General features: G+C 60.6%; 4 protein-coding genes across 8 annotated transcripts in view; 1 reads left to right on the plus strand and 3 right to left on the minus strand.

Annotated features, from left to right (window-relative positions):
- Positions 1-2224, minus strand: part of LOC140904153 (uncharacterized) — a 16290-nt gene extending 14066 nt beyond the window's left edge. The window contains exons 1-2 of the mRNA XM_073326464.2: positions 2188-2224; positions 1238-1961 (exon numbers count right to left, since the gene is read on the minus strand). Coding sequence (XP_073182565.2) covers positions 1238-1961; positions 2188-2224 — 761 coding nt within the window. The remainder of the gene's footprint in view (positions 1-1237; positions 1962-2187) is intronic.
- An 8772-nt stretch (positions 2225-10996) lies between these two features.
- Positions 10997-42441, minus strand: LOC140904193 (phosphoribosylformylglycinamidine synthase-like). Of its 3 annotated transcripts, none has more exons than XM_078850894.1 (29): positions 42365-42441; positions 41402-41543; positions 35998-36133; positions 35632-35737; positions 35075-35261; positions 34621-34726; positions 33628-33768; positions 33291-33415; positions 32764-32892; positions 31880-32011; positions 31275-31403; positions 30954-31027; positions 29790-29946; positions 29626-29687; positions 28888-29049; positions 21851-21970; positions 21536-21667; positions 20325-20555; positions 18701-18881; positions 18112-18195; positions 17721-17876; positions 16749-16868; positions 16264-16409; positions 15341-15551; positions 15035-15126; positions 14831-14945; positions 13922-14080; positions 13671-13823; positions 10997-11809 (listed from the first exon to the last, which is right to left on the minus strand). In XM_078850894.1, exons 2-29 carry the CDS (start codon positions 41532-41534, stop codon positions 11487-11489), a joined length of 4002 nt encoding a protein of 1333 aa, XP_078707020.1. In that variant the 5' UTR covers positions 41535-41543; positions 42365-42441; the 3' UTR covers positions 10997-11486. The 3 variants fall into 3 exon arrangements, with proteins under 3 accessions (XP_078707020.1, XP_078707021.1, XP_078707019.1); XM_078850895.1 differs by having other exon boundaries at positions 29790-29940; positions 42287-42405; XM_078850893.1 differs by having other exon boundaries at positions 42287-42405.
- Positions 42442-45326: 2885 nt separating this feature from the next.
- On the plus strand, positions 45327-99793 carry LOC140904154 (phosphoribosylformylglycinamidine synthase). The gene is given in 31 exon segments (XM_078850820.1): positions 45327-45407; positions 74791-75009; positions 76015-76104; positions 76106-76157; positions 78071-78206; positions 78467-78572; positions 78944-79130; positions 79478-79583; positions 80436-80576; positions 80789-80913; positions 81304-81432; positions 82181-82312; positions 82789-82917; positions 83297-83370; positions 84742-84898; positions 85029-85090; positions 85667-85828; positions 87325-87444; positions 87617-87748; positions 89124-89354; positions 90546-90726; positions 91232-91315; positions 91551-91706; positions 92346-92465; positions 92804-92949; positions 93905-94115; positions 94329-94420; positions 94510-94624; positions 96735-96893; positions 96992-97144; positions 99006-99793. Coding segments are annotated over 31 exon segments (4311 nt in total). The 3' UTR covers positions 99329-99793.
- Positions 99794-109601: 9808 nt separating this feature from the next.
- Positions 109602-138150, minus strand: part of LOC140904230 (uncharacterized) — a 36997-nt gene continuing 8448 nt past the window's right edge. Inside the window, exons 3-5 of one of the 3 annotated variants that reach the window (XM_078850931.1) lie at positions 130754-130867; positions 128936-130417; positions 109602-112181 (exon numbers count right to left, since the gene is read on the minus strand). In XM_078850931.1, coding sequence (XP_078707057.1) covers positions 111667-112181; positions 128936-130417; positions 130754-130867 — 2111 coding nt within the window. In that variant the 3' untranslated portion in view covers positions 109602-111666. Of the gene's footprint in view, positions 112182-126187; positions 130418-130753; positions 130868-138150 lie in introns of those variants that run through there. The other 2 variants (XM_078850930.1, XM_078850929.1) reach the window with 2 other exon arrangements.

The raw sequence follows: 138150 nt of genomic DNA on the forward strand, positions 1-138150 counted from the left end.
CTGCCGGGGAGGTTATTTCGGCCTTGCCAGCCCTGGGGTGAGAACGCCACCTGGAGACCTCCGGGCTGGAGAGGGAGAGGATAGAACCCAGGAGTCCTGGCTCCCGCCCCCCCCTGCTCTAACCCACTAGGCCCCACTCCCCTCCCAGAGCCGGGGAGAGAACCCAGGAGTCCTGGCTCCCAGCCCCCCCTGCTCTAACCCACCAGCCCCCACTCCCCTCCCAGAGCTGGGGAGAGAACCCAGGAGTCCTGGCTCCCAGCCCCCCCTGCTCTAACCCACTAGGCCCCACTTCCCTCCCAGAGCCGGGGAGAGAACCCAGGAGTCCTGGCTCCCAGCCCCCCCTGCTCTATCCCACTAGGCCCCACTCCCCTCCCAGAGCCGGGGAGAGAACCCAGGAGTCCTGGCTCCCAGCCCCACTTCGTGCAAAGGTACCTGCCCCCAGACGAAGCTCCTTCCCCATTCCCTGAACACTGAGATCCCCGACTCATTTCATGTCTCTCACTTCCTCGTTCCCGGCTCTGGTGACCCCCAGACGCTGACGCTGTGGGGCTGGCTCGGGCGAGCCCCATCCCGTTAGGAGCCGGCATGCCTGGGTGCTCCCCCGAGAGGAAACGCAGAGAAGGCCTGGGGACCCCCTAATGACAGGGCCAGCAGCTGCCCCCCTCCCCGCCCCCTGCAGCCCAGTGCCCCCTGCCGAGCCCCCATGCTCCCCACAGCCTAGCCCCCCCTACTGCCCCCCTCCCTGCCCCTCGCAGCCCAGCCCCCCCTTTTGCCCCCCACCCTGCTCCCCACAGCCCCAGCGCCCCCTGCAGAGCCCCTGCCCCGCTCCCTGCAACCCAGTGCCCCCTGCTGCCCCCCTCCCTGCCCCCCGCAGCCCAGCGCCCCCACCCCCGCTCCCCACAGCCCAGCGCCCCCTGCTGCCCCCCACCTCACCCCCTGCAGCCCGGCGCCCCCTAGCGATTCCCTGGCTGCCCGGGGGAGACCCCACCTCTGGAGGGGAGCCCCAGGACCCCTCAGCCCACAGGGACCCACGGGAGCAATGGGGCGGGCCTGGGGGGCAGCTAGGGACATCTGCTGAGCCGTGCTGGGGGGCCCGGGCTGGATGCTGGGTCCGGGGGGCTGGGCAGGAAAAGCCCCCCGCCCAGCAGCGCACTGCGGACGCGTCCCCGCCGCCCCCCCTCCCCGTCGTCCCCGGGCTCGGCTGCGGCTGCAGACCCGGCTCTGCGGCGCCACCCACCTTCGGTCGCCTTCACGGGCGCACGGTCCCCCCCGGGGCGCAGGATCCGGGGCGCACGGTCCCCCCTGGGGCGCAGGATCCGGGGCGCACGGTCCCTCCCTGGGGCGCAGGATCCGGGGCGCACGGTCCCCCCCGGGGCGCAGGATCCGGGGGCGCACGGTCCCTCCCTGGGGAGCAGGATCCGGGGCGCACGGTCCCTCCCTGGGCGCAGGATCCGGGGCGCACGGTCCCCCCTGGGGCGCAGGATCCGGGGCGCACGGTCCCTCCCTGGGGCGCAGGATCCGGGGCGCACGGTCCCCTCCCTGGGGAGCAGGATCCGGGGCGCACGGTCCCACCCTGGGGCGCAGGATCCGGGGCGCACGGTCCCACCCTGGGGAGCAGGATCCGGGGGCGCACGGTCCCTCCCTGGGGCGCAGGATCCGGGGCGCACGGTCCCCTCCCTGGGGATGTAGGATCCGGGGCGCACGGTTCCCCCCCCCGGGATGTAGGATCCGGGGGCGCTCCGGGCCTGGGCCCGGGCCGCTGGGTCCCGCCCGAGGATCCGGGCTCAGCCGCCCTTTGTCCCGCACACGCCGCCGGGCTGCTGCAGGCGGCCGCTGCCTGCGCTCGGGGCTGGCGCCGCCGCCTCCATGTGACCGGCCCGGGATGGGGGGCGGAGCCGGGATGTGGGGGGCCCGGGGGACCGGGGGCGGGAGTGAACATGACTGGAGTCCCGGCTCCCGGCCTGGGACGGAACCGGCAGCGCCCCCAGACTGGCAGCAAGACCCCCCACCGCATCCTGGCACCGCGCCCCCAATCTGGCACCGCGCCCCCCCAGCCTGGCACCGCGCCCCCTGCCTTGTACCGCGCCCCCCACCTAGCACTGCACCCCCATCCTGGCACCGTGCCCCCCCACCTGGCACCGTGCCCCCACCTAGCACTGCACCCCCATCCTGGCACCTTGCCCCCACCTGGCACCGCACCCCCAGCCTGGTACTGCGCCCCCATTCTGGCACTGCACCCCTAGCCTGGCACCGTGCCCCCATCCTGGCACCGTGCCCCCCACCTGGCACCGCCCCCGCAGCCTGGCATGGCACCCTCATGCTGGCACCGCGCCCCCATCCTGGCATCGCACCCCCATCCTGGCACCGTGCCCCCCAGCCTGGCACCGTGCCCCAGCCTGACACCGCGCCCCCCACCTATCACTGCACCCCCATCCTGGCACCGCACCCCCATCCTGGACCGTGCCCCCCACCTGGCACCGCGCCCCCAGCCTGTCATTTCTGGTGAGCCGCCAACCACACCCCAGGCCCTCTGCTCCCCGGCCGGCCTTTGCCCCCGTTATCTCCGGGTGTGGCTGGCCGGGAAGGCGGCTGAAGCGCTCACCCATGTGTCCTAGGCCCCACACTGCACCCAGACCAGCGATTCTCCTCCCTCCCAAGGGCTTCCCCAGCTCCCTCCCCAGCCTGGTGGGGAGCCCAGCAGGGGGCGCTCTCCCCTTAGGCGCCAGGGCGGCGCTAGGGGGCGCTGTTGCTAAAGGGGGCCCGGGGGCTGCAGGAGCCACGTGACTGTCCCCCCCCCCCGCGGGCCTGGGGCGCCTGTGGCCACACTGAGCATGCGCACGCGGGCCGAGCCTGCGCAGCGACCTCGGCTGACGCCACTGCCCTTCTCCCTGCCCGCCCTTGCGCCCGGGGCGGGGGGAGGGGTCCGGCAGCCGGAGGCGGGGTCAGGAGGGGGCAAACTCCGGGTGGGGGGGGGGCATTCCCTCTGTGCCACGTCCAGTCGCCAGGGGGCGCTGGGCTGCAGGGACCAGGGGGGGGCAGCAGGGGGCGCTGGGCTGCAGGGACCGGGGGGGGCAGCAGGGGGCGCTGGGCTGCAGGGACCGGGGGGGGCAGCAGGGGGGCGCTGGGCTGCAGGGACCGGGGGGGGGCAGCAGGGGGGCGCTGGGCTGCAGGGACTGGGGGGAGGGCAGCAGGGGGGCGCTGGGCTGCAGGGACTGGGGGGGGCAGCAGGGGGCGCTGGGCTGCAGGGACCGGGGGGGGCAGCAGGGGGGCGCTGGGCTGCAGGGACCAGGGGGGCAGCAGGGGGGCGCTGGGCTGCACAGAGCAGGGGGGGGCAGCAGGGGGCGCCGGGTAGCAGGGACTGGGGGGGGCAGCAGGGGGCGCTGGGCTGCAGGGACCGGGGGGGGGCAGCAGGGGGGCGCTGGGCTGCAGGGACTGGGGGGGCAGCAGGGGGCGCTGGGCTGCAGGGATGGGGGGGCAGCAGGGGGCACTGGGCTGCAGGGACCGAGGGGGGCAGCAGGGGGCGCTGGGCTGCAGGGATGGGAGGGGGAGCAGGGGGCGCTGGGCTGCAGGGACCGGGGGGGGCAGCAGGGGGGCGCTGGGCTGCAGGGACCGGGGGGGGCAGCAGGGGGCGCTGGGCTGCAGGGACCGGGGGGGGCAGCAGGGGGCGCTGGGCTGCAGGGACGGGGGGGGAGCAGCGGGCGCTGGGGCAGCAGGGGGGCGCTGGGCTGCAGGGACCGGGGGGGGCAGCAGGGGGCGCTGGGCTGCAGGGACCGGGGGGGGCAGCAGGGGGCGCTGGGCTGCAGGGACGGGGGGGGGGAGCAGGGGGCGCTGGGGCAGCAGGGGGGCGCTGGGCTGCAGGGACCGGGGGGGGCAGCAGGGGGCGCTGGGCTGCAGGGACCGGGGGGGGCAGCAGGGGGCGCTGGGCTGCAGGGACGGGGGGGGAGCAGGGGGCGCTGGGCTGCAGGGACTGGGGGGGGGGCAGCAGGGGGGCGCTGGGCTGCAGGGACGGGGGTGGCAGCAGGGGGGCGCTGGGCTGCAGGGACCGGGGGGGGGCAGCAGGGGGGCGCTGGGCTGCAGGGACCGGGGGGGGGGGCAGCAGGGGGCGCTGGGCTGCAGGGACCGGGGGGGGCAGCAGGGGGCGCTGGGCTGCAGGGACCGGGGGGGGCAGCAGGGGGCGCTGGGCTGCAGGGACGGGGGGGGCAGCAGGGGGGCGCTGGGCTGCAGGGACCGGGGGGGGCAGCAGGGGGCGCTGGGCTGCAGGGACCGGGTGGGGCAGCAGGGGGGCGCTGGGCTGCAGGGACGGGGGTGGCAGCAGGGGGCGCTGGGCTGCAGGGACTGGGGGGGGCAGCAGGGGGCGCTGGGCTGCAGGGACGGGGGGGGCAGCAGGGGGCGCTGGGCTGCAGGGACCGGGGGGGGGGGCAGCAGGGGGGCGCTGGGCTGCAGGGACTGGGGGGGGGCAGCAGGGGGCGCTGGGCTGCAGGGACGGGGGGGGCAGCAGGGGGCGCTGGGCTGCAGGGTCCGGGGGGGGGCAGCAGGGGGGCGCTGGGCTGCAGGGACCGGGGGGGGGGGCAGCAGGGGGCGCTGGGCTGCAGGGACCGGGGGGGGCAGCAGGGGGCGCTGGGCTGCAGGGACCGGGGGGGGGCAGCAGGGGGCGCTGGGCTGCAGGGACCGGGGGGGCAGCAGGGGGCGCTGGGCTGCAGGGACGGGGGGGGCAGCAGGGGGGCGCTGGGCTGCAGGGACCGGGGGGGGGGCAGCAGGGGGCGCTGGGCTGCAGGGACGGGGGTGGCAGCAGGGGGGCGCTGGGCTGCAGGGACCGGGGGGGGGCAGCAGGGGGGCGCTGGGCTGCAGGGACCGGGGGGGGGGCAGCAGGGGGCGCTGGGCTGCAGGGACCGGGGGGGGGCAGCAGGGGGCGCTGGGCTGCAGGGACCGGGGGGGGGGCAGCAGGGGGCGCTGGGCTGCAGGGACGGGGGGGGGCAGCAGGGGGGCGCTGGGCTGCAGGGACCGGGGGGGGCAGCAGGGGGGCGCTGGGCTGCAGGGACGGGGGTGGCAGCAGGGGGCGCTGGGCTGCAGGGACTGGGGGGGGCAGCAGGGGGCGCTGGGCTGCAGGGACGGGGGGGCAGCAGGGGGCGCTGGGCTGCAGGGACCGGGGGGGGGGGCAGCAGGGGGGCGCTGGGCTGCAGGGACTGGGGGGGGCAGCAGGGGGCGCTGGGCTGCAGGGACGGGGGGGCAGCAGGGGGCGCTGGGCTGCAGGGACCAGGGGGGGCAGCAGGGGGCGCTGGGCTGCAGGGACCGGGGTGGGGGCAGCAGGGGGGCGATGGGCTGCAGGGACTGGGGGGGGCAGCAGGGGGCGCTGGGCTGCAGGGATGGGGGGGCAGCAGGGGGCACTGGGCTGCAGGGACCGGGGGGGGCAGCAGGGGGCGCTGGGCTGCAGGGACCGGGGGGGGGCAGCAGGGGGGCGCTGGGCTGCAGGGACCGGGGGGGGCAGCAGGGGGGCGCTGGGCTGCAGGGACGGGGGGGCAGCAGGGGGGGCGCTGGGCTGCAGGGACCGGGGGGGCAGCAGGGGGGCGCTGGGCTGCAGGGACGGGGGGGGCAGCAGGGGGGCACTGGGCTGCAGGGACCGGGGGGGGCAGCAGGGTGGCGCTGGGCTGCACAGAGCAGGGGGGGGCAGCAGGGGGCGCCGGGTAGCAGGGACTGGGGGGGGCAGCAGGGTGCGCTGGGCTGCAGGGACTGGGGGAGGCAGGGACCGGGGTGGGGGCAGCAGGGGGATGCTGGGCCCCGGGGGGGGCGGGTCGAATGAGCCCTGTCCTAACAGCCGGAAGCCCTGGACAGACCCCGGTGCTGGTTGCCTCCAGTCCCTTTATTCGGCCCCCGGGGGCGGATCCGCCGCGCTGCCCACGGGGGCTGAGCTGTGGGTCACACGCAGGGCTTGGCCACCCCCAAGCTGGGGGGGAGGGATGTGCTTCAGGAGCAATAGCAGCCCCCACCCCAGAGGTGGCCGCATCTCCGCCGCGGGTGAGGGATTCCCCCGCCCCCTCCCCAGAGGTAGCCGTGGCTTGGGTCTGGGAGCAGGGGAAGCCCCACGGAGAGCGTGGGGCGGCGGGGCAGGCAGTGGGGAGGAGTTGAGACTGGGTGGGGCTCGGCTGCCACACGCCCACAGAGCATCTGGCCTGCGGCGTTAGGTGGACCAGCAAGGAAACAGGGCACACGTGGAATTGGCTTCCTGAGTCTGCAGAGAGCCTGAGGCCATTGCTCCCTGGGGCATGACCTGCCCTGGATGAGACCCCACGGTGCCCTCGGTGTGGTGGGTGCGAGGACCAGGCGCTGTGCAGCAGACCCCGCCGCGGGGGGGGGGGGGGCTGTGTGTGACAAAGTGGGAGTGTCCTCCATGTTTTGTCTGAAGACTGGGTGGGTGCCTCAGTTTCCCCCCGGTGTCACTCTAGCGTTCGCGACCCGTCTGGCCGCAGGGGCTGCCAGTTCCTGAGCTCACCAGCTCTGGTCTAGGCTGTGCCCCCCCCCCCCCCGTCTCCGGAACCGGCCATGCTGGCTGAGAGTCGCGGCCGACTGCGGGGTCGGGGTGCAGGGCCCCTTGGGGGGAGCAGCCAGTGACACCCCCGCTCAAGGAAGAGGACTGCAGAGCGGCCCAGGGCCAAAGCAGGGCTGGTCGGGGGAAGGAAAGCGCCGGTCTGGCGGGAGGGGAATGGGAGACAGGCAGGGGCAGTGGGGGGGCTGACAGTTCTCCCCACGCGCACGGGGCGGGCGAGCCCCAGGAAGGGAAGAGCTGGTGACCCCAAAGGCCAGCGTCGGCCCAAGGACCCGCCTGTCCCTCACACGTAGGTCCGCAGCCAGTCCCTCGCCTGGCACTCGGGGCCCGGCGGTTGCCCGCAGCCAGGGTCCCTCCTGCTGGCGGCTCCGTGGGCCCGGCGGCGCTGGCCCGGCTTGCCCGTCTCCTCGGCCTCCCGGCAGAGCTGCACGGCCCGCGCCAGGCTCAGCCCATCCTCCCGGAGCAGCCGGGCCCGCACAGCCTCGTCCCGGCAGCCCAGCACCGGCCGGGCCCGCCCCACGGACTCCCGCGGGGCCCCCGCAGCCGGCTGCGGAAGAGGAAGTGCCGGTAGGTCTTCCCGCGCCCCGGCAGGCAGCGCTCCTGGAGCCGGGCCGGCACCGCTGGCAGGAGCCCGCAGCCCCCGGCTCCCTTTATCCCCGCGCGCCGGTGACTCAGGGCAGGCCCCGGGCAGGCAGGTGGCGTGGGCCGTGCCCGCCGGGGGCGACTCACCCCTCCCGTGACGGGCGCCCCGCGAGCTGCTGCCCGGGCGCTTCCCACGCCGGCAGGGTGCACGTGGGAGAACCGCCCCGGGTACCCCTGCCCCCAATCCAGAGGGAGGGGAGGAGGAAGTGGGTGGAGCCATGGGGAAGGAAGGGAGACGGGGGGCCAGGGAACACGGGGGTGAGGTTGAGGGCATCGGCCAGGGCTGAGGCCCTTGGTAGCCGCTGGACTTGTTGTCTGGGCCCAGGCTGCCGGCGTTGAGTCTCCCCCTGCCCTGAGGAGCCCGTCCCTGAGCCCTGTGGGATGAGCAAGGCTGCGCCCTGGGAGGCTGGCTCCTTTCTGCCCCTGGGGCGCAGCCGTGGGCTCTGCGCTCCAGCTCACTCGTCCCTGGCAGGGAGGCCCCCCGAGGGGGTGCTGAGCCCAACCCCTCCCATCTTAGACAGGAGGGTTGTGGGGAGACCCCCCGGCCAGTGGGCCACGGAGAGGATGGGGAGACGGTTACACCATGTAGTCTGCACATGGGAGGAAATAAACCTTCCTGACCCCTGCAGCCCTGAAGCATGAGAGTGGAGGGGAGCCAGGCAGCGCTGGGCAGGCGTCTCACTGGCCCCTGGCTGGCCGGCCTGGCAAGGAGCAGAATAATAATTGCTCGGGGTGGAACCAGGCGCTTCTGAATTTTGGGGGACTCAAAATGGCCGGAAAAGGTTCGTTTCGGGTCCAATACAATGGGTTCAAGGGAGGCGACGCGAGCCGTTTGAAGGAAAGTGAAGGAGAGGAAGGGCTCACGTCACATACCCGAGAGGGCTGGGGCAAGTGTCCAGCTTGTAGCCACTCGGGCAGGACGCCCAGCTCAGACACCGGTTTGAATCCCCACTCTGGAGCCGACCCATGTCTGACCATTCCCAACTAAGTGCTCCAACCATGGGGGTCTGGGTTATTCTGGGGTGGGCGACCCTCCATCTTTCCTCTTGAGTCAGGACTCCTGGGTTCTCTCCCTGGCTCTGGGAGGGAAGTGGGGGGCTAGTGGTTAGAGCAGGGGGGGCTGGGAGCCAGGTCTCCTGGGTTCTAGCTTCAGCTCTACTGGGTGACATTGGGCAAGTCACTTCCCCTTTTGTGCCTCAGTTTGCCTGTCCATAAAATGGAGCCAATGACCCCCACTGATCGATTTTAAGGCCAGAGGACACATGGGGCTCCCCCCTTCTCTGTCCCCCTGTGCTCATGCAGCGCCTGGCCCCAAAGGGCACCAGGGCAGGGACTGGGATGCTGAGCCGCAACTGCAATAGAATGAAATAATCAGAAATCTAACCCCCCCCCCGTCATTATCTCTACCAAGACCCCCGATTTCCCGGCTCACCTCCCAGTTCTTACAGGTGGGCAGCTGGCAAAGCGGCAGCCCCCAGGCCAGGATTTTGACAACAGGGAAACTGAGGCAGTGGGAGGGGAATTGACCAGGGACAGCAGCAGTGCTGGGAAGGGAATCCAGGCGCCCGGGACGCCGCTCCTGGGCTCCGTCCGCTAGGCCGGGCGCCATCCCTGGCGCACAATTGGCGCGTAGGGTATGTGCGGGGCAGGCCCAGCCGTGGGGTTGCTGCTCGGGCCCAGGAACCTGCAAGTGACTCTGGGGTGAGGCAAACGCCCGTCCCCTCCCCTGTGCAAGCCCCTCCCCCTGACCCCTCCCCTGTGCAAGCCCCGCCTCCTGACCCCTCCCCTCCCCTGTGCAAGCCCCTCCCCATCTCGCTGCCAGGCAGAAACAGGAAACAGGTGCCCCCAGGCAAATGGGGGAAATGCATGGCTAGTGGCTGACGGCAAGCAGCAGGCTCAGGGCAAGTCTCACTCGGGCTGCGGGCACCAGCCCACGGCTGAAATCCTCCAGCTGTCTGGCAACGCGGCCCAGGACAAGAAACCACCGATTACCCCCCCAGCCACTCGCAATGGCAAAGAGCTCAACAGGCGGCCGGGCAAGGGGTCCTGCCCAACATCCAGGCCATGCTGCTGCCCCACGAAAGTGAAACCCACAAAGCCACAGCGAAGCGACAGGTGGGGGCCGATGGCTCCAACCCCAAAGGCTGAGCCCCGCTCTCCGAGGGAGGGCTGGAAGCCCGGCTCAGTGCGATGCTGGAAGTGGAGGACAGGTCAGCCTGTTACATGGCTTTGGGGGGTGCTGGGGGGAGCGTGGAAGGATCCCTTTGATGGGACCAACCAGTTAAGAGTGACACACACAAACTGGCCTCCACTTAAGGCCGAGCTGCTGCCAGCTAATGAACAAATACTTCCCTGAATATTGTTACCCAAACAGTCACATGAATCTCCCCCCGGCTAAGGAGAAAAACCCTGAGGGCAGGCGTCTGCAGAGGACAGTTTCGGTGAGAGCTGCAGCTCCGTGATTGCTACGGGGGAGAGCTGAGGCCGGCAGCTGGGGCTGGCAACGGGAGTGCAGATGGAAATAGGACCAGGAGATAAATCACACAGAACTGGAAAGAGCCCAGCAGAAGGCTTTCCTCCAACCAATCCCTGCCCAGAGCAGGGGATTCAAACTCCCCCGCCACTCCCCGCAGGCCCCAGCTCGGTTCCAGGCACTGCAGACTCACAGCGAGATCGAGACCCCGCTGGGCAGATCTCGGAGGATACGGACACCAGGGTGGTTATGTCCTCCAGTTCCCTGAGCCTGTGCTACCTAAACCCCCGGCCCAACCCTTCCGAACCTGCCCCACCTCCTCCCGCTTCCCTGCGGGGCTCCAGGGAGCAGGGGTGGGGTGAGAAATTCCAACCTCCCCCTTGGGCCCTGGCTGGGATCGTCTCCAGCTGGCCAGTCCCACCACCGAGCAGACCCAGCCTCAGCTCTGGGCTCTTCCACTCTCCCTGCCTCGGAGCCAAAGTCCAGTTCAAAAAACCAGTTTTTCCTTTCCACAAATTGAGGAGCAGCAGCATCTCTGTGTCTCTTGTCCAGCCGGGGTTTGCTCCCCTCGGGATGCGGCTGCGAGCTCATGGCAGGCTGGGGAGGGAGGGTGGCGGAGTTCGTTCCAGGGTGGGGAAAGAGAGTAAATACCCCGGTGCGCCAGGGAAGACCTGACGCCCCGCCACACACGATTCATCACTGAGGTGCTGGGGACACAAAAGGGCCTGGCTGGATTGTCACGGCGAGGAATGAACCACCACCCACAGCAGTGGGGCTTGGACGGTTTTACTGGCGACCCTGTTCACACAGCAACCTCGGAGTGCCCCCCAAACAAACATTAAACAGTTTTTAACATATTTAACAACAATGTAAATACTGGAGGCAAGCAGGTTTGGGGTGGAGGTTGAGAGCTCGCAGCCAACCACATAATGACCTCGCGACCCCCAGTTTGAGAAGCCCCGATCTACAGCAACGGCATTAGCTGTCCTCCACTGCCCCCTGCAACTCTGCCCCATCTGCCGTCCCCTCTGAGTCACTCTCTTCCTCACCCCCCAGTCTCCCCCAGGCCTTTCAGATATCTGTGGCCTCTTTGTGGGGGTTCCCACACCCCGTTCCCTGGATCTGGTGTGGGGGCACAGGTCCACCCTCTCCTCTGGGCTCCAGCCCCCCAGACCCATTAACCAGCAAGCAGGGGCTGCTCAGACAGCCGCTCCCCACTCACCAGGCCCACCACTAAACCCCACCAACTTCCTCTTGGGCCTGTCCTCGCCCCCAGCCGCCCAGCTCAATACCCCCAACGAACCCCTCCCCAGGTTCTCTCCAAAACTGCCTCTCCCACAACGCCCCCCCCAACTTTATTCCCCACTGAACCCCTCACACCCCGGCTTTTGTTCCTCCTCAAGTCTGTCCCAGTGGCCAGGAGGGGAACTGCTGACAGGTCTCCAGGCTGGGGGTGGCTGGCCCTGTAGGGATCAGGGCTAAGGACCTTCTGGGAACAGTGTGGACCCGCCTCCTCTCATGTGACCCCGCCCCCATTCAACCTCTCTCACACAAACCCCGCCCCCTCCACCATGACCTCACCCCACATGCCCGTGCACAGACGGTCACACTGCAGGAGGGGGCATTTTTAAGAGCGCACCGTCCAGCCCCCACCAGCAGGACCTCATATGCACGGTGCGTAGGAGGTCACGGCGGAGGGGGCGGGGCCATGTGCTCCTGAAATAGCCCCGCCTCCCCAGTCGACACGGAGAAAACCAGGGCGGGTTTTGTGCCGGTCCGGCCCGGGGACAAACCTTGGGATACGAGACCGGCTGGCGAGGGGCTCCGCAGTCAGGACTCCCCCTCGGGGTGCTCCAGGCACCACTCGCAGGCGTTCTGGAACATGCGCAGCCAGGGCGAGACCTCCATGGTGCGGCGCCAGTCGGGCGGCATCCAGGCCCACTGCCAGGGCAGGACGCAGCGCTCAGGGTGGGGCATCATGGCCAGATGGCGCCCGTCGGGCGAGCAGAGCCCGGCGATGCCCAGCGGGGAGCCGTTGGGGTTCAGGGGGTACTCCTGGGTGGGCTGGCCCTGGTCATCCACGTAGCGCAGCGGGGCCAAGCCCCCCGATGTCACTGCAGCCAGCACCTCGGGTGAGCGGAACCGCATCCGACCTGGGGCAGGAGAAAAGAAGGGGGGAGATGGGCAGAGAGCCCCAGCGGGACACCCCCCACAACAGGCCCACCGCCTCCATACCCCGATGTTGCCTCGGGAGTGTGAAACCGCATGCGAGCTGGGGAGGGCGTGGGAGGGAGACAGATAAAGCCCCCCCGCACATTCTCTCACTGTCATGATGGCCAGCAGGGCAGGGAGTGGGGAGCCCAGTTGCTTGCCCTGTACAGCAACGGGGGTTCTCCCGGTTGTGCGGACCCCGACGTGCTCCACTTGAGCTGGGCAGGCCCTTCACGTGCTGAGACGGGGGGATTTTCCTTAGCTGTGGCCAGCGCCTGCGCCCTTCTCCTCCTGCACCGGACCGAGGCCCTGAGCACAGAGCTCTCCAGTTCCTTCTGCTTGGCAAACACCCTCTGGGGGAAGGACCCGCGGGGGCGGGGAAGGAGAGCGGGGGGGACACACTCAGGAATCGCCCTCTCCAAGAGCTCCAGCTACTGTACGAGCCAGGGAACCAGACTCCAAAAGAGACACACCCCGGAGCCGACCTGCCATGACCGTCCAGGGACGGGTCGAGCAGGCAGGACGCAGCCTGAGATTCACTGCAAGCCTCTACGAGGAGCTCGCTTCCCCTCTCCTACGTCTCGTTCTCTGCAGAGGGGACACTAAGGCTCGTCAGACATCCAGAGAGTGGAGCTCTCTGGTGCCACGTGGCTTGGCTAGAAGGTAGGTGTGCCAAAGCTGGAATATTTGGCAATCTTTTGGAAGCCACTGTGTGCCTCAGTTTCCCCTGTTTGCTGCTTGGTGACCCAGTGGGGTGGGAAAGGGCTGTTTGCTCTTGGGGCCGGCTGAGGAACATAGGTGGGGGTGTCACCGAGCTGTAGGAGCCTCAGCCCCTGTATCAATGGAGCATCTCAGAAGATGACGGCAAATACAATGGCCCGGACAGCGACACCAAGCTACCAACAACCCAGAGGGAGATGCACCCCTCCACCTCTCCTCGGGGAGGCTACACAGCATTTCCCCAGCCGGAGAACAAAGGACGGGACAGGCTGGGGGTGGGGAAATAAGAGTCGGGGGCTGGAAGGCGTCGGGGCTCTCAGCTGGAGCCAGACAGAGAGACAGACGGAGCTTGAGCCCAGGGGTTCACCACAGCCTGGCTGGGCTCTGGGCTAACCAGGATGGACGATGCTTTAACTTCAGCGCTCGATGCTGCCTGGAGGCCTGCAACCCCGCTGGCTCCTCGCTGACCCCTCTGCAATCGACTCAGGCCTTCTTGAGCTGAGGGCACCAGAACTGGATGCCAGGATCCCAGCAATGGTCGCACCAGAGTCCAATCCAGAGGCACCTCTCTCGAGGTGCCCCCCGTTTGCTGAAGGGGACCCCAATGCTCGGAAAGGAGCTTCTCTACCACTGACGGTTAAGCAGGAACAATTTACCCTCCCCCTCCCCCACCCCCACCCCGTCGGCTGGAGGACCCGTCTCCGACCACGGGTGCTGCAAAGGAACCGGAGAGACGGTCGGGCCGGGCCGCACCGTGCTCCACGCTCTTGGGGAGCAGCTTGAGGGGGAGAAGGGGGCAGGTACGGCTCAGCGGAGCCTGCTGGGGAAAAGCCTTCCCGTCTCAGGCGCACGGACACCTCGAGAGCCACACACACAGGACCATGGCTCGACGGAGAGACGCACCCGACGGGGGGGGGGAGCCCAGGGCAAGGACCCCTCCCACCATATTAGGGAAGGACCCCCCAGCCACTCCTCTGGGGTAGGACGCAGAGGCTGGTTATACAGGGACCCCTCACCCAGCGCTGGGGTGGAGCGCGGAGCTGTGTATATGGGACGGAGCGAGCAGCCCCCCAGAGCTGTTACCTTCTCCGTGAGCCACCCAGATTCCCAGGGTGGAGCCAGCCATGCCCCGCAGCATCACCGCTGGGCTCTGCTCGACGGCCAGCGCCACGAAACGCGACTCGAACCGGCCCGAATCGTTGGGGGCCAGCAGCACCCCGGGACGGACGGCCCCACCTGCGGACAGACAGGCTGAGTGAGCCCTGCCCTAGACTCCCCCACCCAGACACCTCCCCAAACCCTCCAGCCCACCCACAGGCCCCAGCCCCACTCACCCGGGGGGTCGCTCGTGGGGCTCCCGCCCCCCACCCAGCCCAGCAGCGCCATCAGCTGGCAGCCGTTGCAGACACCCAGGCTGAACGTGTCCCTGCGCCGGTGAAAGGCCGCAAACTGGGCTCGCGCCCGGGGGTTGAAGGTCACCGAAGCTGCCCAGCCTGGGGACAAAAAGGCACACTGGGGGTCAATCACCTGGGGGGCATGGGGCGCGGGGCCTTTCCCTTCTAGGGGCCACTGGCTCCAACCTGGCCCCCGACGGGGACTGGCTGGCTCAGAGGGGTGGGGAACGGGGCTCGGAGCCTGTCCCTTCTAGGGGGTGCCAGCTTCCAGCTAGCCCCAGGGTGGGGACTCGCTGGCTCGGCGGGGGATGACGGGAGTGGACACGCTGGCTGGGCGGGGGGCGAGGGGGAGTGGACACGCTGGCTGGGCGGGGGGCGAGGGGGAGTGGACACGCTGGCTGGGTCGGGAGGCGAGGGGGAGTGGACACGCTGGCCGGGCCGGGAGGCGAGGGGGGCGCTGGCCGGGCCGGGAGGGGAGGGGGGCGCTGGCCGGGTCGGGAGGGGAGGGGGGCGCTGGCCGGGTCGGGAGGGGAGGGGGGCGCTGGCCGGGTCGGGAGGCGAGGGGGGCGCTGGCCGGGTCGGGAGGCGAGGGGGGCGCTGGCCGGGTCGGGAGGCGAGGGGGGCGCTGGCCGGGTCGGGAAGCGAGGGGGGCGCTGGCCGGGTCGGGAAGCGAGGGGGGCGCTGGCCGGGTCGGGAAGCGAGGGGGGCGCTGGCCGGGTCGGGAGGCGAGGGGGGCGCTGGCCGGGTCGGGAGGCGAGGGGGGCGCTGGCCGGGTCGGGAGGCGAGGGGGGCGCTGGCCGGGTCGGGAGGCGAGGGGGGCACTGGCTGGCTCCCGGGCAGGGGTCTCACCTTTGGCAGACCCGAGGACGTCCGCGTAGCTGAAGCCCCCCACAAAGACCAGGCCACGGAACGACTCCAGAGTCACCTGCCCTGTGTACAGGTCCTCCATGGTCACGTCCCAGGCCTGGGGAGAGAGGGGGGTGGGGCCGAGGGGTTAGAGTCGGCGGGGGGGGCAGGACGCCAGGGTTCGGAGTGGGGGTGGGGAGGTCTCACCTGGAACCCCGCCATGATGAAGGCTGCCACCATCTCGCGGTCCCCGTTGCTGCCCTCCTCGCGCAGGACGGCCACGCGCGGGCCCGGCTGGGCTGGGGGCAAAGGGGGGGGTGAGAGACCAGGGCCGGCTGGGCTCAGTGCACCCCCACTGGCAGAGACCCCCCTCCCGCCACGGGGACCTGGGGACACCCCCCACACACCCCTCCCTCCCTCCCAGAGAGCTCCTTTCTCCATAGCCATCTGGGGACACCCCCCCACACCCCTCCTCCCCCCAGTGAGCCCCCCCCCCGGGGCCCCGGCCCTCACCCATCTGGCACAGCAGTGGGGGCTCAATCTTGGGGTCGAAGGTCAGGGTGAAGCTGGGGCCCTGGCGCTGTGCCAGCCCCCTCTCCTCCTGCCCCACGCAGTGGGGTGACGCTTGCAGCCGCTCCAGCTGGACACTCGTGGCCTCCCAGAGGGCGCGCAGCTCACCCACGGGCCGCACCAGCTCCTCTCGCCCGTTCACCCGCAGCCGCACCTAGGGGGCACGCAGGGGGTGGGCCGGGGGGCTGCAGCACTGGGGCCCTCGCTCCCGACCCACAGCCCTGCTCGCCCAGCCCTGCCCCCCAGCTCTGCCGGGTGCCCCTCACTCCCAACCCGCAGCCCCAGCTAGCCCAGCCCTGGGCTCCCCCCAGCTCTGCCGGGTGCCCCTCACTCCCGACCCACAGCCCCTGCTAGCCCAGCCCTGGGCCCCCCCAGCTCTGCCGGGTGCCCCCCACTCCCGACCCACAGCCCTGCTAGCCCAGCCCTGGGCCCCCCCAGCTCTGCCGGGTGCCCCTCACTCCCGACCCGCAGCCCCTGCTAGCCCATCCCTGGGCTCCCCCCCAGCTCTGCCGGGTGCCCCTCACTCCTGACCCACAGCCCCTGCTAGCCGAGCCCTGGGCCCCCCCAGCTCTGCCGGGTGCCCCTCACTCCCGACCCGCAGCCCCAGCTAGCCCAGCCCTGGGCCCCCCCAGCTCTGCCGGGTGCCCCTCACTCCCGACCCGCAGCCCCTGCTAGCCCAGCCCTGGGCTTCCCTCCGGCTCTGCCGGGTGCCCCTCACTCCCGACCCGCAGCCCCTGCTAGCCCAGCCCTGGGCTCCCCCCAGCTCTGCAGTGCCCCCCAGTCCTGACCTGCAGCCCCCTGCTACCTGCCCTCTGCTCCCCCCAGCTCTCCGGTGCCCCTCACTCCCGACCCGCAGCCCCACTCACCATGGACTGGGGGCCCAGGGGTCCCGTGTGCCCGATGGGCAGGCATCGCACTCCAGCCTCCTCGTACCGTCTGCAGACGTCTCCTGCCACAGCGCTGGGCACCTCCAGCACCAGGCCCAGCTCCTCGGCAAACAGCACCTCCAGGGCTGGGGGGGAGGGGAGTCAGCTTGGGGGGGAAATGGGGGATCGGGGAGGGGCGGGGGGGCTCGTGTGAGGTGGTCGGTGAGGTTGGCCTTGTGGGGGAGGGGTCCAGGCTCTCCCCACTGGGCTACGGGAGGGCTCAGGACAGAGGGTTGGGGAGGGGTTATGGGACAGGATCCCCCGTTCCCCGCCGGGCTGTGGGGTTCAGGGCGGGGATTTGGGGAGGGGGTTTGTGGTGGGGTTTTCCATTCACCGCTGGGCTCTGGGGCTCGGGACAGGGGTTCGGGGCGAAGTCCCCCATCTACCCGCAGGTTGTGGGGTTCGGGGCAGGGCCCCCCACTCACCGCTGGCCCCCGGTGCCAGCAGCTCGGCCTGCAGCCCACAGTTCCCGGCGAAGGCCATCTCCAGCAGGCAGGTCACCAGCCCCCCGTCACTCACGTCATGCCCTGCGCTCACCACCGACTCTGGGGGGACAGCACCGGGTGGGACAGCTCCCCCCCAGCACCCCAGCTCCCCCCAGCCCCAGGGGAACCCAGGCCAGCTTCACTCCACCCCCCAGCCCCGCCCCTCAGACCCTGGGGGTGCCCACCTCAGCTCCCCCCCAGCCCCAGGGGCACCCAGGCCAGCTTCACTCCACCCCCCAGCCCCGCCCCTCAGACCCTGGGGGTGCCCACCTCAGCTCCCCCCCAGCCCCAGGGGCACCCAGGCCAGCTTCACTCCACCCCCCAGCCCCGCCCCTCAGACCCTGGGGGTGCCCACATCAGCTCCGCCCCAGCCCCAGGGGCACCCAGGCCAGCTTCACTCCACTCCTGGGGGTGCCCACATCAGCTCCCCCCCAGCCCCGAGGGGCACCCAGGCCAGCTTCACTCCACCCCCCAGCCCCGCCCCTCAGACCCTGGGGGTGCCCACATCAGCTCCGCCCCAGCCCCAGGGGCACCCAGGCCAGCTTCACTCCACTCCTGGGGGTGCCCACATCAGCTCCCCCCAGCCCCGAGGGGCACCCAGGCCAGCTTCACTCCACTCCTGGGGGTGCCCACATCCAGCTCCCCCCCAGCCCCAGGGGCACCCAGGCCAGCTTCACTCCACCCCCCAGCCCCGCCCCTCAGACCCTGGGGGTGCCCACATCAGCTCCGCCCCAGCCCCAGGGGCACCCAGGCCAGCTTCACTCCACTCCTGGGGGTGCCCACATCCAGCTCCTCCCCCAGCCCCAGGGGCACCCTCCAGGCCTGGGGAGGCCACCTGGCCAGCCCCCCTCACACCTCCCCCAGAGCAGGGCTCACCCCCCCCAGCAGGGACGGACAGACGGACGGACACACCTTGCAGCAATTGCTGGGTGACGCGGAAGCAGGCTGCCAGGCTGTCCGGGTTCTCCAGGTCTGGGCAGCGATCCCCCAGCTGGGCGTAGCACTGCGCCAGGGCACTGCCCCCCAGCCGGTGCCGCTCGGGGCACAGCTCCACGTACAGTAGGGCCCCTGCAGGGCAAGAGAGATGGGGTCAGAGCCAGACACCAGGGTCCCCGAGCCAGCCAGTCCCTGGCCTGTGGCACATCAGAGCCAGCGCCCCCGAGAGGGGAAAGGCCCCATGCCCCACCCCTCTGAGCCAGCCAGTCCGTGCCCTGGGGCCACATGGGAGCTGGTGCCCCCTAAAAGGGAAAGAGCCTGTGCCCCATTCCCCACTCCCCTGAGCCAACCAGCCCCCGCCCCTCACCTTTGCCATCGGGGCACTTGAGGTCAGGTGTGACGGTGGCCGTGATGTCCGGACACACGGCGTAGGCGGAGACGACCAAGGTCCCTGTGGGGAGATGGGATGGGGTCAGTGGGGAGTCCAGCTAGCCTAGGGGGGTGGGGAAGCGGGGGAAAGAGCCAGTCTGGGGGGCCAGGATAGCGGACTCCCGGGGGCCAGAAAGCCAGGGCACCTGCAGGGGATGAATTGGGGACCCTTTACGGGGTGGACAGGGGAGTGAGGACTGGCTGCAGTGGGGGCAGAGGGGGCATGGGGCAGTAGCTTTGGGGATGGACATGGGGCGGCCCTGGTGCGCACACCCCTCTAACAGAGGAGGTTTGTGGGAGATGAGCCATCTGGTGGTGTGCCTCAGTTTCCCTATGGACAGATGCCCGGCCTGCTGAGCGTGGAGAGGTTACGTAGCTGGCATGGGACGAGGGAGGGTGGAGGCCTGTCAGAGGGGGACCCGGGGACTCATGGGGGCTGGAGACAGCGGAGCGAGGGGGCCCACAGAATCTGGGATGGGGGGCTGCTGGGGCAGGGTGAAGGGGCAGAGCCCACCCCCCACACTCACCGGGCGCCATGACGATGTCCGTGCCCACGCGGGCCGCCATGCTGAGCGAGTCCTTGCCCCCGTCCACGGCCACCCCCAGCTGGGCCATGACGGCGCACATGGCCCCACAGGCGTCCACCAGCGCCGCGCCCTCGCCCCCCTGCTTGGCCGCCCACATCCAGTTCCCGCTGCACTTCACGTCCTGGGGGGAGAGGGGGGTCAGCCACGGGGCCCCGGCCAGCCCCATGCCTCCTGCACTGCCCCATAGCCCCCCCACACCGCCCCCACGTCCAGTTCCCGCTGCACTTCACGTCCTGGGGGGAGAGGGGGGGTCAGCCACGGGGCCCCGGCCAGCCCCATGCCTCCTGCACTGCCCCATAGCCCCCCCACACCGCCCCACAGCCCCCACGTCCAGTCCCCGCTGCACTTCACGTCCTGGGGGGAGAGGGGGGTCAGCCACGGGGCCCCGGCCAGCCCCATGCCTCCTGCACTGCCCCATAGCCCCCCCACACCGCCCCACAGCCCCCACGTCCAGTCCCCGCTGCACTTCACGTCCTGGGGGGAGAGGGGGGTCAGCCACGGGGCCCCGGCCAGCCCCATGCCTCCTGCACTGCCCCATAGCCCCCCCACACCGCCCCACAGCCCCCACGTCCAGTTCCCGCTGCACTTCACGTCCTGGGGGGAGAGGGGGGTCAGCCACGGGGCCCCGGCCAGCCCCATGCCTCCTGCACTGCCCCATAGCCCCCCCACACCGCCCCACAGCCCCCACGTCCAGTTCCCGCTGCACTTCACGTCCTGGGGGGAGAGGGGGGTCAGCCACGGGGCCCCGGCCAGCCCCATGCCTCCTGCACTGCCCCATAGCCCCCCCACACCGCCCCACAGCCCCCACGTCCAGTTCCCGCTGCACTTCACGTCCTGGGGGGAGAGGGGGGTCAGCCACAGGGCCCCGGCCAGCCCCATGCCTCCTGCACTGCCCCATAGCCCCCCCACACCGCCCCACAGCCCCCACGTCCAGTTCCCGCTGCACTTCACGTCCTGGGGGGAGAGGGGGGTCAGCCACGGGGCCCCGGCCAGCCCCATGCCTCCTGCACTGCCCCATAGCCCCCCCACACCGCCCCACAGCCCCCACGTCCAGTTCCCGCTGCACTTCACGTCCTAGGGGGAGAGGGGGGTCAGCCACGGGGCCCCAGCCAGCCCCATGCCTCCTGCACTGCCCCATAGTCCCCCCACTGCACCACAGCCCCCCCAGTTCCTGCTGCACTTCACGTCCCAGAGGGGAAGGGGGGAGAGAATCAGCCACATGAGCCCACAACCCCATACCCCCCGCCCCCAGCCAGGTCCAGTTGCACTTCATATCCTGGGAAGAAAGCGGGGTGAGACACGGGACCCCCATACAGCCCCAATCTCCCCCCCACACACACAGCCCCATGGGCCCCCTGCACCTCCAATACCCATTGCACTTCACATCCGGAGGGAGCGGGGGTCAAGAGGAGGAGGATTAGCCATAGGGGGGAAAATGTCAGACACAGACAAGCCCTTCCCCACTCAGCCCCCCCCCAGCCTGTCCCCTCCCCAAGCAGACCCCCCCCAGCACCCCAAACTCCCCTCCCCAAGCAGACCCCCCATGGCTCACAGGGCGACTCACCCGCAGGTCGGTGACGCGGGCAAAGACCAGGTTGGTGAGCGCCTCCCCCACGGCCAGCCGGGCCCCCGCGCCCGGGTCGATCAGCCCCTTGAGTGGCTGCTCCCCGAGGGCCGTGGCTGCCCCCACCGTCTCAAAGGGGGACAGAGCCACCACGGCAACGTCGGCCAAGGGGGTGTGCAGGGGACCCACGCACTGCTGCTGGGCCACCAGCCCCGTCACCGACCGGTCCACCTGCCACAGGGACACACGGCTCAGGGTGGCAGTACTCCTCTGCGGTGGGGGGCAGAGAGCTGGGGCCAGGGACGACGACAGAGACATGGGGTCAGGGGGTGCAGGATGTGACACAGGTGGGGGTTCTCCCTTGTTATGTTGTATGTGAGCCTTTGAGAGTCTTACTGTTTTCATGGATGCTGTGTGTGCCTCAGTTTCCCTGTGTATTGCACCAATGCCTAGGCGGTGGGAATAAGCGTGTGTGACTTTTCCGGGGGCTGCTCCAGCTGCCTGCACTGATGCTGTGGCTGCCACTTCGTCACTGAAACCCAGGAGGGGGATGTGACAGGCGACTCTGGGCCCGGGAAGCGAGACAAAGGCCGGAGGAGCAGCAAGGGGCAGGGCAGGGGCCAGGCGCAGCTGGAAGGAGTCAGTCTCGGCTGGCTTGGGGCGCCGGGGAGGGCGGGGCGCCGGGGAGGGCAGGGCCCTGGCTCTGGGCCCCCCTCCCCACAAGATGGACTTGGCTGAAAGTCACTGATTTCTGTGCTAACAAGTTCTGCCCTACGCTGTGTTCCTGTCGACGAATAAACCTCCTGTTTTCCCAGCTGGCTGAGTCCCGTCTGACTACGGAGTTGGGGGGCAGGGCCCTCTGGCTTCCCCAGGACCCACCCCGGGCAGACGGACGCGCTGTGGGAAGCGCACGGTGGGGCAGGGGAGGCTGAAGGCTCCAAGGTCAGACCCAGGAAGGTGGAAGCTGTGGGAGCTTCTGCCCTGGGGACCATCTGCTCCCAGAGAGGAGGCTCCTCAGAGCCCTGCCTGGCTTCATAGGGAGCAGCTCCAGAGCATGGCCCGGGGACCCCGTGACACAGGGCACTTTCCCCTCCGGGAGGGCAGAGACACAGGATCAGGAGGTGTGGGGGTACTGCCACGCGGGGGCAGAGGTACAGGGTTGGGGGCACTACCCTCTGAATCGTCACGAGCTCACTTGGGCCACACGGTACCTTGTTGGTCAGGTAGCGTTTGCTGGCCACGGCCGGCAGCCGCAGGACCCGCTCCAGGGCGTCCCCCACACTCAGCCCAGGGGGCAGGCACAGGCGGTGGAGGGCTGGGCTGCTGTGGGACAAGACAAATTCCTGGAGAAAAGATGGGACATTCATGAGTTAATCCAGCAGGGGACGCTGTGGGGAGCAAGCGGGGGGCACCATCTGTCTGGGGAGCTCCCCGCTACTCCAGCCCTGGCCTCTCCCAGATGGGGCGCCGTGGGGGGGCAGTCTGGGGGGATCTGTGGGTGCGACCCCAGGGCCCCCACCCCGTACCTTTTGTGGCATCTTGCCCAGCACCCACTCCAGCTGCAGGTCGACCGGCGTCTTCTTCCCACTGGGCTTCACTGGCGCCACGTCCGTCACTGGGGCCTCCAGGTCGTCCACCAGCACAATCTGAGGGGGGGTAACCCATGGGGGGGTGTCAGTGACGAGTCACAGCCCCCCCAATCTATGCCCCGGTGCGCTGGGGTGTGGAGGGCCAGGGGGCCCAGCGGTTAGCACCCCACCCTCCAGCCCCACAGAGATGCCTGCTTCCTGCCCCTGGGCTGGGCGTTTGGGCTTCGCCCAAGGGGCTGGGGCAGAGCCGGGACCGTGCCTGGCCTTGGGCCTACAACTAGCCAGGTAGTCGCGGGGCTCGGGCTGGAGCCTGGCTCTGGAACCCTCCCCCCAGTCTGAGCCCTACCGCTACGCTGCAATTCTGGGGCCCGAGTCAGAGCCAGCTGCCCTGGCCCGTAGCTCCGTGGGACCTCCCTTGTGTGAAGGAAAAGTTAGCACATGTGACTCCACTTTGGTTTGGGGCCCACCATTGTCTAAAAGCAAGCACATCATACACCAGGAGGAGTGATCCTTAGATACTGAATCCCTGTGAAAATCCTCCTCCTCGTCTCCAGCCTGCCTTGACTCCCGGTATCTGTTTTTTGTCAGTCTCTAACTCCCTGTCTCTTGGCCTTTGATGTGAGGCCTCCCATCCTGACAATAAAGGCTACTGATGCATGGCTTTAGGACCATGCTGTGTAATCAACATACTGGTATAGCACGAGGAATGCACCAAGCAGGGACAGGTGCTAGATAAGAAAAGGGTTTGTTTATTGGCTAAGGTTTCCGATGATGCACGAGGGCAACATGCTTTGCTAAAAAGTATATAACCTTTGTATAATCTGTACTCAGGGTCCCCTCCTGGCTAGCAGGGGGGCACCACGCTCGAGCGTAATAAACTAAGTGTCTTTTGGGAACTCTGCAGTTGTGGACTTTGTTTATGTGCCTCAGCCTAGATTCGAACTGTGCGTGTCCTACCAGGTGTAATTCGCAGCAGTTGTGTGCGTGTCCTACCAGGTGTAATTCATAACACTTGCAGGGGGGTCGCCCCCCAAGTATCCAGACGTGCAGGACCCTGCTGGAGCCAGGGGTTCTCCAACAGGGAGCCTAGGAAAGGCGCTGCCTGGGGGTCACCCCCGCCCCACTGCCAGCCCCCTCTCACGGCAACCAGCCTGTGCCCAGCCCTGCCCTCTCCGGTGTCCTGTGCCCACCCGCTCCTCTGCCCCCAGTGATATCCCATCCTATGGCACCCTCTTCTCCCAGCCCCATCTCTGCTACCAGGATCCCCATCTCATCCTTTGTGCTACACCCCCGTTTCCTCTCCACAGAGCCCCCCAGTGCCCCTCCCCAGTTCCAGCCAACCCCACCCCCGGCACTGCTCCACAGACCCAGACGCCTCATGACCCCCCCCCACGAACTCCATCAGGCCCAGCCACCCGTGCCCTGCCCCCCACCGGCACAGAACGGACACCCCTCCAGTCGCCCATGTGCCCTGTCTGCCTCTATTTTCACACAGCTTTATATCAAATCCTTATAACTTTGTAGTGAGCCCTGGCATAACGTTATAGCCCCTAAGGAGAGTTAAGGCAGAAGGAAAATGTTTTTTCGCTCGGAGTAGAACAAGATCTCCCCCTTTTAACCGCCTGCCCTGGTGAAGGAGCGAGGCGTGGAAGGCAGCGCCTCCGGACAGCTGCAACCCTTGGAAGGGGACGGGAGCCAGAGCCAAGCACGATAAAACTTGCCAGGTGGGCTCACTACAGAAGATCAGATATACTGACGGCCTTGGGGGTGAGAAGCCAGCACCTTCTTTTGAAAACACCCTCTCTGGAACGAAACGGGGCATCCCGAAGGAAGCGCCGCCGGAGGCAGATTTTGCATCTGCATGAGGGGGAAGCGGCTCTACTTGGGAGGTGTCGTGCAGAGGACCCCAGGTCTCGGCTTGTCAACGTGGGAGCATCGCTCCGGATCGGATCCACCTCTCCCCCATCTAACGCACCTGGCCAGTGAAGTGAAGGGGAGCACCTCGATGGGAACAACAAGACGGAGTGTGCGTGTGTGTGGGAGTGTAATATCGATCGTATGCGACGAAGTGGGACTGTTCTTAATGTTTCCTCTGAATAGTGTGGGGGTGCCTCAGTTTCCCCTAGGCAGTTCTTAAGTATCTAGGGGGTGGGATAAGGGTGTATGAGCATTGCAGAGCCCTAGAGGGCAGATGTGTGCAGGGGTCTGGACACAGAGAATGGCCAACACCCTGTTTCCTGGCAACTGATGGCCTGGCCCTTCCCCCTGCAAGGTGAGAGCTAAAGGGTTGGAGAACAAAGGAATCCAGTGACCTCCTGGCCCGGAAAGGGACAAAGCCCAGAGGAGGAGGGGTTGGAGGGAGTTTCAGTTTGGGGCTGGCTGGAGCCATGGAGTGAAGGGCAGACATGGTTGTCTGGCTCACTGCCCCCAAAATGGACCCAGCTGAGGGGTCCTGTTCTCTGCACTTACAAGCTCTGTGTTAGACCATGTTCCTGTCGTCTAATAAACCTTCTGTTTTACTGGCTGGCTGAGAGTCACGTCTGACTGCGGAGTTGGGGTGCAGGACCCTCTGGCTTCCCCAGGAGCCCCACCTGAGTGGACTCGCTGGGGGGAAGCGCACGGAGGGGCAGAGGATGCTGAATGCTCCGAGGTCAGACCCAGGAAGGTGGAAGCTGTGTGAGCTGTGTGTCCTGTAGACAGTCTGCTCACAGAAAGGAGACTGCCCCAGAGTCCTGCCTGGCTTCATGGGGAGCAGTTCCAGAGCATCGCCCAGGGACTCCGTGACAACTGGTGGCAGCGATGGGATGTACTGCACCCCGTGGATGGCACTTCCTGCAGTAAGTGACTGGGGAGCAGTAACACGAAGGGGGATTGCCGAGGACCAGGCATGCTGAAGGCTCAGAGAGGAGCGGTTTCGGAGAGCGGTTAACCCCTGGGAGTGTGTGACCAGCGAGAAGGACTGTGCAGTAATGGGGACCCCCAGGGACTGCAGTGAGCAGTCTCAGGGGCAGAGGAGTCTGCAGCTCGACCCTGACAAAGAGGTGGTGACCTCGAGAAGGGCTGGCACACTAGGGGTTCTCCCTGGAAACCGTGGGGAGATGAGAGCACACAGGCCTGTGAGTCCACAACAACTTGGGAAGAGCGGAGTGATGGCCTGTCACCGTCTCCTTAAGAAGGACATTGTAACCCTGTGCAGAAAGAGAGGGTCGCGCATTGGAAAGTTCACCAAAGCACAGTTAATTGTGCTGCTGGAGGAGGATGACCGCTCTAAGGAACAGATTCCTGACCCCAAATGGGGCTATAGCAGGATCTGGTAGCAGCTGGAGTGGTAGCCGGCATCCCCAAGACTCCAGTCCCCAACCAGACGCGGGTCTTCACGATCGGGTTCCCCATCCGGGGATCGGAGATGTATGGGATTGGAGCTGAGTCCAAGAGAGCAAGAGGACTGTGAGAGACAGCGAGAGCCCGAGAAAGAGCTGCAGCAGCAGCAGCAGCATGAACTGGAGGTGGGAAGTGGAGAGGCCTAGGGGACCTCCCCGGGGTGAGTGGGGTTAGACCCTGGGGGGCCAGTTCCGCAGGGAACCTCGAGACTAAATTGCTGCCTCTGGTTAAGGAGTGGGGGGATGTGGATGCCCACCTCACTGCCTTTGAGCAGGCTGGCGATTTGAACCAGGGGGACCCTGCGGAAAAGCCCCAGTGTCTAGCTCCTTTGCTGGGTCCCAAGGCCATAGACTCCGTCAGCCAGATGGGTGGGGAGGTGGACAGGCTCCCACCCCTGACCCCAGCCTATATGTCTGTGTGGAGTTTCCTGGGGCCAGGCCTCTCGGACCTCCAGTGGGAGTGGAAGGTGATGGTCAATGCGGAGACATTTCTGGGGTGGCGAGATCCTGGGACAGAGAGAACTGTTGTCAGGCCCCGGGTGGTGCAGCCTCAGATGCTGAGGGGCTGTGTGAGCTGGGTGAGGGTCCCAGGGAAGAAGCCCCTCACCCTCTCTATGGCCCAGATCCCTGTGCAGACCCAGGAGGGGTGGGGCTGGCTGGTTGTTGGGGTTCTCCAGGATACCAGCTGCAAGACCCTGTTGTGGGGTGACTGTGTCTCTTTGGGACAGAATCCAGACCCTGCTCCGGTAACAGCCAAGGGTTTGAATTTGAATCCAGGGAACCAATCGGTGGAGAGGAAAATGGTCAGTGAAAATGCAGATGACCTGTCTGGCAGCAGGGAGGAGCGGCTAGGCTCAGGCTACCTGCCTGCCTGTAACCAGACCCCTGGGGCTGGGTGGGACAGAGAGATGCTCCCCGCCCCCTTGCACACCGGAGAGGGGGGCTCAGGGGGCTCAGGCTGGTGCTGATGCAGTGAGGAAAGCAGCGAGCTCACTGCCTACCCCAACTTGGACAGCAAGGGCAGCGCTGAGCACAGTGGGAGCTGAGACCCCAGCTGAGCAGGGGGACCCACAGGCAGGGCAGGGGATCTGTTGGGAGTGGCAAGGTGCTTGGTAATGAAAGTTTGGATGAGCCTAGGCAGCCTTGTGAGCTGATGGCTGTGTCTAGTCAGCAGTGGGGGAAGGCGAGGAGGGTGGAAGACGAGTGTCCCTGGACCTTACCTGTTAGCTGGGTGGAGAATTGTGACAGTGAAGGAAACGTGCCTGCGTCTGTCAGGGGTATTGACTTGCCTATGGAGGGAGCTACCCTGATCTCCAAGCAGCTGTCTGTGACCAGCCTTGTGTGCTGGGACAAGGGGAAAGAGATCCCAAGCTGTGTGTCTGGGAAAGGAGAAAGTGTGTCCGGCTCTTCTTTGTGGAGCAGACAGAAGGGGCCTTGCAGCCTGTGACGGTTGAGGATAGTGCAGTTGTCTCAGAGTTGATTCTGGATTCAGCTAAAGCCCAGGAAGGGAATGGTCCTAAGTCTGTGTCTGCTCGGGAGAATGGCCCTGTAACTAGGTCTCATCCAGTTAGTGTCTATGTAAAATCCCAGAGACCAGACAATTCTGGTGCTTGTATTTTGCCTGTTGCTAGTGTGTGGCAAAGGGAAGGAGAATGCTTCTGACCTTTTATCTAGGAAGTCTGTCAGTTTGCCTGCAAGGGGATTGTGTAGAAATCCGCCTGATGGGCCAGAGGTGATTCTGGATGTAAGGGAGACCCAGAAAGAGTCTGTTGTTGCTCAGGAAAGTGTTCCTCTAGAGCAAGCCCTAGGTAAAGAGAGTAAGAGCAGAATTTCTGTGAGGGGTGAATTGTTGCATAGAAAAGCCCTAGGGAAAGGAATCCTCATGGAGTCTTTGCAAGCAGTTTACTGCCACTGAAGGGTGTGAAAGTGATTTAATCAAGAAAGTTTCAGTTGCTAAAGGCCAGAAATTTTCTGTTGTGAATGGATCCACTGACTTTCCTGTTGAAAGATCCAGTGTGGATAGCTTTGAGAAGGTCTCAGATGGAGTGAAAGCTGTTAAGAAAGGTACACCGTCCTATAACCAAGTGGCTGTGTTTGGCCAGCTTGTGGGGGAGACAAGATTGTTGAGAAAGGGATGTCTCCATGCTAGTTCTGTAAATAAACAGTATGTGGCCCAGGTCAAGATGGGGGCCCTTAACCAAGAGAGCCCGAATTGCAGCCCTCCAGCCTGGAGCACTCGGAGAAGACCCAATCCCAGTTTGATCCCCTGGGGTTTTGGGGTGGCCAAAGGGCAAAGGCCGCATGTGGAAAGATTTATGCGGCCTGCGAGTGCTATCAACCACCCCCGACCTAAGGGAGGGTGTGAAACTGGAAGGGCCTGGTGTAACTCCCACCAAGGAATGGGAGAGATGCTGGGGCATCCATGGGAACGTTGGTGGGTTCGAACTTCCCCAGGTCACGGGCTAAAGTGACCCCGCTCAGTTCGATCTTGAAGGGGGGAGAAATGTGACGAAGTGGGACTGTTCTTAATGTTTCCTCTGAATAGTGTGGGGGTGCCTCAGTTTCCCCTAGGCAGTTCTTAAGGATCTAGGGGGTGGGATAAGGGTGTATGAGCATTGCAGAGCCCTAGAGGGCAGATGTGTGCAGGGGTCTGGACACAGAGAATGGCCAACACCCTGTTTCCTGGCAACTGATGGCCTGGCCCTTCCCCCTGCAAGGTGAGAGCTAAAGGGTTGGAGAACAAAGGAATCCAGTGACCTCCTGGCCCGGAAAGGGACAAAGCCCAGAGGAGGAGGGGTTGGAGGGAGTTTCAGTTTGGGGCTGGCTGGAGCCATGGAGTGAAGGGCAGACATGGTTGTCTGGCTCACTGCCCCCAAAATGGACCCAGCTGAGGGGTCCTGTTCTCTGCACTTACAAGCTCTGTGTTAGACCATGTTCCTGTCGTCTAATAAACCTTCTGTTTTACTGGCTGGCTGAGAGTCACGTCTGACTGCGAAGTTGGGGGGCAGGACCCTCTGGCTTCCCCAGGAGCCCCACCTGAGTGGACTCACTGTGGGAAGCGCACGGAGGGGCAGAGGATGCTGAATGCTCCGAGGTCAGACCCAGGAAGGTGGAAGCTGTGTGAGCTGTGTGTCCTGTAGACAGTCTGCTCACAGAAAGGAGACTGCCCCAGAGTCCTGCCTGGCTTCATGGGGAGCAGTTCCAGAGCATCGCCCAGGGACTCCGTGACAGCGTATGATCCAGGGTATGATTGATACGTGGATTACCAATAAATGCGGCGTTTGCCTTATCCCCTCTGAACAGATCCTGTGCAGTACTTTAAGTATAACACAGGCCCCACCCCGACCCCCACATGAAACCCAATTATTCCCCAGGCCCAGCTCACACCAGGCCTGCCCCTCCACTCCCAGCCTCCCCACACACAAGTCCTGGCCCCGGGCCCATCTCCCACACGCCAGTCCCCCCTCAGCTGCCTGTCCCTAGGCTCAAGCCATCATCACATGCAGCTCCCGGCTGCCCGTCCCTCGGCCCGGTGCCCCCAGTCGCCCCGCCAGCCACAGCCCCGGCCCGGCTCCCCCACACCGGCGCCCGTACCCGTCCGTCCCTGGCGATGGTGCCCACGATGTTCACGGGGCAGCGTTCGCGCTGGCCCAGGCGTTGCAGCAGCGCGGCATCGGTGGGGCGCAGCAGGAGGGCGTTGGACTCCTGGTACTCGGCCCCCCAGATCTCCAGCACGCTCAGCGTGGGGTCACCCAGCTGGGAGGTACATGGGTGTCAGGGAGGGGGGAGGGGAGGAGGTTGGGGGCCTGGCGCAGGGTCCCACACACCCAGAAGGGGCCAGAGGGGGAGGGATGTGGGGGGTCCCACATACTCAGGAGTGATGGACAGGGGTGGGGTCAGGGGCTGAGAGCAGCCCTATGGTGAGGCCGGGGGCTGGGGGGAAATCAGGGGTCCCACACACCCTGGAGCCGCCAGCTGGGGGCCGGGAGCATCCCTGCTTGGCAGCCCCACACCACAGCACTGCTGGGGGCAGGGTTGCAGCCAGCCCCATGGGGGTGAGTCGAATATTGAACTGAATATTGGGGATGGGGGGGCTACGGCTGGGCCCAGCCTCAGAGAGGGGAGACTCCTGGTACATTGCGGGGGGTTGTAGCCTCACCCCTACTATGGAGTGGGGGAGCCATGGGGTCATGCCCAGCTACCCTGAAGCTGGGACAGGCCCACACACCTGGGAGTGGCTGGTATGACGGGGCAGGCTCGGGGGGAAGGGGAAACCCACACACCTGGAAGTGGATGGCGTGGGGGGCAGAGGGGCAGGGGGTCCCCACACACCTGGAAACGGCTGGCGTAGATCACAGCCCCGGCTGGGTCACTCAGCTCCTTCAGCACGTTCCCTGGAGCGAGACAGGAAGAGTCACCCACTGCTGGGGCACTGGGCCCCCCCAACTACGCCCCCCCAGGCACTGATTCCCCCCCCCGGCTCTGCCCCCCCTCACCGTTGCCCCCGGCCCCCTGGTCGTGGAGGCTGCAGATGGGGTTGGCCTTCCTTCTCTCCACACAGCCCCGCAGCACCCGGTTCATCTTCTGCTCCATCTCGGGGTCTCCCCGCTGCACCGCCCTGAAATCCAGCTCACTCGTGTTGTCCCCCTGCACCTGGTGGGAGATGTGGGGTACCACCCGACACAAACCTTCTGATACAGAGCTGACCACCACCCCAACCAATCCTCCCAACAGCACCCCCAAATCCAGCTCGCCAGTGTTCTCCCCCTGCATATGGGAGAAGACTGGGGGGAGTCAGGGGTAGCGACACCGATCGCCCTATGCGGACCCTCTGATACAGTCCAAACCCTGTCAACCTAATCTCCTCACATCACCCCCAAATCCATCTTACTGGCATTGTCCCCCTGCAGCTGGGGAGAGACGGGGGGTCACCCTGACACCGTCCCTTTGAAACAGCCCTGATCCCGCAGCAGTACCCCCAAATCCAGCTCACAGGTACTGTCCCCTGAATCTGGTGGGGAGAACAATGGGGGGTCACCATGACACAGGTCTGACCCCCGCCTTGCTCCCCCAACAAAGATCCCTCCGCCCCCCCTGAAATCCAGCTTACTGGCATTGTCTCCCTGCATCCAGGGGGCACAGGGCTCACCCAAACACAGCCCCAATGCCCCCCATTGCTCCCTGCTCTCAGGCTGGGGGGAGCATGTAGGGGCACTGCCCAGGCAGCGCTGGGCACAGAGGACTGTGGGCCTTGTTGGGAAGTGAGTTGGGGGCATCCTGGAGGTCACATAGGGATAGGAGGCCGGGGAGGCCCCACTACAGACATGGGGGAGAGGGCTGCGTGGGCCCCACTGTTGAGGGGGGTGTGTAGCAGGATGGGGGTAACACAAGGTCAGGGCTGAGGGGGGCAGGCCCCACTGTGAGAGGGGGCCAAGTGAGATGCACTGTGGCGGGGGGAAGAGAAGGTGGATGACATGGGGGCAGTGAGGGGGCGGGGTGCCCCTATGGGGGGGAAGATAGAGGGAGTCACGTTAGAGATGTAAGTCGAGCAGTACGGGCAGTGGGTGGGGCATTGCCCAGGGCTCTGCTGAGATCCCTCCCCCTCCAGCACCCACAGGGAAACCCCCTGTCCCTGCCCCCCAGGTCCCCTCCTCACTCACCTGGATGGAGGAGGCTGAACTCCCGCCGACTCCGATCCGGTACACGGGGCCCCCCACTTTCACCACCAGCATCCCTGGAGGACGAGCAAACAGTATGACCCCATAAAACCCACCCCAGCCCCATGACGGGGCACTGCCTCTCCCTTGCCCCCCTCTCCCCTTCGCAAAGGGGAAGACCTGGGGCCAGATGGCTGCTCCCAGCCAACATGGGGTCTGGGGGAGGCAGTTCTTAGGCTATAGGGGAACTGCAATATGTGGGTGGGGTGGGGGAGGAGGCTGGGGGGTTTACTAGGGAGTGGCTTGGGGTGGGGGCGTACTCACCAGGCTCGGGGGGCTCCTTGTGCACGTGAATGTCCTCCATGGCGCCGATCCCCCCGCTGAACATGATGGGCTTGATCCATTCGCGCCGCTGCCCGTTGGGGAGCCGCTGGCCGAAGGAACGGGCGAACCCTGCCCGAGATTGGCGGGGGTTAGAGCAGAGACACCCCCCCCAGCCTCTCCCCACTGGGCACCACAGCCCTTTACTGCTTGGCATTTCTCCTGCTCAGGTTGTTATATCCCCCCCACCAGAGCAAGACGCATCCCCTTCCTCCGCTGCCCAGTGTTCCCCAAGGCCGCCCTAGAGCCGGATGCGTCCCCCCTGCCAGGCGCTCCCCAACCCCACCCCAGAGCCAGGCACATCCTCCCTGCCAGGCGCTCCCCAAGCCCGCCGCGTCCCCAACCATCGAAGGACAGACTAGAACCCACAGCCTCCTGGCCGCCCCAGAAGGGCGGGCGAGGGCCAGGCAGGTGCCCCTTCTGAGGGGGGAGCAACAGGGCAGCTGATGGGGTGACTCTCGGGAGCAGGCCCCTGTGAAGATTCAGCTCAGCCCCCACCCGCCAGGATGGGTCCCCCCAACCCCCAGAATGGCCCCTCCAACACTCACCAGCCAGGACAGGTTCCCCAAACTTATTGCCGTAGTCAGAGGCGCCATCGCTGGCCCTGAGGGCCACCTGCAGGGGCTGGGCGTAGTTCTTGGGGTAGGGCAATGCCGGGTCCTCCCAGGGCAGAGGGTAGCCTGGGGGCAGGGAGAGACGGTCAGGGGGTGCCAGCCTGGATGCCGGGCTCCCCAACCCCAAGGGGCGCAAAAGGCAGCCGGACGGCTCAGTTGGCGGCAGGAAAGACGTCTTCTGAACCCAGGCGAAGCCGGGGAGTGGACGAGCCGCAGCGCCCTGGGACCAGGACCAGAGCAGGGAGCCCAGCAGGCAGTGCCCCGCGGGGACGGCGGGAGGGGAGACGGAGGGGGTGGAGAGTAACCCGGGAAGACCCTGCCTCGCAACCGCAGGGTTAGAAGGAGATTGATGGGGGGGGGGGGCAGTGAATCCTTTTGAGTCAGCAAACAGACCCCCCCGCAAGCCAGGAGACCCTGGGGTGGGTGCAGGGAGCGTGGAAAGCCAGGCCCTGTGGCAGAGCCATGCAGGTCCCGGGCACGCTCCGGTCGCAGCCCTTGGGGAGCAGGCCTGGCACAGGGGTGGGCGGCTATGGCTAGGCACGCAGGCGGGGCGGGGGGGGGGTGTCTCGTTATCTGGGGTGTGAAGATGAGGTCAAGGGAGGTCCAAGGGTGGGAAGTGGAGGGTCCTGTGGCTCATGGCCAGGTGGAGGAGGGGCTCACGGTTTGGGGGAAGAGTGTCCTGGGGCCTGGTCCCAGGGGCAGGAGGGCCCCGTGACTTCAGTTGGGGGCAGGGTGGGCCTGAGGAAGGGGTCCCAGGGCCTGGCAGAGGAAGGGGAGGAGGAGGTGGCTGGGGGGAAGTGGGGCCCCCCTACTCTCACCAGGGATGTGCAGGTTTCCGAAGCTGTACCCCGCCGTGCCGGCGATGACGTGGGCCCCACGCCCCGTGCACTGCACGTCCCGGATCCGCCCGCCTGTTCCCGTTGCGGCGCCGCTGAATGGGGCCACCCCTGGGGAGCACACGGGGGTGAGAGCGAGGAGACACCCCTCCTAGGTACCCCCCAAAACACACACCCCAGAGTGCCAGGCCCACAGCCGCCCCACACAGGAGGCCCCTGCACCTCATGGCCTGGGGCATGCGCACGGAGAGCAGGGAAAGCGTGTAGCATCCACCCCTCCACAGCCCATAACCCCACGTACTGCCACCCGCCCCCCACAGACCCCTGACCCATGGACACCCTCTCACCCCCCCACATTCACTCTGCCCCCCCTGGATTTCCCCCAATGTCCCCCCTGCAGACTGCCACACAACCCCCTGGCCACGCCGCCATGCCACCCCATGGATAGAAGCCCCCCATACATATATATTCCCCTGCACACACACAGCCCCCCTGCCCCCCGCACTGACCCGTGGGGAAGTTGTGGGTCTCTGCAGTGAAGATGACATGCCGGGTCGACTTTCTCTTCTCGAAGCGGCTGGGGCGGGACGGGTCGCGGGGCCAGAGGGAACACACGGCCCTGCCCTGGATGGCACTGGGGGGAGAGAACCGGCCACGGCCCGCCGTCACCACGGAGCCCCACCCCCATCCCTGCCCCAAGGGGGCGGGGGGAGAGCATCCCAGCCATGGCCACCAGCCACAAAGCCCCACCCCCATCCCTAGCCCAGAGGAAGTGAGAGTTTGAATCCAACCCTGGCCATGAGCTCGAGCCCCATTCCCATCCCCACGGATGGGGGTCCCAGGCACCTGCTGTTGTCCGAGAACTTGATGACGTTGTTGGGGTTGCTCTTCTCCTGGGTCCGCATGATGGACTCGAACAGCGACTCCGAGACCTCCTTCCCGTCCACCTGGAGGCGCCCTTTGAAGAACCAGTGTCGGCTGTGCTCGCTGGGGGGCAGGGATAGGGGGTGAGACACGCACATAGGGGGGCCTTTCCCTCAAGATGGGTGTGGCTCCCATCCGGTCCCAGGGCAGGGACTGGCTGGCTCGGGCGGGGAGGGAAATGGGGCACAGGGCCTTTCCCCCCTAGGGGTTGCCGACTCCCATCCGGCCTCAGGGCAGGGGCTGGCAGAAGCAGGGAATGGGGTGCCCGCTCCTATCCGGCCCCAGGGCAGGGACTGGCTGGCTCAGAGGGGCAGGGAATGGGGCACGGGGCCTTTCCCTCTAGGCAACGCTGGCTCCCCTGGAGGGTGAGACAGGAAGAGTCACCCACTGCTGGGGCACCGGGCCCAGAGTCAGAGGGATCAGAGGGGCGGGGAATGGGACTTGGAGTCTTTCCCCTCCAGGGGATGTTGACTCCGATCCAGCCGCAGGCTGGCTCAGGGGTGCTGGGAATGGGACACGGGGCCTCTCCCCTCGAGGGGGCGCCGGCTCCCATCCGGCCCCAGGGCAGGGGACTGGCTGGCTGGGGGGACTGGCTGGCTCAGGGGTGCTGGGAATGGGACACGGGGCCTCTCCCCTCGAGGGGGCGCCGGCTCCCATCCGGCCCCAGGGCAGGGGACTGGCTGGCTGGGGGGACTGGCTGGCTCAGGGGTGCTGGGAATGGGACACGGGGCCTCTCCCCTCGAGGGGGCGCCGGCTCCCATCCGGCCCCAGGGCAGGGGACTGGCTGGCTGGGGGGACTGGCTGGCTCAGGGGTGCTGGGAATGGGACACGGGGCCTCTCCCCTCGAGGGGGTGCCGGCTCCCATCCGGCCCCAGGGTAGGGGACTGGCTGGCTGGGGGGACTCGGTGCCGGTACCTGTTGGACTGGGCCAGGTCGAAGCACTCCACGCTGGTCGGGTTGCGCCCGTATTTCTTGAAGAGCTCAGTGTAGAAATCCAGGTCCCAAGAGTCGAAGGCCAGGCCTGCGGGGGAAAGGGTGGAATGAGGGGGGGAGAAGAGACCTTTGACCCCCAGCTCTCTCCATGGTGGGCAGAACCCTCCCCCCCACACAGGACATTGAGGGGCTTGGGACATTGCGTCAGCCACAGCTCCCACCCCACCCCAGTCATTCATCTTGCAGAGCCCCAGCTTCAACCCCTGGGTGTCCATCTCCTCCCCCCCACACGCCCCACCCCAACCTCTGCAGTGTGCTCAGCCGCTCCCCACCCCCCCGCCACACCCAGCCCCCCAAGCCTAGCCCCCCAAGCCTGACTCCCATGATACCCAACCACCCCCATTAGTCCAGGTACTCAGCACCCCGCCCCCCATACCCAGCTCCTGGTTGGCTCGCTCCAGCTCGGTGCGGCCCCCCCCCAGCACATCCACATGCCAGGTGGGGGCACGGCGGGTGGCCAAGGCGAAGCTGCGGATTGGCTCCTCATAGCGCTGCTCCGTCATCCGGTCACTGAGCACCGCCACCAGGGCGGCCTCCTCAGGGGGTGTGGGGTGTCGGGCACACTGCCAGGGAGGATGGGGGTGAGAATGGGGAGCTGTCTCTCCTCCCCTTGGGTGAGAAAGGGGACCCAGCGCCCGCCCCGAGAGGGTGACAACAGGAACCTCCTGCCCCTCCCCGCTGTGGATAGGCACTGGGGGTGGAGGGGGGCTGAGAACTAGGATCCCCCCCATCACCAGGAGCAGGAAGGGGAGACAGACAGACCAAGGCCCCCCGTACCCCCACCTGTAGATCTGGGCATCGGGGGGGGGGAGCAAGCAGCCCAGAAACTGCCTCCCACCCCAGAGCCCCATTAACCCCACAATGCCGGAACCTCCCCACCCATCCCCCAGGGGTCATCCCCTCCGTTCCCAGGGGTCCCACATCCCCCCTCACCTGCAGCAGGTAGCGGCGGGAGCACTCGACACGGTCAACACAGCCCAGCCCCGCGGCCCGGCACACGGACACCACGTTGGTGGAGAACGGCGTGGAGAAGTTCAGCCTGCGCCAGGAAAGGGTTAACAGTCCCGGAAAACACAGCCCCAGCCCCACAGCTGCCCCTCCACTCCACAGCACCCTCCACTAAGCCTCTCACCCCGCTCCCTGCGGCACAGCGCCCCCTAGCCCTCACTGGGGCCAGCCCTGTCTGCCAGCGGAGAGCACCCCTTACTGAGCCCCTGGCCCGCTCCCTGCGGCACAGCACCCCCGATTCAACTCCCGGCCCCCAAGGCACGGAGCCCCCTGCTGAGCCCTGAGACGCACCGTGGCCCGATCTCCACCAGCAGGTCGGTGGGCCCTGGGCACAGGAAGGACTCCGTGGCAACGTCTCCGGATTCAAAGGGGCAGCCGAAGAGCCAGTGCAGCAGCTGGGTCTCCTGGGGATTGGGGGGCGACGCACCTGCAGGGGAGAAATGGGGCTGATACCCAGCAGGCAAGGGGGCTGAGGGTCCTGCCAGGTAGGGGAGCCCCCATGGGACATGATGCCCACTCCCAGCCTCATAAGAACGGCCAGACTGGGTCAGACCAATGGTGCGTCTAGCCCAGTGTCCTGTCTCTGACAGCGGCCGGCACCAGATGCTTCAGAGGGAATGACCAGAACAGGGCGATCAGCAAGTGACCCACCCTGTCGTCCAGACCCAGCTTCTGGCAGGCAGAGGCTAGGGACACTCAGTGCGTGGGGTTGTGACCCTGATCACCTGGGTAACAGCCATCGATGGGCCTGTCCTCCAGGAACGTAGCTAATTCCTTGTTGAACCCAGTTATACTTTTGGCCTTCACAACACCCCCGACAAAGAGGTCCACAGGTTGACAGGGTGTTGGGGGAAGAAATACTTCCTTTGGTTTGTTTTAAACCTGCTGCCTGTTAATTTGATTGGGTGATCCCTGGTTCTTGTGTTAAGTGAACAGGTAAATGACACTTCTCCAGTCACGTTCTCTATACCAGTCATGAGTTTATAGCCCTCTACCATATCCCTCCTTAGTCGTCTCTTTTCCAAGATGAACAGTCCCGGTCTTTTTAATCTCCCCTTGTACGGATGCTGTTCCGTAGCCTTCATCATTGTTGCTGCCCTTCTCTGTACCTTTTCCAGTTCCAATTTTTTTACCTTTTTTAAGATGGGGCAACCAGAACCGCACGCAATACTCAAGGTGTGGGCATACCATGGATTTATAGAGAGGAAATACAATATTTTCTGTCCTATTATTTATCACTTTCCTAGCAGTTCCTAACGTTCTGTTCGCTTTTTGATGGCCGCGGCACGTCGAGGGGATGTTTTCAGAGAACTCGCCACAATGGCTCCGCGATCTCTTTCTCGAGTGGTAACAGCTAATTTAGACCCCGTCATTTTGCGTGCAGAGTTGGGGTGATGTTTTCCAGCGTGCATTACTTTGCATTGATCAACACTGAAATTCACCTGCCATTTTGAGGCTCAGTCACCCACTTTAGGCCTTGCTGGAGCCCTGGGCTTAACTAACAGTGTGACCCAAAGGCTGTGAACCAGAGGAGGCCGGGCCTTGGCAAAACAACACCACACTAGGCATTGGCTATCCAAGAAAGCACAGGCCTGACCAGAGAGGATGGAACAAGAACACCCAGAGTTCTCAAGGAGCGACGCAAACACATTCCTAAGAGACGGGAGAGGAACACCCCTCCGAAGATAAGGGGGGGCTGACAGGAGAATGGTATGACGTTGCACTCCATATGCTTCATAAATATATGTTTGTAAGTGTGAATATGTTGTAACTGGAATATACTTTATGTAAAAGGTCTCTTGTAAGGTATCATTACAAACCTTATAATCTACTGAGTATGACAGGTTTCAGAGTAACAGCCGTGCTAGTCTGTATTCGCAAAAAGAAAAGGAGGACTTGTGGCACCTTAGAGACTAACCAATTTATTTGAGCATGAGCTTTCGTGAGCAGCTCACGAAAGCTCATGCTCAAATAAATTGGTTAGTCTCTAAGGTGCCACAAGTCCTCCTTTTCTTTCTCCTGAGTATGGTCATCCTATTTGTCTGATGAAGTGAGCTGTAGCTCACGAAAGCTCATGCTCAAATAAATTGGTTAGTCTCTAAGGTGCCACAAGTCCTCCTTTTCTTTTTGTATCATTCTTGGATCTGAAATCTAACTCTCAGGTCCTATTGTAGTTATGCAAAGTGTGGGTCATTAATGGTGATTCAGAATCTTGATGGCTCCCATTGACTAGGACAATTGGTTGTAAATGGCATCCGAGGAAGTGAGCTGTAGCCCATGAAAGCTCATGCTCAAATAAACTGGCTCATCTCTAAGGTGCCACAAGTCCTCCTTTCCTTTTTGCGAATACAGACTAACACGGCTGCTACTCTGAAATCTGTTTACGTGTAAGCCTTCCTGTGTAAGTGTGCCAGCCAGTGGGTAATGAAGAATGAGGTCTCACAGGACACGTGAACATGTCACATGATACTGGAATCCATCTTAAACCTGGTGCTTTTCCATTTAGGAGGGGGTGGGAACCCCCTTGTGCCAAAGATATAAAAGGGGATGGAAGAGAACAAAGGGGGTCCCAGTCACGTGGAATCCCCTGCTTTTCACCTAAGATGTCTGCTGGAACTAACAAGGTCTGTACCAAGGGTATTGGGCCGGAGGGGGCGGGGCTGGCTTGTGGGGCATGGGGGGGAACCGCTCCCCAGCACTCACCGGCAGTGCGTCTAGGGCCGGGTCGCTGCACTTTCCACCGCCGGTGAGTGCAGGCCCAGTCCTGTGGCAGTCCTCAGCGGAGGGGGGGTGAGGCTGGGGCGGAGCAGGGGTGGAGCACGCCAGAGGTTTTGGGGAAGGGGTGGACTGGGGGCGGAGCGGGGTGCGAAGAGGTGGGGCTGGGGCAACATGCAGCTGCTCAGGGCACCACGAAATTTGGTGCCCCAAATTTCTCAGTGCCCTATGCAGCTGCATGCTTTGCATATGGGTAGGGATGGCCCTGTATTGGGCCCAGATGAGGAAGGAGGCTAGTCTGAGAAAGAAGCTGATTGGAACATCTCTAAAAGTGAGATTTACCTGTATTCAGTTTCTTAATGTATTAGGCTTAGACTTGAGTGTTTTGTTTGGTAATTTACTTTGTTCTGTCTGTTATTACTTGAAACCACTTAAACGCTACTTTTTATACGTAATAAACTCACTTTTGTTTATTAATGAACCCAGAGTAAGTGATGAATACCTGGGGGAACAAGCAGCTGTGCATCTCTCTCTGTCAGTGTTAGAGGGGGCGGACAATAGGTAACCTGCTGAGCAGTTTTTAGTTAAAGTCTGTAGCTTTGGGGGCGTGGACCAGACCTGGCTCTATGTTGCAGCAGGCTTGTGCGTCTGGCTCAGCAAGGCAGGGTTCAGGAGGCCCAAGCTGGCAGGGAAAACGGGCTCAGAGGCAAATTCAGCACATCAGGTAAGGTAACAGTCCCAAGGGGGGCTCTGGGACCGAATCAGTCACCAATGGTTTGTTCAAAGCAGCAGGTACGAGGAGAAGGGTGGTAACTAACAACGTCTGGAGTGTAATGTGTAACTTGTTTGTACCAAAGTCACCGGAACGGCCTCTTTGTCCAGCCGAGGGGACAGTGTCCGGACTGAGCTGGTACCATTGTCGCGGGCACACCTGGGTTAGTGCACTTGTCACCACAGAGCGAGGGCACTAGTACTGCGCTTCGTCGACAAGAAACCTACCTGAGCGCCTTGGCCACTGAACCGAGCCGGTGGTCTTTCTCGCAGGTGACGCATGGGTGGGGAGGCATGCAGGGTTACGTCCCCCCCCACACACACACAAAAGATTGCTCGATCACATGATGTGGGTGGGCTCCCTCCTAGCAGAGCAGTTGAGCCATGAGCTGCCCCAGGTAGGGAGAGGCAGAGGAACAGCTGGGAGCTGCACTGAGGGGCTGCTGCTTTCCGGGAGTGGGAGGCTACGGGGTGAGGTGGGGAAGCTGTTTGGGGTCGTGCCCCTCCACTGTCAGCAGGCACTGGTCGTCTCTGCTCTCTCTTATGCCTAACACCGAGCTCGGCTGAATTAACAAGCTGCACAGTCTGCTAGCTCAGCTGACATCGGGGTTCCAAGAATAGCCGCAACGGCAGCTCTAACAACTTTCCACAGCACTAACCACATCCAGTTCAGTGAGATCCCTTTGTCACGCCTCACACTCAGCTTTGGGCTTGACTATTCTGAATAATTTTGTATCACTTGCACATCTTGCCACCTCCCGGATTATCCCTTTTTCCAGATCATTTACGAATATGTTGCACAGAACTGGTCCCAGGAGAAACCCCTGGGGGACCACCACTATTTACCTCTCTCCAGTCTGAAAACTGACCGTTTATTCCTACCCTTTGTTTCCTCTCTCCAGTTATTGAGTCATGAGAGGATCCCATGACTTATCCCGTGACTGCTTGCTTCACTTAAGAGCCTTTGGTGAGGGACCTTGTCAAAAGCTTTCTGAATGTCCAAACACTGTATCTGCTGGATCCCCCTTGGCCATGTTTGCTGACACTCTCAAAGAATTCTAGTAGATTGGTGAGGTAGGATTTCCCTGTACAACCCATGTTGACTCTTCCCCAACAAATTGGGTTAGTCTCTGTCTGATAATTCTGTTCTTTACTGTAGTTTCAACCAATCTGCCTGGTGCTGAAGTTAGGCTTGCCAGCCTGTAATTGCCAGGATCGCCGCCGGAGTCTTTTTTAAAAATCAGCATCCCATCAGCTACCCTCCAGTCATCTGGTACAGAGACTAATTCAAGCGATAAGTTACATACCACAGTTAGTAGCTGTGCAATTTCATATTTGAGTTTCTTCAAAACTTTTGGGTGAATACCGGCTGGTCCAGGTGACTTATTACCGTTTGAGGTATCAGCAGAGGAGGTTTCTGATCAATTAATCAGGGGCAGTTCCTCAGATCTGTCACCTAAAGAAGAATGGCTCAAGTGTGGGCATCTCCCTCACATACTCCGCAGTCAAGACCAACGCAAAGAATTCATTTAGCTTCTCCGCAACGGCCTCATCCTTTTTGAGTGCTTCTGCAGCACCTGCAGCAGCCACAGATTGTTTGGTCTTCTTCCTGCTTCTGAGGTACTTCCCTCTTTTTTTTTTGCTGTTAGTTTGTGTCTTTTGCTCGTTGCTCTTCAAATTCTCTTTTGGTCTCCCTAATTATACGTTTACATGTGACATGCTAGAGTTTATTCACCTTTCTATTTCCCTCCGTAGGATTTGACTTTCAGTTTTTAAACGATGCCTTTTTGCCTCTAATCGCTTCTTTTACTTTGTTGTTTAGCCATGGTGGCACTTTTTGGGTCCTCTTATGATATTTTTTTAATTTGGGGCTCTACGTTTAGTCTGAGTCTTTGCAGGCATTTCTCTTTTGGGACGGCACCTTCTCATTTCCTTGGCACTATTAGCCCGGCTGGGCAGGGATGCAGCCCCACGCTCTGGGTGTCCCTAAACCCCTGAGTGCCAGACGCTGGGAGTGGCCGAGGCGGGATGGACCATTGGATCATGGCCCTGCCCCGTCCGCTCCCCCGGGGGCGCCCGGCTCTGGCCGCTGCCGGAAGACAGGACGCTGGGCTGGACGCCCCTTTGGCTCTGACCCAGCCTGGCCCCACCCTTTGGGGGTCCCGGGACCAGCGGCTCCAAGAGGCCTCGTTGCCCCCCCCGCCCGTACCTGTCCAGCTGACGCTGTAGCACAGCTCCCTGTGCAGGGCGCGGACGCCCCCCAGCACCGCCTGGGCCGAGCGCAGCAGGGAGACAGGGCCACCCTCCGCCCCGGGGCGCTGGAAGTAGTGCAGCACCGCCATGGCGGGGTCCTGGGGGGGGGGGAAGAACAGGGTCAGTGTCCAGCCAGAGGGCAGCCCCCCACTGCGTCCCCCCACAGCGCCCACAGAGACCCCCCACAGCGCCCCCCACACAGCGCCCGCCCACTGTAACCCCCACAGGACCCCTACACAGCCACACAGTGCCCCCCACTGCACCCCCCCACTCTAACCCCATATACCCCCCCCTGCACCCCCCCCACTCTAACCCCATATACCCAACCACTGCACCCCCCCCCACTCTAACCCCATATACCCCCCCACAGCGACCCCCCACTGCACCCCCCCCACTCTAACCCCATATACCCCCCCACAGCACCCCCCCCACTCTAACCCCATATACCCCCCCACAGCGACCCCCCACTGCACCCCCCCACTCTAACCCCATATACCCCCCCACAGCGACCCCCCACTGCACCCCCCCCACTCTAACCCCATATGCCCCCCCACAGCGACCCCCCACTGCACCCCCCCACTCTAACCCCATATACCCCCCCACAGCGACCCCCCCACTCTAACCCCATATACCCCCCCCACAGCGACCCCCCACTGCACCCCCCCCACCAGCCCCACGGTGACCCCCACAGCGCCCCCCCATCCCGGCCCTGTCCCCACGCCGCCCCGCGGCTCTGGGGCGGGCCAGGGAAGGAGGGGTGCGGGGGGGGGGGGTCGGGGCAGCGGCGCCTCAGAGCCCCGCCCCCGAGCCCGCGCTCCAACCGGCGCTAACGGTTGCAAACCGTCGCTCGCTCGCGCGCCCCCACGTGCAGCGGCCCGGCCTCGCGGTGGGGGGGGAGTGGGGGCTCCTACGTCACCACCTCAGGTCAGACACGGCTCTTGCGCAGCAATGTGCTCCTTCGGGCGCACTGAGCATGCGCGCACACCGAGCATGCGCAGTCCCCTCGGCTGAAGCCGCCGCCCTTCCCCCTGCCCGTCCTTACCCAGCAGCTGGAGGGGGCGGGGCACAGTCAGGGCTGGGGCGGGGCGAGGCGCTGGCAGAGGGGAAAACCCGGCCCAGGCGGGGGGGGGGGGGGGGAGCAGTCACCGTGGTGGGGCTGAGCCCCCCCCCGTGTTGGCAATAATGGGGGGGGGGCAGAGGGGCTTTTTTATGACCCCTCCCCCAGAGGGCACCTCTCCGCCCGGGCTGCCCAGGGCGGGTGCTTCAAGGCCCGGGCCCCCCGCCCCCCCCGGCCAGTCACTGCCCGGGGGGCCCTGCCCCCCCCCCCAACGAGGGCCGCACCCCGCGGTGGAGATGCGGCCACCTCTGGGGTGGGGGCCGCTGTGGCTCCTGAACCACATCAGGGCCTTCTGTGACCCTGCTGCCCACCCCCGCTGCCTCGCCCAGGGCCCAGCGGCCCCCTGCCCCCGCCCCAGCTCGGGGGTGGCCAAGCCCTGCGTGGGAGCCACGGCTCAGCCCCCGTGGGCAGCGCGGCGGATCCGCCCCCGGGGGCCGAATAAAGGGACTGCAGACAACCAGCACCGGGGTCTGTCCATTGCCCGGGCCCGGGCCTCCAGCTGTTAGGACAGGGCTCATTCAACCCGCCCCCCCCGGGGCCCAGCATCCCCCTGCTGCCCTGCACCCCCTGCTGGGCCTCCGCCCCGCTCCCTCCAGCCCAGCACCCCCGGGTGCCGTCTTGGGGCCAGCCCGGCCTCTCCCCCGACGCTGGCCCCGATTCCCCTAACCTGGGAGAGGTTGAGGATGGCGGGAACCGGCCCCTCCCGTGGCTCGCCTTGGGGCTGCCGATCGGGTCCTGCATGGCTGGTTCACCGGAGCTGCTGCTTCCTGGCACGGCCCGGGGGTGATTTCCCTGGAGCTCTCCAGGACCCCCTCATGGGGCTCCGGCTCCATCCCAGGCCCAGAGCTACCCCGCATCTGCCCGGCCCGCCTGCTTTTAAACCCTTTCTCCGCCCCTGCCATGACGGATAGGGCCAGCTGCACCCCACATGGCCGAGGAAGGGGACTCAATCTTGGCTGGCCAGTTCCTGCCAATCTAACCTGGGGGGAAATCGCTGGGGGATCACGTATGGTGATCAATTAGACCCACAGCATGTGAGCAAGGACCAGCCAGCCCCAGGAGATAACGGTGAATAACCGTACGGCCAGTGCAACCGCTTGGCTGACCGGTGCAACACCGTTCAGCGTTCCAGGATATCCATCCTTAACTGATCATGTCCCGTGTGGGGCCGTGCCTAAAGCTTTACTGAAGCCCCAGGATATTAGATTTACTGCACTCCCCTCAGCTGAAAAGCCAGTTACTTCCTCAAAGAAGGAAATCGGTTTAGTGTGGGACGATCATATGCAAGAACAATAAAGTCCAGACCAGTAATGTATATATACACATGTGGTGCTTTAATCAGGCCAATTTCACAAAGCTGAAAACAATTATGAGCCAAATCAGCTGGAAGGAAGAATTTAATCCCAAAAATGTCAGCCACAATCCTCCACTTGAGGAAGAAGGCTGTGCTTTTAAAACCAAACCAAACCAACAATCTGGTTTAGAAAAGCGAAGACAGTGGTAAAAAAATACAAAATAAAAAAAAAAAAGATAAGAAAGGGGAAGTTGATAGCAAGGAATATAAATCAGAAGTTAGGAATTGTAGAAAACTGATAAGGGAAGACAAGGGACACAAGGAGAAATCTGTGGCTAGCAGAGTTAAGGACAAAATATATTAGTGGGGGAAACAATCCTGACCAATGTATTGGCCCATTAGTAGATGGGACTGGTAGATTTATCAATAATAATGCAGAAAAGGCAGACATGTTCAATAAATATTCTTGTTCCATATTGGGGGTGGGGGTGGGGGGGTGGAGATGAGCCAGTCTCATCATACAGTGGTGATAATACACTTTCCTTTCTAATAGCAACTCTGGAGGATGTTACAAAGAATTTACTGAAGTTAGACATTTGAAAAATCAGCAGGTCCAGATAACTTGCATCCAAGAGTTTTAAAAGAGCTGGCGGAAGGGCTCCTTGGACCATTAATGTTGATTTTCAATAGGTCTTGGCACACTGGGGAAGTTCCAAAAGTCTGGAAGAAAGCTGATGTGCCAATTTACAAAAGGATAAATGGGATGCCTTGGGTAATTTATAGGCCTCTCAGCCCAACATGGATCCCGGACAAGATAATGGAGTGGCTGATAGGGGACTCGATGAATAAAGTACTAAAGGAGGTCAATGTAATTAATGTCAATCAACATGGGTTTATGGAAAACAGATCCGTCAATCTAACTTGGTATCTTTTTTGCGGAGAGGACAAGTTTAGTTGAGAAAGGTAATAGCATTAGGACAATAGACAGACTTGTGTACAGTGTCTGAGAGGTGATTTTGCCTCTGCATTTGGCCCTGGTGCGACCGCTGCTGGAATCCCGTGTACGGTTCTGGGCCCACGAGACAAGACAGATGTTGGTAAGTTGCAGAGGGGTCAGAGAAGAGCCACAGGAATGATGAAAGGCTCAGACACCCTGCCTGAGAGCGAGAGACTCAAAGAGGCTCAAGGAATGAGTTGATCACAGTCCATAAGTACCTACATGGGTGCCACGGTGGCAGGGGTCTGGTGCTCTGGAGCAGTCCCAGGGAGGACCCCTTCAGGATGCCAGCCTGCCCCCTTAGGGGCTCTCGCTGTCACGAAGGGAAGCCACTTGGCTTCACCACCTCCTGGGATCAAACCTCAGAGCCTTCAGCCCCCCAGCTGCTCAAATCCAGCTGGCATCCTGGAGAGGGGTGGCCATCCCTGGGCATTAGTTGCTAGGTATCAAATATCCAGGCAATTAGAGCGACCATGATCTTCTTGGACTCCCATGGCCATGGGGCCCAGACCCCACACAGCCAGCCGCCTGTTACCCCTGTATCTCTGCAGACAGTGAATAACCTTTCCCCACCACCTTGCTATCCATGCACCACACAGGGGAAACTGAGGCACACACACTATTCATACAAAATATTATGGAAAATCCCCACTCCGTCACAATAGGGAACAGATATTTAATAATGGGCTTCTCAATCTTGCAGGGAATGGTCTGACACCACCCAATGGCTGGCAGTTGAGACTGGACGAATTCAGACTGGAAAGAAGGCGGCAGTTGTGAACAGTGGGAGTAATTAGCCATGAAAACAGGTTCCCAGCCGTCGGGGTGGATTCTCCATCCCTGGCCATTTTTCAAACAAGACTGGACGTAGTTCTAAGAGCTCTGCTCTGGGAAGGGGTTGGGGCCGACGGGCCGTTCTCCAGCCTGCGGGATACTGGGGGTCAGACGAGACATTCACAATGGTCCCCTCTGGCCTTCGAAGCGCTGGAGCTATGAAGGTCTGTGACGATGTGACGCAGCAGGGAGCGGGGAGAGTTGACCTGGGAATGTGCCCTGGGGAGGGGAGACCTGAGAGCCTGTCCCCTGAGCCAGGAGGGGGAGGGGGAGGTGACCCCTCTGCCCGGGAATGTGAACAGGGGCTGCTGCAGGGAACCGGCGGGGTGGGTTTAGTTTCAGTTTGGGGCTGGGGGGAGGAACACAGGGAACCCCAGGGCTGGGGTCTAAGCTCCCTGCTCCCCCAGAAGGACGTGACTGAGGGGTCCTGGGGGTACCCACAAGCTCTGTTGTGGACTGTGTTCCTGTTGTCCAATAAACCTTCTGTTTTACTGGCTGGCTGAGAGTCTCAGTGGATCCCAGGAAGAGGGGTGCAGGGCCTGGACTCCCCCACATTCCATGACAGCTGGTGGCAGCGGTGGGATGTTCTGCACCCCGTGAACGGCGCTTCCTGCAGTAAGTGACTGGGGAGCAGTAAAACGAAGGGGGATTGACAGGGACCAGGCGTGCTGAAGATTCAGAGAGAGACGGTTTCGGGGGGCAGTTAACCCCTGGGAATGCGTGACCAGAGAGAAGGACTTTTGCAGTAACAGGGTCCCCCGGGGGATTGCAGCGAGCGGTCCCAGGGGCGGAGGAGTCTGCAGCTCGACCCTGCCAAAGAGGTGGTGACCTCAAGAAGGACTGGCACACGAGGGGCTTTTCCTGGAAACCGTGGGAAGCTGCCCGGCCTGCGAGTGGCCAGCAGGGAGATGTACGCTAAACGCCTGAAGAGCGACCTGGTGGAGCTGTGCAGGCAGAGGGGGCTGCGCATCGGGAGGTCCACCAAGGAACAGCTGATTGCCCAGTTGGAGGAGAGGGATCGCTTGGATGACCCGATCCCTGTCCCTGAGGGAAGGCGCCCGGCAGACGCAGCGTGGGGGCCTGACCGGGCTGGGAGGGGTCAGACTGCTGCCGAGGACATCCCGAGACCCTCCCTACCTATGCCCGGGGAAGGGGTTGGGGGAAGCCCAGCGAATACCGAGGGCACCCTGACCCCGGCAGCCAGCAGGGGATACTCCCGGCGGAGCTCCCCATCCCTGGAGCGGAGGCGGCTGGAATGGGAGAGGGAGATGAAAATGAGGGAGCTGGAGGATCATGAAAAACAACGTCAACATGAGGAGAAACAACATCCACATGAACAGGAGGAGAAGGAGAGGGAGCGTCAGGAGAAGGAGAGGGAGCGTCAGGAGAAGGAGAGGGAGCGTCAGGAGAAGGAGAAACAAAGACAGCATGAACTGGAGCTGGCCAGGCTGAGGAGCAGTGGGGCCCCGGCTGCGGTGCGTGAGGGGGACCCAAGACTGCAAGGAACTTTGATAAGTCCTTCCTGGCCCAGCGGAAGGAGGGGGAGGACATAGATAGCTTCCTGACGGCCTTTGAGAATGCCTGCGAGATGCACAGGGTTGACCCTGCAGACAGGCTCCAGTTCCTCACCCCCTTACTGGACCCCAAAGCCGTGGAGGTGTACAGCCGAATGACAGGGGCGGAGGCAGGGGACTATGAACTGTTCAAGCAGGCCCTGCTCCGTGAGTTTGGGCTGACCCCCGAGATGTACCGGAGAAGGTTCCGGAGTCAGCGTAAAACGCCTGAGGTCACCTACCTACAACTGGCCAACCGGATGCAGGGATGTGCCCGCAAGTGGACAGCTGGGGCCCGAGCTAAAGAGGACCTGCTTGACCTAATCGTACTGGAGCAGCTGTATGATCAGTGCCCTTCCGACCTGAGGCTGTGGCTGGGGGACAAAAAGCTCGAGAACCCCCAGCACGCAGGGCAGCTGGCCGACGAGTTTGTGAACAGTCGGTCAGGGGGTAGCCGGGAGGAGTCCCAAAAGAACAGGCCCCCCCGATGCAGAGAGAGGGTCACCAGGGGGCCTCCCAGCGGGGAAATAGGGAGAACCCCCTCCCAAGGGGAACGCCTGGCGTCGGGCCCCTCCGACCCGCTCGAGGGGACCAACGTGACCTGAGCTGCTATCACTGTGGCCAGAGAGGCCACGTACGGTCCCAGTGCCCCGGGCTCAGGGACAAACTGAGCAGACCCAACCTACCCAGGGTTAACTGGGTAGGGACTCAGCTGGACGAGGGGCAGACGACCCAGGGAAGGGGGGCTGCCAGTTTATCACCTGCGCAGGAGGGTCTGGACTCAGGGTGCTCAGTTTACAGGGTGGGCGCGGGGCTGTCCCTCCGGAGAGAGTGCCTTGTTCCCCTGGAGGTGGATGGGAGGAAGGTCAATGGATACTGGGATACGGGCGCGGAGGTGACGCTGGCCCGGCCCGAGGTGGTGGCCCCAGATCGGGTGGTGCCCAACACCTACCTGACCCTGACAGGGGTGGGTGGGACCCCATTTAAGGTGCCCGTGGCAAGGGTACACCTGAAATGGGGGGCCAAGGAGGGCCCCAAGGATGTGGGGGTACACCACCATTTGCCCACTGAGGTTTTGATGGGGGGAGACCTAGAGGACTGGCCAAGCAAGCCCCAGACCGCCCTGGTTGTGACGCGTAGCCAGAGCCGGCGAGGGGCACTGCGCCCTGACCTCGGGGAGGGTATCACACCGGAGGCGCAGGACCCTACCCTGGTGGGGAGGGAGGGCCGAGGGGCACGGCTCAGAGAGGCGGAGGCCTCAGACCTGGCCAGCGAGAGGGAACCGGGCCCCATCCCTTCCCCAGCCGCTGAGTTCCAGGCCGAGTTGAGGAAAGATCCCTCCTTGCGGAAGCTCAGGGACCTGGCCGACCTTGGTGTGGGACGGACCATGAGGAGAGGCTGCCAGGAGAGGTTCCTGTGGGAGAAGGGGTTCCTGTACCGAGAATGGGCTCCCACAAGGGAAGTAGAGTCCTGTGGGATCAGGAGGCAGCTGGGGGTCCCCCAGAAGTATCGCTGCAGGCTCCTGTCCCTGGCCCATGACATCCCCCTCGCAGGGCACCAGGGAATCCGGCGCACCCGGCAGAGGTTGCTACAGAACTTTTACTGGCCCGGGGTCTTTACCACGGTCCGGCAGTATTGCCGATCCTGTGACCCCTGTCAGAGGGTGGGGAAGGCCCGGGACAAGGGGAAAGCGGCTTTGAGGCCTTTGCCCATCATAGAGGAGCCTTTCCAGAAGGTGGCCATGGACATCGTGGGGCCTCTCAGCAGGACGACCCGGTCGGGGAAGAAATACATTCTGGGGGTGGTAGATTTTGCCACCCGCTACCCCGAGGCAGTGCCCTTAGCTTCCATTGAAGCAGACACCGTGGCCGACGCGCTCCTGACCATTTTCAGCCGAGTGGGGTTCCCCAAGGAAGTCTTGACAGACCAAGGCTCCAACTTCATGTCGGCCCTGCTCCGGTGCTTGTGGGAGAAATGTGGGGTCCGGCACGACTGGGCCTCAGCTTATCACCCCCAGTCCAACGGGCTGGTGGAGAGGTTCAACGGGACGCTAAAGATGATGCTGAAAACCTTTATGGACCAGCACCCGCAGGACTGGGACAAGTCCTTACCGCACCTGCTGTTCGCGTACAGGGAGGTGCCCCAGGAGTCGACCGGATTTTCGCCTTTCGAACTGTTGGGAACACTGGGGCATGGCCACTAGGTAACTCGAGGGGATGGAAGACGATGAAGCCCCCTCGCACTAGGCCCCAGTGTCCTTGCCCCCCCCCCCCCCCGCCTGGAGGCCCACACAGCAGTTATGCTGAGAATCTGCAACAGTATGCTGCAGAGTCAGACCGCCTGAAACTAAGCAAGGCCAAACAGGGGAGATATGGAAGAACAATGCTGAATAAAGCAGCTTTATGTATAGCTTAACAAATGATACAGAGAATCAGGGAACTAGCTGGGAACTGGATTGGCTGGCTAGATGGATACTTGGAGCAGCTTGCTATTGGATAAGTATGCTGGGAAAAAGGATGTATAAAAGCCTGTGTAACTTCCTGCTCTGTTGTGCAGGATTTGAGATTTTATTCTCCCTGTACCTTTTTGAAGCTTCAAATAAACTTTTCTGCTTCTCCACCCCGTTGTGATTATTGGGTGAAGCACACCGGGTAACGAACCAACTCAAGCTGTTGTTCAGCCTCTCGGCACTGGGTGCCGGCAACAGCTTTTGGCGTCCCTGGGTGGGCTCGAGGCTGCAATTTAGCCTTGCCCGGACCCCTCCTGGAGGTCAAGGATTGCGGCGAGAACCGACGCCCAGCGCGCACCGGTGAGTTCATCGGGGGCCTCGGAGGAGACGCGATTTGATCGACCCCAGAGGGCACAACGGTGCAACGCACTCATATAGTGGAGAAGCTGTTGTGGACCACGGTGAAGAACCAGTTCCTTGGATAAGGTAGGATCCTTTAAAATCCGGATTATATGCTCTGTTGGAACCTGGGGACGCCCAGAGTTACCCTGTAGGTATGGGACAGGGACAGAGCTCAGAGGTTAGGGCACGGTGAACGCCCCTAGAGTGCATTCTAGCAAACTGGAAGGTATTTGGTGCGGATCCGATGACTAAGAGCCAATTAAAACGATTCTGTACAGTTGACTGGCCTCAATATCAACTAGAGGACCAGGAGTGGTGGCCACCAGGAGGGTCAATTAATTACAACACGATCCTTCAGTTACTCCTGTTCTGTCAGAGAACAAGGAAATGGAATGAACATATGTATGCGCATTTGTTTCTGACTTTATGTACTCGACCAGATATTTTACAGCGCTGTAATCTGACTCCAACTGGTTCGGTAGCAGCTAATGTTAGTCCCCAGACCCCCACCCCCACTGTAATGGCAGAGCCGGTGTCCCCTTCGGCCCCTACACCCACACCTTGTAAGTCCCCAATGGTTGGCCTATACCCCTTAATCACTGAAACTAAAGTCGCCCGGTCTGGATCAGACAGGCGTCCGGCCACGACTATGCAGGTTTATACTCATGTGCCCTTTAATCCTGTGGATTTGGCTGCTTTCAAAGCACAGGCAGGAGAGTTTTCCACCAACCCAAGCAGGTTTATATCAGTCTTTAAGGGGTGCCTCAGTAGTCACAAGCTGGACTGGGATGATTGTAACGTCCTCCTGCGAACCCTATTGTCTGAGGTTGAAAGACAACAGGTTGTGTCCAAGGCAAGGGAGGAGGCACAGAGACGGTACGACCAGGATCGTATTAATGTCCCTGACCCGGATGCACAAGTCCCCCGAGCAGACCCCAGGTGGGATCCAAATGATCATGGGGATATGACCCACCTTACCTCCTATAAGGAGTTGCTTTTGCATGGACTCCGTCACTTGGCTGTCCGACATAATAATTGGGCAAAGCCATATGAAGTAATGCAGGATTTAAAAGAAAGCCCAGGGGCCTTTCTACAGCGTATTCGGGACACCGTTCGACAGAACACTAATGCAGACCCCGATGATCAGGCAACTGAGTCAATTATTAAGGGAATTTTTACAAGCAGAGCAGCCCCTGATATTAAGAGAAAGTTACAGAAAAAGGAGGATTTAATGGGTATGACCATGGCACAAATTTTAGAGACTGCAAACCGAGCTTATAGTCTGAGAGAGACAGAGAAGGAGAGAAAGCAAGTGAGATTGATGGTAACAGCGGTACAGGCCGGCACTAAGAGAAGTGGCCGGGGAGGAAGGGGCCGTGGACGCGACCGTCCGGGCCTGCAGGAGAGACGACTGGGTCGCAACCAGTGTGCCCTGTGTCGACAGGAGGGACACTGGAAAAATGAGTGCCCAAAGAGGAAAGAAAAGGGGGGTGCCCCTATGATGGCGATGGTGGAGCAGGAATAGGGGTGTCAGGGGAGACGGACCACCCTACCCCCGGAACCCCGAGTAAAGATGCGGGTGGGAAGCTCAGAAATAGATTTTTTAGTGGACTCTGGAGCGGCCCGAACTGCCGTAAATCAGCCTCTTCAGTTGCCAGTAGCAGATTCCCTTACTGTGGTGGGAGCCACAGGCAGGGACACCAAGTGCCCAGTGTATGCCCCAGCGGAATGTGCTTTGGGAGACAGGACTATATCCCACAAGCTGGTATACCTCCCTGAGTGTCCAACGCCTCTGCTGGGACGGGATCTACTTTGTCGCCTCGGTGCCACCCTGCATTTTACTGAGGACGAAATAACCCTTACCTTACCCCCTGAGAATGCCTGGATCATGACCCTTGCAGTTGAGCCCTCAGCCATGCAAGCCCCAGAATGGAGCCCGTGGGAAGACCAGGTGTACCCCCTCGTGTGGGCATCAGGGATTCCAGGAAAGGCCACCCACCAGACCCCTATTACTATTCAGCTCATACCAGGGAAAGGCCCAGTGCAAGTAAAACAGTATCCAATCAAGAGGGAAGCCAGAGAAGGTTTACAGGAAACTATAGATCGATTCCTAATGTATGGTATTCTCCGGGAATGTCAGTCAGCCTGGAACACTCCCATTCTACCCGTACAGAAGCCTGATGGCACGTATCGGCTGGTACAGGACCTAAGGGCAGTCAATGAACGGGTTAAGACTCTGCACCCTCTTGTCCCTAACCCGTACACCTTATTGGCTTCTATAGGGGGACAGTATACCCATTTTTCAGTCCTTGATCTGAAAGATGCTTTCTTTACCATCCCAGTTGCCACCCCATCACAGGAGATCTTCTCCTTCGAGTGGGAGGACCGAAAAAGGGTTAAAAAGCAACTTTGCTGGACAGTGTTGGCCCAGGGATTTAAAAACTCTCCCACCCTTTTTGGCCAGGCTCTGGCCAGGGACCTACAGGAGTGGGATAATGAGGAGGCCCTCCTTCTGCAGTATGTAGATGATTTGTTAATTGCCACTGTGGGCCAAAAACCCTGTCTTAAAGCCACCGTGAGCCTCCTGAATTTTATTGGACTCCGGGGATATCGTGTAGCATGGAGTAAGGCTCAAATTGCCCTCCCAGAGGTACGGTACCTCGGGTTTCACATACGGCAAGGGGAGCGTCAGCTTTCAAGCAAAAGAAAGGAAGCTATTTGTCAAGTTCCTACCCCAAGTAACCGTAAGCGGCTCAGGGCATTTCTGGGTATGGCAGGCTTTTGCAGGATATGGATCCCAGAGTTTGGACTGTGGGCTAAACCCCTGTACGACTGTGTAAAAGGAGCAGATCATGACCCCTTCTATTGGACCCCAGAGGCTGACAGGGCATTTAAAATCCTGAAAAGAAAATTGATGGAAGCCCCGGCTCTGGGCCTGCCGGATCTCTCTAAGCCGTTTCAGTTGTATGTACATGAACGAAGGGGGGTGGCGCTAGGAGTGCTTACACAGCTGTTAGGAGCATGGAAGCGTCCTGTGGCTTATTTTTCGAAGCAACTGGATCAGGTTGCAAAGGGTTGGCCGGCATGTTTACGGGCGGTCGCAGCTACTGCCCTAGTGCTTGAGGAAGCCGAGAAGCTAACATTGGGAGGGGTTATGCAAATCTATACTCCCCATATGGTCCGAGCCTTATTGGCTGCAAAGGGAGGGCTTTGGCTCACCCAGGCTCGGATTGCTCGGTACCAGGCTAAGCTGTTAGAGAACTCTGAAGTCACCTTACAGCCTTGCCCCTCCCTTAACCCAGCCACCCTCTTGCCAGAAACAGAGGAACAGGAACATGACTGTTTAGAGATCATAGATGTCCAGTACTCCAGCCGTCCGGATTTATGTACCCCTCCCATATGCAGATTATGAGTGGTACACGGATGGTAGCAGTACTGTAATAGATGGGCAAAGGAGGGCGGGTTATGCTGTTGTGACGCTCCATGACACTGTGGAAGCTGATGGTTTGCCTGCTGGGACCTCTGCCCAGCTTGCCGAACTAATAGCCCTGACCCGTGCACTTGAACTGTCAAAAGGAAAGCGGGTCAACATTTTTACTGATTCAAAGTATGCTTTTGGGGTGCTGCATGCTCATGCTGGCCTATGGAAGCAAAGGGGAATGCTGACAGCCCAAGGCTCCTCAGTCAAGTACGGGCCCCAAATCCTCCGGCTCCTAGAAGCTGTACAACTCCCCTCGGAAGTAGCGGTCGTACACTGTAAAGCCCATCAAAGGGAGGATCAAGATGTGGCCAGAGGTAACGCCCGGGCAGATAGAGAGGCTAAGCATGCTGCCACCCTGCCATCCCCTCAGGCTGAGAATGCCCATATGCATGCCCTTATCCCATCAGGAGGGGAGCTTCCAACCCCTCAGTACTCTGGGGAGGAGAGACAGCTAACTGACAAACTCGGTCTCCGGGAAAAGGAGGGATGGCTCCATTCCCCAGAAGGGAAGGTCCTCTTACCAAAGGGCCTAATCCGGCTAGTGCTGCAGAAACTACATCAAACCACTCATGCTGGCAGGGAAGCACTTATCCAGCTAATGGGAAAATACTTTATCACTTCCGGACTCCGACCCCTGGCTGCCTAGGTACAAGCGGACTGCTTAGTCTGCCAAAAGAATAACCCCCGACCGGGACATCCTGTGCCACCAGTTGCCCTGGAACCCACTCCGGGCCCCGGACAAGTGTGGCAAATAGACTTTACTGAGTTTCCCCGGACCCCAGGGTTCAAATATCTCCTTGTCATAGTGGATCGGTTCGGCAGATGGCCAGAAGCCTTCCCATGCCGTAACTGCACTGCCAGGACAGTGGCCCTCAAGTTTGTTAAGGAGATCATTCCTCGCTTTGGACTCCCCCTGTGGATGGAATCTGACAACGGGACACACTTCACGTCAAAAATCATCCAAAGCATCTCACATGCCTTACTGGTCCCCTGGAAACTCCATACGCCCTGGAGACCGCAAGCCAGTGGGGTAGTGGAGCGTATCAATCAGACCCTTAAACGGCATCTCTCAAAAGTGTGCCAAGAAGCCTCACTGCGATGGCCTGATGCTTTGCCCCTCGTCCTACTCCGTACCCGCGTTCTCCCAAAGGGTAGATTAGGGCTCAGTCCCTTTGAAATTATGTTTGGAAGGGCATGGCCTATGAATGGCACCCCGGTTCTGTCAGGGGAATGGGAGTTGGGTAATGTTTTTTGGTCACAGTATATGTGTTCCCTGTCTGCTGTTCTCTTGTCTCTTCACAGGTAAACCAAGGATTCCCAGCCTGTCCCCTTGGACTCTCCCGTTCACTCCTTACAGCCCGGTGACTCTGTGCTTGTTCGCACCTGGAAAGACGAGCCTCTCCAGGAAAAGTGGAAAGGACTCTATACCATCCTGCTGGTCTCCCATACAGTGGCAAAGATCAAGGGACACAAGAACTGGATCCATCACTCTCGTCTGAAGGCAGTACCCGCCCCCTCGTCAGCAGAACAGTGGACCGTCCAACCTGCTGACTCCTCATCTAGTGACGATCTCGGGCTAAAGCTACTGTTTAAAAGACACAAATAGCGGGCACCTTAACGCTAAAATGGGCCCACCCAGGTACTGGAGACCCTGGGTTGGGAAGACTCTGGTGATAATTAATTGGGTAACATTGTTATTCTCTGTATTGGTATTTCCAAACTGTGCATATCGGGAGCATAACTCCTTTGTTTTGCTTGCACACCGTGTTGCTACTTTAACAAACCAGACTGATTGCTGGGTGTGTGCTCCGGCTCCACTGTCCCCAAAACGGGAATGCCCCTTGACATGCTGCCCTTGACCCTAGCAGAATTAGCCACCACCAAAGAGCAGGAAAGAACGGACTCACCGTTCTGGAACAAGACCTCTTTACAGCCAGCCACCTATCAGGACCAGGAGTATTCAGTTGCAGTACTCACTGAGGGAGTGTTATGTTTTACCCAAAACCAATCTGATCCCTATGGGCGTCTGTCACGGAGTCCCTGGGCGATGCTCTGGAACTGCTCCCCATGAAGCCAGTCAGGACTCTGGGGCAGTCGCCTTTCTGGGAGCAGCCTGTCTGCAGGACACACAGCTCACCCGGCTTCCACCTTCCTGGGTCTGACCTCGGAGCATTCAGCATCCTCTGCCCCTCCCTGCGCTTCCCACAGCGAGTCCGCTCAGGTGGGGCTCCTGGGGAAGCCAGAGGGTCCGGCACCCCAACTTCGCATTCAGACGTGACTCTCAGCCATCCAGTAAAACAGAAGGTTTATTAGACGACAGGAACATGGTCTAAAACAGAGCTTGCAGGTGCAGAGACCGGGACCCCTCAGCTGGGTCCATTTTGGGGGCAGTGAGCCAGACAACCACATCTGCACTTCACTCCATGTCCCAGCCAGCCCCCAACTGAAACTCCCTCCAGCCCCTCCTCCTCTGGGCTTTGTCCCTTTCCCGGCCAGGTGGTCACCTGATTCCTTTGTTCTCCAACCCTTTAGCTCTCACCTCGCAGGGGGGAAGGGCCCAGGCCATCAGTTGCCAGGAAACAGGGTGTCGGCCATTCTCTGTGTCCAGACTCCTGCACACACCTGCCCTCTAGGGCTCTGCCATGATCATACACCCTTACCCCACCACCTAGATACTTAAGAACTGCCTAGGGGAAACTGAGGCACCCCCACACTATTCAGAGGAAACATTAAGAAGAGTCCCACTTCGTCACAAGGGGAAACTGAGGCACCCCCACAATATTCGGAGGAAACATTCAGAACAGGCCCACTTCGTCACATCTCTCCCCCCTTCGAGATCGAACTGAGCGGGGTCACTTTACCCGGTGACCTGGGGAAGTTCGAAGCCACCAATGTTCCCATGGATGCCCCAGCATCTCTCCCATTCCTTGGTAGGAGTTACACCAGGCCCTTCCAGTTTCACGCCCTCCCTTAGGTCGGGGGTGGTCGATAGCACTAGCAGGCTGCATGTGGGAAGGTTTCTGCAGCCCATGCCCTTTGGCCACCCCAAAACCCCAGGGGGTCAAACTGGGATCGGGTCTCCTCCCAGAGCTCCAGTCTGGAGGGCTGCAATTCGGGCTCTCTTGGTTAAGGGCCCCCATCTTGACCTGGGCCACATACTGTTCACTTACAGAACTAGCATGGAGACATCCCTTTCTCCACAACCTTGTCTCCCCAACAAGCTGGCCAAACACAGCCACTTGGTTATAGGACGGTATACCTTTCTTAACAGCTTTCACTCCATCTGAGACCTTCTCAAAGCTCTCCACACTGGGTCTTTCAACAGGAAAGTCAGTGGATCCATTCACAACAGAAAATTTCTGGCTGTTAGGAACTGAAACTTTCTTGATTAAATCATTTTCACACCCTTCAGTTGCAGTAAACTGCTTGCAAAGACTCCATGAGGATTCCTTTCCCTAGGGCTTTTCTATGCAACAATTCACCCCTCCCAGAAATTCTGCTCTTACCCTCTTTACCTAGGGCTTGCTCTAGGGGAACACTTTCCTGAGCAACAACAGACTCTTTCTGGGTCTCCCTTACATCCAGAATCACCTCTGGCCCATCCGGCGGATTCCTACACAATCCCCTTTCAGGCAAACTTACAGACTTCCTAGAGAAAAGGTTAGAAGCATTCTCCTTCCCTTTGCCACACACAAGCTCAGGAATCTTTTCCTCCTTGCTACAGGTTTCCACACCCTCAGTAGGTAACACAATCACATCACCTTCCTGCTCTCCTTGTGCCCTGGCTAGGATCTCACCCTGATTAGACAGAGTTGCTCCACCCTTTCCAACAACACACTAGCAACAGGCAAAATACAAGCACCAGAATTGTCTGGTCTCGGGGATTTTACATAGACCCTAACTGGATGCGACCTAGTTACAGGGCCATTCTCCCGAGCAGACAGAAACTTAGGACCCTGCCCTTCCTGGGCTTTAGCTGAATCCAGAACCAGCTCTGAGACAACTGCACGACCCTCAACCATCACAGGCTGAAAGGCCCCTTCTGTCTGCTCCCCAGACCAAGAAGAGCCGGACACACTTTCTCCTTTACCAGACACACAGGTTGGGATCTCATTCCCTTTGTCCCAGCACACAAGGCTGGTCACAGACAACTGCTTGGAGATCAGGGTAGCTCCCTCCATAGGCAAGTCAATACCCCTGACAGACATAGGCATGTTTCCTTCACTGTCCCAATTCTCCACCCAGCTAACAGGTAAGGTCCAGGGACTCTCATCTTCCACTCTCCTCGCCTTCCCACCCTGCTGACTGGACACAGCCATCAGATCACAAGGCTGCCTAGGCTCATCCAAACTTTCCTTACCAAGCACCTTGCCACTCCCCACAGATCCCCTGCCCTGCCTGTGTCTCCCCCCACTCAGCTGGGGTCTCAGCTCCCACTGTGCTCAGCGCTGCCCTTGCTGTCCCAGTGGGAGCAGGCCACTGCTTTCCTCAATGCATCAGAGCCAGGGAGAGTCCCCACTCTTGTGTGCAAGGGGGCAGGGAGCATCTCTCTGTCCCATCCAGCCCCAGGGGTCTGGTTACAGGCAGGCAGGTATCCTGAGCCTAGCGGCTCCTCCCTGCTGCCAGCCAGGTCATCTGCATTTTCACTGACCATTTCCCTCTCCGCCGATTGGTTCCCTGGATTCAAATTCAAACCCTTGGCAGTTACAGGAACAGGGCCTGGATCGTGTCCCAAAGAGACACAGTCACCCCACAACAGGGTCTCGCAGCTGGTGTCCTGGGGCACCCCAACGACCAGCCAGCCCCACTCCTCCTGGGTCTGCACAGGGATCTGGGCCATAGGCAGGGCGAGGGGCTTCGTCCTGGGACCCTCACCCAGCTCACACAGCCCCTCAGCATCTGAGGCTGCACCACCCAGGGTCTGACACCAGTTCTCTCTGTCCCAGGATCTCGCCACCCCAGGAATGTCTCCCCATTCACCATCACCTTCCGCTCCCACTGGGGGTCCGAGGGGCCTGGCCCCAGGAAACTCCACCCAGACATATAGGTTGGGGTCAGGAGTGGGAGCCTGTCCACCTCCCCACCCATCTGGCTGACGGAGTCTACGGCCTTGGGACCCAGCAAGGGAGCTAGACACCGGGGCTTTTCCGCAGGGTCCCCCGGTTCAAATCTCCAGCCTGCTCAAAGGCAGTGAGGTGGGCATCCACCCCCCCCTCCTTAACTAGGGGCAGCAATTTAGTCTCGAGGTTCCCTGCGGAACTGGCCCCCCGGGGTCTATCCCCACTCACCCCTGGGGGGTCCCCTAGGCCTCTCCACCCCACCACCGCCAGTTCATGCTGCTGCTGCTTCTGCAGCTCTTTCTCGGACTCTCGCTGTCTCTCACAGTCCTCTTGCTCCCTCGGACTCAGCTCCAATCCCGTCCGTCTCGATCCCCCGATGGGGAACCCGATCGTGAAGAGCCCCGTCTGGTCGGGGACAGGAGTCTTGGGGGTGCCTGGCTCCCACTCCAGCTGCTCCCAGATCCTGCGATAGCCCCATTTGGGGTCAGGAATCTGTTCCTTAGAGCGATCATCCTCCTCCAGCTGCACGATGAACTCTGCTTCGGTGAACTTTCCAACGCTCAACCCTCTCTTTCTGCACAGGGTTACAATGTCCTTCTTAAGGAGACGGGGACAGGCCATCACTCCGCTCCTCCCAAGTTGTTGTGGACTCACAGGCCCGTGTGTTCTCAGCTCCCCACGGTTTCCAGGGAGAACCCCTAGTGTGCCAGCCCTTCTCGAGGTCACCCCCTCTTTGCCAGGGTCGAGCGGCAGACTGCTCCACCCCTTGGACTGGTAGCTGCAATCCCCAGGGGAACCCTGTTACTGCAAAAGTCCTTCTCTCTCCCCGCGCCAAGCTGCAGGCTCCTCCGCCCCTGAGACTGCTCACTGCAGTCCCCAGGGGGACCCCATTACTGCACAGTCCTTCTCGCTGGTCACACACTCCCAGGGGTTAACCGCCCCCCGAAACCGCTCCTCTCTAAGCCTTCAGCAGGCCTGGTCCTCGGCGATCCCCCTTCGTGTTACTGCTCCCCAGTCACTTACTGCAGGAAGCGCCATCCACGGGGTGCAGTACATCCCACCGCTGCCACCAGTTGTCACGGAGTCCCTGGGATGCTCTGGAACTGCTCCCCATGAAGCCAGGCAGGACTCTGGGGCAGTCGCCTTTCTGGGAGCAGCCTGTCTGCAGGACACACAGCTCACACGGCTTCCACCTTCCTGGGTCTGACCTCGAGCATTCAGCATCCTCTGCCCCTCCCTGCGCTTCCCACAGCGAGTCCGCTCAGGTGGGCTCCTGGGGAAGCCAGAGGGTCCGGCACCCCAACTTCGCATTCAGACGTGACTCTCAGGCCATCCAGTAAAACAGAAGGTTTATTAGACGACAGGAACATGGTCTAAAACAGAGCTTGCAGGTGCAGAGAACGGGACCCCTCAGCTGGGTCCATTTTGGGGCAGTGAGCCAGACAACCACATCTGCACTTCACTCCATGTCCCAGCCAGCCCCAACTGAAACTCCCCCAGCCCCTCCTCCTCTGGGCTTTGTCCCTTTCCCGGCCAGGAGGTCACCTGATTCCTTTGTTCTCCAACCCTTTAGCTCTCACCTTGCAGGGGGGAAGGGCCCAGGCCATCAGTTGCCAGGAAACAGGGTGTCGGCCATTCTCTGTGTCCAGACCCCTGCACACACCTGCCCTCTAGGGCTCTGCAATGATCATACACCCTTACCCCACCACCTAGATACTTAAGAACTGCCTAGGGAAACTGAGGCACCCCACACTATTCAGAGGAAACATTAAGAAGAGTCCCACTTCGTCACAAGGGGAAACTGAGGCACCCCCACAATATTTGGAGGAAACATTAAGAACAGGCCCACTTCGTCACAGCGTCCTGTGGGAAAAAGCTCCTGTGTTATTACACAGTGGGCTGATGGGTATTAAATAAAGACCAACAGGGGAGGCCAACGGTGTGGGTGTAATGGTTCCTCCCCTTTTAGGGAAACACTTACAAATAATCTTACCACAAAAAAAGGGGTTTGGAAATGTAACTTGCCGTCCAGTTAATATCTCCAATGTAGCAAGCCAATGGTGGGTTTGTAGTGGTCCCGATGGCGAGTGTAATTTGAACGGCACAATTAGAAATGCCCCCACTTGTACCCAATCAGGAGGATGGGATGCCCCCTTAGGGGCATATAAACTGTTTGGAAAAGCAGCCTTAAATATCCCAGGAATCCCCTTAAGAAACAGTCCTTATTGGGCCCTACAGGGTCACTATTTTGTATGTGGCCGAAAGGCTTACAAGGTGCTGCCAGCCAACTGGACAGGTAGCTGTTATATAGCTCATGGAGTTCCTCATCTTTCCATAACTGCCACACTGCCCAAAGGAAAGATTAGAAATGCCCGAGACACCTCTGTTGAGTCACGAGAAAAGACCCTGCGGCGACTGACTAAGGCATTGGCGGGCAATATGAAGAATCCCCTCACAACCGAGAAGCTGGTCGGGTGCTCTGTACTGGGAATAGCGCCACTGTTTACCGGGCCAGCCCTGGCATGCATAGGCCGCTATACTGTAAGGCTGCAGATGGTACTTGAGAAGGTGGCCTTAGAGTTAGAGGACTCGGTTAGTGATTTAGGGTCAGCAGTAAAAACATTAAATGAAGAGGTTCAGCAGCTCAGGACGTTTTCCCTCCAAAACAGGCTGGCTTTGGACTATCTCTTGGCATCCCAAGGAGGGGTTTGTGCCCTCGTCGGGCCCCGATGTTGTGTATATGTAAATGATAGCAGTTATGAGATCTATGAAAAGGTGGTACAGGCTGAGGCCCAGGCCCGAGCTGGAGCACAGGTTGCCTATACTGCCCCAGAGAACGACTGGTTGCAAACCTTGTTTTCAGGCTGGGGTTTGTCGTCTCGGCTTGGTGGTTTATTTAGCCTGCTATTGAAACTTCTCTTTCCTGTACTGCTTGTATTACTGGTATTATGCTGTGCGGTATCATGTGTCAGGGCCCTTTTGCAAAAGTGAATAAGTCATTCTCTTCAGGGCTATCACAAAGTGCTTATGCAAAGTCCTATTGTAAAGAAATAAGTAGCCCAAGTGAGAAAACTCAGAGCCAAGGCTGTTGAGTGTTCTCAAAGGGGGGAGTTGTTGGGGACACTGGGGCATGGCCACTAGGTAACTCGAGGGGATGGAAGACGATGAAGCCCCCTCGCACTAGGCCCGTGTCCTTGCCCCCCCCCTCGCCCCGCCTGGAGGCACTCGCAGCAGCTCTGCGTACTAGGCCCAAGTGTCCTTGGCCCCCCGCCTGGAGGCACACACAGCAGTTATGCTGAGAATCTGCAACAGTATGCTGCAGAGTCAGACTGCCTGAAACTAAACAAGGCCAAACAGGGGAGATATGGAAGAACAATGCTGAATAAAGCAGCTTTATGTAGAGTTTAACAAATGATACAGAGAATCAGGGAACTAGCTGGGAACTGGATTGGCTGGCTAGATGGATACTTGGAGCAGCTTGCTATTGGATAAGTATGCTGGGAAAAAGGATGTATAAAAGCCTGTGTAACTTCCTGCTCTGTTGTGCAGGATTTGAGATTTTATTCTCCCTGGACCTTTTTGAAGCTTCAAATAAACTTTTCTGCTTCTCCACCCCGTTGTGATTATTGGGTGTAGCACACCGGGTAACGAACCAACTCAAGCTGTTGTTCAGCCTCTCGGCACTGGGTGCCGGCAACAGAACTGTTATATGGCAGGAGGGTGAGGGGCCCCCTGGACCTAATGAGAGACGAATTGGAGGGGAAGGCCACTCCCGATGGAGAGTCAGTGGTGGAGAATGTCCTGATCTTCCGAGAGAGACTGGCTGAACTCATGGGCCTGGCCAGGGAGAATCTGGCCAGAGCCCAGAGGAAGCAGAAGGTCTGGTATGACCGCACGGCACGGGCCCGTGCCTACGCCACCGGGGATCCGGTGATGGTTCTCATCCCCGTGAGAAAGAACAAACTACAGGGCACTGGGAGGGCCCTTTCAAGATCGTCAAGCAGCTCAGTGAGGTAAACTATGTGGTGGAGCTGTCGAACCGGGCGCACCACCGCCGGGTGTACCATGTGAATATGATGAAGCCATATTATGCCAGGGGGAATGTGGTGTTGGCCGTGTGTGGACAGTGGGAGGAGCAGGGAGATGACCCTTTAGTAGATCTATTCCCTGGGACCAGAGCTGGTTTCCCCCTGGAAACAATTCCCCTCTCGGATCAGCTAACCCCTGCCCAGCAAGCTGAGGTCAGGGGGGTGCTGCATCCATCCCGACAGCTGTTTTCCAACCAGCCTGGACGCACTAATCTGACTGTCCACCGGGTGCAGACCGGGTCGCACCCGCCGATAAGATGCTCCCCGTTCCGAGTCACAGGGAAAACTGCTCAGGACCTGGAAAGAGAGGTCCGGGACATGCTGGCTTTGGGGGTGATCCAGCCATCTGCCAGCCCTTGGGCCTCGCCGGTGGTGCTGGTCCCCAAAAAGGACGGGTCGGTCCGGTTCTGTGTGGACTATCGGAAGCTCAATGCCATCACTGTATCTGATGCCTACCCCATGCCCAGGCCGGACGAGCTCCTAGACAAGCTGGGAGGAGCTCGGTACCTTACCACCATGGACCTTACAAAGGGCTACTGGCAAGTGCCGCTGGATGCAGATGCCCGACTGAAATCGGCCTTTATCACCCCTCTGGGGCTCTATGAGTTCCTGACCCTGCCTTTCGGCCTCAAGGGAGCACCGGCCACCTTCCAGCGCCTGGTGGACCAGCTCCTGAGGGGGATGGAGAGTTTTGCCGTGGCGTATATTGATGACATCTGTGTCTTTAGCCAGACCTGGGAGGACCACATGTCCCAGGTTAGACAAGTGCTGGACCGACTCCAGGGGGCTGGGCTGACTGTAAAAGCGGAGAAGTGCAAGGTGGGGATGGCGGAAGTATCTTACCTGGGCCATCGGGTGGGGAGCGGCCGCCTAAAGCCGGAACCAGCCAAGGTGGAGGTGATCAGAGACTGGCCCGCTCCCCACACCAAAAAGCAGGTCCAAGCCTTTATTGGGATGGCAGGATACTACCGAAGATTTGTGCCCCACTTTAGCGCCATCGCCACCCCCATCACGGAGCTATACAAGAAGGGGAAGCCAGACAAGGTGGTCTGGACCGAACAGTGCCAGGTGGCTTTCCGGGCGCTGAAGAAGGCTCTGGTCAGTGGCCCAGTTCTGGCAAACCCAGACTTTGACAAGCCCTTTGTGGTGTTCACCGACGCCTCCGACATGGGACTGGGGGCGGTGTTAATGCAGGAAGATGAAAAGGGGGAGAGACACCCCATCGTGTACCTGAGCAAGAAGTTGCTACCCCGGGAGCAACACTACGCGGCCATCGAGAAGGGAGTGCCTGGCCATGGTGTGGGCCCTCAAGAAACTAGAGCCCTATCTCTTCGGGCGACACTTCACCGTCTACACCGACCACTCTCCCCTGACCTGGCTGCACCCGATGAAAGGAGCCAACGCCAAGCTCCTGAGATGGAGCCTGCTCCTGCAGGATTACGACATGGACGTGGTCCACGTGAAGGGAAGGGCCAACCTGATAGCGGATGCGCTGTCCCGGAGAGGGGGCCCCGAACTTCCCAAGGTCACTGGTCACAGTGACCCCGCTCAGTTCAGTCTCAAAGGGGGGAGAGATGTGACGATGTGACTCAGCAGGGAGGGGGGAGTGTTGACCTGGGAATGTGCCCTGGGGAGGGGAGACCTGAGAGCCTGTCACCTGAGCCAGGAGGGGGAGGGGGGCTGACCCCTCTGCCCGGGAATGTGGACCGAGGCTGCAGCAGGGAACCTGCTGGGTGGGTTTAGTTTCAGTTTGGGGCTGGGGGGAGGAACACAGGGAACCCCAGGGCTGGGGTCTAAGCTCCCTGCTCCCCAGAAGGACGTGATTGAGGGGTCCTGGGGGTACCCACAAGCTCTCTTGTGGACTGTGTTCCTGTTGTCCAATAAACCTTCTGTTTTACTGGCTGGCTGAGAGTCTCAGTGGATCCCAGGAAGAGGGGTGCAGGCCCCGGACTCCCCCACACTCCGTGACACCCAGCCCGGGGCTTCCCCCAGCTCTGCCGGGTGCCCCTCACTCCCGACCCGCAGCCCCTGCTAGCCCAGCCCTGGGCTCCCCCAGCTCTGCTGGGTGCCCCTCACTCCCGACCCGCACCCCTGCTAGCCCACCCCTGGGCTCCCCCCCGGCTCTGCTGGGTGCCCCTCACTCCCGACCCGCAGCCCCTGCTAGCCCAGCCCTGGGCTCCCCCAGCTCTGCTGGGTGCCCCTCACTCCCGACCCGCACCCCTGCTAGCCCACCCCTGGGCTCCCCCCCGGCTCTGCTGGGTGCCCCTCACTCCCGACCCGCAGCCCCTGCTAGCCCAGCCCTGGGCTCCCTCCCAGCTCTGCCGGGTGCCCCTCACTCCCGACCCGCAGCCCCTGCTAGCCCAGCCCTGGGCCTCCCCCGCCCACCTCTGCGGGGTGCCCCTCACTCCCGACCCGCAGCCCCTGCTAGCCCTGGGCTCCCCCCCAGCTCTGCCGGGTGCCCCTCACTCCCGACCCGCAGCCCCTGCTAGCCCAGGCCTGGGCTGCCCCCCAGCTCTGCCGGGTGCCCCTCACTCCCGACTCGCAGCCCCTCCTAGCCCAGCCCTGGGCTGCCCCCCAGCTCTGCCGGGTGCCCCTCACTCCAGACGCGCAGCCCCTGCTAGCCCAGCCCTGGGCCCCCCCCAGCTCTGCCGGGTGCCCCTCACTCCCGACCCGCAGCCCCTGCTAGCCCAGGCCTACCCCCCAGCTCTGCTGGGTGCCCCTCACTCCCGATCCGCAGCCCCTGCTAGCCCAGCCCTGGGCTCCCCCCAGCTCTGACGGGTGCCCCTCACTCCCGACCCGCAGCCCCTGCTAGCCCTGGGCTCCCCCAACTCTGCCGGGTGCCCCTCACTCCCGACCCGCAGCCCCTGCTAGCCCTGGGCTCCCCCCAGCTCTGCCGGGTGCCCCTCACTCCCGACCCGCAGCCCCCGCTAGCCCAGCCCTTTGCCTCCCCCCAGCTCTGCCGGGTGCCCCTCACTCCCGAACCGCAGCCCCTGCTAGCCCAGCCCTGGGCCTCCCCCCCAGCTCTGCCGGGTGCCCCTCACTCCCGACCCGCAGCCCCTGCTAGCCCAGCCCTGCCCCCCAGCTCTGCCGGGTGCCCCTCACTCCCGACCCGCAGCCCCTGCTAGCCCAGGCCTGCCCCCCAGCTCTGCCGGGTGCCCCTCACTCCCGACCCGCAGCCCTGCTAGCCCAGCCCTGCCCCCCAGCTCTGCCGGGTGCCCCTCACTCCCGATCCGCAGCCCCTGCTAGCCCAGCCCTGGGCCCCCCCAGCTCTGCCGGGTGCCCCTCACTCCCGACCCGCACCCCTGCTAGCCCTGGGCTCCCCCAACTCTGCCGGGTGCCCCTCACTCCCGACCCGCAGCCCCTGCTAGCCCTGGGCTCCCCCCAGCTCTGCAGGGTGCCCCTCACTCCCGACCCGTAGCCCCCGCTAGCCCAGCCCTGCCCCCCAGCTCTGCCGGGTGCCCCTCACTCCCGACCCGCAGCCCCCGCTAGCCCAGCCCTGGGATCCCCCCAGCTCTGCCGGGTGCCCCTCACTCCCGACCCGCAACCCCTGCTAGTCCAGCCCTGGGCTCCCCAGCTCTGCCGGGTGCCCCTCACTCCCGACCCGCAGCCCCTGCTAGCCCAACCCTGCCCCCCAGCTCTGCCGGGTGCCCCTCACTCCCGACCCACAGCCCCTGCTAGCCCAGCCCTGGCCCAGCCCTGGGCTCCCCATAGCTCTGCCGGGTGCCCCTCACTCCCGACCCGCAGCCCCTGCTAGCCCTGGGCTCCCCCCAGCTCTGCCGGGTGCCCCTCACTCCCGACCCGCAGCCCCTGCTAGCCCAGCCCTGCCCCCCAGCTCTGCCGGGTGCCCCTCACTCCCGACCCGCAGCCCCTGCTAGCCCAGCCCTGCACCCCAGCTCTGCCGGGTGCCCCTCACTCCCGACCCGCAGCCCCTGCTAGCCCCGCCCTGGGCTTCCCCCCAGCTCTGCCGGGTGCCCCTCACTCCCGACCCGCAGCCCCCGCTAGCCCAGCCCTGGGCCCCCCCAGCTCTGCCGGGTGCCCCTCACTCCCGACCCGCAGCCCCTGCTAGCCCAGCCTGGGCCCCCCCCAGCTCTGCCGGGTGCCCCTCACTCCCGACCCGCAGCCCCTGCTAGCCCAGCCCTGGGCTCCCCCAGCTCTGCCGGGTGCCCCTCACTCCCGACCCGCAGCCCCTGCTAGCCCAGCCCTGGGCTCCCCCACCTCTGCCGGGTGCCCCTCACTCCCGACCCGCAGCCCCTGCTAGCCCAGCCCTGAGCTCCCCCCAGCTCTGCCGGGTGCCCCTCACTCCCGACCCGCAGCCCCTGCTAGCCCAGCCCTGAGCTCCCCCCAGCTCTGCCGGGTGCCCCTCACTCCCGACCCCCAGCCCTGCTAGCCCAGCCCTGCCCCCCAGCTCTGCCGGTGCCCCTCACTCCCGACCCGCAGCCCCTCCTAGACCTGGGCTCCCCCCAGCTCTGCCGGGTGCCCCTCACTCCCGACCCGCAGCCCCTCCTAGCCCAGCCCTCGGCTGCCCCCCAGCTCTGCCGGGTGCCCCTCACTCCCGACCCGCAGCCCTGCTAGCCCAGCCCTGGGCTTCCCCCCAGCTCTGCCGGGTGCCCCTCACTCCCGACTCGCAGCCCCTGCTAGCCCAGGGCTCCCCCCAGCTCTGACGGGTGCCCCTCACTCCCGACCCGCAGCCCCTGCTAGCCCAGCCTGGGCTCCCCCCAGCTCTGCCGGGTGCCCCTCACTCCCGACCCGCAGCCCCTGCTAGCCCAGCCCTGGGCTCCCCCCAGCTCTGCCGGGTGCCCCTCACTCCCGACCCGCAGCCCCTGCTAGCCCAGCCCTGGGCTCCCCCCAGCTCTGCCGGGGGCCCCTCACTCCCGACCCGCAGCCCCTGCTAGCCCAGCCCTGGGCCCCCCAGCTCTGCCGGGTGCCCCTCACTCCCGACCCGCAGCCCCTGCTAGCCCAGCCCTGGGCTCCCCCCACCTCTGCCGGGTGCCCCTCACTCCCGACCCGCAGCCCCTGCTAGCCCAGCCCTAGTCCCCCCAGCTCTGCCGGGTGCCCCTCACTCCCGACCCGCAGCCCCTGCTAGCCCAGCCCTGGGCCCCCCCCAGCTCTGCTGGGTGCCCCTCACTCCCGACCCGCAGCCCCTGCTAGCCCAGCCCTGGGCTCCCCCCAGCTCTGCCGGGTGTCCCTCACTCCCGACCCGCAGGCCCTGCTAGCCCAGCTCTGCCGGGTGCCCCTCACTCCCGACCCGCAGCCCCTCCTAGCCCAGCCCTGGGCCCCCCAGCTCTGCCGGGTGCCCCTCACTCCCGACCCGCAGCCCCTGCTAGCCCCGCCCTGGGACCCCCCAGCTCTGCCGGGTGCCCCTCACTCCCGACCCGCAGCCCCTGCTAGCCCCGCCCTGGGCCCCCCCCAGCTCTGCCGGGTGCCCCTCACTCCCGACCCGCAGCCCCTGCTAGCCCAGCCCTGGGCCTCCCCCCAGCTCTGCCGGGTGCCCCTCACTCCCGACCCGCAGCCCCTGCTAGCCCAGCCCTGGGCCTCCCCCCAGCTCTGCCGGGTGCCCCTCACTCCCGACCCGCAGCCCCTCCTAGCCCAGCCCTGGGCTGCCCCCCAGCTCTGCCGGGGGCCCCTCTCTCCCGACCCGCAGCCCCTGCTAGCCCAGCCCTGGGCTCCCCCCAGTTCTGACGGGTGCCCCTCACTCCCGACCCGCAGCCCCTGCTAGCCCAGCCCTGGGCCCCCCCCAGCTCTGCCGGGTGCCCCTCACTCCCGACCCGCAGCCCCTGCTAGCCCAGCCCTGGGCTCCCCCCAGCTCTGACGGGTGCCCCTCACTCCCGACACGCAGCCCCTGCTAGCCCAGCCCTGGGCTCCCCCCAGCTCTGACGGGTGCCCCTCACTCCCGACCCGCAGCCCCTGCTAGCCCAGCCCTGGGCCCCCCCCAGCTCTGCCGGGTGCCCCTCACTCCCGACCCGCAGCCCCTGCTAGCCCAGCCCTGGGCCCCCCCAGCTCTGCCGGGTGCCCCTCACTCCCGACCCGCAGCCCCTGCTAGCCCAGCCCTGGGCCCCCCCCAGCTCTGCCGGGTGCCCCTCACTCCCGACCCGCAGCCCCTGCTAGCCCAGCCCTGGGCTCCCCCAGCTCTGACGGGTGCCCCTCACTCCCGACCCGCAGCCCCTGCTAGCCCAGCTCTGCCGGGTGCCCCTCACTCCCGACCCGCAGCCCCTTCTAGCCCAGCCCTGGGCTTCCCCCAGCTTTGCCGGGTGCCCCTCACTCCCGACCCGCAGCCCCTGCTAGCCCAGCCCTGGGCTCCCCCAGCTCTGCCGGGTGCCCCTCACTCCCGACCCGCAGCCCCTGCTAGCCCAGCCCTGGGCTCCCCCCAGCTCTGCCGGGGGCCCCTCACTCCCGACCCGCAGCCCCTGCTAGCCCAGCCCTGGGCCCCCCAGCTCTGCCGGGTGCCCCTCACTCCCGACCCGCAGCCCCTGCTAGCCCAGCCCTGGGCTCCCCCCACCTCTGCCGGGTGCCCCTCACTCCCGACCCGCAGCCCCTGCTAGCCCAGCCCTAGTCCCCCCAGCTCTGCCGGGTGCCCCTCACTCCCGACCCGCAGCCCCTGCTAGCCCAGCCCTGGGCCCCCCCCAGCTCTGCTGGGTGCCCCTCACTCCCGACCCGCAGCCCCTGCTAGCCCCGCCCTCCCCCCAGCTCTGCTGGGTGCCCCTCACTCCCGACCCGCAGCCCCTGCTAGCCCAGCCCTGGGCTCCCCCCAGTTCTGACGGGTGCCCCTCACTCCCGACCCGTAGCCCCTGCTAGCCCCGCCCTGGCCCCCCCAGCTCTGCCGGGTGCCCCTCACTCCCGACCCGCAGCCCCTGCTAGCCCAGCCCTGGGGCCCCCCAGCTCTGCCGGGTGCCCCTCACTCCCGACCCGCAGCCCCTGCTAGCCCAGCCCTGGGCTCCCCCCAGTTCTGACGGGTGCCCCTCACTCCCGACCCGCAGCCCCTGCTAGCCCAGCCCTGGGCTCCCCCCAGTTCTGACGGGTGCCCCTCACTCCCGACCCGCAGCCCCAGCTAGCGCAGCCCTGGGCCGCCCCAGCTCTGCCGGGTGCCCCTCACTCCCGACCCGCAGCCCCTGCTAGCCCAGGCCTGGGCTCCCCCCAGCTCTGCCGGGTGCCCCTCACTCCCGACCCGCAGCCCCTGCTAGCCCAGCCCTGGGCTCCCCGCAGCTCTGCCGGGTGCCCCTCACTCCCGACCCGCAGCCCCTGCTAGCCCAGCCCTGCCCCCCAGCTCTGCCGGGTGCCCCTCACTCCCGACCCGCAGCCCCTGCTAGCCCAGCCCTGGGCTCCCCCCAGCTCTGCCGGGTGCCCCTCACTCCCGACCCGCAGCCTCTCCTAGCTCAGCCCTGGGCCCCCCAGCTCTGCCGGGTGCCCCTCACTCCCGACCCGCAGCCCCTGCTAGCCCAGCCCTGCCCCCCAGCTCTGCCGGGTGCCCCTCACTCCCGACCTGCAGCCCCTGCTAGCCCAGCCCTGGGCCCCCCCAGCTCTGCCGGGTGCCCCTCACTCCCGACCCGCAGCCCCTGCTAGCCCTGGGCTTCCCCCCAGCTCTGCCGGGTGCCCCTCACTCCCGACCCGCAGCCCCTGCTAGCCCAGCCCTGGGCCTCCCCCCAGCTCTGCCGGGTGCCCCTCACTCCCGACCCGCAGCCCCTCCTAGCCCAGCCCTGGGCTGCCCCCCAGCTCTGCCGGGGGCCCCTCTCTCCCGACCCGCAGCCCCTGCTAGCCCAGCCCTGGGCTCCCCCCAGTTCTGACGGGTGCCCCTCACTCCCGACCCGCAGCCCCTGCTAGCCCAGCCCTGGGCCCCCCCCAGCTCTGCCGGGTGCCCCTCACTCCCGACCCGCAGCCCCTGCTAGCCCAGCCCTGGGCTCCCCCCAGCTCTGACGGGTGCCCCTCACTCCCGACACGCAGCCCCTGCTAGCCCAGCCCTGGGCTCCCCCCAGCTCTGACGGGTGCCCCTCACTCCCGACCCGCAGCCCCTGCTAGCCCAGCCCTGGGCCCCCCCCAGCTCTGCCGGGTGCCCCTCACTCCCGACCCGCAGCCCCTGCTAGCCCAGCCCTGGGCCCCCCCAGCTCTGCCGGGTGCCCCTCACTCCCGACCCGCAGCCCCTGCTAGCCCAGCCCTGGGCCCCCCCCAGCTCTGCCGGGTGCCCCTCACTCCCGACCCGCAGCCCCTGCTAGCCCAGCCCTGGGCTCCCCCAGCTCTGACGGGTGCCCCTCACTCCCGACCCGCAGCCCCTGCTAGCCCAGCTCTGCCGGGTGCCCCTCACTCCCGACCCGCAGCCCCTTCTAGCCCAGCCCTGGGCTTCCCCCCAGCTTTGCCGGGTGCCCCTCACTCCCGACCCGCAGCCCCTGCTAGCCCAGCCCTGGGCTCCCCCCAGCTCTGCCGGGTGCCCCTCACTCCCGACCCGCAGCCCCTGCTAGCCCAGCCCTGGGCTCCCCCCAGCTCTGCCGGGGGCCCCTCACTCCCGACCCGCAGCCCCTGCTAGCCCAGCCCTGGGCCCCCCAGCTCTGCCGGGTGCCCCTCACTCCCGACCCGCAGCCCCTGCTAGCCCAGCCCTGGGCTCCCCCCACCTCTGCCGGGTGCCCCTCACTCCCGACCCGCAGCCCCTGCTAGCCCAGCCCTAGTCCCCCCAGCTCTGCCGGGTGCCCCTCACTCCCGACCCGCAGCCCCTGCTAGCCCAGCCCTGGGCCCCCCCCAGCTCTGCTGGGTGCCCCTCACTCCCGACCCGCAGCCCCTGCTAGCCCCGCCCTCCCCCCAGCTCTGCTGGGTGCCCCTCACTCCCGACCCGCAGCCCCTGCTAGCCCAGCCCTGGGCTCCCCCCAGTTCTGACGGGTGCCCCTCACTCCCGACCCGTAGCCCCTGCTAGCCCCGCCCTGGCCCCCCCAGCTCTGCCGGGTGCCCCTCACTCCCGACCCGCAGCCCCTGCTAGCCCAGCCCTGGGGCCCCCCAGCTCTGCCGGGTGCCCCTCACTCCCGACCCGCAGCCCCTGCTAGCCCAGCCCTGGGCTCCCCCCAGTTCTGACGGGTGCCCCTCACTCCCGACCCGCAGCCCCTGCTAGCCCAGCCCTGGGCTCCCCCCAGTTCTGACGGGTGCCCCTCACTCCCGACCCGCAGCCCCAGCTAGCGCAGCCCTGGGCCGCCCCAGCTCTGCCGGGTGCCCCTCACTCCCGACCCGCAGCCCCTGCTAGCCCAGGCCTGGGCTCCCCCCAGCTCTGCCGGGTGCCCCTCACTCCCGACCCGCAGCCCCTGCTAGCCCAGCCCTGGGCTCCCCGCAGCTCTGCCGGGTGCCCCTCACTCCCGACCCGCAGCCCCTGCTAGCCCAGCCCTGCCCCCCAGCTCTGCCGGGTGCCCCTCACTCCCGACCCGCAGCCCCTGCTAGCCCAGCCCTGGGCTCCCCCCAGCTCTGCCGGGTGCCCCTCACTCCCGACCCGCAGCCTCTCCTAGCTCAGCCCTGGGCCCCCCAGCTCTGCCGGGTGCCCCTCACTCCCGACCCGCAGCCCCTGCTAGCCCAGCCCTGCCCCCCAGCTCTGCCGGGTGCCCCTCACTCCCGACCTGCAGCCCCTGCTAGCCCAGCCCTGGGCCCCCCCAGCTCTGCCGGGTGCCCCTCACTCCCGACCCGCAGCCCCTGCTAGCCCTGGGCTTCCCCCCAGCTCTGCCGGGTGCCCCTCACTCCCGACCCGCAGCCCCTGCTAGCCCAGCCCTGGGCTCCCCCCAGCTCTGCCGGGTGTCCCTCACTCCCGACCCGCAGCCCTGCTAGCCGAGCCCTGGGCTCCCCCCCAGCTCTGCCGGGTGCCCCTCACTCCCGACCCGCAGCCCCTGCTAGCCCAGCCCTGGGCCCCCCCAGCTCTGCCGGGTGCCCCTCACTCCCGACCCGCAGCCCCTGCTAGCCCAGCCCTGGGCCCCCCCCAGCTCTGCCGGGTGCCCCTCACTCCCGACCCGCAGCCCCTGCTAGCCCAGCCCTGGGCTCCCCCCAGTTCTGACGGGTGCCCCTCACTCCCGACCCGCAGCCCCTGCTAGCCCAGCCCTGGGCCGCCCCAGCTGTGCCGGGTGCCCCTCACTCCCGACCCGCAGCCCCTGCTAGCCCAGGCCTGGGCTCCCCCCAGCTCTGCCGGGTGCCCCTCACTCCCGACCCGCAGCCCCTGCTAGCCCAGCCCTGGGCTCCCCGCAGCTCTGCCGGGTGCCCCTCACTCCCGACCCTCAGCCCCTGCTAGCCCAGCCCTGGGCTCCCCCCAGCTCTGCCGGGTGCCCCTCACTCCCGACCCGCAGCCTCTCCTAGCTCAGCCCTGGGCCCCCCAGCTCTGCCGGGTGCCCCTCACTCCCGACCCGCAGCCCCTGCTAGCCCAGCCCTGCCCCCCAGCTCTGCCGGGTGCCCCTCACTCCCGACCTGCAGCCCCTGCTAGCCCAGCCCTGGGCCCCCCCAGCTCTGCCGGGTGCCCCTCACTCCCGACCCGCAGCCCCTGCTAGCCCTGGGCTTCCCCCCAGCTCTGCTGGGTGCCCCTCACTCCCAACCCGCAGCCCCTGCTAGCCCAGCCCTGGGCTCCCCCCAGCTCTGCCGGGTGCCCCTCACTCCCGACACGCAGGCCCTGCTAGCCCAGCTCTGCCGGGTGCCCCTCACTCCCGACCCGCAGCCCCTGCTAGCCCCGCCCTGGGCCCCCCCCAGCTCTGCTGGGTGCCCCTCACTCCCGACCCGCAGCCCCTGCTAGCCCCGCCCTGGGCCCCCCCCAGCTCTGCTGGGTGCCCCTCACTCCCGACCCGCAGCCCCTCCTAGCCCAGCCCTGGGCTGCCCCCCAGCTCTGCTGGGTGCCCCTCACTCCTGTCACGGAGTGTGGGGGAGTCCAGGCCCTGCACCCCTCTTCCTGGGATCCACTGAGACTCTCAGCCAGCCAGTAAAACAGAAGGTTTATTGGACCACAGGAACACAGTCCACAACAGAGCTTGTGGGTACCCCCAGGACCCCTCAGTCACGTCCTTCTGGGGGAGCAGGGAGCTTAGACCCCAGCCCTGGGGTTCCCTGTGTTCCTCCCCCCAGCCCCAAACTGAAACTAACCCCCCCCCGCCGGTTCCCTGCTGCAGCCTCCGTCCACATTCCCGGGCAGAGGGGTCAGCCCCCCTCCCCGTCCTGGCTCAGGTGACAGGCTCTCAGGTCTCCCACCCCCACGTCAACACTCCCCCCTCCCTGCTGCGTCACATCCTCACACCCCCCCCCCGTCCGGGTCTAGGGGAGACGCCGGGACCCCCCCCACGGTCCGGGTCTAGGGGAGACGCCTTGACCCCCCCCCGTCCGGGTCTAGGGGAGACGCCGGGACCCCCCCCCGGTCCGGGTCTAGGGGGAGACGCCGTGGCCCCCCCCCCCGGGTCTAGGGGAGACGCCGTGGCCCCCCCCCCGGTCCGGGTCTAGGGGAGACGCCGGGACCCCCCCCCCGGTCCGGGTCTAGGGGAAACGCCGTGGCCCCCCCCGGTCCGGGTCTAGGGGAGACGCCCTGGCCCCCCCCGGTCCGGGTCTAGGGGAGACGCCGGGACCCCCCCCCCCGGTCCGGGTCTAGGGGAGACGCCGTGGCCCCCCCCCGGTCCGGGTCTAGGGGAGACGCCGGGACCCCCCCCCCGGTCCGGGTCTAGGGAGACGCCGTGGCCCCCCCCCGGTCCGGGTCTAGGGGAGACGCCGGGACCCCCCCGGTCCGGGTCTAGGGGAGACGCCGGGACCCCCCCGGTCCGGGTCTAGGGGAGACGCCGGGACCCCCCCCCGGTCCGGGTCTAGGGGAGACGCCGTGGCCCCCCCCGGTCCGGGTCTAGGGGAGACGCCGGGACCCCCCCCCGGTCCGGGTCTAGGGGAGACGCCGTGGCCCCCCCCGGTCCGGGTCTAGGGGAGACGCCGGGACCCCCCCCGGTCCGGGTCTAGGGGAGACGCCGGGACCCCCCCCCCCGGTCCGGGTCTAGGGGAGACGCCGTGGCCCCCCCCCCGGTCCGGGTCTAGGGGAGACGCCGGGACCCCCCCCCCGGTCCGGGTCTAGGGGAGACGCCGGGACCCCCCCCCGGTCCGGGTCTAGGGGAGACGCCGTGGGCCTGCTGTGGGGAGGGATTTCGGGGGGGCCCCTCCTGCCGGGAGGGGGGGGGGGGGGGCTGATCGCAAAGGCCGCCGCGCTGCTCCCCCCGCCCAGCCGGGGGGCGGAGTCACAGGGGGAGCCCAGGCCCCGCCCCCTCCCCCGGCCCCTCCCCCTGCCCCGCCCCCTCCCCGGCGGCGGGAAAACGGGGTTTGGTTCCATGAGGTCGGTTGGCCGCGCGGGGGGTAACGGGGGCGGGGGGGGGGCTGAGGGGGGTATATGGGGTTAGAGTGGGGGGGTCGCTGTGGGGGGGTATATGGGGTTAGAGTGGGGGGGGTGCAGTGGGGGGTCGCTGTGGGGGGGTATATGGGGTTAGAGTGGGGGGGGGTGCAGGGGGGGTATATGGGGTTAGAGTGGGGGGTCGCTGTGGGGGGGTATATGGGGTTAGAGTGGGGGGGGTGCAGTGGGGGGCATATGGGGTTAGAGTGGGGGGGGTGCAGGGGGGGTATATGGGGTTAGAGTGGGGGGGTGCAGTGGTTGGGTATATGGGGTTAGAGTGGGGGGTCGCTGTGGGGGGGTATATGGGGTTAGAGTGGGGGGGGTGCAGTGGGGGGCATATGGGGTTAGAGTGGGGGGGTGCAGTGGGGGGCATATGGGGTTAGAGTGGGGGGGTGCAGTGGGGGGGCATATGGGGTTAGAGTGGGGGGGGTGCAGTGGGGGGTCGCTGTGGGGGGGTATATGGGGTTAGAGTGGGGGGGTGCAGTGGGGGGCATATGGGGTTAGAGTGGGGGGGTGCAGTGGGGGGGCATATGGGGTTAGAGTGGGGGGGGTGCAGTGGGGGGTCGCTGTGGGGGGGTATATGGGGTTAGAGTGGGGGGGTGCAGTGGGGGGTCGCTGTGGGGGGGTATATGGGGTTAGAGTGGGGGGGGTGCAGTGGGGGGGTCGCTGTGGGGGGGTATATGGGGTTAGAGTGGGGGGGGTGCAGTGGGGGGTCGCTGTGGGGGGGTATATGGGGTTAGAGTGGGGGGGGTGCAGTGGTTGGGTATATGGGGTTAGAGTGGGGGGGTGCAGTGGGGGGCACTGTGTGGCTGTGTAGGGGTCCTGTGGGGGTTACAGTGGGCGGGGCGCTGTGTGGGGGGCGCTGTGGGGGGTCTCTGTGGGCGCTGTGGGGGGACGCAGTGGGGGGCTGCCCTCTGGCTGGACACTGACCCTGTTCTTCCCCCCCCCCAGGACCCCGCCATGGCGGTGCTGCACTACTTCCAGCGCCCCGGGGCGGAGGGTGGCCCTGTCTCCCTGCTGCGCTCGGCCCAGGCGGTGCTGGGGGGGCGTCCGCGCCCTGCACAGGGAGCTGTGCTACAGCGTCAGCTGGACAGGTACGGGCGGGGGGGGGCAACGAGGCCTCTTGGAGCCGCTGGTCCCGGGACCCCCAAAGGGTGGGGCCAGGCTGGGTCAGAGCCAAAGGGGCGTCCAGCCCAGCGTCCTGTCTTCCGGCAGCGGCCAGAGCCGGGCGCCCCCGGGGGAGCGGACGGGGCAGGGCCATGATCCAATGGTCCAGCACCCTCCCTCTCCCGTCAGCTCCCAGCTGCTCCTCTGCCTCTCCCTGCCTGGGGCAGCTCCTGGCTCAGCTGCTCAGCAGGGAGGGAGCCCAAACACATCCTGTAACTGAGCAATCTGGGGGGGGCCTGTAGCCCCGCATGCCCCGCCGCCCCCCCCCCCCACGCTTCAGCTGCGAGAAGGACCACCGGCTCGGTGCAGTGGCCAAGGCGGTCGGGTCGGTGTCTTGTCGACGACGCCCAGTACTAGTGCCCTGGCTCTGTGGTGACAAGTGCCCTAACCCAGGTGTGCCCGCGACAATGGTGCCGGCTCAGTCCGGACACCGTCCCCTCGGCCGGACAAAGAGGCCGTTCCGGTGACTTCGGCACAAACAAGTTACGCATTTCGCCCCAGACGTTGTTAGTTACCACCCTTCTCCTCCTACCTGCTGCTTTGAACCAACCATTCTCCTGTCAGCCCCCCCTTATCTTCGGAGGGGGTTGCCGTGTCCCTGTCCCCTCTCTTAGGAATGTGTTTGCGTCGCTCCTTGAGAACTCTGGGTGTTCTTGTTCCATCCCCTCTGGTCAGGCCTGTGCTTTCTTGGATAGCCAATGCCTAGTGTGGTGTTGTTTTGCCAAGGCCCGGCCTCCTCTGGTTCACAGCCTTTGGGTCACACTGTTAGTTAAGCCCAGGGCTCCAGCAAGGCCTAAAGTGGGTGACTGAGCCTCAAAATGGCAGGTGAATTTCAGTGCTGATCAATGCAAAGTAATGCACGCTGGAAAACATCACCCCAACTCTGCACGCAAAATGACGGGGTCTAAATTAGCTGTTACCACTCGAGAAAGAGATCGCGGAGCCATTGTGGCGAGTTCTCTGAAAACATCCCCTCGACGTGCCGCGGCCATCAAAAAGCGAACAGAACGTTAGGAACTGCTAGGAAAGTGATAAATAATAGGACAGAAAATATTGTATTTCCTCTCTATAAATCCATGGTATGCCCACACCTTGAGTATTGCGTGCGGTTCTGGTTGCCCCATCTTAAAAAAGGTAAAAAAATTGGAACTGGAAAAGGTACAGAGAAGGGCAGCAACAATGATGAAGGCTACGGAACAGCATCCATACAAGGGGAGATTAAAAAGACCGGGACTGTTCATCTTGGAAAAGAGACGACTAAGGAGGGATATGGTAGAGGGCTATAAACTCATGACTGGTATAGAGAACGTGACTGGAGAAGTGTCATTTACCTGTTCACTTAACACAAGAACCAGGGATCACCCAATCAAATTAACAGGCAGCAGGTTTAAAACAAACCAAAGGAAGTATTTCTTCCCCCAACACCCTGTCAACCTGTGGACCTCTTTGTCGGGGGTGTTGTGAAGGCCAAAAGTATAACTGGGTTCAACAAGGAATTAGCTACGTTCCTGGAGGACAGGCCCATCGATGGCTGTTACCCAGGTGATCAGGGTCACAACCCCACGCACTGAGTGTCCCTAGCCTCTGCCTGCCAGAAGCTGGGTCTGGACGACAGGGTGGGTCACTTGCTGATCGCCCTGTTCTGGTCATTCCCTCTGAAGCATCTGGTGCCGGCCGCTGTCAGAGACAGGACACTGGGCTAGACGCACCATTGGTCTGACCCAGTCTGGCCGTTCTTATGAGGCTGGGAGTGGGCATCATGTCCCATGGGGGCTCCCCTACCTGGCAGGACCCTCAGCCCCCTTGCCTGCTGGGTATCAGCCCCATTTCTCCCCTGCAGGTGCGTCGCCCCCCAATCCCCAGGAGACCCAGCTGCTGCACTGGCTCTTCGGCTGCCCCTTTGAATCCGGAGACGTTGCCACGGAGTCCTTCCTGTGCCCAGGGCCCACCGACCTGCTGGTGGAGATCGGGCCACGGTGCGTCTCAGGGCTCAGCAGGGGGCTCCGTGCCTTGGGGGCCGGGAGTTGAATCGGGGGTGCTGTGCCGCAGGGAGCGGGCCAGGGGCTCAGTAAGGGGTGCTCTCCGCTGGCAGACAGGGCTGGCCCCAGTGAGGGCTAGGGGGCGCTGTGCCGCAGGGAGCGGGGTGAGAGGCTTAGTGGAGGGTGCTGTGGAGTGGAGGGGCAGCTGTGGGGCTGGGGCTGTGTTTTCCGGGACTGTTAACCCTTTCCTGGCGCAGGCTGAACTTCTCCACGCCGTTCTCCACCAACGTGGTGTCCGTGTGCCGGGCCGCGGGGCTGGGCTGTGTTGACCGTGTCGAGTGCTCCCGCCGCTACCTGCTGCAGGTGAGGGGGGATGTGGGACCCCTGGGAACGGAGGGGATGACCCCTGGGGGATGGGTGGGGAGGTTCCGGCATTGTGGGGTTAATGGGGCTCTGGGGTGGGAGGCAGTTTCTGGGCTGCTTGCTCCCCCCCCCCGATGCCCCAGATCTACAGGTGGGGGTACGGGGGGCCTTGGTCTGTCTGTCTCCCCTTCCTGCTCCTGGTGATGGGGGGGATCCTAGTTCTCAGCCCCCCTCCACCCCCAGTGCCTATCCACAGCGGGGAGGGGCAGGAGGTTCCTGTTGTCACCCTCTCGGGGCGGGCGCTGGGTCCCCTTTCTCACCCAAGGGGAGGAGAGACAGCTCCCCATTCTCACCCCCATCCTCCCTGGCAGTGTGCCCGACACCCCACACCCCCTGAGGAGGCCGCCCTGGTGGCGGTGCTCAGTGACCGGATGACGGAGCAGCGCTATGAGGAGCCAATCCGCAGCTTCGCCTTGGCCACCCGCCGTGCCCCCACCTGGCATGTGGATGTGCTGGGGGGGGGCCGCACCGAGCTGGAGCGAGCCAACCAGGAGCTGGGTATGGGGGGCGGGGTGCTGAGTACCTGGACTAATGGGGGTGGTTGGGTATCATGGGAGTCAGGCTTGGGGGGCTAGGCTTGGGGGCTGGGTGTGGCGGGGGGGTGGGGAGCGGCTGAGCACACTGCAGAGGTTGGGGTGGGGCGTGTGGGGGGGAGGAGATGGACACCCAGGGGTTGAAGCTGGGGCTCTGCAAGATGAATGACTGGGGTGGGGTGGGAGCTGTGGCTGACGCAATGTCCCAAGCCCCTCAATGTCCTGTGTGGGGGGGAGGGTTCTGCCCACCATGGAGAGAGCTGGGGGTCAAAGGTCTCTTCTCCCCCCCTCATTCCACCCTTTCCCCCGCAGGCCTGGCCTTCGACTCTTGGGACCTGGATTTCTACACTGAGCTCTTCAAGAAATACGGGCGCAACCCGACCAGCGTGGAGTGCTTCGACCTGGCCCAGTCCAACAGGTACCGGCACCGAGTCCCCCCAGCCAGCCAGTCCCCTACCCTGGGGCCGGATGGGAGCCGGCACCCCCTCGAGGGGAGAGGCCCCGTGTCCCATTCCCAGCACCCCTGAGCCAGCCAGTCCCCCCAGCCAGCCAGTCCCCTGCCCTGGGGCCGGATGGGAGCCGGCGCCCCCTCGAGGGGAGAGGCCCCGTGTCCCATTCCCAGCACCCCTGAGCCAGCCAGTCCCCCCAGCCAGCCAGTCCCCTGCCCTGGGGCCGGATGGGAGCCGGCGCCCCCTCGAGGGGAGAGGCCCCGTGTCCCATTCCCAGCACCCCTGAGCCAGCCAGTCCCCCCAGCCAGCCAGTCCCCTGCCCTGGGGCCGGATGGGAGCCGGCGCCCCCTCGAGGGGAGAGGCCCCGTGTCCCATTCCCAGCACCCCTGAGCCAGCCTGCGGCTGGATCGGAGTCAACATCCCCTGGAGGGGAAAGACTCCAAGTCCCATTCCCCGCCCCTCTGATCCCTCTGACTCTGGGCCCGGTGCCCCAGCAGTGGGTGACTCTTCCTGTCTCACCCTCCAGGGGAGCCAGCGTTGCCTAGAGGGAAAGGCCCCGTGCCCCATTCCCTGCCCCTCTGAGCCAGCCAGTCCCTGCCCTGGGGCCGGATAGGAGCGGGCACCCCATTCCCTGCTTCTGCCAGCCCCTGCCCTGAGGCCGGATGGGAGTCGGCAACCCCTAGGGGGGAAAGGCCCTGTGCCCCATTTCCCTCCCCGCCCGAGCCAGCCAGTCCCTGCCCTGGGACCGGATGGGAGCCACACCCATCTTGAGGGAAAGGCCCCCCTATGTGCGTGTCTCACCCCCTATCCCTGCCCCCCAGCGAGCACAGCCGACACTGGTTCTTCAAAGGGCGCCTCCAGGTGGACGGGAAGGAGGTCTCGGAGTCGCTGTTCGAGTCCATCATGCGGACCCAGGAGAAGAGCAACCCCAACAACGTCATCAAGTTCTCGGACAACAGCAGGTGCCTGGGACCCCCATCCGTGGGGATGGGAATGGGGCTCGAGCTCATGGCCAGGGTTGGATTCAAACTCTCACTTCCTCTGGGCTAGGGATGGGGGTGGGGCTTTGTGGCTGGTGGCCATGGCTGGGATGCTCTCCCCCCGCCCCCTTGGGGCAGGGATGGGGGTGGGGCTCCGTGGTGACGGCGGGCCGTGGCCGGTTCTCTCCCCCCAGTGCCATCCAGGGCAGGGCCGTGTGTTCCCTCTGGCCCCGCGACCCGTCCCGCCCCAGCCGCTTCGAGAAGAGAAAGTCGACCCGGCATGTCATCTTCACTGCAGAGACCCACAACTTCCCCACGGGTCAGTGCGGGGGGCAGGGGGGCTGTGTGTGTGCAGGGGAATATATATGTATGGGGGGCTTCTATCCATGGGGCGGCGTGGCCAGGGGGTTGTGTGGCAGTCTGCAGGGGGGACATTGGGGGAAATCCAGGGGGGGCAGAGTGAATGTGGGGGGGTGAGAGGGTGTCCATGGGTCAGGGGTCTGTGGGGGGCGGGTGGCAGTACGTGGGGTTATGGGCTGTGGAGGGGTGGATGCTACACGCTTTCCCTGCTCTCCGTGCGCATGCCCCAGGCCATGAGGTGCAGGGGCCTCCTGTGTGGGGCGGCTGTGGGCCTGGCACTCTGGGGTGTGTGTTTTGGGGGGTACCTAGGAGGGGTGTCTCCTCGCTCTCACCCCCGTGTGCTCCCCAGGGGTGGCCCCATTCAGCGGCGCCGCAACGGGAACAGGCGGGCGGATCCGGGACGTGCAGTGCACGGGGCGTGGGGCCCACGTCATCGCCGGCACGGCGGGGTACAGCTTCGGAAACCTGCACATCCCTGGTGAGAGTAGGGGGGCCCCACTTCCCCCCAGCCACCTCCTCCTCCCCTTCCTCTGCCAGGCCCTGGGACCCCTTCCTCAGGCCCACCCTGCCCCCAACTGAAGTCACGGGGCCCTCCTGCCCCTGGGACCAGGCCCCAGGACACTCTTCCCCCAAACCGTGAGCCCCTCCTCCACCTGGCCATGAGCCACAGGACCCTCCACTTCCCACCCTTGGACCTCCCTTGACCTCATCTTCACACCCCAGATAACGAGACACCCCCCCCCCCCGCCCCGCCTGCGTGCCTAGCCATAGCCGCCCACCCCTGTGCCAGGCCTGCTCCCCAAGGGCTGCGACCGGAGCGTGCCCGGGACCTGCATGGCTCTGCCACAGGGCCTGGCTTTCCACGCTCCCTGCACCCACCCCAGGGTCTCCTGGCTTGCGGGGGGGTCTGTTTGCTGACTCAAAAGGATTCACCCCCCCCCATCAATCTCCTTCTAACCCTGCGGTTGCGAGGCAGGGTCTTCCCGGGTTACTCTCCACCCCCTCCGTCTCCCCTCCCGCCGTCCCCGCGGGGCACTGCCTGCTGGGCTCCCTGCTCTGGTCCTGGTCCCAGGGCGCTGCGGCTCGTCCACTCCCCGGCTTCGCCTGGGTTCAGAAGACGTCTTTCCTGCCGCCAACTGAGCCGTCCGGCTGCCTTTTGCGCCCCTTGGGGTTGGGGAGCCCGGCATCCAGGCTGGCACCCCCTGACCGTCTCTCCCTGCCCCCAGGCTACCCTCTGCCCTGGGAGGACCCGGCATTGCCCTACCCCAAGAACTACGCCCAGCCCCTGCAGGTGGCCCTCAGGGCCAGCGATGGCGCCTCTGACTACGGCAATAAGTTTGGGGAACCTGTCCTGGCTGGTGAGTGTTGGAGGGGCCATTCTGGGGGTTGGGGGGACCCATCCTGGCGGGTGGGGGCTGAGCTGAATCTTCACAGGGGCCTGCTCCCGAGAGTCACCCCATCAGCTGCCCTGTTGCTCCCCCCTCAGAAGGGGCACCTGCCTGGCCCTCGCCCGCCCTTCTGGGGCGGCCAGGAGGCTGTGGGTTCTAGTCTGTCCTTCGATGGTTGGGGACGCGGCGGGCTTGGGGAGCGCCTGGCAGGGAGGATGTGCCTGGCTCTGGGGTGGGGTTGGGGAGCGCCTGGCAGGGGGGACGCATCCGGCTCTAGGGCGGCCTTGGGGAACACTGGGCAGCGGAGGAAGGGGATGCGTCTTGCTCTGGTGGGGGGGATATAACAACCTGAGCAGGAGAAATGCCAAGCAGTAAAGGGCTGTGGTGCCCAGTGGGGAGAGGCTGGGGGGGGTGTCTCTGCTCTAACCCCCGCCAATCTCGGGCAGGGTTCGCCCGTTCCTTCGGCCAGCGGCTCCCCAACGGGCAGCGGCGCGAATGGATCAAGCCCATCATGTTCAGCGGGGGGATCGGCGCCATGGAGGACATTCACGTGCACAAGGAGCCCCCCGAGCCTGGTGAGTATGCCCCCACTCCGTGCCACTCCCTAGCAAACCCCCTCTGCCCCTTCCCCCCCACATCGTGCAGTTCCCCCACAGCCTAAGAACCTCCCTGCCCTGCCTCCCCCAGATCTAGGGTGACCAGATGTCCCGATTTTGTAGGGACCGTCCTGATTTTGGGGGGCTTTTTCTTATATAGGCTCCTATTACCCCTCACCCCCGTCCCAATTTTTCACACTTGCTGTCTGGTCACCCTACTCAGACCCCATGTTGACTGGGAGCAGCCATCTGGCCCCAGGGCTTCCCCCTCTTTGCGAAGGGGGGTGAGGGAGAGGCAGCGCCTTGCCATGGGGCTGGGGTGGGTTTTGTGGGGTCTTACTGTTCGCTCTCCCTCCAGGGATGCTGGTGGTCAAAGTGGGGGGCCCTGTGTACCGGATCGGAGTTGGGGGGAGTTCAGCCTCCTCCATCCAGGTGAGTGAGGAGGTGACCTGGGGGGCAGGGACGGGGGGTTTCCCTATGGGCGCTGGGGGGATGGAGGGTCAGTAGAACCCCACCCCCACCCACTGCCCATACTGCTCGACTTACATCCCTGACATGACTCCCCCTATTTTACCCCCCAGGGACACCCGCCCACTGCCCCCATACAGCCCTGCCCCCTTGTCACCCCCCCACAAGCCACAGTGCAGCCTACTTGGCCCCCTCCCACAGTGGGGCCTGCCCCCCTCAGCTCTGGCCTTGTGTTACCCCCACCCTGCCACATACCCCCTCCAACAGTGGGGCCCACGCAGCCCTCTCCCCCATGTCTGTAGTGGGGCCTCCCCGGCCTCCTATCCCTATGTGACCCCCAGGATGCCCCCAACTCGCTTCCCAACGAGGCCCACAGTCCTCTGTGCCCAGCGCTGCCTGGGCAGTGCCCCCACGTGCTCTCCCCAGCCTGAGAGCAGGGGCATTGGTGCTGTGTTCGATTGAGCCCTGTCCCCCCCAGAAGCAGGGGGACAATACCGGCGAGCTGGATTTGGGGGTGCTGCTGGGAGGATTAGGCTTGGGGGGTTGAGGCTTGTCCCAGAGTCCCTGGGCGATGCTCTGGAGCTGCTCCCCATGAAGCCAGGCAGGACTCTGGGGGAGTCGCCTTTCTGTGAGCAGCCTGTCTGCAGGACACACAGCTCCCCCGGCTCCACCTTCCTGGGTCTGACCTCGGAGCATTCAGCCTCCTCTGCCCCTCCCTGCGCTTCCCCCCAGCGAGTCCGCCCAGGCGGGCTCCTGGGGGAGCCAGAGGGTCCTGCCCCCCGACTCCGCAGTCAGACGGGACTCTCAGCCAGCCAGGAAAACAGAGGTTTATTAGACGACAGGGACATGGTCTAAAACAGAGCTTGCAGGTGCAGAGACCGGGACCCCTCAGCTGGGGCCATTTTGGGGGCCAGTGAGCCAGACAACCCCGTCTGCCCTTCACTCCATGTCCCAGCCAGCCCCAAACTGAAAATCCCCCCAGCCCCTCCTCCTCTGGGCTTTGTCCCTGTCCCCGGCCAGGAGGTCACCGGATTCCTTTGTTCTCCAACCCTTTAGCTCTCATCTTGCAGGGGGGAAGGGCCCAGGCCATCAGTGGCCAGGAAACAGGGTGTCGGCCATTCTCTGTGTCCAGACTCCTGCACACACCTGCCCTCTAGGGCTCTGCAATGATCATACACCCTTACCCCACCCCCTAGAGACTTAAGAACTGCCTAGGGGAAACTGAGGCACCCCCACACTATTCAGAGGAAACATTAAGAACAGTCCCTCTTCGTCACAAGGCTGTATCAGAAGATTTGTGTCAGGTGACTCCCCCCCCCCCCATTCTCCCGTCAGGTGCAGGGTGACAACGCCAGCGACCTGGATTTCGGGGCGGTGCAGCGGGGGGACCCCGAGATGGAGCAGAAGATGAACCGGGTGCTGCGGGGCTGTGTGGAGACAGGGAAGGCCAACCCCATCTGCAGCCTCCACGACCAGGGGGCTGGGGGCAATGGTGAGGGGGGGCAGGGCCGGGGGGGGCAGTGGTTCCAGGGTGGTGGGGTGGGGGATCAGTGCCTGGGTGGGGCGTAGTGGGGGGGCCCAGTGCCCCAGCAGTGGGTGACTCTTCCTGTCTCGCCCTCCAGGGAACGTGCTGAAGGAGCTGAGTGACCCAGCCGGGGCTGTGATCTACGCCAGCCGTTTCCAGGTGTGTGGGGACCCCCTACCCCTCTGCCCCCCACGCCAACTGCTCCCAGGTGTGTGGGGACCCCCTCCCCTCCCAGCCTGCCCCGTCATACCAGCCACTCCCAGGTGTGTGGGCCTGTCCCAGCTTCAGGGTAGCTGGGCATGACCCCATGGCTCCCCCACTCCATAGTAGGGGTGAGGCTACAACCCCCCGCAATGTACCAGGAGTCTCCCCTCTCTGAGGCTGGGCCCAGCCGTAGCCCCCCCATCCCCAATATTCAGTTCAATATTCGACTCACCCCCATGGGGCTGGCTGCAACCCTGCCCCCAGCAGTGCTGTGGTGTGGGGCTGCCAAGCAGGGATGCTCCCGGCCCCCAGCTGGCGGCTCCAGGGTGTGTGGGACCCCTGATTTCCCCCCAGCCCCCGGCCTCACCATAGGGCTGCTCTCAGCCCCTGACCCCACCCCTGTCCATCACTCCTGAGTATGTGGGACCCCCCACATCCCTCCCCCTCTGGCCCCTTCTGGGTGTGTGGGACCCTGCGCCAGGCCCCCAACCTCCTCCCCTCCCCCCTCCCTGACACCCATGTACCTCCCAGCTGGGTGACCCCACGCTGAGCGTGCTGGAGATCTGGGGGGCCGAGTACCAGGAGTCCAACGCCCTCCTGCTGCGCCCCACCGATGCCGCGCTGCTGCAACGCCTGGGCCAGCGCGAACGCTGCCCCGTGAACGTCGTGGGCACCATCGCCGGGGACGGACGGGTACGGGCGCCGGTGTGGGGGAGCCGGGCCGGGGCTGTGGCTGGCGGGGCGGCTGGGGGCACCGGGCCGAGGGACGGGCAGCCGGGAGCTGCATGTGATGATGGCTTGAGCCTAGGGACAGGCAGCTGCGGGGGGACTGGCGCGTGGGAGTGTCACGGAGTGTGGGGCAGTCAGGCCCCTGCACCCCCCACTTCCTGCCCTTCACCCTGCCTCTCAGCCAGCCAGGAACACAGAAGGTTTATTAGCCGACAGGATCACAGCCCAAGCCAGAGCTTGTCGGTACAGACCTGGGTTCTGGGCCTCCCACCACCTAACCTCACTCCCCTTCCTGCTGCCTCACCCAGCCACCCCTGCGGCCCCTCCGCCAGCCTCTGTCCAGTTCCCCGGGCAGAAGAGGTCACCTGGGCTCAGGTTACGAAGGGCAGCCGCCAGCCTTTACCTGCTGGCCGTCCGGTGTGGTCCCTCAGGGGAGTCCCCCACTTCTTTCCCGTCCCCATCTCGTATTGGTGCAGCACCCCAGGGACACGGAGGCACGCCCCGGGTTAGCAGAAGACAGTAAGCTCGTAAAACTCCCATGCACCCTTCCCAGGGTAATACTCCCCACTCCATGGGGCCCGGGGCCAGGACTTGGGTCTGGGGGAGGGGCGGCGGCCTGGGGTGGGGAAGGGGGGGGCCAGGCCTGAGTCCAGGAGTGTGGGGGGAAGCAGGGCCTGGACTGGCACTGGTGGGAGGGGGTTGGGGCCAGGACTCTTAGCCCCGGGGACACGGGGTACTGGAGGTGGGGCAGCAGGGCACGGGTGGCTAGGCCTGATGGGGTTCGTGGGGGGGAGGTGCTCGGACTGCAGGGGTAGGGTGGTAGGGCTCATACGTGGGGAGTGGCTCACATGGGGAGACAGGGCAGCAGGGCTCAGTGGGTGGGGACTGATGGTGGGGCCCTGGGTCATTGGGGGATTTGTACATGCGGGGTTTGAGCCAGGGCCGTGGGGGTGAGGATGGGTCTCTAGGCGTGCGGGGCTGGGTCTCTGGAGCGGTGCCGGGGGTGGGGTTGGCTGGGACTGGGGAGGGGCACTGGGGGGCTCTGTGGAGAGGAAAGGGGGGTGTAGCACAAAGGCTGGGATGGGGACCCTGGTAGCAGAGATGGGGCCTGGAGGTGAGAAGAAGGGGGTGCCGACACCGGAGAGGGCGGGGTGGGCATGGGCTGGTTGGGTTAAGAGGGGGCTGGCAGTGGGGCGGGCTGCCTTCCCCAGGGTGTCCCCTCCGGTTGGAGAACCCTTGGCCAGGCAGCTGCCCCGGCCCCGCCCCAGCCTCTCATTCCAGCCCCTTGGGCAAAGCCCAAACGCCCAGCCCAGGGGCAGGAAGCAGGCATCTCTGTGGGGCTGGAGGGTGGGGTGCTAACCGCTGGGCCCCCTGGCCCTCCACACCCCAGCGCACCGGGGCATAGATTGGGGGGGCTGTGACTCGTCACTGACACCCCCCCATGGGTTACCCCCCCTCAGATTGTGCTGGTGGACGACCTGGAGGCCCCGGTGACGGACGTGGCGCCAGTGAAGCCCAGTGGGAAGAAGACGCCGGTCGACCTGCAGCTGGAGTGGGTGCTGGGCAAGATGCCACAAAAGGTACGGGGGGGGGGCCCTGGGGTCGCACCCACAGATCCCCCCAGACTGCCCCCCCACGGCGCCCCATCTGGGAGAGGCCAGGGCTGGAGTAGCGGGGAGCTCCCCAGACAGATGGTGCTCCCCACAGCGTCCCCTGCTGGATTAACTCATGAATGTCCCATCTTTTCTCCAGGAATTTGTCTTGTCCCACAGCAGCCCAGCCCTCCACCGCCTGTGCCTGCCCCCTGGGCTGAGTGTGGGGGACGCCCTGGAGCGGGTCCTGCGGCTGCCGGCCGTGGCCAGCAAACGCTACCTGACCAACAAGGTACCGTGTGGCCCAAGTGAGCTCGTGACGATTCAGAGGGTAGTGCCCCCAACCCTGTGTAACGATGCTGGTTCTGGCGGGACCCAACCAAGAGGGCCAATTCAGGGCAAATGGCTTAGCTGGGCAGTTACAGCCCCAGGCTGGGGTTTCTGGGCACACCAAGGCAAAGACAACCAGCCAGCCAGAGAGGACTTTGGTTTTACCCCACCGGCTGACCACAAGTCACACAAGCAATTCCCTTAGACACTCCAGTTTCCCAGTATCCCCACCAGTGCCCCTCATTATGGGGACGAATGGTTATGAAAACCAATACCCCAGTAAAAGAACAAAGGTTCCCTCGATCCCAGAGGACCAAGCCCCAGACCCCGGTCAATGTACAAATCAGATCTTACCCACAAATCACGCTGTGGCCAATCCTTTAGAATCTAAAATCTAAAGGTTCATTCATAAAAGGAAAAAGATAGAGATGAGAGCCAGAATTGGTTACATGGACTCAATTCCATCCAGTCATGGCCAAGTTCTTGGTTCAGGCTTGTAGCAGGGATGGAATAAGCTGCAGGTTCAAATCCCGTCTCTGCAGAACATCCCCAGCCGGGAGGGGTCCTCCAGAGGTCGGAAGCAGGATTGAAGACCAGATGGGGGAGCTGCAGCAGCTCTTCATAGTCTCTTGCCATGTGGTCTGTCTTTCTTTGTCCCAAAGACAAGCTGTCCAGCCCATGGCCTGGAAACACCTCAGGGGTCGGTCCATAGGCAGGTCCCTGCCTGCCTGGCTGAGTCCCCAGGCGTGTCTGCCTTCTCTCAATGGGTCACTCGTATAGCTGATGGTCCTTAATGGGCCGTCCAGCAGGCTAGGCCGAGCTGACCCCAAACTGTCTGGGGTGTCCCCCAGAAGCACAGCACAAGTTTGAACTACAGACAGTATAGAGCCAATATTCATAACTTCAACTACAAAAATGATCCCTACGTATAGACAGCATAATCCTGACCAGCCAGCCATCGCCTTCCTGTAGACACCTTACACGACAATCTCTGGACAATATTTGCTGTCCATATAGAACAGTGGTTGCAACAGTGATCTATACGGTTACAGATTATGTCAATAACATCACACCCTGTCTCTGCCCTCCCATGCCAGAGGGTGAGTGCCTCATGCCCCCTGGCACTGTATCTCTGCCCCCTGAGTGCCATATCCCCACACCTCCTGATCCTGTGTGTCTGCCCTCCCGGAGGGGAAAGTGTCCTGCACCCCCTGACCCCACGTCTCTGTCGTTGTCCTGTAGGGGGTAATGCCCCCTGACCCCTAGCCCCAGCTCTCTGCTCCCCCACCTCACCACAGAGGGGTACTGCCACCCTGAGCCGTGTGTCCCTGTGGCAGGTGGACCGGTCGGTGACGGGGCTGGTGGCCCAGCAGCAGTGCGTGGGTCCCCTGCACACCCCCTTGGCCGACGTTGCCGTGGTGGCTCTGTCCCCCTTTGAGACGGTGGGGGCAGCCACGGCCCTCGGGGAGCAGCCACTCAAGGGGCTGATCGACCCGGGCGCGGGGGCCCGGCTGGCCGTGGGGGAGGCGCTCACCAACCTGGTCTTTGCCCGCGTCACCGACCTGCGGGTGAGTCGCCCTGTGAGCCATGGGGGGTCTGCTTGGGGAGGGGAGTTTGGGGTGCTGGGGGGGGTCTGCTTGGGGAGGGGACAGGCTGGGGGGGGGCTGAGTGGGGAAGGGCTTGTCTGTGTCTGACATTTTCCCCCCTATGGCTAATCCTCCTCCTCTTGACCCCCGCTCCCTCCGGATGTGAAGTGCAATGGGTATTGGAGGTGCAGGGGGCCCATGGGGCTGTGTGTGTGGGGGGGAGATTGGGGCTGTATGGGGGTCCCGTGTCTCACCCCGCTTTCTTCCCAGGATATGAAGTGCAACTGGACCTGGCTGGGGGCGGGGGGTATGGGGTTGTGGGCTCATGTGGCTGATTCTCTCCCCCCTTCCCCTCTGGGACGTGAAGTGCAGCAGGAACTGGGGGGGCTGTGGTGCAGTGGGGGGACTATGGGGCAGTGCAGGAGGCATGGGGCTGGCCGGGGCCCCGTGGCTGACCCCCCTCTCCCCCCAGGACGTGAAGTGCAGCGGGAACTGGACGTGGGGGCTGTGGGGCGGTGTGGGGGGGCTATGGGGCAGTGCAGGAGGCATGGGGCTGGCCGGGGCCCCGTGGCTGACCCCCCTCTCCCCCCAGGACGTGAAGTGCAGCGGGAACTGGACGTGGGGGCTGTGGGGGGGCTATGGGGCAGTGCAGGAGGCATGGGGCTGGCCGGGGCCCCGTGGCTGACCCCCCTCTCCCCCCAGGACGTGAAGTGCAGCGGGAACTGGACGTGGGGGCTGTGGGGCGGTGTGGGGGGGCTATGGGGCAGTGCAGGAGGCATGGGGCTGGCCGGGGCCCCGTGGCTGACCCCCCTCTCCCCCCAGGACGTGAAGTGCAGCGGGAACTGGACGTGGGGGCTGTGGGGCGGTGTGGGGGGGCTATGGGGCAGTGCAGGAGGCATGGGGCTGGCCGGGGCCCCGTGGCTGACCCCCCTCTCCCCCCAGGACGTGAAGTGCAGCGGGGACTGGACGTGGGGGCTGTGGGGCGGTGTGGGGGGGCTATGGGGCAGTGCAGGAGGCATGGGGCTGGCCGGGGCCCCGTGGCTGACCCCCCCTCTCCCCCCAGGACGTGAAGTGCAGCGGGAACTGGACGTGGGGGCTGTGGGGGGGCTATGGGGCAGTGCAGGAGGCATGGGGCTGGCCGGGGCCCCGTGGCTGACCCCCCTCTCCCCCCAGGACGTGAAGTGCAGCGGGAACTGGATGTGGGCGGCCAAGCAGGGGGGCGAGGGCGCGGCGCTGGTGGACGCCTGTGGGGCCATGTGCGCCGTCATGGCCCAGCTGGGGGTGGCCGTGGACGGGGGCAAGGACTCGCTCAGCATGGCGGCCCGCGTGGGCACGGACATCGTCATGGCGCCCGGTGAGTGTGGGGGGTGGGCTCTGCCCCTTCACCCTGCCCCAGCAGCCCCCCATCCCAGATTCTGTGGGCCCCCTCGCTCCGCTGTCTCCAGCCCCCATGAGTCCCCGGGTCCCCCTCTGACAGGCCTCCACCCTCCCTCGTCCCATGCCAGCTACGTAACCTCTCCACGCTCAGCAGGCCGGGCATCTGTCCATAGGGAAACTGAGGCACACCACCAGATGGCTCATCTCCCACAAACCTCCTCTGTTAGAGGGGTGTGCGCACCAGGGCCGCCCCATGTCCATCCCCAAAGCTACTGCCCCATGCCCCCTCTGCCCCCACTGCAGCCAGTCCTCACTCCCCTGTCCACCCCGTAAAGGGTCCCCAATTCATCCCCTGCAGGTGCCCTGGCTTTCTGGCCCCCGGGAGTCCGCTATCCTGGCCCCCCAGACTGGCTCTTTCCCCCGCTTCCCCACCCCCCTAGGCTAGCTGGACTCCCCACTGACCCCATCCCATCTCCCCACAGGGACCTTGGTCGTCTCCGCCTACGCCGTGTGTCCGGACATCACGGCCACCGTCACACCTGACCTCAAGTGCCCCGATGGCAAAGGTGAGGGGCGGGGGCTGGTTGGCTCAGGGGAGTGGGGAATGGGGCACAGGCTCTTTCCCTTTTAGGGGGCACCAGCTCCCATGTGGCCCCAGGGCACGGACTGGCTGGCTCAGAGGGGTGGGGCATGGGGCCTTTCCCCTCTCCGGGGCGCTGGCTCTGATGTGCCACAGGCCAGGGACTGGCTGGCTCGGGGACCCTGGTGTCTGGCTCTGACCCCATCTCTCTTGCCCTGCAGGGGCCCTACTGTACGTGGAGCTGTGCCCCGAGCGGCACCGGCTGGGGGGCAGTGCCCTGGCGCAGTGCTACGCCCAGCTGGGGGATCGCTGCCCAGACCTGGAGAACCCGGACAGCCTGGCAGCCTGCTTCCGCGTCACCCAGCAATTGCTGCAAGGTGTGTCCGTCCGTCTGTCCGTCCCTGCTGGGGGGGGTGAGCCCTGCTCTGGGGGAGGTGTGAGGGGGGCTGGCCAGGTGGCCTCCCCAGGCCTGGAGGGTGCCCCTGGGGCTGGGGGAGGAGCTGGATGTGGGCACCCCCAGGAGTGGAGTGAAGCTGGCCTGGGTGCCCCTCAGGGCTGGGGGGAGCTGATGTGGGCACCCCCAGGGTCTGAGGGGCGGGGCTGGGGGGTGGAGTGAAGCTGGCCTGGGTGCCCCTGGGGCTGGGGGGGAGCTGGATGTGGGCACCCCCAGGAGTGGAGTGAAGCTGGCCTGGGTGCCCCTCGGGGCTGGGGGGAGCTGATGTGGGCACCCCCAGGGTCTGAGGGGCGGGGCTGGGGGGTGGAGTGAAGCTGGCCTGGGTGCCCCTGGGGCTGGGGGGGAGCTGATGTGGGCACCCCCAGGGTCTGAGGGGCGGGGCTGGGGGGTGGAGTGAAGCTGGCCTGGGTGCCCCTCGGGGCTGGGGGGGAGCTGATGTGGGCACCCCCAGGGTCTGAGGGGCGGGGCTGGGGGGTGGAGGGAAGCTGGCCTGGGTGCCCCTGGGGCTGGGGGGAGCTGGGGTGCTGGGGGGGAGCTGTCCCACCCGGTGCTGTCCCCCCAGAGTCGGTGGTGAGCGCAGGGCATGACGTGAGTGACGGGGGGCTGGTGACCTGCCTGCTGGAGATGGCCTTCGCCGGGAACTGTGGGCTGCAGGCCGAGCTGCTGGCACCGGGGGCCAGCGGTGAGTGGGGGGCCCTGCCCCGAACCCCACAACCTGCGGGTAGATGGGGGACTTCGCCCCGAACCCCTGTCCCGAGCCCCAGAGCCCAGCGGTGAATGGAAAACCCCACCACAAACCCCCTCCCCAAATCCCCGCCCTGAACCCCACAGCCCGGCGGGGAACGGGGGATCCTGTCCCATAACCCCTCCCCAAACCTCTGTCCTGAGCCCTCCCGTAGCCCAGTGGGGAGAGCCTGGACCCCTCCCCCACAAGGCCAACCTCACCGACCACCTCACACGAGCCCCCCCGCGCCCCCCGATCCCCCATTTCCCCCCCAAGCTGACTCCCCTCCCCCCCAGCCCTGGAGGTGCTGTTTGCCGAGGAGCTGGGCCTGGTGCTGGAGGTGCCCAGCGCTGTGGCAGGAGACGTCTGCAGACGGTACGAGGAGGCTGGAGTGCGATGCCTGCCCATCGGGCACACGGGACCCCTGGGCCCCCAGTCCATGGTGAGTGGGGCTGCGGGTCGGGAGTGAGGGGCACCCGGCAGAGCTGGGGGGAGCAGAGGGCAGGTAGCAGGGGGCTGCAGGTCAGGACTGGGGGGCACTGCAGAGCTGGGGGGAGCCCAGGGCTGGGCTAGCAGGGGCTGCGGGTCGGGAGTGAGGGGCACCCGGCAGAGCCGGAGGGAAGCCCAGGGCTGGGCTAGCAGGGGCTGCGGGTCGGGAGTGAGGGGCACCCGGCAGAGCTGGGGGGAAGCCCAGGGCTAGCAGGGGCTGCGGGTCGGGAGTGAGGGGCACCCGGCAGAGCTGGGGGGAAGCCCAGGGCTAGCAGGGGCTGCGGGTCGGGAGTGAGGGGCACCCGGCAGAGCTGGGGGGCAGGGCTGGGCTAGCAGGGCTGTGGGTCGGGAGTGAGGGGCACCCGGCGGAGCTGGGGGGCCCCAGGGCTGGGCTAGCAGGGGCTGCGGGTCGGGAGTGAGGGGCACCCGGCAGAGTTGGGGGAGCCCAGGGCTGGGCTAGCAGGGGCTGCGGGTCGGGAGTGAGGGGCACCCGGCAGAGCTGGGGGGCAGGGCTGGGCTAGCAGGGCTGTGGGTCGGGAGTGAGGGGCACCCGGCGGAGCTGGGGGGCCCCAGGGCTGGGCTAGCAGGGGCTGCGGGTCGGGAGTGAGGGGCACCCGGCAGAGCTGGGGGGGCCCAGGGCTCGGCTAGCAGGGGCTGTGGGTCAGGAGTGAGGGGCACCCGGCAGAGCTGGGGGGGCCCAGGGCTGGGCTAGCAGGGGCTGTGGGTCGGGAGTGAGGGGCACCCGGCAGAGCTGGGGGGAGCCCAGGGCTGGGCTAGCTGGGGCTGCGGGTCGGGAGTGAGGGGCACCCGGCAGAGCTGGGGGGCAGGGCTGGGCGAGCAGGGCTGTGGGTCGGGAGCGAGGGCCCCAGTGCTGCAGCCCCCCGGCCCACCCCCTGCGTGCCCCCTAGGTGCGGCTGCGGGTGAACGGGCGAGAGGAGCTGGTGCGGCCCGTGGGTGAGCTGCGCGCCCTCTGGGAGGCCACGAGTGTCCAGCTGGAGCGGCTGCAAGCGTCACCCCACTGCGTGGGGCAGGAGGAGAGGGGGCTGGCACAGCGCCAGGGCCCCAGCTTCACCCTGACCTTCGACCCCAAGATTGAGCCCCCACTGCTGTGCCAGATGGGTGAGGGCCGGGGCCCCGGGGGGGGGCTCACTGGGGGGAGGAGGGGTGTGGGGGGGTGTCCCCAGATGGCTGTGGAGAAAGGAGCTCTCTGGGAGGGAGGGAGGGGTGTGTGGGGGGTGTCCCCAGGTCCCCGTGGCGGGAGGGGGGTCTCTGCCAGTGGGGGTGCACTGAGCCCAGCCGGCCCTGGTCTCTCACCCCCCCCTTTGCCCCCAGCCCAGCCGGGCCCGCGCGTGGCCGTCCTGCGCGAGGAGGGCAGCAACGGGGACCGCGAGATGGTGGCAGCCTTCATCATGGCGGGGTTCCAGGTGAGACCTCCCCACCCCCACTCCGAACCCTGGCGTCCTGCCCCCCCCGCCGACTCTAACCCCTCGGCCCCACCCCCCTCTCTCCCCAGGCCTGGGACGTGACCATGGAGGACCTGTACACAGGGCAGGTGACTCTGGAGTCGTTCCGGGGCCTGGTCTTTGTGGGGGGCTTCAGCTACGCGGACGTCCTCGGGTCTGCCAAAGGTGAGACCCCTGCCCGGGAGCCAGCCAGTGCCCCCCTCGCCTCCCGACCCGGCCAGCGTCCCCCTCGCCTCCCGACCCGGCCAGCGCCCCCCTCGCCTCCCGACCCGGCCAGCGCCCCCCTCGCCTCGCCTCCCGACCCGGCCAGCGCCCCCCTCGCCTCGCCTCCCGACCCGGCCAGCGCCCCCCTCGCCTCGCCTCCCGACCCGGCCAGCGCCCCCCTCGCCTCGCCTCCCGACCCGGCCAGCGCCCCCCTCGCCTCGCCTCCCGACCCGGCCAGCGCCCCCCTCCCCTCCCGGCCCGGCCAGCGCCCCCCTCGCCTCGCCTCCCGACCCAGCCAGCGCCCCCCTCGCCTCGCCTCCCGACCCAGCCAGCGCCCCCCTCGCCTCGCCTCCCGACCCGGCCAGCGCCCCCCTCGCCGCCCGGCCCGGCCAGCGCCCCCCTCGCCTCGCCTCCCGACCCGGCCAGCGCCCCCCTCGCCTCGCCTCCCGACCCGGCCAGCGCCCCCCTCGCCTCGCCTCCCGACCCGGCCAGCGCCCCCCTCGCCTCGCCTCCCGACCCGGCCAGCGCCCCCCTCGCCTCGCCTCCCGACCCGGCCAGCGCCCCCCTCGCCTCGCCTCCCGACCCGGCCAGCGCCCCCCTCGCCTCGCCTCCCGACCCGGCCAGCGCCCCCCTCGCCTCGCCTCCCGACCCGGCCAGCGCCCCCCTCGCCTCGCCTCCCGACCCGGCCAGCGCCCCCCTCGCCTCGCCTCCCGGCCCGGCCAGCGCCCCCCTCGCCTCGCCTCCCGACCCGGCCAGCGCCCCCCCTCGCCTCGCCTCCCGACCCGGCCAGCGCCCCCCTCGCCTCGCCTCCCGACCCGGCCAGCGCCCCCCTCGCCTCGCCTCCCGACCCGGCCAGCGCCCCCCTCGCCTCGCCTCCCGACCCGGCCAGCGCCCCCCTCGCCTCGCCTCCCGACCCGGCCAGCGCCCCCCTCGCCTCGCCTCCCGACCCGGCCAGCGCCCCCCTCGCCTCGCCTCCCGACCCGGCCAGCGCCCCCCTCGCCTCGCCTCCCGACCCGGCCAGCGCCCCCCTCGCCTCGCCGCCCGGCCCGGCCAGCGCCCCCCTCGCCTCGCCGCCCGGCCCGGCCAGCGCCCCCCTCGCCTCGCCGCCCGGCCCGGCCAGCGCCCCCCTCGCCTCGCCGCCCGGCCCGGCCAGCGCCCCCCTCGCCTCGCCGCCCGGCCCGGCCAGCGCCCCCCTCGCCTCGCCCCCCGGCCCGGCCAGCGCCCCCCTCGCCTCGCCGCCCGGCCCGGCCAGCGCCCCCCTCGCCTCGCCTCCCGGCCCGGCCAGCGCCCCCCTCGCCTCGCCGCCCGGCCCGGCCAGCGCCCCCCTCGCCTCGCCGCCCGGCCCGGCCAGCGCCCCCCTCGCCTCGCCGCCCGGCCCGGCCAGCGCCCCCCTCGCCTCGCCGCCCGGCCCGGCCAGCGCCCCCCCTCGCCTCGCCTCCCGGCCCGGCCAGCGCCCCCCTCGCCTCGCCCCCCGCCCCGGCCAGCGCCCCCCTCGCCTCGCCCCCCGCCCCGGCCAGCGCCCCCCTCGCCTCGCCCCCCGCCCCGGCCAGCGCCCCCCTCGCCTCGCCCCCCGCCCCGGCCAGCGCCCCCCTCGCCTCGCCCCCCGCCCCGGCCAGCGCCCCCCTCGCCTCGCCCCCCGCCCCGGCCAGCGCCCCCCTCGCCTCGCCCCCCGCCCCGGCCAGCGCCCCCCTCGCCTCGCCCCCCGCCCCGGCCAGCGCCCCCCTCGCCTCGTCCCCCGCCCCGGCCAGCGCCCCCCTCGCCTCGTCCCCCGCCCCGGCCAGCGGCCCCCTCGCCTCCCGACCCAGTGTGTCCACTCCCCCTCGCCCCCCGCCCAGCCAGCCAGCGTGTCCACTCCCCTCACCCCCCCGCCGAGCCAGCGAGTCCCCACCCTGGGGCTAGCTGGAAGCCGGCACCCCCTAGAAGGGACAGGCTCCGAGCCCCGTTCCCCACCCCTCTGAGCCAGCCAGTCCCCGTCGGGGGCCAGGTTGGAGCCAGTGGCCCCTAGAAGGGAAAGGCCCCGCGCCCCATGCCCCCCAGGTGATTGACCCCCAGTGTGCCTTTTTGTCCCCAGGCTGGGCAGCTTCGGTGACCTTCAACCCCCGGGCGCGAGCCCAGTTTGCGGCCTTTCACCGGCGCAGGGACACGTTCAGCCTGGGTGTCTGCAACGGCTGCCAGCTGATGGCGCGGCTGGGCTGGGTGGGGGGCGGGAGCCCCACGAGCGACCCCCCGGGTGAGTGGGGCTGGGGCCTGTGGGTGGGCTGGAGGGTTTGGGGAGGTGTCTGGGTGGGGGAGTCTAGGGCAGGGCTCACTCAGCCTGTCTGTCCGCAGGTGGGGCCGTCCGTCCCGGGGTGCTGCTGGCCCCCAACGATTCGGGCCGGTTCGAGTCGCGTTTCGTGGCGCTGGCCGTCGAGCAGAGCCCAGCGGTGATGCTGCGGGGCATGGCTGGCTCCACCCTGGGAATCTGGGTGGCTCACGGAGAAGGTAACAGCTCTGGGGGGCTGCTCGCTCCGTCCCATATACACAGCTCCGCGCTCCACCCCAGCGCTGGGTGAGGGGTCCCTGTATAACCAGCCTCTGCGTCCTACCCCAGAGGAGTGGCTGGGGGGTCCTTCCCTAATATGGTGGGAGGGGTCCTTGCCCTGGGCTCCCCCCCCCCGTCGGGTGCGTCTCTCCGTCGAGCCATGGTCCTGTGTGTGTGGCTCTCGAGGTGTCCGTGCGCCTGAGACGGGAAGGCTTTTCCCCAGCAGGCTCCGCTGAGCCGTACCTGCCCCCTTCTCCCCCTCAAGCTGCTCCCCAAGAGCGTGGAGCACGGTGCGGCCCGGCCCGACCGTCTCTCCGGTTCCTTTGCAGCACCCGTGGTCGGAGACGGGTCCTCCAGCCGACGTGGTGGGGGTGGGGGAGGGGGAGGGTAAATTGTTCCTGCTTAACCGTCAGTGGTAGAGAAGCTCCTTTCCGAGCATTGGGGTCCCCTTCAGCAAACGGGGGGCACCTCGAGAGAGGTGCCTCTGGATTGGACTCTGGTGCGACCATTGCTGGGATCCTGGCATCCAGTTCTGGTGCCCTCAGCTCAAGAAGGCCTGAGTCGATTGCAGAGGGGTCAGCGAGGAGCCAGCGGGGTTGCAGGCCTCCAGGCAGCATCGAGCGCTGAAGTTAAAGCATCGTCCATCCTGGTTAGCCCAGAGCCCAGCCAGGCTGTGGTGAACCCCTGGGCTCAAGCTCCGTCTGTCTCTCTGTCTGGCTCCAGCTGAGAGCCCCGACGCCTTCCAGCCCCCGACTCTTATTTCCCCACCCCCAGCCTGTCCCGTCCTTTGTTCTCCGGCTGGGGAAATGCTGTGTAGCCTCCCCGAGGAGAGGTGGAGGGGTGCATCTCCCTCTGGGTTGTTGGTAGCTTGGTGTCGCTGTCCGGGCCATTGTATTTGCCGTCATCTTCTGAGATGCTCCATTGATACAGGGGCTGAGGCTCCTACAGCTCGGTGACACCCCCACCTATGTTCCTCAGCCGGCCCCAAGAGCAAACAGCCCTTTCCCACCCCACTGGGTCACCAAGCAGCAAACAGGGGAAACTGAGGCACACAGTGGCTTCCAAAAGATTGCCAAATATTCCAGCTTTGGCACACCTACCTTCTAGCCAAGCCACGTGGCACCAGAGAGCTCCACTCTCTGGATGTCTGACGAGCCCTAGTGTCCCCTCTGCAGAGAACGAGACGTAGGAGAGGGGAAGCGAGCTCCTCGTAGAGACTTGCAGTGAATCTCAGGCTGCGTCCTGCCTGCTCGACCCGTCCCTGGACGGTCATGGCAGGTCGGCTCCGGGGTGTGTCTCTTTTGGAGTCTGGTTCCCTGGCTCGTACAGTAGCTGGAGCTCTTGGAGAGGGCGATTCCTGAGTGTGTCCCCCCCGCTCTCCTTCCCCGCCCCCGCGGGTCCTTCCCCCAGAGGGTGTTTGCCAAGCAGAAGGAACTGGAGAGCTCTGTGCTCAGGGCCTCGGTCCGGTGCAGGAGGAGAAGGGCGCAGGCGCTGGCCACAGCTAAGGAAAATCCCCCCGTCTCAGCACGTGAAGGGCCTGCCCAGCTCAAGTGGAGCACGTCGGGGTCCGCACAACCGGGAGAACCCCCGTTGCTGTACAGGGCAAGCAACTGGGCTCCCCACTCCCTGCCCTGCTGGCCATCATGACAGTGAGAGAATGTGCGGGGGGGCTTTATCTGTCTCCCTCCCACGCCCTCCCCAGCTCGCATGCGGTTTCACACTCCTGAGGCAACATCGGGGTATGGAGGCGGTGGGCCTGTTGTGGGGGGTGTCCCGCTGGGGCTCTCTGCCCATCTCCCCCCTTCTTTTCTCCTGCCCCAGGTCGGATGCGGTTCCGCTCACCCGAGGTGCTGGCTGCAGTGACATCGGGGGGCTTGGCCCCGCTGCGCTACGTGGATGACCAGGGCCAGCCCACCCAGGAGTACCCCCTGAACCCCAACGGCTCCCCGCTGGGCATCGCCGGGCTCTGCTCGCCCGACGGGCGCCATCTGGCCATGATGCCCCACCCTGAGCGCTGCGTCCTGCCCTGGCAGTGGGCCTGGATGCCGCCCGACTGGCGCCGCACCATGGAGGTCTCGCCCTGGCTGCGCATGTTCCAGAACGCCTGCGAGTGGTGCCTGGAGCACCCCGAGGGGGAGTCCTGACTGCGGAGCCCCTCGCCAGCCGGTCTCGTATCCCAAGGTTTGTCCCCGGGCCGGACCGGCACAAAACCCGCCCTGGTTTTCTCCGTGTCGACTGGGGAGGCGGGGCTATTTCAGGAGCACATGGCCCCGCCCCCTCCGCCGTGACCTCCTAGGCACCGTGCATATGAGGTCCTGCTGGTGGGGGCTGGACGGTGCGCTCTTAAAAATGCCCCCTCCTGCAGTGTGACCGTCTGTGCACGGGCATGTGGGGTGAGGTCATGGTGGAGGGGGCGGGGTTTGTGTGAGAGAGGTTGAATGGGGGCGGGGTCACATGAGAGGAGGCGGGTCCACACTGTTCCCAGAAGGTCCTTAGCCCTGATCCCTACAGGGCCAGCCACCCCCAGCCTGGAGACCTGTCAGCAGTTCCCCTCCTGGCCACTGGGACAGACTTGAGGAGGAACAAAAGCCGGGGTGTGAGGGGTTCAGTGGGGAATAAAGTCGGGGGGGGGGGGGTTGTGGGAGAGGCCGTTTTGGAGAGAACCTGGGGAGGGGTTCGTTGGGGGAATTGAGCTGGGCGGCTGGGGGCGAGGACAGGCCCAAGAGGAAGTTGGTGGGGTTTAGTGGTGGGCCTGGTGAGTGGGGAGCGGCTGTCTGAGCAGCCCCTGCTTGCTGGTTAATGGGTCTGGGGGGCTGGAGCCCAGAGGAGAGGGTGGACCTGTGCCCCCACACCAGATCCAGGGAACGGGGTGTGGGAACCCCCACAAAGAGGCCACAGATATCTGAAAGGCCTGGGGGAGACTGGGGGTGAGGAAGAGAGTGACTCAGAGGGGACGGCTGATGGGGCAGAGTTGGGGAGGCCGCTGTAGATCAGGGGTTCTCAAACTGGGGGTCGGGACCCCTCAGGGTGTCGCGAGGTCATTACATGGGGGGTTGTGAGCTGTCAGTCTCCCCACCAAGCCCTGCTTTGCGTCCAGCATTGATATTGGTGTTAAATGTATTAAAAAGTGTTTAATTTATTGAGGGGGTTGCACTCCGAGGGTTGGTTCGAGCCCCACTGCTATAGATGACGGTTCATTCCCCACCGTGACAATTCACACAGTCCCTTTTGCTGTCATATCTCCAGCACATCCGTGGTGTAATAATGTGTGGGGGGGATCAGATCTTCCCTGGGGCACCAGGATACTGGCAGATCCTTTCTTTCCCCACCCTGGAATGAACTCCGCCAGCCTCCCTTCCCAGCCTGCCATGAGCTCGCAGCGGCATCCAGAGGGGAGCACGTTGCTTCTTGTCACAGCGGAAGGTGGCCCTGACCCCTCTGATTGGCCATTCGTTCCTTTGCAGAGCAGAAAGCTCCCGCGGAATTTAATACCCGGCTCGGCCAAGAGACACAGAGATGCTGCTGCTCGTCAATTTGTGCAAAGGAAAAACTCTTTTTTTCAGCTGGACCTTGGCTCCTAGGAAGGGAGAGTGGAAAAGCTCAGAGCTGAGGCTGGGTCTCCTCAGTGGTGGGACTGGCCAGCTGGAGACATCCCTGGGTTGAGATCAAAGGCATCAGAAACTCCTCTGCCAATGACAGCTGATGCATTGAGAACTGCCCGAAGCCAAGCAGCGTTGGACCTTACAAAAGAAATTTAAATCGGGTAAAAGGTTCTGTTGCCATATAAATAAAACCAGGAAGGAGGAAGTGGGACTGCTAAACGCTCGCAGTGCTGCCAATTTAACGATTTTGTCACTGGCCGTTGGGACTTTTTGGTTTCCCTAGCAAAGAAATAAGTGTCAAAGAGACCCCTGTAAATGCTTCCCCGGTAAGTGGGGCTCAGCTTCGATTCCTTGGTGATTGGGAGGGGGTGAAAATCCAGCTCTAATGGGCACGGGGGGAGACAGCTGCCCCAAGGGGAAAAGTTATGATCCTTTTCTTGGTAAAAACCAGCAGGCACCCCTCGCTGGCTGAGGGTGGTGCAGGAAAAACCATTTCCCAATAGATCTCTGAGCCTGTGGCCACCGCAATGTTACCTGATCAAAGTCCCCCTCCCTGAGTGCACATCCTGGGCCCACTCCCCAGCCTGGGTGCTGAAGAGCTGGGGGGAAAACTGCCCCAGAAAGTCATGGCTGGCAACCTGCCGCATGGGGACCGCTGGGAAATGTCGTCTCCATTGCGTCCATGCACGTGGCTGGGAATCCCTCCCGCGGGGGCGGGGAGCTGCAGCCCTCTGTCCTGGGAGGAGGCTGGAGCCCTCTGCCCATGGGGGGCTGTCCTTGGACGGGGAGTGGGGTCTGGAGCTCCTTCCCCGTGGTGCATTGGGCTGGGAATTTCCCAATGCTCAGAGCAATGGGGGCCCTGGGCTCCCTGACCTCCAGTGACACGGGCTGGAGTAGGCACAGCCAGGGGAAGGGTAGGGCTGGGGTCCAAGCCACTCACAGGCACCAACCCAGGTTAGCTGCTGCTCCTGGCACAGGGTGGCACCGTCCCCAGGTGGTGATCTCCTTGGAACACTGCTCACCCTGGACAGAATATTCCAAGTGTGTGGGAAACACGCCGCACCCAACAGACGTTTAGCCCCGCGAGGACTTTACTTTGAATTACAAAGGATCAGGGGCCGTTTGTCATCAATTCTGTGATATTCTTGCGCTTCTCCGCCCCCCGTAGGGCTAACGAGTCAGGGTGCTCACACACTGACCCCACCCCGGAGCTGGCCTGGCAGGCCCTGAATCAAGGCAGAAAATGAGGCTGGAGGGAGGTCATGCTGCTGGGGCATTGTTGTCACATACTGCGGGCCGGGCGGTGGAAAGGGAGGGATGTGCCAGCACAGGTTAGGCAGGTGGGACAGGTGCACTCTCCATCGCCCACCACCGAAGCCAGACTCTGCAGATCTGATTTTTAAATCAGCCGCTCCATTGACTTGTCCGGGATTGAGGTCAGACTGACAGGCCTCGAACTACCTCGGTCATCCTATTTATCCTTTGTAAAAACTGGCACAACATTCGTGTTCTTCTGCAACTTCCCCAGTGCTGCAAGGTCTGTTGACAATCAGCATTAACCTCCAGTGAGCTCCTCAGCCAGCTCTTTTGAAACTCTTCACTGCAAGTTCTGTGGGGCTGCTGATTTAAAAATGTCTAACTTTGGTAACGTTTAGGCTGCAGCGATACCAGTGGAATGGAAAGTGGGATGAGATTGCATCATCTGTTTTTAACTCTTTGCCCCTGAAATGCTGTTGATTCTGGGGAGTAGCACAGACTGCCAAGGGAGAGCACCCCCCGCTGCCCACAGAACAGTGCCCCTCCCGCTGAGCCCTGTGACACACCATGGCCTGATCTCTATGAGCTTGGAATGTAATTTCTATCCCAGAATAGCCAAAGAATTGGTATGTGAGGTTACCGGTCCCGGAGCAAGGAGTTTTACTCCCTCTCTCAGGAGTTGCGCCTTGTGAGCGGATAATAGTTAACATCGTTCCTCTGTTGACTGGAGGTTGACGTTCATAGCTCCAGCGCTTCGAAGGCCAGAGGGGACCATTGTGAATGTCTCGTCTGACCCCCAGTGTCCCGGAGGCTGGAGAACGGCCCGTCGGCCCCAACCCCTTCCCAGAGCAGAGCTCTTAGAACTACGTCCAGTCTTGCTTGAAAAATGGCCAGGGATGGAGAATCCACCCCGACGGCTGGGAAACTGTTTTCATGGCTAATTACTCCCACTGTTCACAACTGCCGCCTTCTTTCCAGTCTGAATTCGTCCAGTCTCAACTGCCAGCCATTGGGTGGTGTCAGACCATTCCCTGCAAGATTGAGAAGCCCATTATTAAATATCTGTTCCCTATTGTGACGGAGTGGGGATTTTCCATAATATTTTGTATGAATAGTGTGTGTGCCTCAGTTTCCCCTGTGTGGTGCATGGATAGCAAGGTGGTGGGGAAAGGTTATTCACTGTCTGCAGAGATACAGGGGTAACAGGCGGCTGGCTGTGTGGGGTCTGGGCCCCATGGCCATGGGAGTCCGAGAAGATCATGGTCGCTCTAATTGCCTGGATATTTGATACCTAGCAACTAATGCCCAGGGATGGCCACCCCTCTCCAGGATGCCAGCTGGATTTGAGCAGCTGGGGGGCTGAAGGCTCTGAGGTTTGATCCCAGGAGGTGGTGAAGCCAAGTGGCTTCCCTTCGTGACAGCGAGAGCCCCTAAGGGGGCAGGCTGGCATCCTGAAGGGGTCCTCCCTGGGACTGCTCCAGAGCACCAGACCCCTGCCACCGTGGCACCCATGTAGGTACTTATGGACTGTGATCAACTCATTCCTTGAGCCTCTTTGAGTCTCTCGCTCTCAGGCAGGGTGTCTGAGCCTTTCATCATTCCTGTGGCTCTTCTCTGACCCCTCTGCAACTTACCAACATCTGTCTTGTCTCGTGGGCCCAGAACCGTACACGGGATTCCAGCAGCGGTCGCACCAGGGCCAAATGCAGAGGCAAAATCACCTCTCAGACACTGTACACAAGTCTGTCTATTGTCCTAATGCTATTACCTTTCTCAACTAAACTTGTCCTCTCCGCAAAAAAGATACCAAGTTAGATTGACGGATCTGTTTTCCATAAACCCATGTTGATTGACATTAATTACATTGACCTCCTTTAGTACTTTATTCATCGAGTCCCCTATCAGCCACTCCATTATCTTGTCCGGGATCCATGTTGGGCTGAGAGGCCTATAAATTACCCAAGGCATCCCATTTATCCTTTTGTAAATTGGCACATCAGCTTTCTTCCAGACTTTTGGAACTTCCCCAGTGTGCCAAGACCTATTGAAAATCAACATTAATGGTCCAAGGAGCCCTTCCGCCAGCTCTTTTAAAACTCTTGGATGCAAGTTATCTGGACCTGCTGATTTTTCAAATGTCTAACTTCAGTAAATTCTTTGTAACATCCTCCAGAGTTGCTATTAGAAAGGAAAGTGTATTATCACCACTGTATGATGAGACTGGCTCATCTCCACCCCCTCGCCACCGCCCACCCCGAATATGGAACAAGAATATTTATTGAACATGTCTGCCTTTTCTGCATTATTATTGATAAATCTACCAGTCCCATCTACTAATGGGCCAATACATTGGTCAGGATTGTTTCCCCCACTAATATATTTTGTCCTTAACTCTGCTAGCCACAGATTTCTCCTTGTGTCCCTTGTCTTCCCTTATCAGTTTTCTACAATTCCTAACTTCTGATTTATATTCATTGCTATCAACTTCCCCTTTCTTATCTTTTTTTTTTTTATTTTGTATTTTTTTTACCACTGTCTTCGCTTTTCTAAACCAGATTGTTGGTTTGGTTTGGTTTTAAAAGCACAGCCTTCTTCCTCAAGTGGAGGATTGTGGCTGACATTTTTGGGATTAAATTCTTCCTTCCAGCTGATTTGGCTCATAATTGTTTTCAGCTTTGTGAAATTGGCCTGATTAAAGCACCACATGTGTATATATACATTACTGGTCTGGACTTTATTGTTCTTGCATATGATCGTCCCACACTAAACCGATTTCCTTCTTTAAGTAACTGGCTTTTCAGCTGAGGGGAGTGCAGTAAATCTAATATCCTGGGGCTTCAGTAAAGCTTTAGGCACGGCCCCACACGGGACATGATCAGTTAAGGATGGATATCCTGGAACGCTGAACGGTGTCGCACCGGTCAGCCAAGCGGTTGCACTGGCCGTACGGTTATTCACCGTTATCTCCTGGGGCTGGCTGGTCCTTGCTCACATGCTGTGGGTCTAATTGATCACCATACGTGATCCCCCAGCGATTTCCCCCCAGGTTAGATTGGCAGGAACTGGCCAGCCAAGATTGAGTCCCCTTCCTTGGCCGTGTGGGGTGCAGCTGGCCCTGTCCGTCATGGCAGGGGCAGAGAAAGGGTTTAAAAGCAGGCGGGCCGGGCAGATGCGGGGTAGCTCTGGGCCTGGGATGGAGCCAGAGCCCCATGAGGGGGTCCTGGAGAGCTCCAGGGAAATCACCCCCGGGCCGTGCCAGGAAGCAGCAGCTCCGGTGAACCAGCCATGCAGGACCCGATCGGCAGCCCCAAGGCGAGCCACGGGAGGGGCCGGTTCCCGCCATCCTCAACCTCTCCCAGGTTAGGGGAATCGGGGCCAGCGTCGGGGGAGAGGCCGGGCTGGCCCCAAGACGGCACCCGGGGGTGCTGGGCTGGAGGGAGCGGGGCGGGGGCCCAGCAGGGGGTGCAGGGCAGCAGGGGGATGCTGGGCCCCGGGGGGGGCGGGTTGAATGAGCCCTGTCCTAACAGCTGGAGGCCTGGGCCCGGGCCCGGGCAATGGACAGACCCCGGTGCTGGTTGTCTCCAGTCCCTTTATTCGGCCCCCGGGGGCGGATCCGCCACGCTGCCCACGGGGGCTGAGCCGTGGCTCCCACGCAGGGCTTGGCCACCCCCGAGCTGGGGCGGGGGCAGGGGGCCGCTGGGCCCTGGGCGAGGCAGCGGGGGTGGGCAGCAGGGTCACAGAAGGCCCTGATGTGGTTCAGGAGCCATAGTGGCCCCCACCCCAGAGGTGGCCGCATCTCCACCGCGGGGTGCGGCCCTCGTTGGGGGGGGGCAGGGCCCCCCGGCCGGTGACGGCAGCCAGGGGCGCGGCAGCAGTGACCGAACCACGCTGCGGTGGTGACGTAGGAATCATAGAAGATCAGGGTTGGAAGGGTCCCCAGAAGGTCATCTAGTCCAACCCCCTGCTCGAAGCAGGACCAATTCCCAGTTAAATCATCCCAGCCAGGGCTTTGTCAAGCCTGACCTTAAAAACCTCTAAGGAAGGAGATTCCACCACCTCCCTAGGTAACGCATTCCAGTGTTTCACCACCCTCTTAGTGAAAAAGTTTTTCCTAATATCCAATCTAAACCTCCCCCACTGCAACTTGAGACCATTACTCCTCGTTCTGTCATCTGCTACCATTGAGAACAGTCTAGAGCCATCCTCTTTGGAACCCCCTTTCAGGTAGTTGAAAGCAGCTATCAAATCCCCCCTCATTCTTCTCTTCTGCAGGCTAAACAATCCCAGCTCCCTCAGCCTCTCCTCATAACTCATGTGTTCCAGTCCCCTAATCATTTTTGTTGCCCTTCGCTGGACTCTCTCCAATTTATCCACATCCTCCTTGTAGTGTGGGGCCCAAAACTGGACACAGTACTCCAGATGAGGCCTCCCCAATGTCGAATAGAGGGGAACGATCACGTCCCTCGATCTGCTCGCTATGCCCCTATTTATACAGCCCAAAATGCCATTGGCCTTCTTGGCAACAAGGGCACACTGCTGACTCATATCCAGCTTCTCGTCCACTGTCACCCCTAGGTCCTTTTCCGCAGAACTGCTGCCTAGCCATTCGGTCCCTAGTCTGTAGCGGTGCATTGGGTTCTTCCGTCCTAAGTGCAGGACCCTGCACTTATCCTTATTGAACCTCATCAGATTTCTTTTGGCCCAATCCTCCAATTTGTCTAGGTCCTTCTGTATCCTATCCCTCCCCTCCAGCGTATCTATCTCTCCTCCCAGTTTAGTATCATCCGCAAATTTGCTGAGAGTGCAATCCACACCATCCTCCAGATCATTTATGAAGATATTGAACAAAACCGGCCCCAGGACCGACCCTTGGGGCACTCCACTTGATACCGGCTGCCAACTAGACATGGAGCCATTGATCACTCCCAGCTGAGCCCGACGATCTAGCCAGCTTTCTACCCACCTTATAGTCCATTCATCCGGCCCATACTTCTTTAACTTGCTGGCAAGAATACTGTGGGAAACCATATCAAAAGCTTTGCTTAAGTCAAGATATATCATGTCCACTGCTATCCCCATGTCCACAGAGCCAGTTATCTCATTATAGCACCAGAGGGGTAGCTGTGTTAGTCTCTATCCACAAAAACAACGAGGAGTCTGGTGGCACCTTAAAGACTGACAGATTGATTTGGGCATAAGCTTTTGTGGGTAAAAACCCCCTTCTTCAGGTGCATGGAGTGAAAATTACAGCTACAGGCATAAATATATACTGGCACATGAAGAGAAGGGTGTTACAAGTGGAGAACCAGTGCTGACAAGGCCAATTTAGTCAGGGTGGATGTGATCCACTCCCAATAATTGATGAGGAGGTGTCTCTTGGTAGCGTCGATTGGTGGGCCCGGGGAGGAGTTATAAAGGGTTAATAGAACATATGCACACAAATGATGGCAAAGCCCTTAGATCAGGTTTGGGGCAGTGAGGGAATAGATTGCTGGTTTGCAAAAGTCTCCCTGGGCACTGCAAAAAGATTGGACGGTCTTCAGTCCATTGTGCAAAACACCCCTTTTACTTGTATATTCACAGTCCGGAGGATTGGAGCAGGAAGGAGGTCAAGCAGTGATGTCTCAGCTCGCAATTTATAGCCTCGCCCAGTGCAGGTGCATGGAAAGTTACTGGCCCAATTTGGAGTCCAGGCTCACATGATCATATTAGTAAATATTTCCACGGCTGCTGATAGTCCTATCTTGACTAATGATGGTATGTTCAAGGAATATGATTTTATACATTTTACGAATGAATTTAAATTGTATTTCACATGATTAGTTCTGTGATTTCATTTGCTCACCTAGTATTTCGCAAAGGTCCAGGTTGACTCTTGTAAGATGTGGGCACGGGTGCCCTGGCTTCCAGAAGAAACTAATGAAGAAAACCTATTGGAGAAGAGGAAAGCGTATCGGCTGCCCACCTGGGAAGGGGGCGGGCAGATGATGACAATAAAGGGGAAACGTGAAAGGATCTCGGTGCTCACTCCTCGGGATGTGGGGATGGGAATCGAGTATCGTTCAGCTATGTTTCTGCTTCAATAAACACGACCAGACTCCAGTCTCCGTGTGTTCCTGTGCGTGGCTTGATCCTGCCTGAAACGCAGAAGGGATTCCCCCACACTTTCTACCTTATCTCCCGAGAACAAGCAAATAACCCCTCCTTGGTCATAAGGATGACTTAGAAAGCGGCCCTTTAAATGTCACCTTACTTTAACTTTACACTGTTTTCTTTGTACTATGTTTAAAAGCTGCATTTGTAATTGAAATTTGTGCTTTGCATGTTGCTATCACGAACAAATGGTCACTCGAAGCAGGTACGTTTTCAGGAAGAGACCCAGTTGCAACAAGGTGTTATAAGAACAAGAAATGAAGTCATAAAGTGCATCTTTAAGCCTTCTTCTTTGCAAAGGAAAAACCTCAGCTTAACCCTGCACGCAGAACTTGAGAAATATCCTTATTGAAATTCATTTATTTCGTAAACCCACTGAAGTCGTCATTCGTTAAACTTGGAGAACGTGTATGGTGAGAAACGTTTTATACATCACGTGTCTTCTACATCACATTTCCAATGAAAGGTTTTGCTGTTTATCAAATGCTTAAGATGGAATAAACGTCTTTTGAAATGTATATTTGCAAGTATTTTGTATCTAAATGCAAACGTTCGTGCCTGATCTCATTGTTTATATAAAGAACAGGAGGACTTGTGGCAACTGAGAGACTAATAAATTTATTTGTCTCTGAGGTGCCACAGGTCCTCCTGTTCCTTTTGCGGATACAGACTGACACGGCGGCTCCTCTGAAACCCATGGTTTATATAAGTAGCTCCTGTGGGGAATGGAGCCGGCTGGGTCTTCTTGTCACCTCAGGGTGAGCTGCCCGCCCCACTCAGTGAGTCACTTTGTGCCCAGGCTGGGCAGCAGTTGTGGGGGTTGTTATGTGACTCCCATGGAGGTGTGAGGGGGGACGTTGCAGGAAAATAGGTTTGGGATCCTCTGACCAAAGCCAAGGTGTAAAGTCAACGAAAGAGTGAACACAACCAACTTTGAATCTCAGCACACCTGAAGGGGGGGAGGGAGGTTTCCCATCATTTCATGAACATCAGAAGGGTATAAAAGAATCCTGCTTGGATAGCAAGCACACCCCATCCAGCTCTGTAAGCAAGCTGCCACAGACCACTGAGCAAAACAGAGAAGACTCAAGAAGAATCTAACCCAATGTTAGCCGACGGCCAAGGATGTTTGGTGAGGTAGGTGCCAGCTATGCCCGTTTATACCATCCGTGACTTTAACCCAAGGTCCTAACCACCCGTGACTTTAACTGCTAGAGCTCAGAGCTCTTTCGCAGCGGGCGGCCAGGATTGACTGACAGGTGCCCCAAGAGTTTGCCCCATGGAGGCGGCACAACTCAACGCTAGGCTCTTAGTACTCTCACCTAATGGCCAGGCTTTAGAGCCAAAACGGCTGAGGTTCTTTAATAGTGTTGGCTGCTTTACAGTAAACCAGAGAAAACAAGTCAGGCTTATGCACAAATGGTTACCAACATTTATTAAGCTAGATTCTAATCATGTGGTTACAAAATTGCTAGTGCCGACTTATTTAAATGTAGAGATGTTACACACACACACAAGTTACAAAACTGAAGCCACAATCCCAAAGAAAGAAAACAAAGTATAGAGCTCTATTTCAAAATATGTGTACACTAAAGATAGGAGATCAGGTGTGGGTGCTTCTTACCCTCCTTGCATCTCTCGATTCCAGCGGTGCCAAGCCAGGATCGGTCACTCAATTCCGCGGAAAGACGAATAAGGGACAAGGCGTAGGGACCCTCTTAGCTGCAGAAGCCTTGGGAGGCTGTCACTTATCTGACCAGCAGATAGATAGTGAAAAGCACTCCAAAAATCATGGTGCTGTAGGTCCCCTACTTATACCTCTGTACTCCTTTATTCTCTTTCTCCTTTCTTATGCCAAATTGAGGCTGGTCTGTCTGGGTGACAGTTTACACTTGCAAGGGAGAGAAACAATAAGTTTCGACTACTGGACATTTCTTTTATCAGGGTAAATATTTTCCCACCTAGGATGTTGGGGTGTGTGCATCACGCTATTTAGTAGGGGCGAAGAGCCATGTCTGTCACAGGGCCTCTGCCTGCTGTGAGCTTAATCGTCGTATCTGTTCCCAGAGGCACATTGTAGCAGCACACCTGTGCTTTCACAGCTTCAAAGGCTGGGCTGGAATATATGTTAAGTGCCCTGTTCCGGCTTCCTCCTGTGTTTCCAGCAATGCTGGTCTGAGGGGGGGGGCTGGCTGGCTGGCTACACCCAAGGAAAACCTCCCCAAAACCTCAACGTGGATCGGCAAGAGAACGTTAACTGAGGGCTTGTCTACACTTGCAGTTGCTTTGCTGTAGCTATACCAAGAGGAGAGCGTCTCCCACGGGCGTAGGTACGCCACTTCCCTGAAAAGCGCTGTCTACACTGGGAGTTAGGTCAGTATAACTACATTGCTCAGGGGTGTGGATTTTCCACACCCCGGAGCAATGCACTTACACTGACATGAGTTTGTTGTGTAGACCAGGGCTGGGACAACGCCAGGGGTTTAGATTTGAACTCGTATTTTGATTTTATTGGAATTTGAAAGTGGTGTTGTCACTTAAAATACAAACAGTTTCTCAAGTGGCCAGACCATGACTTACTGGAGATGAGAAAAGGGCTAAACATTGATAAACAGAGAAATAGCGGGATTTAAAATTCTTGATATTCATAATTGGTCTGTTTGAAAACAGGTCCTTAAATGGCGTCTTCTAATGAACAGATCTGAATATTTTCTTCATTTTCATAGGGTTTAGCTACGATTTGTCACTTTGCCCAATTATAAACGGGCTGGTTATTCGTTAATAACCTACAGGGTACACCTGCCCTTAAAGCAAATTATTTTGCCCATTTATAAACATTCTTAGTTGTCTAAGGATATACCAGAGAACGGAATCCCCATAATTTTGAGAAACAATATACCTTGGTCTCAACGTACCTGGAGAAAAGTACCCCTGTAAAGCTGAGCCTACTCTAATAGGGTTAAAAACTCTCCACGGAGAGGCATACAAAAAAGATTGTAACAGAAATAACGTGGAAGCCAGTACCTTGAGTTGCAGTAAGATAAACAATTAGTCGAGCTCGCCTCCCCTCTCTCATTTCTCTAAGCCAAATGTTTGTTCGTAATTTTTAAAAGAAAATTACTTTGTTTCCAACAGTTGAAATCACCCCTTTCAGCCCCCCAGGAGAATGTAAGGAGGACAAACTCTGTGTAGCTCAGGCAGAAGCTGCTGCTGCTGCTGGGCGGGGGACAGATGGTGATGGGGAAAGAGCAAATCTCTCAGACTCACCCCAGTCAGCTTGCAGGTGGGGGGTGGGCTGGAGGAGAGACAGTATAAAAATGATGCCCGTGGACTTGAGGCCGAGATAGATTTGACCTCAGTGTGGCTAGTTGAGATCAGCTCTGTCGCCCGCACCGGGGGCGGATGGACATTCCTGGTAGGAGGGGGACACACTCCCATGACTAATGGGACAGAAGACTTGATAGAAAGGATCATGGGATTTGCCGGAGGGCAAGCTGTAAAAGCAAGCGACTCCCCTGCGAGACCACAGTGAGCGAATGGTGCAAACACCCTTTCAAGGCCACTCTGCGGGAGGCAAAACCTTTGTCCAGCCCTTTATATGGTTCGTCTCCCTTGGGGATCCGCTGGTGTTTAATGAGGGCTGAGCTCTGAGTGAAGCGTTTCCCGCACTCAGAGCACATATAGGGTCCCTCTCCCGTGTGAATTCTCTGATGTGCCACAAGGTTGGAGCGCTGTTTGAAGCTTCTCCCACAGTCGGCGCATTTATAAGGGTTCTCGCCGGTGTGCGTGCCCTGGCGTCGCATAAGGTGTGAGCTCACCGAGAAGCTTTTCCCGCACTCGGCACATTCATAGGGGGTCTCTCCTGGGTGGATCCTCTGGTGTGTAACAAGGGCTGAGCTCCGGTGGAAGCTTTTCCCACGCTCGGAGCGTTTGTAAGGTCTCTGCCCCGGGTGGAGTCTCTCGTGTATAAGAAGGTCTGAGCGGTAACTGAAGTTTTTCCCACACTCGGTGCATGGGTTTTTTCTCTTTGCCGTGGGGATTCGCTGCTGGGCTGTGATTGCTTTGAGGTTCTTGTGAGTTCGCTGACAATTAGTGGATTTATCCACTTTCTCCCGTGGCTGGTTTCCCTGTTGCTGCTCTGGCCTGTGCTGACTCTCACAAGCTTTTCCCTGCTCACAACGTCTGGACACATTCCCTGTGGATGTCCGCGATAATCCTCCATGTGCTTCCAGTTGCTCAGCGTCTTCCTCCTGAAGGTTCTGCTCCGCGTTCTCACCCACCATCGAATCACCTGCTGGGACAGCGAGAAAGAATCCAGCGATCAGTCATTCCCTGGGCCCAGCCAAAAGGGGAAAGGCTCGCGGGGCAACAAACCGAAGGAAGTGCTGTGGAGATTGAAAGAATTAGGAGCTGAATCCCTGACACTCCTCCCCTTAAGGGAGAGAGGCAGGGATCAATTCTGCCCTCACATCCCCTCGAACACTCAGGGGGAAGGGAGACCTGGGAGGGAGCTGCAGCCAGGCATCGGACTGGATAGGGAGGAAGCCATGAGCGATATCTGCCCCGAGGCTACGACACCTGCAGGAGACAATCCTGAGCTCAGAGAGTGGGTTTAATGAATTCACCCGTGCAGACGCCTCGCAGACTCTGTCTTTCCTTGGAGCCCTGGAGCTCCGGGACCCAGGGTTCTTCCCCTTTCCCCAGCTGGGAGATCACATCCGTTTTGGAAATTGGCAACCCTGTTCAAAGGGAAAGAAAACAAGTGAGACTGGGTGAATTCATGGGGCATTTGTAACCGGGAAAGTTCTACTGTTTTAACCCCGGGTTATTTCTAAACAGTAACATTCTGGGCCCAGCCCCCCAGGTAATCCAAGAGTATCTGTGCTCTGCTGAGAACACACACAGCCAGACACTCATCACGAAAGGGGGTTCCTAAAACTCAGAGACGGCATCTCTATGTCCCAGCCAGAGCGGGGAGTCACCCTGGGACTGCTTTATACTGACACAGAGAGGCCCCATGGCAATGAGAGACTCACCAGGAAGCTGGGACCAGTGAGGATGGGTTGGTGGGTTTGGCGCAGTAAGGAACAGGGGCTTTCACTGAATGCAGCAGCTGAGGGCATGGGAGGCCAAGAAAGCCCCTTTTGAGGAATTAGGGAACATAGTGAGTCAGATGCAGTGGAAGGGATTCGGAAGATCCCCAAGTGTGTGGAGGAGGCTGGGGAATCAGTCACGATAAACTGGAGACTCATCTGCTGGGGATGACAGAGGAGAAAGACCTGGGTGTATTAGTCACTCAGAGGATGGATTATAAGACACCAATGTGAAAGGCAAAGGTAATCCTCGGCTATATCGGGGGAGGAACTGGTAATGAGCAGCTGAAAGTCAAGTGCATAAAGAAGCTGAAAATGGCTGAGAACTGAAAAAATTGGACGGCAAGAGATGGCAAATCTCCGTGATGATTGAACCTGGAGATCAACAAGACGAGCTCTCGTTGACCCTGTTAGCTGCTGCTGTCACATCAGCCTGATTCAACAGGCGTTTTAGGCTTCAGAGCGGTGTTTGGGGCTATTGTGCCTGCCGGTTGCGTTGTGTGGGGGTGATCTGGGCGTAGGAGGGGCTGGGCTGGGAAATTGGGATTGGTTTGGGAAGGAGGTGGACGGCCGGTGCTCGCTGGGGTGAGGGGCTACGCATGTTTGGAGTTATTATGGGTGTGCGGTGTGGATTGGTGTGAGTGGTGTGTGCTGCGGTGAGGGGCTCTCACATTTCGGCACATTGCGGAGGCCGGCTGTGTAACTCTCTCACTGTTCGCCACAGTGCCGATTGCAAGCCTGGATAAAAAGAGGAGAATTCTTCAACCCACTCATGGAGAACTTTGCTGTACGTACTTTGTGAACTACAGGAAACTGTGTGACAAAGCTCTGTCCTTGCCTCCGTGGGTCCCACGTTTCCTTTCGGGTTTTGCTAGCCTCAGAGGCTCACTGTGACCCTCCACGTAACCCTTCTTTCTCTAGAGACAAGGGTCACAGTCTACTGAGCCGTTTTCATCATAAGCCAGCGAGGGAGGTGAGGAGAAGTTATCCTTCCTTGCACAGTCTCTGTTGTCTCCCAGTCTCAGTGATTAATCAGGGGGCAAAGGTGGCAGGCGGGGAGCCCGGGCCCACCCTCTACTCCGGGCTCCAGCCCAGGGACCCTAATAGTATCAGCTATGGTAGCTGACCTTTTAGAAACATGACCTGTACAATTCCCTGGGCTACTTCTCCCACAGCAGCCCACACTTCCTCAAGCTCCACTTCACCCTTACCTCAGGGCCTCCTTCCTTGTGCCTGACATGGTGTGTACTACTCAGCCTCTCCAACAGCACGACTTCCTCCCACAGCTCCTGACATGCACACCCACCTGACTGACTGGGAGGCTTTTAACTAGTTTCATCCAGCCCCTGATTGGCTTTAGGTGTCCCAATCAACCTAGCCTTGTCCCTGCCTTCTGGAAAGTTCTTAATTGGCCCCAGGTGTCTTAATTGACCTGGAGCAGCTTCCACTTCACTTATCCTGGTAACAGGGATTTGTTTAGCCTGGAGCTAATATATCTATCTATCTCCCACTACTTTTCTATAGCCATCTGGCCTTGCCCCGTCACAGCTGACACAGCTTCCACGAGAAATGAGAGAATACTTGGTGTCAGTGGGATGTGATGGACTGGGCGTGGGGAATTGTACATGTCATGTTTCTGTCTGAGGGGGCAACGATCTTATACTCAGCAGGATGAACCCATGACAGACGTGTAGGAATGACGCTGGGTAACATCACAACTGTCAAGGCTGAATCCCCACTCTGGCACTCCGAGTGCGGAAGCTGGGGGCCCGCAAGGATTCTAAAAATTCATACGGGCCTCTCCAGGCTGGTATTAAACTCCCAGGGTTACAGCTTCTCTCTGACCTTGGCTTGGTAAACGCTGCCACCACCCAAATGCAAAAAAAACCCTTTGAACCCAGGAGGGAGCACTTGGGAATTCCTCCCTGTGGGGTACCCGCAAGCCCTTTCACCCCCCCACTCCGGGGAAGAGTGGAGAAAGAAAACAAACAAAGGAAACCAGCTGTTGCCACCAGCTAATTAAACGACATGGGCACAAACCTCGGAGGACACAAAAACCCAAATCCTGTTCTTAAAAAAGGTAAATTTTATTCAAAACAAAAAGGAAGAAAATACACCTGAAACTTAGGCTTTTGCTAGATTTTAAAAGAGCAATTCCAAAAAATCAAGCACCCAAAACAGCGTCCTTGGGGGTCCATCTTAAAGTTTACAAGCAAACAAAAGCATCTGGGGTTAGCACAGAGGAGTCCACAAGCCAAAATAAAGAAATAAACCTGATCGCATCTAGCTAAACATTCCTTATCCCAATGATTCCTTCTAGGTATGGAAGATCACTTTTCATACCTGCTTCAAACCTTACACAGCATCCCTGCTTACAGCATTGCTGCTCCATGTCCTTGCAGCCCAGAGAGAACAACCGACAAAGGGAAAGTTTCTTTCCCCGTTTTAAAAAGTTCTAGCCTTCCTCTTGGCTCTTTTGGTCAGGTGCCCGCTTTCTTTTCTTTATCTGGGGGACTTTGGAAGCCATTGCGTGACAGACCAACAACCACCAGCCTGCAAACAAGACCTGTCAAGTGTACAGTAATCCAGATATCTGCCCCAGGTGTAGAACTGATCAATGAAATTGTTTTTAATTGTTCACTTTATTAATAAAACTTCATAAGTAAAGTTTTATGAATGAAACAACATTCATTCATAAAACCAGGTACCCCGAGAACTGGCTAATTGAGTTTCACTTTCAATCCAATTGCTGCTTAAATCACTGAAACTTGCACTGTTTCACCATTGTAATGTCTGCTCCCTGTTTGTCATTCATTATATTTGTCTATATTGGAACGTCTGCTCCCTGTTTGCCATTCCTGACACGTGTCCATGTTGTAACTCAAACTCCATTTTAAAATGCTCACTTCATTTTTGCAAAACCCTGCTGTAATCTTATTAGTTTGCTGTGTGAATGAGGTACGTATGGGTGCTGGAATCAACCTCCAGCCCCAGCCGGCCCTGATGAAATAAAGTGTAAACACCAAGGGCTGAAGATGCAGACAACAGCCCTGACAAAGCAAGAAGAGCCCACCCTCAAAAGAAAAGGACAAAAGTACAATGGAAGGAAGATCAAAGCCAGGTCCCAGGCTGAAAGTCAGGTCTGCAATTGACGGGTGACCAGTCACACCGGCCCCAGAGGCAGCCGGACACAGCAAGACCTGTAGACTCTGGATTCAAACTAAAGCCTACAAAAAGGATGGATGAGATGGAAGACTTTGGCGGGTAACATTCTGCTGCCAACATGGAAGGGCATCGGTGCGCGCCCAACAGAGCCCCAGCCCTTCCTTGTGCCCGGCTTTCCTGGCCAGTGAGCCGCCACCAGCTACGAACCTAAGCCACGAACTCAAGCTCCATTCAGGACTGGGAACTATCTAGCAGCGGTAGAAGTTTTGGTGTGTGTATATAGGTATTAGATTTTAGTTATTGGTCTTAAATCAAATCGTGTTATTATAATAAACGTGACATCTTGTCTTGTCCCCTGAAACGATCCTGTCCAGTTTTGTCTGTGTAACACAGGAAATGCAGCAGATGACGGCGAAAAGGATATACTTCACCAGCAGTTCAGCAAGTGCCGGCTTGTGTGCCCAGCCATGACATTAAGTTAATGATAGGGGACTTCAATGCACAAATGGGCAACAACTCTACCTGCTGGGAAGCAGTTACGAATGGCGCTTGAATCTCCCTGGCACAAACAGCCTGTAGACAGGAGACAGTCTTTTTCAGCACAAGAGGATTTGGACGCTCGCAGGGAGATCAGCCCACAGTGCGACTGTCAATCGGAGAGAACATGTGGGTATATCCCAGGGTTGGGCATTTGCTCAGGGGGGTGCCTGAGTCAGCAGATGGGGTCTCAGAGCATTATCCTTTAGCGGCTATGTTACAACTGAAACTCAAACAGATGATGAAGAGAGACAAAAGGCGAGTTGGAGCGATAGAGGAGTGCCGGGTCCAAGAAAGACGGGGGAGGTTCCAGATTGCATTCAGCAACTGGGCCGGTGTTTTACAGGAGCAGGCTGATCAAAAGTCTGTAAGGCAGATGGTTGAATGGAAAAAGGGCAGTAGACAAGACGGCAGTGGGCCACCGAAGAGGCCAGAAGAAGGTGGAACGTGGGCATTGATTGACGAGGGGCCAAAAAGGAACCGTGCAAGAGGCAGACCTCAGAGGCGAACGTGAGGGAAAAGGGCAAAAGACGAAAGCTGAGAGGCACGCAAGACAGAAGTGCCTGGGTCCCGGTGAAAGCTGTGGAGGCAGAAGCAGTGGCAGAGAGGAGAGATTTCCAGCAGCTCTAATAAATAGTGGAAGACAGCTCAGGAAAAATCAGACCCCCAGAGGCGATGCCCATCAGCGACTCTCATGGACAGATAGTTAAAATGCACGAAGAACAAGTCAGATGATGAAAAGTGCAAGTCCATTCCAGATTAAACTGCCCGGAGCCAAAGATCATGCCCAGGTTTCAGAGAAAGGCCAGTGCTAAGTGGGCACTAGACGAGGGACCAGTAACACCCAAGAAGTGAAAGCAGGAACCACAGGGCTCCAACAGGAGAGAGCTCCCAGGGTGGACAGAATTCAAGAAGCGGTACTGAGTTCGAATTGAACAGCTAACCAAACTAACCAAATAAGGGTGAAGGAGAAAGTGCCCCGTGACTGGAAACGTGGCGTCATTGTGACGGTGCCGAAAAGGGGGATCTTAGCGCACAAACTAGAGCGGTGTCAGGCTGTTATTAATCCTGGCTACCGTCCTGCTGGACTGAATTAAGGAGGGCGGGAAAGAAGCATTGTGAGCAGAGGGGCTGGGGTCCAGCCAGCCAGACCATTTGGGAACAGATGTTCGTTCCTCAGCTGTTCATCGAAAAAGCTGCGGCAGCGTAGTCAATTTCAAGAAAGCGTTTGATGGGGTCCGCAGAGAGACCTTGAGGAACATAGACAAGCTGAGCTACGTAAGGAGGAGTTTATATGACGGATGTACAGCAGAACCTCAGAGCTACGAACACCTCCGGAAGGGAGGTTGTTTGTAACTCTGAAATGTTCGTAACTCTGAACTAAACGCTAGGGTGGTTCTTTCAAAAGTTTACAGCGGGACATTGACTTAATACAGCTTTGTAACTTGACGGTGGAGAAGAAAATTACTGCTTTTCCCCCTTACTTTTTCAGTAGTTTATGTTTAACACGGCACAGTACTGTATTTGCTTTTTTTCTTTTTTGCTCGCTGCTGCTGCCTGATTGTGGACTTCCAGTTCCAAACGAGGTGTGTGGTGACCGGCCAGTTCGTAACTCAGGCGTTCGTAACTCTGAGATGAGCAGTGGGATTGGATGCAGGCTTTGGTGCATGGCTCCATATTGTGAGAGGGGTGAGATGAGGGGTGTGTCTCATCACCAATCCTCTTTCCATTCGCTAGAGAGTGGCTGACGAAGCCAGCAGCAGAAGGCATTATGGACCGTGTCCGATGGGTTGGCGCAGACGAGTTACACAACTTTGACTTTAGAGACTAATAAAGCTCATGAAAGCTTATGCTCAAACAAATTGGTTAGTCTCTAAGGTGCCACAAGTCCTCCTTTTCTTTTTGCGGATACGGACTAACACGGCTGCTCCTCTGAAACTTTGACTTTGCTGAGGACGTTGCTTTACTAAGTTTGACATGGAACAAAATGGTCAACCAGGGCAATCAAAAATTAGATTGCAAGTAAATGCTGGGAAAACCAAGATGGTGAAGGACGGAATCTGGACAACAGGTGCAAAGGGGCAGGTGACTGGCAAAGAAACCTAACCAGTCGAAGAGCTTTGCTCTCGGGGGAGTGTGGGGACATCTGAAGGTGTCGGCACTGGAGGTATTCGTGCAAGCTGAGGAAAAGCAAACGCCGCTTTTGGAAGGATTCACAACATCTGGTCAAACAGAGGATCAGCGTCACAGAACCATAGGGCTAGAAGGGACCGCAAGGCTCATCTAGTCTAACCCCCTGCCAAGGCGCAGGATTTGTTGTGTCCAAGCCAGCCAAGACAGATGCTGTCCAGCCTCCTTCTGTAAACCTCCGGTGAAGGAGCTCCCGGGGCCTCCCGAGGAGTCTGTTCAGCTGTCCTGCTGTCCTCACCGTTATCTGCTGAGCTGTCGTTTGAACCCGTCGCCTCTTGTCCTGCCCTCGGTGGCAAGAGAGAACAACTTTTCTACATCTCTTTTACAGCAGCCTTTCAAGTATTTGAAGACCGCTATCACATCCACCCTTAATCTCCTCTTTTCCAACCTAAATGTACCGAACCCCTTCGGCCTTTGCCCATCGGGCTTGCATTCCACCCCTTTGATCACCTTTGTCACTCACCTCTGGATCCTTTCCACTTCCCCCACATCCTTTCTATACATGGGTGACCGAAGCTGGACACGGTGCTCCGGCTGAGACCGAACCCGCGCTGAGTAGAGCAGTACTATCATCTCCAGTGATCCACCACAACTCCCGGATCCTTCTCAGAGCCCTCAGCGCCCCCCCGGCCCACTGTCCCATCTCCAGCCAGGGCCAGCGAAAGGAGATAAAAAGACCACCCGGAATACACTGGGGGGAAAAAATCCCTTCCTGACCCCTGCACGGGGCCATCTGAAACCCTGAAGCATGAGATTCTTAGTAACTAACATAAGACATAAACCAGAAGTGAGCCCCAGGGCTTCCGAGCTCTGTCCCCCACAATCTCAAGCAGCCCTGTTAGACAATCACACGCAGACATTAGTCTGGCTCTTAACACTAAGTTGTTTGGCCCCCCACCTCCCACTCCTACTGGGAGCCAAGAAGGTGGGGCAGGTAGCTGGGACAGGTGCACTGCAGGGAAGATGGGATACATATAAGCAAATATTGAACTAGATACTTGAGGGAGGAAAGAGAAAGTGAAGAAGACTGAGGAAGAACTGGCAGAAGTCAGCGACAGAGGGAATTGAATAAGAACATTAGAACGGCCATACAGCGTCAGACCCATGGTCTATCTAGTCCAGTGTCCTGTCTGCCGACTGTGTCCAGAGCCAGGTGCTTCAGAGGGAATGAACAAAACAGGGAATTCCTAGTGATCCATCCCCTGCTATCCAGTCCCAGCTTCTGGAAATTGGAGGTTTAGGGACACCCAGAGCATGGGGTTGTATCCCTGACCATCTTGGCTAATAGCCATTGATAAACGTATGCTCCACTAGTTTATCTAATTCTTCTTTGAACCCAGTTATATTTTTGGCCTTCACAACAGCCCCTGGCAAGGAGTTCCACAGGTTGACAGGGTGTTGGGGGAAGAAATACTTCCTTTGGTTTGTTTTAAACCTGCTGCCTATTCATTTCATTTGGTGACCCCTAGTTCTTGTGTTATGAGAAGGAGTAAATAACACTTCCTGATTTACTTTCTCCACACCAGTCCTCTTCAGTCTCTCTCTCGCTCCTGTTTCCTTCCGCCCTCAAGATGCAAAAATTGGTCACCACCCCATTCTTGGAGGCTCTTTCTCCCCATCACAAAACCAGCTCTGGCAGGGCCAGAAAGGCTGGATGCCAGTCAGGAAAATAAGTTTTATCCGCAACAAGTTATTGGACCCCATACAGGGTCAGTGGGAGAAATTTAAGGGCCTGGGTGAAGCCGGTCAGATTCGCTGATGGAATCATCCCTTTTGGCCTTAATCTTAATGATGACCGCAGCTCTGGGTGTTCTCCCAGATACACGAGGAGCAGAGATGGGGGAGGAGGAAGGGCTCACTGTGCAGTCAATTTCCTGCCTGTCCTCAGCGCTTTCCCTGAGGTCTCTCTCAATCACCTGGACTCTCTGATCAGGAGTTCCTGTCAGCAGCGTCTGGGGCTAGTCCTAGCTGGCGACCGTCCCCACCTTGGCAGGGCTTAGAGGGAGCTTTAATGAAGGTCAGCACAGATCTGGCTGTTTCTCTGCAGGCAGCGTCAGGAATAAATCAATGGGAACATGGGGCTTCCGTCTGATAAAAGATTGATACAAGCAAGCGTGCTCTTCTCTAAAACTACTATTTATTAGATATTAAACGCACACACACATGCACGCAGTAGGTTTAGGACAACCCAGATAAAGTTAACCACAGTCTGAGATGGTTTTGAGTGATCACCAGCCGGGCTTCCAGGGGCCCTCTTTCCATCCAGCTGATGCGGGGTTTAGATGCCAGCTCCTTGCCCTAAGAAAAGCTCCCTCGGACTTCTCCAAGGCGCTTACTTTCACCTAATCTTTTATGGCAAACTCTAACAAAGCACATAACCTATAGACTCCTCTACTGGGTCACCAATTCTCCTAATTTCAACCAACTGCTCGTTATCTCAAAACACTTCTAGTATTTCTAGCCATAACAACAATACGTCAGGGGCACTTCAAACCCAGGTCGCTGTGTTCACTTCCATAACTTTCTGTCCCATCCTCCCATTCTGGTTAACAGACTGCAAGCCTGCCGCTGTCTGACCTTGTCTCACGAAGGCCTAAGATCATTCCTACCTAGGTGGTATTAGGGTTTCAGCCACAAAATCGCTGACGGCCGGGCTGTCACGTCCAGGGTATACGCAGGGCTGTCAAATTCCAGGGTAACAATCCTAGCGGATAATGATCGGGCCTTTACCACCTGGCACAACGGAGCTCTCTACAAGAAGGGTAAAGCTCATAAGAACGGCCAGATTGGGTCTTCTGACAGCAGCCGGTGCCAGGTGCTTCAGAGGGAATGAACAGAACAGGGCGATCATCGAGTGACCCATCCCTTGTCATCCAGTCCCAGCTTCTGGCAGCCAGAGGTTTAGGGACCTCTGGAGCAGGGGGTTGTATCGCTGACCATCTTGGTTAATAGCCATTGATGGACTCCTCCTCCATGAAATTATCTTTTTTTTTTTTTTAACCCAGCTCATCTGTGCGGGAGACAGAGCTTTCTCTGAGACTCTGGAATGGACTCTCCTAGGAACTAAGGACCATCTCACACCTCACCACCTTCCACTCTGAAGGCAAGGTGCATTTATTTTCTAAATGTTGTCTCCTCTAACGGCAAATATGTACCAAGGAGTCTATTTGGAACCACCACCAGAAAGCGTCACAAGCAGACAGCCCTACCAAAACGAGCCGCTCCGGTGCACAAGCTTCTCCCGCAGGGGAGAGGACAAGACAACCAAGAACAACGTGAAACTGAAAGGAGAGTGAAAGGTATTCAATCAGGCTGATACAATTTCACGTACCATGGTGTTGTGTGCAGTACAAGGACCTAACAGAACAGAGATCCTGCACCTCAACCCCATAGCAATAACCAGAGACCTCTGATGGTAGCATCTAATGAAACCACTTCCCCACAGAGCCAGAGGCTGGTCACTGGGGGGAGCCTCTTCCCACCTCTCCTGACCTCCACATCAGCACCACTTTAAAAAGGGAAAAGGAGGGGTTATGGGGCTGGATGTCTCTCGGACAGTGGGGAGGGGTGGGGCAGGAGGGACTAGGTCCGGAGGCCCCTTGCTGAAGGCTCCATGGCCCTGCATCACCCTGCCCCAGAAAAGAGCAGCGAGAAGTCCTCCGGGCAGCCTAGAGTGACTGCAGAGGCGTGGCCAATCAGAAGGGGTGATGGAGCGACCAATCCGGGGCCAGAGGGCCCTATATAAGACAAGCAGCAAGGTCAGTGCGGGCAGGCGGATGCCAGGGGGACTGTGCGCAGAGCCTGGCCAGGCCAGGCCAGGGAGGGTACTGAGATGGGCCCCACAGGTCTGGTTGAAGTGGCTGGGTGGGAGTGCAGCTTCTGGCATGGGGCAAACTCAGCCTGGCATTAATGGGTTCACCTTCTTTCTTCCCTGACTGCCTCTCGTAGGCTTTCCCCTGCTCACGATTCTGGGAAACCTTCCCTTTATATCTTCCTGCCAATCTCCCATGTGGTTCTTCTGGCTCGGCTTTTCGCGGCTGAGGCGTCCCCCACTCGTTCTTGCTCATCCTCCCGTCTCGGCTGCTGGGATGCGGGGAGGAGGGTTGCTCCCTGTGCCGAGGAGAAAGGAAACCTTGGCAAGTTGGGAAGAAACCAGATTAAATGGTTGGAGAGATGGGAGAAAAAACAACAGGACTTGAACCCACCAAACTGTGCCCCAGAGGGGAAGAGAGGAGGGGACCAATTCTGCTTCCACCTCCCATCTGAAAACTCAGGGGGAAAGGAAGTCAGAGAGGGAGCTGCTGCCAGGTGTCAGTGAGGATGGATGGGAAGCCATGAGCCATATGGATAGCACCTCTGAGGGGGACAACCCTGAACTCCGAGAGCTCCCAGGGTCCCGGCTGTTTCCTGCAGGCCCTGAGATTTTTTGGAAGGGGGTTTAACTAATTTCTTACCTGCCCATGCCCTTCTCAGCATCTCCCTTTCCTCATAGCCCTGGAGATGCTTCGGGTGACCCCTAGCCCTTGTGAGTGCAAAGGGGGGTAAATAACACTCCCTCATTCATTTTCTCCACATGACTCATGGTTTTATAGATCTCGATCATATGCCCCCCTCAGTTGTCTCCCTTCTGAGGTGACCATTTCCGGTTCTTTTACTCTCCCCTCGCGCAGGCGTTTTCCGTACCCCTAATCACATTTGTTGCCCTTCGCTGTTCTTTTTCCAGTTCTGACGCATCTTTGTGGAGGTGGGCCAGGCTGTATTCAAGCTCATTTCTAAGCAGGGAAATCCTGGGGACAGCTCCTCTGGTGCTCCATATTTAATTATCTGCATCTCATCGTCCAAGGGACACCTAAACCACCTCTCTGTCCCAGAATGTAGCGACTCCAACCAGAGGGGGAACTTCCCTGGGTCACCATCTTACTGACAGAAGGGACCAGTGAAAATGAGACAATCCAAGGGAAGCCAGGGGTCAGGGAGCGTGAGCAAGTGGGATTCAGCCTAGTAATGCATGGTAAGGGGGTCAGCAGTATCTCAGGGGGGATTAGATGGCAGGAAAGCACCTTGTGGGAAATCAGAGAATCTAATGAGGCAGGTGCAGTGGGAGGGAGTGTCAAAATCCCCCAGCCCTAGGGACAAGGCAAGGGAATTAGCCCCGATAATTCAGGAGCAACAGAATCTACGAGTGCTCGATGCCCAGAGGTCACCCAAATGGGACAGGGAGGAGGGCGAGGCCGCTCGTTGCGGTTCGTCCGGGGCAAGGCACTCATCCTGGGGGCGAGAGTTAACAGTGGAACAGGGGTGTCCTGCCTTTCAGGGGAGCGCCTGTGCGCTGGGCTAAAGAGGGATTCTCCTGCTGTCTGTGGCCCAATTAATACTGAATTTATTCCATTCGTTAATTCAAGTGGCATGATGCCAACAAGGAAGATTGAGAGCCCCTCACACCTGGAGTCAAGCAGGGAAGCCACTAGGCTCCTGGAGAGGGGTTCCCATCTATGGATCACACGCAAGGGGCGGGGAGGGATAGCTCAGTGGTTTGCGCATTGGCCTGCTAAACCCAGGGTTGTAAGTTCAATCCTTGAGGGGGCCATTTAGGGATCTGGGCTGAAAATTGGGGATTGGTCCTGCTTTGAGCAGGGGGTTGGACTAGACGACCTCCTGAGGTCCCTTCCAACCCTGATATTCTATGAGTCTATGACCGGTGATGGGGAAATTCAGGGGTAAGGGGAAATCCCTGGCCCCTTCCATGCCCTGTTGCTGGCAGAGAAGGGCCACCCCGTCTCCACCCCAGAAGCAGCTGTGTCTCAGGACTCCCCCAAACAGCCCCCACTAACCCCCTGCCCATTTGGGGGAATGATTCAGGACAATTCCCCACAATCGCTGCATATCAAATGGGTGGGGGAATCCCCCCACATCAGAGATGGTTTGAAATGGACATTTTGAGAACTGGGGAGAGAAATGGGGCAAACCCAGAGAAGGGGAAGCGAGAAAAGGTAGATAGTTTGAGAGAAAAGGGGGGAAGCTACATGGATTTTATACACATTTTAGTTAGGGGGGACAGGGGCAAAACTGGGGGAGAATTTTATTATTAGTATTAGAGAGAAGAGGCAAAATCTGAAGGGACTTTATGGCCCCCTTTCTCTCCCTGATTTCCAACAGAGACAGGGAAAGACACCGCATTTCCCCCAGTCCCTCCCCTGTTTTTCATCCCTTCATCGGGGCCTAGTGGGAGTCACACTAGCTACAGCTGAGGAACCAGGCAAGCGGACAGCTGGCCCAGCCCTCCATGCTAGTAGCTTTCTCACATATAGGGAGACGAATCAAGGTTGGAATTGATGTCATGACTTCTTTCCCAGAGGGGCTCAGTCTCTCTAAGGCCTGAGGGTTAAATGGCCATGTGCTACCAGTTACCCTCCTCAAAAGGGGGTGTCAGCACCCATAACAAGAACGGGTAGCAAAAATATGTAACAGAAAACCTGCATGATGCATCCCTCACGCTGCTTAAAAATAAATGGAGACATCCTCTGACAGATGTCCTGTCTTTCCTTGGCAAATAAGAGAAGGGAGGAACTCAGTGACCCTTACAGTCTAACTGGGCAAAAAGTTATCCACCTTGTCTCCTCGAGTCGTTTTCCTTTTAATAGAAATTGATTTTGAAGCTCATCAAAATAAGTTCTGCTTGAAATACAAAAAATGAAAATCTGTACTGGGCCAATATTTGGTTCTGCAGTATTTCTCACACACGTTCTCCCACCCTAACCATTGAAGTGAGGTTTTCTATCAGAAATCCTGATGCAAAAGGGAGTATATTACATCAAATAAACTTTTCAGGATTAGCCACTGTTTTCCGCATTACTAGCAAACAAAACACAGGACAACTTCCAGTTTTCCAATATAATTAAGGTTGTCACACCTGGTTAACACAGGTAGCCTGATTCCGGGATAAGGGACTTCTCTTCTGGTCAGATCAATTGGTGACCCTATAACAATAATACACAACTCTCTATAATCAGGTAACATATTCAAAGATCACAAAAACTTGCCCTACGTCTTAGTTTTCCTTTAATTAGGACAGTCACTAAGTGAACCTTTGAGTCAAGTTGTGGTCCCACTCATGGGAGTTCGCAGATCTCCAGATCTTCTGCGGTGGGTGTTGGTGCCAAGGGGTCTCCTCTGGGGGAATGTTTGCATCATGAGAAAAAACACCTTCCTTGTATTTTCACACTTTTTAATCTTTCAAAGTAGGAGGGCGTAGAGGAGAAAGGTTGCAAACGCACACAACACAAGAGCAAAACCAAAATCTGGTCTACGCTGCAGTCCTATACTGGTATAACTGCATTGCTTCGGGGTGTGAAAAATCCACACCCCTGAACAATTTAGTTATACTGACCTAACGCCCCATATAGGCCACACCGTGTTGGCAGGAAAGCGTCTCTTGCTGACATAGCTCCCACCTCCTGGGGAGGTGGATTAACTGAGCGGATGTGAGAGCTCTCAGAGCTTCTTCCTTACAGCACTGCAGATGCAGCATTGTAAGTGTAGACAAGCCCTAAGAGACAAAAACAGAGAATCAGGACCCAACATGTGTGTATCCTGCAGTCTGAAATTGGAGCCTGACACATGCATTCCCTCACTGGTTACCGTTATTTCCACTGCGTGAAAGTCCTCGTTACCCACTCAGGCAGCCAGTTTGGGATCCACGGGGAAGGAATGTCCTCTAAAGAACTCTCTCTCTTTCTCTGCCTCATTCAACTTTGGAGCCAAACAGTGAAGGATGATCGTGCTCCATCTAACCATGGGATCCTTTGGGACTGTAACCAGTGACACAGAACTAGGGAGTGGTGTTCTACAAACGATTTTCCTTGGGCTGTTGATTATCATAGTTTCCTTTTATTGGGGTGAAAACCAAGAACTGGGGGTGTACTATTTCTAACCCACTTTTTTCTAAATCATTGGCCTGGATTATGGCACATTTACACGTCTCTGAAGTAGAATCTACCAAACCACGCAAAAAAATCAACAATGTTAGTGCGGAACGGCTTCCCCAAACATGCCCCAATATTCTTTAATTAGGTGGCACCGTCTAGACTAGGAACTAGATACAGGCCTGGATCAGAATCTCTGTAAGTTACCAGAGGTGACATTTCTATTCAAAAACGGCTATTTTTCTGCAGCGATTCCATTTTTAACACTTGTTTCATTTTATACACATTTGTGGCTCCTACAAAGGATAAATTCAACAAAACCCCCCATTTCTATTTCTTCCACACACTGTATTGTGAAGGGCAGCATTTCCCATATCATAGGAAAAATCTTCTGTAGAGCCTGGGTTACAAATGCTCTGGGTACCGAATACATGGGCATTTTGCCTGGTTCCAAGTCACTTAGTGTGGAATTCTCTCCCCAGATCATCTGAGACAATATTGACTTAAACAAACAAACAATGGGACTACACTGTGATCAGATGCACGTCCTTCTGTTCAGTCTGCTGTTGTTCACCATTTCCGAGTGGAGAGTTCAAATCACGGCTGTTTCTTTGTTAGCACGTCCAGTAAATGGGAGAGTTCTCTCCTGTTGACAGAACTGCACTTGAACTTTCTCCACGTCATCAGGGAGAGGTGGGGAAAAAGCAACGCTGAAGTGAGAAGTAATGACTTTAGCAAATCATCATTTGTCTCAAAGTCTCTGGTAAATTTGAGCTACATCCTGTCAAACTAAACTAATATCCCATTGGGCGACTAAACATTCTTCAGGAGAGATAGAAACCCATGTCACAGAGAGATAGACTACATGACAACGAAAGTGTCAAGGGAAAATCCAGAGCAGGTTACACCTAATAACTCAGAATCAAGACAAGATTCTCCCATGACATTCTCCTCTGATCCATTCAAACCTGCTTCACTCAGCACTGTCTTGTTTTTGAGTGACGTTATATACAAAAGTTTTAGCATCCTCACAATGGGGGTGGGGGGAGGGGAGGAACAGCCCCCTTGCCAGAAGTGGCTTTGCCAATAGATGGAAACTGGAATTTAAACCCCAAATGTCCCACTGTCTTTGGGAACCATTTGAAGTCCCCTTCCAGGTCTTTGACACTTTCATCTCCAGCCATAGCGATTTAGGATTAAAGAAGTCAAAGCGTCATCTCCAAGCGCAGACAGCTGGGAACACTGCATCAGACGGCACTTTGAGAAGTGGAGAGCTAGAATATGAAGAAGATAAACTCTGCATGGCTCAAACAGGAGGTAACCGTTCTGGAGTGATGGCGAAGGAGGGAATCTCCCCATCTCCTTCCAGTGTCACAGAGGCTGAAATGACACTTCCCCCCCGCAGCTCCTGCTTTTCGCAATATTTAAATATATTTTAAATGAAAATAAAAACTGTCCAAAAATAACTGCTCCTCAGTACAACCCAGAGCAACCTGTATCATTGGAGACTCTAACAGGACCTTTGCCATAGGTGGAACCGTCTAAATGTGATGCTCCCTGGTTCCTGGGAGGAGGGACGCACTCCCATTACTCGTGGGACAATGGAGTGGAGAGCAAGGTTCACCTCAACCCAGGATGAATGGCAAAAGGTCAAAATGGGCAACTCGTCTGGACAAGCTGCGGGATAACACTGATGCCAACGGTTCAAACAGCCTTACAGGTTACTACGTGGGAATTAGCAAAAGAAAAAAAAATGGCTAGATAGCCCTAGAGGTTTTTATGGTGTTTCTCTCCCTTGCAGATTCTCTGATGAGACATAAAGGCTGAGCGCCGAGGGAAGGTTTTCCCGCACTCGCCGCATTCATAGGGTTTGTCTCCTGCGTGGATTCTCCGATGCTTAAGAAGGGTTGAGCTCTCAGTGAAGCTTTTCCCGCACTCACATTGGTAGAGCCTTTCTGCCGTGTGGATTCTCTGGTGCGTTATAAGGTTTGAGCTGTGAGTGAATCTTTTCCCGCACTCGCCGCATTCGTAGGGTTTCTCCCCTGTGTGGATCCTCTGATGTGTAATGAGGTTTGAGCTCCGAGTGAAGGTTTTCCCGCACTCAAAGCATACGTAGGGTCTCTCTCCCGTGTGGATTCTCTGATGATTGAGAAAGGCGGAGCGGTCAGTGAAGTTTGTCCCGCACTCACAGCATTCGTAGGGTCGCTCTCCCTTGTGCATTCTCTGATGTGTAGTAAGTTCTGAGCTCTGAGCGAAGCTTTTCCCGCACTCACAACACTGGTAGGGCCTCTCCCCGGTGTGGATTCGCTGATGCTGAATAAGGTTTGAGCTGGCAGTGAAGGTTTTCCCGCACTCGCAGCATTCATAGGGTTTCTCCCCTGTGTGGATTCTCTGATGCGTAATCAGGTGTGACCGTCGAATGAAGCTTTTCCCGCACTCACAGCATACATAGGGCCTCTCCCCTGTGTGAATTCTCTGGTGTGTAGTAAGATCTGAGCTCTGAGTGAAACTTTTCCCACACTCACTGCATTCATAGGGCCTCTCCCCGGTGTGGATCCTCTGATGCTGAATAAGGTTTGAGCTGGCAGTGAAGGTTTTCCCGCACTCACCGCACTCATAGGGCCTCTCCCCGGTGTGGATTCTCTTATGCGTAATCAGGTGTGACCGTCGAATGAAACTTTTCCTACACTCACGGCATTCATAGGGTCTTTCTCCCGTATGGATTCTCTGATGTGTAGTAAGGTCTGAGCTCTGAGTGAAGTTTTTCCCACACTCACTGCACTCATAAAGTTTCTCACCTGTGTGGATTCTGTGATGTGCCATAAGGTTTGAGTTCGGATTGAAGGCTTTCCCACCCTCACGGTATTCATAGCGTTTCGCACCTGTGTGGATTCTCTGATGCGTAATAAGGTGCGAATGCCAAATGAAGGTTTTCCCGCACTCACAGCATTCAAAAGGTCTCTCTGCTCTGTGTGTTCTCTGATGTTTAGTAAGGGATGAGCAGTCCCGAAAGTTTTTCCCACACTCAGTGCATGTATTTTTTTTCGTTCCCCTGAGGATTTTTTGCTGGGCTGTGGTTTCTTTAAGGTCCTTGTGTGTTCCCTGACAGTAAATAAATGTACTCAATTTCTCATCTGGCTGGTTTCCCTGCTCTCTCTCTGGTCTGTGCTGAATCTCACAGGCTGTTCCCTGCTCACGACTCCTGGACACATTCCCTTTCGATCTTTGCGATAATGCTCCCTGTGATTCCACTTGCTCAGCATCTTCCTGCTGAGAATTCTGCTCCTCATTCTCACTCACCATCCCAGCACCTGCTGGGACAGAGAGAGAAACCTCAAACAGGGATGGGAAGGGGAAGACCAAACCAAAATAAGTGCTGGAGAGAGGTCAAATAAAAACCAGGAACTGAATTCCCCCAAAGGGAATCAATTCTGCCTTCACATCCCATCTAAATTCTCAGTGGGAAGAGAAGAAGCTACTGACAGGTGTCAGTTAGAATCTGTAGGAAGCCATGAGCTATATCTTCCCTGGGGATATGACGCTTGCTGGGGACAATCCTGAACTCAGAGAGCTCCCAAGGTCTTTGTAGAGGATCCCAGATGTTTCCTTCAGGCACTTTCAGACTCTGACTAGGTTTCATGTTTCCTCACCTGTGCAGGGATCTCTCAGGATCTCCCTTTCCTCTGAACCCTGGAGGTCTGGGACCCACGGCTCTGCCCCTTGTTCCAGCTGGGAGATCACATCAGGTCTGAAAACGGGAAACCCTGCTCAGATGAAAGAAAACAAATGAGATCAGGTGAATTCCTAAGATGTTGTCATTAATTTTTTTTTTTTAATTAAGCCCCAGTCCTTAGTAACCAATAAAGTCCAGATCCAGGTCCCCAGGTCCTCAAAGGTGCAGAACACTCTGCTAATGAGGGATGTATCTGCTGTGAACACGCAGATAGACACTGTGTGACAGTCTGTACCCCTATGTTCACTCTTCTACAAAATTATGATCTATTTTGTACAAAGTACGCCTTGCCAGGTATCATTTGGAAATGCATAATCAGCAAACATTATCGTCCTGTTAAAATGTGTAGCAATACTGTGTATGTACAGTTATGAGATTTTACTGTAGGATGTTAGTGAAAATACATTTCAATCCTGGGGAACACCCACAGACAGCAAGGCTGGCCCCTGGTCAAATAGTCATTCTCCAGCGGGGGGGGGGGAGGGGAAGGTGTGAACAAGAAATTTACATTCCATCACAGGGATGGCTTGAAGCTCACATCCACAGCCCATCTCCATGACTCAGCTGAGAACTGAAGACGTTTTTAGCACATAGGACTGAATTATAAAAAGAGGAGGGGAAAACAGGAGAGATTCTCTCTGGCCCTGTCTACACTACCAATTTTTTGTCGACAATAGTGATGTTGACACCCAAAAGTCAACATAAAAAACCCCCCAGAATCTCATGCTGACACTTGCTTCCTCTGTCGGCAGCACGCGTCCATGGTTGGGGCACCATCATCAACAGTGTGAGCAATGCACTGTGGGTACCTATCCCACCGTCCAACTCGAAACCTTCTGTCGCTACGTGTTGCGGGAAGGCAGGGCAGATCGTGGCGCATCTTGGGACCTGGCTCGATGCATTGCCTTCTGTCCCACGGGCTTCTGGCTTTCTTTTGCGGCATTTTTCAATGGCCCTTCTTTGCTGTGCACCCCGGCATCTTTGTGAGAAGGGATGGATCCCGCCCTGCTCTCCCATGCTCTGTTAACTGTCACGAAGACATTGCGGATGGCAGTGCGGTTAATCGTCAAGTTCCCCCCTGAAGAAGACTCTTGGGTGCCCGACATGCTTCATGATATGGATAGGAGCAACTTTAGATTGCTTTTGGCATTCACAGAACAGCTGCAGAGGGTAGACCGTCACTTTTGGGCTCGGGAAACAAGCACTGAGTGGTGGGATCGTATCGTCGTGCAGGTGTGGGATGAAGAGCAGTGGCTAGAGAACTTTCAGATGCGGAAAGCCACCTTCCTGGAACCGGGTGCGGAGCTGGCCCCAGACCTGCAGCACAAGGATACCAGAATGAGAGCTGCCCTATCGATAGAGCAGCGTGTGGCAATCGCTGTGTGGAAGCTGGTGACGCCAAACTGCTACCGATCGGTCATGAATCAATTTGGAGTCGAGAAGTAGATCGTTGGGGCTGCATTAATGCAAGTGTGCAGGGCAATTAATCATATCCTGCTATGAAGGACTGTGTCCGTGACTATGGGAAATGTGCGTGAAATAGTGGACAGCTTTGCAGAAATGGGTTTCCCTAACTGTGGAGGGGTGATAGATGGCACACACATTCCAAATTAGGCAGCAGACCACCTTGTGATGGAGTACATCAATAGGAAGGAGTCCTTCTCCATGGTGTTGCAGGAGCTTGTGGATCACCATGGGCGTTTCACTGACATCAATGCAGGGTGGTCTGGGAAGATGCATGACGCACGCATCTTCAGGAACACCGGCCTGTACAGAAAGCTGCAAGCACGGACTTTCTTTCCAGACCAGAAGATCACAGTGGGCGATGTGGAAATGCCTATAGTGATCCTGGGAGACCCAGCGTATGCCTTACAGCCATGGCTCATGTAACCTTACACGGGACACCTAGGAGCGGTTCAGCAACAGGCTGAGGTGGTGCTGGATGACAGTTGAATGTGCCTTTGGCAGATTGAAGGCACGCTAGCGATGCCTTTATGACAGGTTAGACATTAATGAGGATAATATTCCCATGATCATAGCTCTGTGATTGCACGTTGCATAACCTTTGTGAAGCTAAAGGTGAAAGGTTTGCTCGTGGGTGAAGTGCTGAGGCAGACCGCTTGGCCGCTGATTTTGAGCGGCGAGATACCAGGGCTGTCAGAGGAGCCCAGAGGGGAGGAATTCAAGTCAGGGAGGCTTTGAGGCAACACTTTGAAAATGAGAACTAGTAATGTATCTCTCTGTCAGAGGTGCTTCAATGTTACTTTACATGTCATTTTCCTGGGAAGTAATGCTGAGATTTGGGGCCTTACATTCCAGGAAGCCAATGATTAAAATGTCGGCTTATGTACTGGACGTGCCCACTATCCCAATGTGTAGAAAACAAATAAAGATGAGTTACCGTTCAAAAACTTCGCTTTTATTGCACTGGAAACAGCATGCACAGACCCACAAAGATGCTTGGCTGGGAAAGGAGGAAGCCAGATAGCTTCGTGTTGATGGCCCATCAAAGAACATTTAACTCTCAGAATGGACCATAGAAGAAACTCATTTGACCCCGATGACTCTAACAGCAGACACATTTTTAAACAACTAACAAAATCATCCACAGCACAGCTTTGGTGGTAACGGGGGACTTCAACTCCCCAGATGTCTGTTGGGAAAATAACACAGCAGGGCACAAATTAGCCAGTAAATTCTTGGAATGTATTGGAGACAATTTTTTATTTCAGAAGGTGGAGGAAGCTACTGGGGGGAGGCTGTTCTAGATTGGATTTTGACAAATAGGGGGGAACTGGTGGAGAATTTGGAAGTGGAAGGCAGCTTGGGTGAAAGTGATCACGAAATGATAGAGGTCATGATTCTAAGGAATGGTAGGAGGGAAAACAGCAAAATAAAGACTATGGATTTCAAGAAGGCAGATGTTCGCAAACTCAGGGAGTTGGTAGGTAAGATCCCATGGGAAGCAAGTCTAAGGGGAAAAGCAATTTAAGACAATTGGCAGTTTTTCAACGAGACATTATTCAGGGCACAAGAGCAAGCTATCTCACTGCATAGGAAACACAGGAAGTCTGGCAAGAGACCACCCTGGCTTAACCAGGAGATCTTCAATGATCTGAAATCCAAAAGAGGATCCTACAAAAAGTGGAAACTAGGTCAAATGACAACGGATTAATATAAATAAATAACACAAGTATGTAGGGACAAAATTAGAAAGGCCAAGGCACAAAACAAGATTAAACTAGCTAGAGACATAAAGGGTAACAAGAAAACATTCTACAAATACATTAGAAGCAAGAGGAAGACCCAGGACAGGGTAGGCCCATTACGCAATGAGGGGGGGAAATAACAACAAAAAATGTGGAAATGGAAGTGCTAAATGACTTTTTTGTTTCAGTTTCCACCAAAAAGGTTAGTAGCGACTGGACGTCTAACATAGTGAATGCCAGTGAAAATGAGGGAGGATCAGAGGCTGAAATAGGGAAAGAACAAATTAAAAATTACTTAGACAAGTTAGATGTCTTCAAGTCACCAGGACCTGATGAAATGCATCCTGGAACACTCAAGGAGCTGACTGAGGAGGTATCTGAGCCATTAGCGATTATCTTTGAAAAGTCATGGAAAACAGGAGAGATTCCAGAGAACTGGAAAAGGGCAAATCTAGTGCCCATCTATAAAAAGGGAAATAAGGACAGCCCGGGGAGTTACAGACCAGTCAGCTTAACTTCTGTACCTGGAAAGATAACGGAGCAAATAATTAAGCCATCAATTTGCAAACACCTATAAGGGTGATAAGTAACAGTCAGCATGGATTCGTCAAGAACAAATCATGTTAAAATCGACCTGATAGCTTTCTTTGACAGGGTAACAAGCCTTGTGGCTAGTGGGAAAGTGGTAGATGTGGTATATCTTGACTTTAGTAAGGCTTTTGATATTGTCTCACAAAAAAATTCGAGAAATACAACCTAGATGGGGCTACTATAAGATGGATGCATAACTGGTTGGGAAATTGTTCCCAGAGAGTAGTTATCCGTGGTTCACATTCCAGGTGGAAGGGCATAATGAGTGGGGTCCGGCAGGGATCAGTTCTGGGTCCAGTTCTGTTCAATATCTTCATCAATGATTTAGATAATGGCATAGAAAGGACACTTATAAAGTTTGCAGATGATACAGAGCTGGGAGGTGTTGCGAGCTCTTTCGGGGATAGGATTAAAATTCAAAATGATCTGGACAGACTGGAGAAATGGTCTGAAGTAAACAGGATGAAATTCAAGAAGGACAAATGCAAGTACTCCACTTAGGAAGGAACAATCAGTTGCACACATACACAATGGGAAATGACTGCCTAGGAAGGAGTACTGCGGAAAGGGGTCTGGGGGTCATAGCGGATCACAAGATAAATATGAGTGAACAGTGTAACGCTGTTACAAAAAAAGCAAACATCATTCTGGGATGTATTAGCTTGTCGGCTGTACTCCGCTCTGATTAGGCCTCAACTGGAGTATTGTTTCCAGTTCTGGGGCCACATTTCGGGAAAGATGTAGACAAATTGTAAAACGTCCAGTAAAGAACAATAAAAATGATTAATGGCCTAGAACACATGACCTATGAGGGCAGATTGAAAAAAACGGGTTTGTTTAGTCTGGAGAAGAGAAGACTGAGCAGGGACATAATAGTTTTCAAGTACATAAAAGGTCATTAGATAATAAGACAGAAAATATCGTATTGCCTCAATATAAATCCATGGTACGCCCACACCCTTGAATATTGCGTGCCGTTCTGATTGCCCCATCTTAAAAAAGATATATTGGAATTAGAAAAAGTTCAGAAAAGGGCAACAAAAATGATGAGGGGTCTGGAACGGCTTCCGAATGAGGAGCAATTAAGAAGGCTGGGACTTTTCAGCTTGGAAAAGAGACGACAAAGGGGGGATATGAGAGAGGTTTATAAAATCATGACTGGTCTAGAAAAAGTAGATAAGGAAGTGTTGTTTGCTACTTCTCATAACACAAGAACTAGGGGTCATCCAACGAAATTAACAGGCAGCAGGTTTAAAACAAAGAAAAGGGAGTATTTCTTCAAACGACGCACAGTCGACCTGTGGAATTTCTTGCCAGAGGATGGTGTGAAGTCCAAGAATATAACAGGGTTCAAAAATGAACTAGATAAGTTCATGGAGGTCAGGTCCATCAATGGCTATTAGCCAGGATGGGCAGGGATGGTTTCCCTAGCCTCTGTTTGCCAAAAGCTGGGAATGGGAGAGAGAGGACAGATCACTTGATGATTCCCTGTTCTGTTCATTCCCTCTGGGGCACCTGGCACAGGACACTGGGCTAGATGGACCTTTGATCTGACCCAGTATGGCCGTTCTTATGTTACAAAGAGGAGGGAAAAAAATTGTTCTTCTTAACTACTGAGGATAGGACAAGAAGCAATGGGCTTAAATTGCAGGAAGGGCGGTTTAGGTTGGACGTTAGGAAAAATTTCCTACCTGTCAGGGTGGTTAAGCCCTGGAGTAAATTTCCCAGGACGTTTGTGGAATCTCCATCGTTGGGGATTTTTAAGAGCAGGCTGGACAAACACCTGCCAGGGATGGTCTAGATAATACTTAGTCCTGCCATGAGTGCAGGGGACTGGACTAGACGACCTCTCGAGGTCCCTTCCAGTCCTACCGTTCTGTGATTAGCCTCCAAGTGACCGGTGGTTTGCCCCTGTCAGTTAGCGAGTATTTTAAGAGCATGTGACTTGCTCAGGTGACCCTGGACTCCATCTTGTCCCTGTCATTTTCTACAGACTTAGACGGAGGGCTTTGTCTGGGACAGTAGAATTCCGTCCACACACGAGAGGGTATAAAAGACTGTGGATTTTGTCTTCTTTTCCTGTTTCATTTCTTGGGGCTGGATTGCTAACAAGGAAGCCTTAAACAAGGACTGATGACCCGCAGGCTGTTTGGGTAATTTCCAGAGACGACTTTTGCTAACTAGCAGTTTATTCCATCTCTGCTTCAAACCTGATACAAGACCTTTGCAAATATATATATATGTGTGTGTGTGTGTGTGTGTGTGTGATTTCCTTAACCTTTTAACTTTTTCTTTTCTCTTATAAATAAACCTTTAGATGTTCGCTATTAAAAGACTGGCAACAACGTGATTCTTGGGTAAGATCTGAGTTATAGATTGAGCTGGCTGTGTGGCTGATCTTCTGAGATCAGAAGAACCCTTTGATGACATGGGTTGTCAATATCCACCACTCATAAGGTCGAGTGTCTGGGTGGCGAAGTAGACGCTGCAATGCTTAAGGAGATTGCCTTTTTGACGACTGTGTGGGGAGACAGACGTTTGCTTTTGCTACTGCCTTGGTACATCCAATGGTAGAATAACCACCGGTTTGGGGTGGAGTCTGCCCTATTTCTCAGCAGTTTGTCCTGAATCTGGTGTTCTCAGCGGGGACCCACGGAGGCACAGTGACACCAGGACCTCAGCACTGTTAGATGTCAGGAAAGCACATATTGCAGAATTAGGGAACCTAGTGAGTCAGGTGTAATGGGAAGGAGCATAAAAATCTCCGGGTGTGGAGAATGCTGGGAAATTAGATTCTATAATTCAGGAGCAACATATTCTAATTAGTCTGGAAAAGCAGAATGTGAAAAATAAGAATCAGGCCAGGTGACTTCAGGAACGATGGAGTCCAAGATCCAAGGAGCCTGCAGAGAAGAGAGATTGTGGCTATTGCAGATGGTGATGGGGGAGCAGGACTCTCCAGGTCTCAAGTCATGTCACTACCAACCTAGGCCATTGTCACACTCTGGGGTGCAATCCAGAGCAGTGAGGAGTTGTGTCATCTGTAATCCTGGGTGACTTTCAGTGTTCTGCTGCTGGAGCTCCCTTGTCTGGATGTTCCCAGCCAGCATTCAAGGACGCACTGAATGTCTGTGAGATAAATAACCCTGGACCAGCAGCTCTGACTCCAGCCGCCTGCTTCTTACACCCCGGCAGATTCTGGCTTCCAGCAGCCTTGGATACACTTGGTAAGAAATAGCAACATCTGAATTTTCCCCAAATCATGTGCTCTGCAATGGCTACTTTTCCCTGAACCATTCAGAGGAATAATAAGGATTCTTTGCTAATCAAGAGAGACAAATGGTACCACTTATTACTTGAACTAGAGTTAGCTATCTACATAAGAATGTAAGAGCGGCCAGACTGGGTCAGACCAATGGTCCAGCTAGCCCAGGGTCCTATCTTCCGGCAGCGGCCAGGGCCAGGTGCCCCAGAGGGAATGAACAGAACAGGGAATCGCCCAGTGATCCATCCC

Source organism: Lepidochelys kempii, chromosome 28, assembly GCF_965140285.1.
Source record: "Lepidochelys kempii isolate rLepKem1 chromosome 28, rLepKem1.hap1, whole genome shotgun sequence".
NCBI lineage: Eukaryota > Metazoa > Chordata > Testudines > Cheloniidae > Lepidochelys > Lepidochelys kempii.

What these genes read in the sequence shown, in the direction of transcription:
- LOC140904193 (XM_078850894.1), bottom strand. Translation starts at nt 41,534, where the DNA reads ATGGCGGTGCTGCACTACTTCCAGCGCCCCGGGGCGGAGGGTGGCCCT. An exon ending in TGGGCAAGATGCCACAAAAG is followed by an intron (nt 21,668 to 21,850) that starts GTACGGGGTGGG and finishes TCTTTTCTCCAG; the next exon opens with GAATTTGTCTTGTCCCACAG. An exon ending in CGTCCTCGGGTCTGCCAAAG is followed by an intron (nt 14,081 to 14,830) that starts GTGAGACCCCTG and finishes TTTTGTCCCCAG; the next exon opens with GCTGGGCAGCTTCGGTGACC.